The sequence below is a fragment of the Desmodus rotundus genome, chromosome 10, assembly GCF_022682495.2.
Source record: "Desmodus rotundus isolate HL8 chromosome 10, HLdesRot8A.1, whole genome shotgun sequence".
NCBI classification, from domain to species: Eukaryota; Metazoa; Chordata; class Mammalia; order Chiroptera; family Phyllostomidae; genus Desmodus; species Desmodus rotundus.
The window spans coordinates 86,067,550-86,178,065 of record NC_071396.1 but is presented as its reverse complement, the minus strand read 5'-3'; the positions used below and the strand labels follow the sequence as shown (position 1 = coordinate 86,178,065).

The following is a 110,516-nucleotide window of genomic DNA, read 5'->3' as shown; positions in this document are numbered from 1 at the left end:
GAATTATATTATTAAATAAATTATTTCTTGTTTGCTTTAAATGTAAAGTTCTGTTACAACTAATTTAATGGTAAGATTTTTGAACTGATTTATAAAATTAACCATCATTTGTAAAGCTGTTTCTAGGAGAGAATACCTCATAGATTTCTTGTGTTGGCTTAGAAAGTTTTTTTATGCTTTGCAATGCCAATACTAGGAATATCTAGAATGTGTTTAAATCAGTTCAGTAAGCCAGACCTAGTGGAACCAGTCTGCCGCCTTGTGGAATTTTAATGAAACTTCCAATTTTACAAATTGAAAGGATGACTGTAATTTAGAAATGATGCCACTTTTGTTCAACTATTAGTTTATTTTAATGTCAACTTAAAAAAAGTTTTATTTAACATATCTATGCAAGATCTCTATGAGGACAACCAAAATGCTGCTAATGGACACAAATGGTTGAATAAATGTAAAGGTATTTCTGTTCTTGGCTAGGAGGTATACACAAAAGATACGAATCCAATGGTCATGAAGAAAAATGTATTGCAGGATTTCTCACTCATGAGCAAAATTCAATTTAAAAATATAACTGTCTACAATATAGACAAATCTTGAAAACATTATACTAAGTGAAATAAGCCAGCCACAAAAGAACAAAAATATTATTGATTGTATTTTATTGTATGGTGTTATCATCAGCTTTTTACTTTCAGTGTATCTTAGGTGAAGACATTTAGCAAATGAGGAGTTATAAAGGAAGAATAATAGCGCCTCTACACCAGCAATTTTCAATAAGTGTGCTGCAAGAATTTTTAAAATATATAATACCTGACTATTCAGTCAGGGGCACTGACCTCTTTTCCCTTAGATTGTAAAATTAAAAAATAGCAACAGCCAACACAACAATAGCCATCATCTGGTGTAAATGTCCTGTCTTGAACCATAAATATATAGGTCATATGATAGAGTTGCATCTTATTGGTCACATTGCATAATAAGGTTGCATCTGATTGGTTCCAGATGCAACATTATTATGCAATTCTTGGTACCAGAAATTCTTATATACATGTATAGGCACCTGATTTTTTTTTCAAGTCACTTTGGAGCCAAAAGGATAGGTAATTACTATTATTATTTTTCTTTTTTGCCAATCAATCAAAATTATACCTATTTTTTGTCAGATTGGCCAAAAAAATTTTTTGGCATGCTGCAGAATTTCAGTAATTAGTTGATGTGTGCCATGAGATGAAAAATGTTGAAAATTGCTGCTATTCATAACTCTCTCAATCCTCAGGACGACCCTGCAATATAGACCTTATTAGTTACATATTACTGATGAGGAAACTAAAGCTCAGTAAAATGAACCAGTTTCACAAAGGTCCCAGAGCTTGTTCATGCCACAAGAGCCTTAAACTGTCTGTCGGTCTCCAAAGACAAAAAATGGGAGTTCAGGTTGTGTACACCCCACCTTAAAACATTTCCCAGTTTGATATCTTACATTTGTTTTCTCCATTTCTTTTGAAACACGTGATTCCACTATTAGAAACATGGCACATATCTCGAGATCTGTGATGCTGTCTTGTTGGGTAATGGTGATTTTTTCTACTAACCAGGTGGGGCTGGCTTGGGCTGCATCATAATATGCCAGGCTTTCACCAAAGGAGAGCCATCCAGTATTCTAGGACTTGGCTAGGACATACTCTATAATAGTTTTAGAGAAACCCTGCCAAATGGGCATGTGCATAGATGTCAGTCCAACATAGCCATGGCTCTGAAAACCATCCACTAGACAAATACTGAGCTTAAACTATGATCAGACACCGTTCTATGTAATATTTTATAAATCAGCAAAATAGATAAAAATCCCTGCCCTAATAGAGTTTTTTCATGCTTGTAAGAATAGGCAGACAATAAGATAAAAAGGTAAATTATATAGTGCATTAGAAAGTGATTATTTTAATTTAAAAAATTAAAAATCAGAAGCTTTAAATCAGAAGCTTCTCCTGAAAAGAAAAGGCCCAAGGAAGACACAGGTAAATCTAACAGACAATTCTCATCTTCATCTTGGTTTATTAGCAGCATTTGACATCAGTGATCATTTGTTCCTTCAGATGCATTCTTTGGGGTTCCAGGATGCCATACTACTGGTTTCCTACTAACTCAATGGCTATTCCTTCAGATATTTTTAGCTTATGTCATCTTATTTCCCCAACTTCTAAACATAGGAGTGCCCTTAACTCAGTCTTTGATCTTTTCTGCGAGTCTGTACTCCCCTGCCTGGTGATATTTAGTCTCAAGATTTTAAATATTGTCTATAGTCAAATTCCAAAAGATAGAATGCCAGCGGAGACATCTCCTCTAAACTGTAGGCTATTCAATTACCCAACAGTTCCACTTGTAATTGCAAATTTAATATGAATTCTTGTTCTTTCCTCCCCCTACAAAACCTGTCCTCCCACTGTCTTCCCTGTCTCAATTAATGGCAACTTCAGCCTTCCAACCTTAGCTCGGGCTGAAAACTGAAAACCTTAATGTCTTCCTTTATTTTTCTTTGACTCCTGTCTCCCCACTAGTAAATCTGGCATGTTCTGCTTTCCAAATATATCCAGAATCTGCCTGCTTTTCACTTCCTGCATTTCCAACCTAATTCAAATCATCATTTCTTGCTGGATTGTTACAAGTACCTTATCTCCCTGCCACCTCCTTTACCCTCCCTTGCCTAGTCTCTTCTCAACTCAGAGCTGGATTGTTTGTTTTTTAATTAAAAAGTAAGCAAGACCATGTCACTTTTCTGTTAACACTTTCCAATAACTCTCCATCTCAGTAAATGCCAAAGTCCTAGTAGAGGTTTACAAGGTGCTATATGATCATTCCCTCCTCTACCTTGTCTTATTCTCCAGCTCCTACTACTCTTTCTCTGATTGCCCCACTCCGGCCATATGAGCTCTCCTTGCTGTTTCTTAAGCCACACAAGGCACACTACTGTCTCATAAGCCTTTGTGTTTGCTGTTCCCTCTGTTTGGAGCACCCTGAAACAGCTGCATGGCTCATGCTTGCCCCCACTTTGATCTTAAAATGTCATCCCAGTAAGACTTTCCCTAGCTACCCTCCACTCCCTCCCCGTTTGCTTTTCTTCATGGCACTTAACCTAACATGGCATGTATTGTACTTAAAGACCTGGTTTATTTCTCACCACCATGTAAGTTGTACAAGCGGCAGGGATTTTTTTTTTGTATGTTTTATTTTCATTGCTGTATCTCCAGTACACAGTTCATATTAAGTGTTCAGAATGTCAATGTCCTCCCGCCCAAGACCACCAGGAACAACTGAAATGGAACAGATTGGGTTTTTGGCTTTATTGCAATGAAAGAAACTGTACACCAGGGGGAACCATGCAGTGGCTCTAGTCAGGGAGTGTTAGCAAGGACAGAGAACACTGGGGCTTGTGTTAGATGATTTATGGATGGTTTCAAGGAAATGGGGCTTTGCACTGGATCGGATGCTGCCAGGAAGCGGAAATAATTGTCTTACTGGTTATCTTAATGAATTTCTTCTACATGAAAGGAAGAAGAATGCGAGGTTAAAACTGTAATTGGTAAGGAAGTCACCGTTTTAGGCTGGTTGGCTATGCTTCAAGAGATAACCAGAACACAATGAATTGAGGATGGCTTGCATCTCTCCAATCGACAGATTTAAATCCAAGGATCAAACATTGAATTTTACTGCTGTGTAAGTTGAAAACAGCACTTGCTAAGGTCTGCTCATTGAAGTTATTCTCCGATCTTCTGCAGAACCTTAAAACTTCTTGGTTTAAGATCAGGTAGAAGGTGATTAGGTGGGTGATAAGGACAGTGGCAGTTCACACCTATTAGTGATTAGACCAAACAGCTTTCCATTAATCTACTATATTTAGTACCATTATCAGAATAGAGGATTCATTTATAATTACCCTGAGAGTGTTGAAAACATCTCCGGTGCCTTTAACTTAGTTCATAAGCTATATTATACATACCATCTATTTACAAGAATATTTAAACCTGGAAACCAATAAGTAAAATCTTTAGCAGGCTACACGTGAACATTACTTCTCTTTAACCTGAGAAGTGAAATATCATTGAAACATATATATGTTAATAGCTTACTTATACATAATTTAACTTAGAAAGATCGAACTTATTTTTTAGCTTATAATTTTTTATCCTAAGTTTGACAAACATAAAAGTCCTTATGGGTCAATTAAAATATGGAGAATGTGAAATAAATCTAATTATTCTTATTAGACTTACCTTTTTTTGTACTGAGGTAAAATGCACATAACATAGAATTAACCATTTTAAAATGTACAGTTTAGTGGTATTTAGTACCTCTACAGTGTGTTATAACCATCACTTCTATATTTATTTTCAAAACATTATAATCACCCCAAAAGAAAATCCCCATTAAACAGTCACACCCCCCACCCCCATCCCCTAGCAACTACTTTTTGTCCCTGGATTTACTATTCTGGATATTTCATATAAATGGAATCATAAAATATGTGGTATTTTGTGTCTGTCTTCTTTCACTTGGCATAATGTTCTTGAGGTTCATCTGACTTCTATCATGTATTACTGTTTCATTCCTTTCTACAGCTGAATAATATGCCACATTGTTGTGATTACTGTAGCTTTGTACAGAGTTTTGAAATCAGGAACTCTGAGTTCTCCAACTTTGTTTTTCGTTTTCAAATTTGTTTTGGTTATTCAGTGTCCTTCTCAATTCCATGTAAATTTTAGGATCGGCTTTTCCATTTTGGCACAAAAGGCCATTGGGATTTCAATATGGATGCACTGAATCAGAAGATTGCTTTGGGTAGTGTATCATATTAACGATATGTCTTGTAATCCATGTCTTTCCACTTACTTAGGTCTTCTTTGATTTCTTTCAACAATGCTTTGTAGGTTTCAGTATATACCTCAAAATCTCCTTGGTTAAATTTATTCCTGAGGGAAAAAATAAGTACATAAATTTATTCCTAAGTTTTTATTATTTGTTATTGTAAATGAGATTGTGTTCCTAATTTCATTTTCAAATTGTTCATTACTAGTATATAGAAATACAACTGATTTTTGTGTGTTCATTACATGTCTTTTATTACATTGAGAAAGTTCCCTACTATTCCTACATTAATGAGTTTCTTTTTTATAATGAAAGGGTGCTGGATTTTGTCAAATGATTTTTTTTGCACGAATTGAGATGATCATGCATTTTTTCTTCATTCTATCAATATAGTGTATTATATTAATTTTTGTATTTGAGCCACCCTTGCATTCTTGGGATAAATCCCACTTTGTCATGATGTATAATCCTCTTAATATGATGCTGGATTTGGTTTGCTAGTATTCTGTTAAGGATTTTGGCATCAATATTCATTAACAATATTGATATATAGTCTCTTCTTGTGATAGCCTTCCTTTTTTTTAGTTGTTACTTGGTAGTCATTCCAGGAAAGTCAAAGATTGCTTATGAAAAAAATGCATTATTTTGACTTTGAAACCTATATTTGGGAAGACAAAATTAAGAAGCATACTCAGAGTATATAAGCTAAGAAAATAAGTCATAATTATCTAAGGGCATAAACAGTTACAGCCACTATTTTGAAAACATAGCAATAAGTAACAATGTCAATAAATGTAGATCTAACAGCCCAGTGTGGAAAAGCATGGTATAGTCATACCCAGAATACTATGTAAGTCCAGAGCAGGAGCAGCCAAATTAGACCCAGGACCAAGGAAGACAGACTTGGTGCTTCCGCTGAGTCATTGAGAGCAAAATCTAGCTCAGGAGAGAAGATATGTACACAATTATAAATAACATAGGCTAGTAGTGTAAGTGCTAAATAAGGCATTCAAGTGGGTAAGTGACACAGGAAGTAACTTCTTACATGCATTAAAATGGTTGGGAAGGAAAAGAAGGTAGTATTTAAGGTGGTTTATAAAGTTCAGGTAGAATTGAGATAGAGAAGGGAGTGGGAAGAATTGGAGTCTCGGGTAAAGACATAATTTGGGAGATGACATGTAGAAATTTTGGTGGCTGTGGATCATGAAAGGGAATAATGATGATACATTTAGGAAGACAGGTTAAACTCCGACTACATTAAGGTTGAAAACTAGACTAAGTATATCATATAAACAATAGAATGAACAATAGGGGAAAGAGAGGAGTGTGGAGACAGAAATACATACTGGCCTGAAAGGAAGAGAAGGGAAAATTACTTGAGGTATCTCCAAACTTCAAGTTGTAGTGACATTAGAAATAGGGAAGAAAAACCAAGCTTGTAATCAAACAAGTAAATAAATAAACATATTTGATGCCTACTTGGCGCAAAGTTCTTGAACAGTGCTTTTCAAAACATGGTTTAGGAATACCTGTGGTTTCTTATGCGTCTTTCTGGAGATTTCCTGTATTAATATTTAGAATGTGACAGTATCTATCTGTTTCCTCTGTGAATATCAGAGACAAGTACGATGTCAAAATGTGCTGGATTCATTGCGAATATTTTTTAATTATATGTGATAAATGACTATGTTCTTGTAAAAAAAATGTAAACAATATAGACACAGGTTAAGGACTCCAATCCTGATCCTCTCTCTGACACCACTATTGAGGTACTGTATATTCTAGACCTTTCGCCATTCATTTACATACTTAAGAATTCATAAAATTTTATAAAATATACTTTTATAAAACAAATGTTATACCGTACTTTTCCTTCTGCAATTAAAAAAACAACAAACCCTATCCACCACTGGATTTATCTTTTAAGCTCTTCACAAGTACCACAATTAATTCAGCCTTTTACCTGCTCTGAATGCCCCACCTCTTCACCGGGATTGAGCTGGACAGAACTAGTACATAAAGAGCTCCTTGTGCAAACATGCTGGTGTTTCCCTAGGATCGGCAGCAATTAGTGAAATTGAAGGGTCATAGGAAGGTGTATTTTAAAATATATCATTCCAAGTAATCTTTAAAGTGCCTGTACCAATTTACACGCCTATGTAGAGGTTTTTAATCACTCCTTTCTCAGCACTGATAGTTTCCCTCCTCTGAGAGCGCCAGGCCAGGCAAATACCGCCCAACCGGCCCGCCCAGACCCAGACGGCACGCCCGGGCCCATCCGCAGCGCCGGATTCGCCCCTCCAGCGCCTCTCGGAGGTCCCGCCTCCCCGCCTTGCCTCTTCCGGGGGCGGGCCGTGACGCCACTGCCGGCCGGGCGCCATCTTGCTGGTTTGCGGCGGGGCTTGGATGTAGAGGCGGCGGTGGCGAGGGCGTGGGGAAGGGTGGGGTGAGGGGGCGAGGCCGCTGCTAGTGCGGCGAAACTCTCCTCCCCTCTGCCCCACAGCGTGGGACGGCGTGAACCCGTGTCGGAGGGATGTCCGCCTTCTCCGAGGCGGCGCTGGAGAAGAAGCTGTCGGAACTGAGCAACTCGCAGCAGAGCGTGCAGACCTTGTCCCTGTGGCTCATCCACCACCGCAAGCACTCGCGCCCTATCGTGACCGTGTGGGAGCGGGAGCTGCGTAAAGGTGAGTCGCCCGGGAACCCCAGCCCCGCTCCTCGGAAGCTCCATTCTCCCAGCGACCCCAGCTCCTGGCCGCCTGCCACTCCCCTACCCGGCCCCCCGCGCGGCTCCCTGGCTCCCGGGTCCCGGGGGTTTGGAGGAGCAGCGTGCACTGCGCTTCCCGCAAAGTCGGCACTTTGTAGGTATTGCTGAATAAAGGAGCGAAGGATTAAAAAAAGGACTATTGATTTAACACAGAAATAGTAACCAGGGGCCGAGAACTCCGCACCTAATTAGGGCCAGAAATTTAGGCAGTCAGGTATTTTTTTTTTTTTCATTCTGCATGTCAGTAATGGAGACTGGGTAAGGAGAAAGATAGGGAAGTGTGGAAAGGAAAAGATTGGTGTGGGGTTGGGAGTTACTGCCATCATTTCTGTAACACATCAGCTCAGTCTTGTAAAATCAAGGAAGGAATCAGAGTTTTAGAGCTGGGGAGTCTAAAATAAGATGTGTAATGCGATGGAAAGAGTCCTGAACTTAAAGATTTTAGTGGACTTGGGCAAATTTCTTAATTCCGGTGTTGCAGTTTGCCTCACCTGAACATGAGGGATTTGGATTAAGTGATCTAAGGTCCCTTCTTGTTCTGTGATTATATGTGAGTCTGGGGCAATGCATTTAGTTTGCAGAACCTTGGGTAGTGCTTCTGTAAATGAAGTTAACTTTTGAGCAGTCGTCTGCTGTCACTAAACTATCCAGAATCATTTCACTTCTGCACCTTCATCTGTTAAGAACTGATTGTAAGTTAGGGCGACTGAAAATTTTAAAAATTCATTTGCTCAATCTGGGTTTGTACCTTCTTAATTCGTTGGGTAGAGAGAGTGGGCACTCTTCATTGTTGTTTCAGACATTCTTATGTAGGGAAAAGATGGTTATTTATTAATTATGAGGTTTAATAAATGGTTATTAAAACAAATGCCTGTTCATGGCCCATATGAAAGCTACATGATGTATTAACATGACAGCCAGTGTAGCACTGGCTGCGTAGGCTGGAGACAAATTATCCTTCTCGTGTGATTGCTTGTGGTTAATTCAGTAGAAGAAATTGATTTAGAGCTCCATTTTTTAGTTCCTATATATGTGGATGTGTGTTGGCTCTCAAGGAGGAATTTATCTTCTGTGAGTGGCCAGAAAGGTTTGAGAAATCCAGATATAAAGGTCTGGAAAATAGCTGTGAACTTCGAGAAGGCAGGAATTATCTTTGCTTTTATACCTTACTAGATTTCAGAATCAGCAACAGGCTTTTCCTTTTTTCTTTTTCTTTTGGATAGAGTATTTAGAAACATATATCATCAATAAGGGATTGATACCAGACTATTTTGAGAACTACCACAAATCAATAAAAAAATGGAGTCAGTAGAAAAATAGCAGTGCTGTTAAAGGCATTTCACATGATAGGAAATTTGAAAGGCCAGTAAGTGATACTCAATCTAATCAGAAAAAAAAATAAAGCAGTGAGGTACCACTTTATATTCTTTAGCTTGCAAACTTTAAAAGTATGACAATACCAGGAGTTGGTGAGGGTGAGGAGAAACAAACTTTTTTACACTGCTGGTTGGAATGTAGAAAGGAGATCAGCTTAAAGACCTCTAATGAAGTTGAAGGTAATATATCCTTTGACCCAGCAGTTTTATTTGTTTTCTTTCTAGGATTAATGTCCTAGAATTTAGTAGTTGTGCTCAAGGAATTACGTTTATTGCAGTCCGTTAATAACAGATAACAAAATTAGTTAGAGTATGGACAAATAAACATACTGTGATACTCATACAGTATAGTACTGTCCAGCAATTTTCATGAATGAATTAGAGCCACATGAAACATGATGGTTTAAAAAACAACAATAATCAAACAAAATGTTGAGCTGAGAAAGCAAAGTGCAGACCAGTATGCCATTTAGTAGTTTGAAACATGAAAAAAAAAATACTATAATTTACAGATATGTATAGTTTCAGTTATATGCATAGTAAGGATTAACACTATTCTAAGATAGTGGTATTGACATAAGAAACATACAAAGCTGTACAGAATTTTTTAAAAAGATTTTACTTATTTACTTTTCATAGAGAGAGGGGAAAGGATGGAGAAAGAGAGGTAGAGAAACATCAATGTGCAGGAGATTCATCAATCAGTTGCCTTTCGCCCACCAACCAGGGACCTGGCCCTCAACCCAGGCATGTGCCCTTACTGGGAATTAAACTGGTGACCTTTCGGTTTGCAGGCCAGTGCTCAATCCACTGAGCCACACTAGCCAGGGCCATGTAGAGAATTTTTATTAGAGTTTATTTTAGCCAAACTGATGATGTAGGCCAGAGAGCAAGATCTAAAATGCTCTGGAGAGTAACAGTTTTACAACTTTTGTGTACTTGAAATTCAGGAGGGGAAAACAAGGCAGGGATTGGATTACAGTATAATTAACAAGATTATGTGTTCTCTTGAGGGTTGTGTGTTCTCTTGAGAATACCCTTTCCAGGAGTATTCTGATATTTCAAAGGTTTGTTAATGTAGATGCATTAAGTACAATGGGCAGGGCTGGCTTAAAAAACCTTCCACTAAAGAAGTTACAGGCCTAGGCCAGGACTACCCACCATGACTGCCCAGTTAGGAATTTAGGATGAGATCACCCTGTGAGGTTACTTTCAATAGAACCCCTTTTATTTGTCCATAGTGGTTAGTTACCATAAGGGAAAGAAGAACTGAAAATGAATTCGTGTTATCTTATATTTTGTATAATTTTTTAAAAAATTGATACAAATGTAGGAAATGATAAGCTGTGTTATCTCTTATCTGTGTTTGGGGATGTTTTCATTATGTGTAAGTGCTCATAATTAGAAAAATTGAAGACATGTAAACAGATGCTTTAGGAGGAGAATGATGTTGGGTGATGCTGGTGATGATGGTGATAGTGGTGGGGAAGGTCATGGTGCTGGACATGCAGTTCTCAGTTCTGGGATCATCTGCCAAGGGCTTCCTTTCTTGGCTCATGACTCTGTCTTTCTAGGTGTAGCCTTTTTATCCTCACCCCTCTCTATAGTTTTGCCAGTCATTTTAGGATCCTCCATCTCCTGTAGCTTAATGATAACGGCAGTAATTTACTGAATACCAGGCATTGTTTTAGCCATCTTAATGTAGTATCTTGAATGCTCACATTATATCTGCAAAAAAAGTATTTATGAAAGGAATAGATCAAATTTGAAATAAAGAAATCGAGCAATAAACTAAGGAAAATTGGTTGAACATTTTATATTAAGTTAGACACTCTTCAGTTTCTAGAAGTGTTCAAAGAAGAGAAAAATGTGACGTTGGTAGGAAAGTTACTATTTAAAATATAAGAATGAGTATGTAAAATAAGTCAGACATGGTAATCCTTCAGTTATGAAGATTTCCCCCCTTTTTTTACCTGCTTTATCTTTGTCTCCTGAAAGAATTTCTGTTTGGAGGGATATACCCCCAAGGCCTTTATGAAGACCAAGTAGCTGTACTTTCCCTGACAAATGCAGTAGAGTATAATCAGAATTGTAAGTGACCATTTTGTTGTTCTGTAATGGCTTTATTGAGATATAATTAACATACCACACAATTCACCCATTTAAAATACACAGCTCAGTGGTTGTAAAACCATCACCACAATCAATTTTAGAACATTTTTATCATCAAAAAGAAACTCCATGCCTTTTAGCGGTCATCCCTCAAACTCTTCCCCTACCTTCCCTAGTCTTAGGCAACCACCAATTTACCTTATTTTACCATGTGTAATGCCCACCCATGTTTTTGGCCCAAACTTTCAGGAAAAAATGTTTAGTTTTAATTTTTAATTCAATCTTTATTTATCTATACTAAGAAACAAAACCAATTATCATTCCAGGGTATTGTTTTGCACACAGATTTCATTATTGCTTTTTAGAGTTACACTTTTAATGCATAAGCATAAATAAAAGAATTAAAAACATTTATATAGATACAGAATTAGTACTACCCATGTATAATGCGCATCCTTATTTTCCCTCAAAATTTGGGCCAAAGTGCACATTACACAGGGCAAAATATGGTACTTTGTCTCTATAGATTTGCCTGTTACCAGCATTTCATTAAATGGAATCATACTATGTGCGGTCTTTTGTGCCTGGCTTCCTTTGGTTGACGTGTTGTCCAGGCTTATCCATGTTGTAGCATGTATCAGTATTTCATTCCTTTTTATGGTGAAATAATAACCCATTGTATGAATTTTTCCTTTTATCAGTTGATAGACATTGGATTGTTTCCACTTTTAAGATGTTAAAAATAATGTTGCTATGAGCATTCGCATACAGGTTATTGTGTGGATTTGTTTTCATTTTTCTTAGATAGATACCTAGGAGTAGAAGAGTTAGGTCATCATATAGGAACCTACATACAACCTTTTGAGGAACTGCCAGACTATTTTCCACAGTGACTTCATCATTGTACGTTCCTAATACTGGTGCATGAGGATGCAATTTCTCTGCATCTCTGCCAACTCTTGTTATTATCTCTTTTTTTATTACAGGGCCCCCCGCCCTTGGTATAAAGGGTATCTTGTGATTTTGATTTGCCTTTCCATGATGACTAAAGATTTTGAGCATATTTTCATGTGCTTATTGGCCATTTGTATGCAGTCTTTTGTAAGTGTTCTTTAAGTATTGTAGGTACAAGTCACTTGTTGCATCTATGACTTACAAAGATTTTCTCCCATTCAGTAAGTTGTCTTTTCACTTCAGAGCAGCGGCCCCCAACTTTTTTGGCACCAGGGACCAATTTCATGGAAGACAATTTTTCCTCGGATGGGGGGAGGGGTAATTTTTGGATGATTCAAATACATTTATTGTGCACTTTATTTCTATTATTATTATTGCATTGTAATAGATAATGAAATAATTATACAACTCAACAACGTTAGGGTTAGCACGTGGGCTTACCAAAACTGACTGAGACAAGTGCACAGTGCAGGAAAGAGGTGCAAACGGAAGTGGTAAATAATAAGTGGGCCATGAGCAGACTGAAGTGTCAGATTATGAGTTAAAGCCAGCCACCAGAGGCAGCAGTACAATTGAAGTACATCAGCTCACCTGCCATTGTGAAGCCTACCACCAGATGCAGCTTATTGTCACTTGCCACTCACTGATAGGGTTTTGATATGAGTCTGCAAGCAGTTGATTTATTATGGTCTCTGTGTAGTCAAACCCCTCTGCTAATGATAATCTGTTTTTGCAGCCACTCCCCAGCACTAGCACCACCGCCTCAGCTCCACCTCAGATCACTAGGCATTGGATTCTCATAAGGAGCATGCACCCTGGGTCCCTCCCATACACAGTTCACAGTAGGGTTTCCGCTCCTATGAGAATCTAATGCTGCTGCTGCTGATCTGACAGGAGGCAGAGCTCAGGAGGTAATGTGAGCAATGGGGAGCGGCTGTAAATACAGATGAAGCTTCCATTGCTTGCCGTCCGGTCCTTGGCCTGGGGGATGGGGACCCTTGCTTTAGAGAATATTAGTTCGCTCTCTCATCTTCTTTGTGTCAGGCATTGGACATTGCACTGATAAAGAAAACAAAGTTTTTATGTCATATATTTCAGTAAAAAAATAACAAGGAAAGCAAGTTTGTTTCTGCCTTTATAGAACTTAAGGTTTTATGGGGAGGGCAAAAAACAAACAAGAAATTTTTCATTAAACCCATTTAAGGAGGAAAACCATAAGTAGTTAAGATGGTGAGGGGGAATTATCTCTGTAGCCCGAGTTTTAATTAAAAACAAAAAACAAAAACCTTTCTAACCCAGCTATTCCATAAGGAAAGGGGGCATTCAGCCACTGGGAATATATGAAGATGCTGAGGTGAAAAAATAGTTGGGATGGCAAAGAGCCAAACCTGGGACTGTTCAGCCCTTGAATGTTTATTACTGTTTTTCTCCCAACTGGCAACTAAATGTTAGATTATTTAAGGTGAGATCTTCCTTGTATTGTAATCATTTGTTAAAATCAGCACTTTGTTTTCAATAAACTATATTAGACATTTTCACAGAACTAATTATCACTTTTTAAAATTGGTTTTTAGAGGAAGGGGGAGAGAGAGAGACAGAGAAACATCAGTGTTTGTTCCACTTGTTTGTTCATTCATTGGTTGATTCTTGTATGTGCCCTGACCAGGGATGCAACCCACAGTCTTGATGTATGGAGTCAGCAGTTTAACGAACTGAGCTATCCAGCTAGGGCCCTAATTATCACTTACAGTGTATTATTGGTGGGGGGTTATGTGTTGGTTAGCAGTAGAGAGTGGGCCCCTTTGGGTAGTAGCTTTCCGTTTTCAGTTTTTAGCCTCTATACCCCAGCATATTGCCTTTGGTGAAGTTCTTAAATATGTTGAATTAACATTTATATTAATGAATATGGTTTGAGGTTTGTAAGAGCTGAAATAATTACTGTTTCTTAACTGTAACTGTAAGAATGTAAATAATTACATTCTTAACTGCTCTAAATTATTTGGTTTTAGAAAAACAGAAAAGGCAAAGAACATTTTTGATAGGTTTTAAAAACATAGCAATATAAATCCTTAAAATGAAGGGATTCTATTTTGAATTGACAATTCATTGGCTTTTATACTGTCTGATACTGTTACTTGCTTCTCTTTTAGAGTTAGAATTGCACAAGGAGACGGAGTTTGTATTTCATCATCAGTCCTTAAACCTGAAAGTGTTTGGTGTTCTCAAACTGCCTGACTCTCATGAACAGCCATGTGGCCATTGCCCAGCTTCAATTCTTTGTTAACAGCTAAAAAAAGTTAATTTCTTAAAATATCATTAAATGTCCAGCCAGTGTATGTTTCCTTGATTGTCTCACATTTTTTTCTTTTTTAGCCATTTGTATTAGGATCCACGTACAGTTCATTTATTGCATTAGATAATGGTATTCCTCGAGTCCCATTACATCTATGGATACCCTCTCTTTCATTTTAAATTTATTATATGAAAAAACCAAGTTGGTTGTTGTACAGAAATTCTCAGTCTAGAGCAGGGATTCTTAGACTGTATTATTTAAGGACTGTTACTCTCTTAAAAATTATTGAGGACCCCAAATCTTTTACTTACGTGAGTTATGTCTATCTGTAATTACATTAGAAATTAAGATGTTTAAAAATATTTATTTTCTTATTTTAAATTTACAATACTGAATTGATTTTTAGTGAAAAGTAACTTTTCTAAAAATTATTAGAGATATGAGTGATTGTGTCACATTTTGCAAATCTTTATGTCTTAATTGAAGAGAGCTGGATTATTATGTCTGTGTTTAAATTGTCTTGCTGTAACGTATCACATGACCTCACTGTATGCATATGAGAGAATGAGAGTGTTGTGAAAATAGTTCCGATTTCATGACACCTGTGAAAGGGGCTTGAGGACCCTAGGGATACACAGACCCTATGCTGAAAACTAGACCGTTTCCTATAAATTGGTAGATCAAGAGGCTAGGACACATTGCTTTGCCTCAGTGTGAACTTAAAATGAATTGATATTTCTTTTTGGCCTATAATGTAATTTTCTTTAGGTTCTCTTAATATGACATAAAGCTTTTTAAAAAGTTAATGCTCTGATACTGGTTTTGCTGCTGCAATATTTAATTTAAGCAGTTACCCTAACATTTCTAATAAAAATAAAGGTATATTCCTACATTAAACAAACATAATTTGATAATCCATAATTTTACAGGTATATTTTGGATAAAATGAATTTTTCATTTCAAATCTATAAGGAAGAGTTTCTATTGGTTTGCATTATTCAGCAAGTGCGTATTGAGTTCCTGCTGTGCTGCTAGACCGAGGATGATTCAGTAGGTGAGAGACACAGCTGTCTTCATGGAGCTTACATATCAGTCAGGGAGATTGACTTTACTAAACTAATAACTTCACAATGATGCACAGGAGAAATATAACTAGGAAATTAACCATGTTAGGGTTAGGGAAGGCATCTTTGATTTGAGATTTGAAGTATGAGTAAAATTTACTAGGATCTGTATAAAGTATATAGACAGTTTTCACTGTTGCTTTAATTGTTCAGGTGTGGTCTTATGTAAAACAGATGGGTTTGACATTTTAAATATAACATTTCAGTTCATAAGTCCTTCTTGGAATTAGTCAGGATAAACTTAATGAATGTTAATTTATGTTACCAAATATTCTAATTATTTTATTAATGGTTTCAGCTGGTTATTTAAGAGACCCTATTGATAGAAGTGGTAGGTGTTAATGTATCACAGTCTTTTTCTAAAGTTCATTATTACACCAACTATTTGAAATGGCTTCTTATCATACAAGTTTAGATGATATTTACTGTATTTCTAGACTTACCATTCTGTTCCATTAGTCTGTTTGTACTGCTGTATTCTGTATTACATTTTCACATCTGGTAGGACATTTTTCCCCCACCCCTATTAATACCCTGCCCCCTGCAAATTGCTCTTTTATTCCCTTGTGTATTTTTATCTTGTTTTTCCATGTAAACTCTAGAATCAGCTTGTCAAAAAATTAGTATTTTTGGAGTTATCACTTCAGTTTACACATTAGCTTAAAGAGAATTCACATCTTTATGATGGCTAGTCTCAGGCTGAGAATTGTTTAATCTTATTCTAAATGTATTTATTGTAATTATTGTTTACATAGTAATTACAATAAATATTTATTGTAATAAATAATGGCTTTCAAACTTGTTGAGATGTCAGTTCATGGATACCTTATAAAGCTCTGCAAAGATCATAATGAAATGTATATTTAAGTTTAAAATAACTGTCTAACTTTGTATCTGTCTAGTACATGCTTACTAGAAGAAAGTGTCAAAGGATTATGCTAAAAGACTTAAAACTGAAAATATACATTTTTAATTAATGTATGTATTTAGTAATTTGGTAATGTGATTTGCATTGGTGATTTTTTGTAATGGAACACTTTGGTCCTGCTCAAGGAGCATCATTTTGCTTCAAGAGCATGGTTTAAAGCCTTAATCTATTTAATAAATTCTGTCTAAATTTTTATTTAGTATTTGCATAAATCATAATATGTTTTATATTCTGTTTAATTTCTCTTTAAAACAAGTGAAATTTGGATAGTCAAGGACCATATTTTTGCTGCCCTATTATCAAAAAATTTAGTTTTCTTAGAGTATAAAGAAAAGTATGTCAAGAAAATTAGTTATTTGCTTGAACAGTACTTAATGATGGTTAATATTATATATCAAATTGACTGGGCTGGGAGGTGGCTAGATATTTGGTCAAGCAGTATTCTGGGTATGTCTGTGAAGATGTTTCTGGCTGAGTTTTGAAGGTTTTTATTTATTTTCAGAGGGAGGGGAGAGAGAAAGAGAAGGAGAGAAACATCAGTCAGTTGCCTCTTGCAAGCCCCCAGCACGCAAGTCCCCAACCGTGGGCCTGGCCCACAGACCAGGCATATGCCCTGACAGGGAATTGAACCTGTGACCCTGTGGTTTGCAGGCTGGTGCTTAATCCACTGAGCCACGCCAGGCAGTGCTCTGGCTGAGTTTTAACATATGAATCTATAGGCTGAGTAAAGTACATTACCTTGCCTCTATCAGTTGAAAGGCCTGAATAGAACAAAGAGGCTCACCTCCTGTGAGTAAGAGGTAAGTCTTCCTACCTGACTGCTTTCTTTCCTGCCTTTGGACTCAAACTGAATGTGCGTGTTTTTACTAGGTCTTCAGCCTGCTGACGTGCAGACTGGAACTACACTGTCAGCTCTCCTGGGTCTCCAGCTTGCTGACTTTAGATATTGGAACTTGTCAGCGTCCAAGACCCCATGAGCCAGTTCCTTATAACATTACAATCTCTTTATATGTACACACAAACCTTACTGGTTCTGTTTCCCTGGAAAAAGAACCCTGAGTAATATAGCACTTTATTTAGGTTTACTATAGTTTAATTAGTAAATTAATATTTATTGTAGATTTAATTCAATTAAGTTATTTTAGAATTAAAAAAATGCAGTTGATATGCTATAACTAGCACATAAAAGATGCTTAATGATTAAAATAATATCATGTTATGTGTTTATGGTTTGACACTTTAGATTTTACTTCTACCATCAATATTTTGGTGGCTCAGTGATCCATCCTTTTTTTTAGCTCTAGGCTTTGTCACTGAATCGTGTTTCTTGAGCACCTCAAATTCAACTGTGCGAAGCAACTCTTTATGTTATCTTTACCCACTCCATTTCACTTCTGTTACTCTTTATGTCTTTGCTATTTCAGTCAAAGGCATTACTGTCTACCAGTTGCCTAAACTCAGAACTTCAGGATTGTCTTGACGTCTAATACATAGCTCACCTTCAGCTTTTTTATTGATATTTTAGCAATATCTCCTTTCCTATCCACTGCCTAGATCCTCATCATTCACTAGCACTCTTCGAGTAGCCTCTCATCTGATCTTGTGTCTAGTGTCATTCGCCGACCAGTTGTACTCTTTACTAATGTTAACATAGACTTACCATATGACCCAGGAATTCCACTATTAGGTGTATATTCAGAAGAACTGAAAGCAAGTATTCAAACAAAATACTGTACAGGAATGCCCATAGCATTGCTATTCACAATACCCAAAAGGTGGAAACAGCCTGTGTCCATCAACAAATGTGGTATATCCATGCAATAAAATATTATTCAACCATAAAGAGGAATGAAGTACTGATTCTTGCTATAATGTGGGTGAAGCTCAAAAACATGCCAGGCGAAGAAGTCAGCCACAAAAGATCATGTATTGTATGATTTCATTAATATGAAATATTCAGAATAGATTGATCCACAGAGGCAGAAAGTGGTTGCTAGGGACTGGGGGAAGGGAGGAATGGGGTATGAATGACTATTACAGGTAGGTGAGGGTTGTACACTTTTGATAGATGAATGCAGTAAATGCCCCTGAATTATATATGCACTTTAACATGGTTAATTTTATGTTATGTGAATTTCTGCCCAATAAAAAGGATATAAACACCTTGCACTTTTATGTGTTTGTGTGTTTTTATATACCTTTTCTCTTTTCGTGTCTCTGCTCTGTCCCCTAGCCTTCAAGCTCTGGTGTCAGCTCCTCTCTGCAGCTTTCCCTAGTCTCTCTAGAGTTAATTGTCAATCCATAGTCCCTAATCCTATTTTGGGGGATGATTTTTTTTTATTTTGAATTCCATTTTACATCTCAAATTTATAAAAATCTAATTTGAATTGATACCAACAGTAGCATGCAAAAAACCATTCCTATACAGCTTTCTCTCCCCTTTCTGTTATTGTCACAAATTATATCTTAACATGTTGTATGCCCATTAACAGACTTACAATTACTGTTTTATGCATTTGTCTTTTAAATCAGATAGGAAACAAAAAAGAGTTACAACCAAAAAATAAGTTAATACTGACTTTTATATTTCCTTTTGTAGTTAGCTTTAGTGGTATTCTTTATTTCTTTATATGGCTTCTAGTTACTGTCTAGTGTCCTTTCATTTCAGCCTGAAGGACTCCCTTTAGCATTTCTTGTAGGACAGGTCAACTAGCAACAAACTCCCTCAGCTTTTGCTTAGCTTGAAATGTCTTAATTTCTCCTACATTATTGAAGGATAGTTTTGCTGGCTATTAAATACTAAGTGGACAGGTTGTTGTTTTTTCCTTTCAGTGGTTCAAATATGGTATCTCACTGCCTTCTGTCCTTCATGTTTCTGGTGAGAAATTTGGCCATTGATCTTATTGAGGCTCTCTTGTAAATGACAAGTCAATTCTTACTACTTTCAAAATTATGTCTTTTGATAATCTGATTATAATTTATCTCAGCATGGGTTTCTGAGTTCATAGTTGGAGTTTATTGAGCTTCTTGGATTTGTAGATTCATGTCTTTCCTTAAGATATGGGGAGTTCTTAACCATTTTTTTTCAGATATTCTTTATGCATGTTCCTCTCCTCTTTCTGGGACTCTCATAATGTGTATGTTTGTCAGCTTGCTAGTGTTCCACAGGTCCCTTAGACTCTGTTCACTTTTCTTTATTCTTTTTATTTTTGTTCTCTCCAGACTCCGTATCAGTGGTGTTGTCTTCAAATTTGATGATTCTCTCTACTCTGAAATTCTCTATGGTGCTACCTCCCAAGTACTTTTAACTGCTATTACTGTAGCATTTATTATACTGTATTTTAATGGTTCTGCACCAATTTATTATTAATGAAGGACGGGGCCCATTCCCTTGTTCCCTCAGAAGCCAGCTCACATTAAATATAGATACTCAATGTATGTTTTGAATCAGTTATTGCATGAATGTTGAAAAATAGGTGGAATCTGAGACTTTTAGAGCTAAAAGAAGTAGTGTAGAGTATTTTGCTGTTTCTCCTAAAGATATGCCTAATTTAGGACCTTCTGATAATCTTTTTCAAATAATGAACTATAGTTACAAGCATTTCCTTATTGAGAAGGACTTTAAAATTTTTCAGCTTTTCAGTCAGTTTCCATATTCCCAGAGAAAGGATTCTAAGTGTGGTCAGCAGATCCCCATTGGTGGGTCACCGGGACCCTTCAGGGTTTGTATGTGTCCACAAGATAAAAATTATTTTCATAATACTACTAAGACATCCCCTGCCCCTGCCTTCACTGTGTTGACATACACTTTGATGGTGAAAAAGCAAAGGTGGGAAAAACTGGTAGTGCCTAATCAAAGCAGAGGTAATAAACTGTACTAGTAGTCATTCTATTTTTCATTCCACACACTAAAAGCACGTTATTTTTCTGACTGTGCTCATCAAAGCAGTTCAAATTATTAAATTTTATTAAATGTAGACTTTTGAGTACATGTCTTTTTTTATGCTTGTTTTTTCATTTGGTAAATTATATATAACATAAAGTTTAACATATTAACCTTGTTTTCTCTTTATTTTTATTGGGATAAACATAAAGTATAATTTTTTCCCTTGTAACCATTTAAATTCTAAAGTTCAGTGTCATTAAGTCCATTCACATTTTTTTATGTAACCATCTCCAGAACTTTTTTCATTTTCCCAAACTGCAACACCATACCCACTAAACAATTTCTCAACTTTGCACCCATTAAACAGTAACCCTCCATTCCCTCTTTCCCAGTCCCTGGCAACCAGCCTTCTACGCTATGAGTTTGACTACTCTGGGTAACTCTGATAAGTGAAATTATACAATTTGTTCTTTTGTGACTAGCTTATTTAATTTAGCATAAGGTCTTCAAGGTTTATCTGTGTTGTAGGATATGTCAGAAGTTCCTTCCTTTTTAAGGCTGAATAATAGTCCGTTGTATGTATTTACCACATTTTACTCATTTGTCAGTGACACTAGGATTGTTTCCACATTTTGTCTGTTGGGACTAATGCTGCTATGAACATGGGTGCACAGATATCAGAGTCCCTTCTTCAGGTCTTTTGAGTATGTACCCGGAAGTGGAATTGCTGAGTCATATGGTAATTCTGTTTAATTTTCGTACTGTTCACAGCGGCTGTACCATTTTATATTCCCACTTGCAGTATACCAGGGTCCCATTTTCTGCATGTGCTTGTTTTGGTTTATTTTGAAAAAAGTCACCCTAATGGGTGTAGAGTGATATCTGCTTGTGGTTTTAATTTGTATTTTCATAATGACTAGTGTGAGTGTATATGTGAGGGTTTATTTCTGGGCTCTATTCTGTTCCATGCTCTATATGTCTATTCTTATATCTGTATCATACTACAGTTGACCCTTGAACAATGTGCTGGTTATGGGCACCAACCCCTAGTGCATCAAAAATCTGCATAAAACTTTTGACTCCCCCAAAACTTTGCTAATAGCCTAATGTTGACTGGAAACTTTACCAGTAACATGAATAGTCATTTAACACATTTTTGTGTGTGTTATATGTACTACATATTGTATTCTTAATATAGCAAACTAGACCAAAAAAAGTTAAGAAAATCATTAGAAAAAATATATTGATAGTATTTTTTTTTAATTAGCATATAAGTGGACCCATGAAGTTCAAACCTGTGTTGTTCAAGGGTCACCTGTATTCTGATCACTGTAGTTTCATAGGAAATTGAGATTAGGAAGTACAAGTTTTCCAATTTTTTTTTTTTTAGATTTTTTTGGGGGGGGTTGTTTGGGATGAGAATCTATATGAATTTTAGGATGGATTTTTCTTTTTCTGCAAAAATGCCATTTGTAGTTTGATACTACATTTACTCTTCTAATTCATAACATGGGATATATTTTAATTTCTATCTTTCATTTCTTTCAGCAGTATTTTGTAGTTTTCAGTGTATAAGCCTCAATTGAATTTATTCCTAAGTATTTTATTGCTGTTATATAATTGTGTATGCAATTGTTTCCTTAGTTTCTTTTTGGTTTGTTCATTTTTAATTTAAGAGTGCAACTGATTTTTGAATGTTGATTTTGTATCTTGCAACTTTGCTGAATATGTTTTATTAGCTCTGAAACTTTATTGTGGAATCTGGAGGGTTTTCTACAAGTAAGATATTGTCATCTGTGATCAGAGATCATTTTATCTCTTTTTTTTTTTTTTTCGGTCTAGTTACTATGGCTAGAACTTCCAATAACAGGTTGAATAAAAGTGGTGAAATTGGACATCCTTCTCTTGTTCCTGAATATTAGGGGGCGAGCTTTCAATCTTTGCTTTTAAATATGGTGTTAGATGTGAGTGCATATCTTTTTAATAGTCTCTGTAAGAAGACAGGAAAGACACATATGTGTAAAGTACTGTGTAGCAAACATTCTGGAGGATATATACTTTTGTGATTGTTAGAGTTTTGAGTGAAACCAGCTGCTTTTTTCATGGAGCACCATTTTTATTGGGGGAGGGGGGCGGGGATTGACAGCCCTGGCAGTGGTTAGTTGGTTGGAGCATAGTCCTTTCACCTAAAGGTTGCAGGTTTGGTTTCCGGTCAGGTCACATAGCTAGGTTGTGGGTTTGATCCTCTCCCTGTCAGGACATGTACAGGAGGCAGCCAGTTGATGATGGTTCTCTTTCATATCGATGTTTTTCTCTCCTTCCCTTCCTCTCTGTCTTTAAAATCAATAAAACATATGTCCTCAAGTGAGGATTAAAAAAAAAAAAAAGAGGAACTGTGGTTATTCAGAGATGGGTATTTGGCAGGTGTTTTCTCAAAAGTGAATGTAGTGAGCCTGTTTTTTTAGGAAGAAAACTGACAGTATTTGTTGCCTGTTACGAAATTCAAGGTTTCAGGCAAAAGTTCGAATTTTGGAAAATCTGTATCTATCACCATGAGCATGAAAACTTTCCAATACGTTTTAACTCTTTGCCAGTGAAATCGATAGCGATATTTACAAATGTGATTTTTTGATACTGCCTAATGTAGTGTTTTAACAATTGGAATGTCTCTGTAACTCAGGGAACCAACGTTTTTCAAAAGACCAATGTGTGATGTTACAAAATTATGCATGAGTGAAAGATTCATTCAAAGAGCACGGTAGGCTAAAGGATTTTAATATGACAGTGTTTTTTAGAGTTGATATGTTTTCAGATTTCATATTATAATTTAGAATCTTAAAAACCACAATGTGTTGGGTTTTGGCGTAGTTTCAGAGAAGGACATCCACAATTATCTGTGGAGGCTATTAAAATACTTTTCTCTTGACTGGGTATATATCTGGGTAAGGCTTATTTATTTATTTTTCTTCATTACATCCACCAAAACAATATATCATGGTTAAGTTTTAGAAATTTATTTAACAAATGTATTTATGTTAACATAATAATTTTCTATTGTTGCTTTTGAATGGACTAATAATATTTTAAAATTTCTAATAAGTTAAGTATGGTAGGTATAACCTGTATGAACAGAAGCTCTTTGGAGTTCTCAACAATTGTAAGAGTATGAAGGGGTAATGAGACCAGAAAATTTGAGAATTGCTCTCAGATTAAGAGAGACCATCAATGCTTTACATTAATTTTGTTTATGTAATCTTAATCTTGCCTAATTTATTGTAGTAATTGTTTCAGTTTTTAAAACTTTAGCTTTCAGATCTTTTATATAAAGCAGTGAAATGACTATTAATAATCTATAAAAAATACATAATGTCTGGAGTTTTTCCCAACCACCCTCTTCTGGGAGTGTTTACATAGTGAATCTTTAGCCTTAAAACCAAAGGTCTTAATGTGAAATTTTAAAAACTACTGTTTGTTTTTAGATAATTGTAGGTTCACATTAAATTGTAAGAAACACTCGCGAGAGTGCTTGCCAACTTCCCCCGGTGGAAACATCATGCAAAGCTAATTTTCCGTTATAATTTTTAAAATAGATATTGCAAAACAACACCACAGCTGTGATATTGACATTGATTTACACAATATACAGAACATTTTCATCATCACAGGGAGCTCTCATGTTGCTTTTTCATAGCCACATCCACTTCATTCCTGGCACACCTCCTACTTACTCTTGGTTTGTCAAATATTTCTTTTTTTTTTCTTTTTTAAGTATTTTGTTGATGTGGTGTTTTTTGTGTTGTTGTTTTTTTAAGATTCCATTTGTTTATTTTTAGAGAGGGGGAAGGTAGGGAAAAGAGAGAAAGAGAAACATTTATGTGGGAGAGAAACATTGATCTGTTGCCTCTTGCTGGAAGCCCACAACCCAGGCATGTTCCCTGAACCTGCAACCCCTTGGTTGGCAGGCCACACTCAGTCCACTGAGCCACACCGGCCAGGGCTGGGTGTTAACTAAAGTTCCTGCCACAGTCACTTCACAATCTATGTAATCACTTCACCATTATGCTGCACACCTTGCATTTATACAGTGATGTTTGCCAATTATATCTTGATAAAACTGGTGGGGGGAGCAGCTTTTTTTAAATTGATTTTTCCTTCTCTTTAGATTTCAATTTTACTGATTTCTGCTTTTACTTGTTATTTCCTCCTTGTGTTTGTTTGGGTTTTGCTCTTATTCCAGGTCCTTTAGGTGGGGGCTCAGATTATCGATTTGAGACTTGTTTATCTCTTGTTTCCCAGCACTGCTTCAGCTTTATCCCACACATTTTGATATGTTGTGTTTTCAGCTTATTTGTATATGGTAGTTGAAGTGTATTTATGAAGGCTGCCTTACAATCTTTGTCAGATTATTCCACCATCTCTGCCATCTTCGTTTGGCATCTGTTCATTGTTTTTTAAAATTCAGTTTGAGATCCTCCTGTTTCTTGGTATAATGAGTGATTTTTAATTGACCTATAGTTTTGGGGGGGGTTGGTATTGTTATGAGACACTGTGTCTTATTTGATCTTGTTTAGCTGTATTCTCTAACACTACCCCATCATGGGAAGGAGATGCTTATTATATTGATGTGTTCAAATGGGAGCTGCTATTCCCCAGTAGACCTCCTTTGGTGCCATAGCGTGGGGGGAAGGAACGGAGAGCCCCAGAACTGCTGGGCCATGGTGAGTGTCCTGGCTCACCACTGGGCCTTCTACCCCACTGGGAAATTCCTCCTGCTGTTGGGTGGGGGTGGAAGCCCAGGCTCCCTGCTTTGCCATCTCTGACATTCTGGAGAGGTGCTGGGACCCACATGATAGCCTTGCTTTTTCCATTTAGCCTTTGCTGATGTGGATGTGGGTGTTTGGCTGGAGTTGATTGGTTATTGTCTAAGTTTTCCATATTGCTAGGCTGCCGTTTTCCTGGTCTTTTGGCTAGAGGGAGAAGGCTTCAGTTAGAGGTTTTTATGTCTGCGCCTATTATGATTTCTGGGTTGCTGGCTTCTTCAACTCCCAATCTGAAATATATGGGGCAAAAATAAAACCCAGGGGACTTAATTTGTGTTGTTCCTTGGGTCCCAAGGCCCCTAGCCAGTGTGCCTTCTTTTTTTCATCTGTAATTTTATTTATAATGCCCACAATTTGTAGTTGTACTTTGTAGAAATAGTCGGGAAAAGTACGTCTGCTTTATATTCCTTGAAACAGAAGTCCCTACAAATAAGTCTTTATATTGGAATTGGGACACATCATTTGGAACTCTGAGACCAGTGCTTTCCAATGGTGTTTACTCGTCTTTGATACTATAGGATACTTTCTGATTCTCATGTGGTATTACTATTTTAACAAGCTTACTTTAATATAACTATTCTAAATACTAACATAACTATGCTAAATGCTAACTTTCTGTTGGTTTAAAATAAGCATTTGTTGTGAAAATTAAAATAGAACAGTAGTATATAAAATTGCTAAGTAAAAAATTCATTGCAAAGGGATCGTTTTTCCATCTGTAAATTCAGGGCAATCTATAAGGAATTTGATTTTGTTTTTATTTTTTAACAAAACTTTAAAGCTAATTCTAAAGATCACTGGGAAAGGTAAATGTGGGGACGAGCCAAGACTATTTTTGTCTGTGAATTTTGACGGTTTTGAAGGGAAAACAATAATGGAGGTAGTGTGCCCGTTTAGGTTATCACGCACACTGCAAAGACTTTAAAATCAGAACAGTATGGTGTTGCTCCAAGAATAGGAAGACATGAGAAAGGATTTATGAGGAGACCCATTTTATATAGGCATGTCATAAACCAGGTACTTTAAATTCATGAGAGAGGGGATGAAATATTAATAAACACATCTTAGATTCCTACCTAATACTAAATATAAAATTAATCCAATTGAATTAAAGATACAACTGAAAAAAATCAGCTTTGGAATCATATAAAATGTATTAGACATTTATAATTATTTCTAGTCTTGGATTATGAAAGGACTTTCTAGAGATATAGGCCAGGAATCATGTAGAAAATACGTAGATTTGGCTACAAAATCCTGAATGTAGAAAATATCAAATTTCTATTTAAGCAACAGATTCAGAGAAAATATATGCAATGTCTACAATAAGAAAAAAGTGAATATTCATAACATATAGAATGGTCCTATGAATTGATAAGAAAAAGCAAACAGCCTTGTAGAGAAATAGGCAACATGATATAAATAGGAATTCACATCAGATTGAATATAAATTACTAAAAAATCAGCTTTGGTCATAGTTAGGGATTTTCAAATGAAAACAGGATCATTTTACTCCCAAGAGATTGGCAAGAAGTCTAAATGTTAATAGTATTGTGTTGATGATGATGTAGGGAAATGAGCATTTTCATGTTGTAGTTCAGGCTGCCTTTTTGGCAGGCAGCTTGACAATGTTCATTTATATTTAAACTGCATACCTTTTAACCTATCACCTCTGCCTCTCAGAATCTATTCTGTAGAAATACTTGCTCAGGTTTAAAAAGATAAAAAGTGCTAAAGATTTGGAACAATTTATATATTACGTGACTAAGTAACTATTAAAAGGAATGAGACTTAAAAAGAGTTTGGTAACAAATCTGTTTATGAATACAAAAATGTCTTGGATATGGGAAGTATGAAGAAAGCTGTGAAACACTATGGGGAGCATGATCTCATTTGTGAAAAAAGAATCCTAATATGTATATCTGTGTAGATGTAAATAAGTATGTAATAGTTGCAGAGATACATAAAATGATCTGAAAAGGATGTACTCACTAAATAAGTAACTCATTTATGATGAGGGATTGGAGATGAAAGATTTTGCTGTTTGTTTACGCTAAATTTTTACTTGTTTTTAAATTAACTTTATGTTAGACTTCTAAAATTATACACAGAAGTAAAGACAAGATACTGAACTTTCATGAAGCCATCACCCAGGTATAGCATTACTAACATCTTATCTTTCTTGTTTCACCTAAATCTTCCCCACTCTGACACCTCCTTTATTCCCCAGATTAGATAAAGCAAATACTGGACTTCAATTCTAATAACCACCTATATCAATATATATTTATAGTAGATAAGTCCTGTATTAAAAATTTAATGTACACAGTCTATCAAACCTAACAGTTGCCTTTGATTCCTGATTATTTTAAACCAAGTTCATGTTCATTATGCTGTATTCCCTCAAAGGTATCTCGTTATAGATAGTGTTCAAAGTACAATCCAGCTAGGTCCACTCATATCTGCTTAACAGGTCTCTTAAAATAGCACACACACACCCCATTTTTTTCATGCAGTTTATTTGTTGAGGAGGTTGTGTCACTGGAACTATAGAATTTTCCTCCTTATGCATTTGGCTGATTCCATCCTTACATTGTCATTCCCTTTGGAAGGCTTGTGCCCTTAAGAAATGCATCATGTGCACTTGCTTTATGTTTAAGGGTAAGATTGATCAGTGGGTTCATTATGAATCCATTATAAAGTTCCTCATCACCTTTCACCCAGTGATTTTAGCAGCCACTGATGATGGTTGGTTTGACTCTTTGTTTTATCAGGGGTCACCAAATCGTGAATTTCTAATTGTTCTTTCTGTGTTCATTATCCAGAATTCTTCTATAGCAGAGGTTCTCAAGAGTGTGGACCCCAGCCTACAGCATTAGTATTACCTGATAATTTGTGGGAAATGCAAATGCATGGGTTATATCCTAGATCTACATCAGAAGTTATATGTATAGGAACCAGTAGTCTATGTTTTATTTTTATAAATTAATTTTTGTATTGACTCGAGAGAGAAGGTACGGGAAGGAGAAAGAGAGGGAGAGAGACATCCGTTGGTTGCCTCTTACAAGTGCCCTGAGGGGGGACCAAACCCACAACCCAGGCATGTGCCCCAACAGGGAATTGAACTGACAACCTTTTCCCTTGCAGATTGGCGCTCAGTCCACTGAGCCACACCAGCCAGGGCTTTATGAATTTGTGGATTTTTGTATGTTTGCATTTCAGACCATTAAAGCCATTATTTTTAATGCTCTTTGTCCAGTGCCAACCTCTTGGAGGGTTGCTTGTGTCCTTTGGATACAAGGCCAGTAGTGTTATTTTTTTTAAAGGTTTTGCTTAATTATTTTTAGAGAGAGGAGAAGGGAAGGAGAACAAGAGGGAGAGAAACATTGATTGGTTGCCTCTTACACGTGCCCCATCTGGGCACTGGGCCCACAACCCAAGCATATGCCCTGACCAGGAATCAAACCTGTGACCTTTTGCTTTGGTGGGGACGATGCTTAACCAACTGAGCCACACAGGTCAGGTCTCAGTGCCAGTAGTTTCAATAACTGTTTTATTGGTAACTGGGAATAATAACTTACCTTGTAAAATTTTTTTAAAAATAGATTTTTAGAGAGAGGAAGGGAGAGAGAGAAACATCGATTTCTTGTTCTACTTAGTTATATATATTCATTGGTTGGTTCTTACATGTGCTCTGTGGGAAATTTCAGTCTGTGGGAAAATGGAGGGTTACGTTAGATTATGACACCTGCTTTATATCAGAATGAGTAGGCATATGGTCTGTATAATTTAAGAAAATAAGTAATGAACTTGCCACTTCCTGATTATGAATAAATAAACCTAGATTATGAACTGATCATGAATTAGTGAAATTAGATGACATTTCTGTAATCCTGATTGATTGTTTCATATTGTTTATCTAGTATCCCTGACTGCTTTATGAAGCCTTGTAATTGATCTTTTATTTGAATTGCTTGTGAATTACTTTTAAAAGGCTGGATTTCATATAGTGCTTACAAGTTTTAATGAAATTTTGTACAGGATAGAGTCACAAAGATGCGTTTTTGCACAGACATGAGGATCTCAGTGTATAAAAGTATTAGTTTGGGAATAGCAATAAGGCGAGCAATCATGGAAAAGTAGTTTGGGTGTCTTAGTAAAATTGCAAGGAAACAGAAAGATATCTTACTGACTACCTCTGCCTCTTCTCTTTTTTCCTCACATGATTGACCTCCAGCAATCACAGTGAAATTACCCTGGTGAGTTGAAGAATAGTGACTTGATACTTGGTTGTAGAATGAGAAGCTAGGGTTGAACATGATAAATAATGGTTAATAGTTTTGTTGTACTTCTCAAACTGCTTAATGGAGGTGTTGAGAGAGTTTGTCCGAGTTAAGTGAGGATATTTTAAGTAGATTTTTAAATTTTTTTATTTTTCAGCCAAACCAAACAGGAAGCTTACTTTTCTCTACCTAGCCAATGATGTCATTCAGAACAGCAAAAGGAAGGGGCCGGAGTTTACAAAAGATTTTGCACCAGTTATAGTGGAGGCTTTTAAACATGTTTCAAGGTATGACCATTGTTTTGGGTACTAGGTAATCTGTTTTAAATGCATAATATGCCCTTTTGCAAAAATTGCCTTACGCTGTTAAAATCCAGGGAATGTTTTTCTTTGAAGTTTTCATTTGAAAAGACTTACATATAAATGGCATTTGTAAATGTGTTACATATTTTCCATGAAGGAAGTCTTTTTTGAACTATTGCTGAGGTGGGCATTTGGAATACTTGAATTACAGAGTTTACCAGGGAAATAAATGAGGTTGTTCACCAATTAGAAATAAATCTTTAATAGATTTTTGTTTCAAGATACGGCTTTTCTTCTGATTTCCTTCTATGGAGACCAAAAGCAACTGCCATAGTGGAATGAACTTTGTTTTAAAAAAAAAAAAAAGAAGAAGAAGAATGAACATGTTGAATTGAAAATTTGTGTGGTTATAAAGCTATCAGTCTTCCAGCTATATTTCTGGAGAGACTTAGTATGTTTTCTCCTCATATTGCTTGTGATTCTAAGGGCTTCTTATGTGTGGGTGTATGTCTTAACATTGTTAAATGATTCGGAAATACAGAATATTTAAAATCATTAACCTGTTGAAAAATTTTGCTACAGAAAGATTCTGAGAGTAGGAGTCTACTTTGGCTTATGCTCTTTTTAAATTCTTATTTTCAAACATATGCAAATATTTGGTAGATTGCTGGGTAAACATTATTGGGATAGGCTATTAAATCAGTTTAAATTATAGAATTCAGTGGTGAGTGATGATTTGTGTTTGAATGATTTAAGGTGAACATATATTCACCATATGTCCCACAGTTTTAGTCAGTTAAATTGGATGCATTTTTAAAAAAATTATAGAGTGACTGTAATTGAATAACAATAAAATTTAAAAAAAAATTATAGAGTGAAATACTGCTATATGTTGCTTTCTTAAATAAATATTATTTATCTTTCAAAAAGATATCCTCTTTTACCACCATTTTGTATGTTGGTATTTAAGTTTTAAGAGTTCAGTCCTAGACCCTCCTCTGGGGTCATATTCTTCACTTGCCCTCTCGACGATTTCATACACTGCATCTACTTAGTTATTCTCCACACCCTTATAATTCACAGTCTTATGCTTCAGTCCAGATATTTTTTCTTTTAGCCTAGTATGTCCACTTGCCTATTGAAGTTCTAATTGTATGCCTCCAAACAGCTCAAACTCACTGTGTCTGACACTGAATTCATTATGTCCTTGCTCCCTGGCAGACTGCCTCTCCCCTAGGTTTCACTCTCTCAGTAAATGGTAACTCCATTTTTTCAGATACCCATGTGAGAAATTAGGTATCATCTTTAACTCTCTGTGATATTGTGGTTTATAATACATCACACTCTCTTTTCTCCTTCACTCCCCCTGTCCCATATACTACATACAGTTCCCTCAGTTCTTAGGATTGCTTTCCATTTCAATTAACCATATTGTCATTTCTGTCTAATTGCAGTAGCCTCCAATATAGTTGAATCCATTTAGGAAATTACAGCCAGAATTGCAGAGCTGATCATAACACTCCCTTGCCTGGGAGTGATTCTCGTTCGCCGAGAGATCAGGTCAAATGTCCTGAGCCCGGTCTACCTCTTCAGACTGCTCTCTCACGTCTCTTCCACACACACAATGTATCATTTGCAGTTTAAGCTACGCAAACCTCTTTTATTTCTTTCTATGTTGTATCTCCTTAGAATTTAATAAAATATTTATCGACTGCTTATTATGTCACTGTTTAGGAGAGAAGGGTTCTAAGTAGAGAGAATACTTGGCAGAAACAGTAATAGAACTGTGTGCTGGGCATGTTTGAGGATCAGCAGCAAGGTTTGTATGGGAGAAGGTATTTAGGGAATGTGGACTAAGAGGTAGACGGAAAGCAGAACATGTCCATCCTGTGGCCCAAGATAAGGATTTTGGCTTGGTATGGTTGGCCCCTCTTAGAAGATTCAGAGCAGTGTGATGTGATTTACATTGATAGAGAATAGTAAGAGAGTAGAGTCTGGGAGACCAATGAGAAGACTTAAAAAGCCAGAGATAATCGCAGCTCAGTCTACAGTGGTAGTGATGAAGGTAAAGGGAAGTATCTATGAGTGGTCTGTCCTACTTCCCTGTGTATCCGATCTTTAGATCTTAGATTAAATATCACTTCCTGATATACCCTTCCTGATCTCTCTAGAACTGAGCCAGGTCTCTCTATTACACCTTGTTCTCTTTTGTGGCACTTATAAAAACAGCTGCTAGAAAGCTCCATGTGTATCTCCTGTGTCAAAGACAGTGCCTTGATCAGTAAATATTCGTTGAATAAATTTCAGAATCTCCTGTTAGAAATCTTTCTTAGCCTCATGTTCAGCACCCATTAGATTAGGGGCATCTTCTTTATAAATCCCTAGCAGCCAGTACTAACACATTTGCATTTTTGGTAATTTTTTGTTTAACAACATGTCTCTGAGCCCTTTAAGGGAAGTGAGAAGTATGTCTGCCATCATCATTGCACCCCTGAATTGCTGGTTAAATTGTGGTGCTCAGTAAACATTTGGACAGGTTTTCCAGGTAATGTCTGGTTTTATTTAAAATCACCATTATGTTTTCAATAGTATAATGCATTTTTACCATTAATACTCTTATTTTTTTTCTTTAGTGAAACTGATGAAAGTTGTAAGAAGCACCTTGGAAGAGTGTTATCTATTTGGGAAGAAAGGTCTGTTTATGAAAATGATGTATTAGAACAACTTAAGCAAGCTTTGTGTAAGTATATTGTCTTTTATTATAATCTCTTCATTAAAATGTATTCTTTTTTCCTGGCTGTTGTGGCTCAGTGGATTGAGTGCCTGCCTGCAAACCAAAGGGTTGCTGGTTCGATTCCCAGTCAGGGCACATGCCTGGGTTGTGTGTCAGGTCCCTGGTTGGGGGTATACAAGAGACACCCACAGATTGCTGTTTCTCTCCCTCTCTTTTACCCTCCCTTCTCCTCTCTAAAAATAAATAAAATCTTTAAAAAAAGAAAAAAGATTGTAGGCTTGATTCCCTCTAGGTTGTGGGTTCAGTCCCAGCTGGGTTGCGTACCGGCAGGCAACCAGTTGATGTACCTCACCTCGCTGTTCTCTCTCTCTCAAATCAATAAACATATCCTTAGGCTTGGATTTAAAAAACACATTCTTTCATTAAAACTTAAATTCTCTTAAAATTCAGATGGTGATAAGAAGGCTAGGAAGCGAACATATGAACAGATAAAGGTGGATGAAAATGAAAACTGTTCCTCTCTGGGATCCCCAAGTGAACCACCACAGGTAGAAGTTTTTGTCTGTTAAGGGAGTTGCGTGAACTACTGTTACTTCATGTGGCCACCAAGCTTTATTACTTTCAGTGTTTTACTATTGTAAATTGATTTTTTTTGTACTTTTGGGTACAAGAAAGAATCTACATGAAAATCTCATTTTCTGATTAACAGGTTGCTTATGTTTAGTATGTTATGTATTGTATATTAGGGCAATTATTTTGTATAGAAAGAGGATTTCTGATTGGTTAGTATGATTAGGTCTGGTTGGATATCCACTATTTAGACAGTTTCTTAAATGAATAAAACATTATATAAGACTGTTGTATGACTTAAGTACACTAAAAATTCCATTCCTAGAGATGACACTGCCCTTTGAAGTATTTTTGCTTTAAAACATGTAAAAACGAGTGTTAAAGTAACAAGTATGTATTTATATAGTTCTATGTGACTATAATAGGACAGTGTAGTTCCGTGGTAAGAAAGATGGATTAGAATTGTTAACTTAATATTCCATGTCCTTCCAGGTTGGTATAGTATAGCATTCCTTACCCATTAGATGATTCTAGAAAAACAGGAATCATCTGTCTTTTTTAACTTTTAATTATGTGGGCATTGAGTCTTAAAGCCTCCTCCTTCTATGTTTCAAACATATAGGAGGGGCAAATAAAATTTAAAAGGAGAAAATGAAGACATAGCCATACTCTTAAAACAAGGTAATTATGGTGGGCTAGAATTGTTACAGAAACATAACTCAATATATGAGCTAGAGCCTTGTTCCTGTTGAGCTTTGATCTGGAAGCAGACATGGGTTGCCAGAAATTAGTATCCTAGAGGATAACAAGAACTCACAGTGCTCCATGGGAGTTGGAGGACTGGACCTGAACTTACTACATAAAACCAGAGGCCGAGTGGGAGCTCTTTCCTCCAAGACAGGAGCTTGAAAGAAAGGTGCAGTCAATTACTTCCTAGAACTGTGGATTGATGTCAGTGTTAGTACTAGGGAGGCAGAAAGAATTTGACCAAGGTGCTCAATTAGGACCCGGAACCAAGTTACCTGTTGATTAAATGACAGGAATGCTGAAGCCCATGTGGTCACCATGGATAAGAGCTTGAAAGAAAAGTAATAAGAACATAACATTTGGAACAGCCAAATACTAAGGTTTATATTTCTTTCCATTTGGTAAAAGACAGAATCACTTTGTATTGAGAGCTTTTTTTGAGTGCATGAACAGTTTGTATCTGAGTTCTAGATAGTCTGATTTTCTCCTACTCTCCCTGATGAAAGAGTAGCCTCAGTTGTACTTCTTACAAGTATCTTTGAATAACCATCTGATTCTTTTCTAGTACTGTATAAATGTTGTTTTTGCATTGACCACTTTCAGATTACTCGTACTGCTTAATTCTCAGTGGTTCAGTTTTCTGGTCACCTCTTTATGTCATTCTTTATAAGAATGACTAAAATTTTCTTTGTAGGATCCAGTTGAACTCATTTCATTCTTTCTATTAGAAAGTCCTAGGCTAGTGTCGATTCAGACAACTTTGCTTTCTTATCTCGTCCGTGACCCAGCATTGGGAACTGAAAATTAACTCATGGAGGAATGTGAAGATGTGATGGGAATTAGTTGTGGTTAAAACATGTATGCATTGTCAAGACCATAAAGCCAGGCTTCTTCTTAGAGCTCCAGAAAATTTTAGAGCTTCCTAAGACTGATGGAAAAATTTTACACATGTCAATTGGGGCACAATGAGAAACAAGCTTCCTGGTAATTGTCATTGCTATTAAGCTCATTTTAATTGTAGAAGGAATATATCTTATAATGAAATTATTTTTTTAGCATTGGAACTTGTAACATATAGTAATGAATTAAAAGTGCACTTGGGATAGTATATTTCTTACTGGGTTCCAATCATTCTTACAATGTTTAATCACTTACTATTTGCTAGACCCCAGTAATAGCTTTTTTTTTTTTTTTTTTTTTTGGTAAGGGAATAGCTTAAAGAAAAGTCAGTAACTGGCCATCAGTATGATCTTAATATATATAAAAAATTGATTTTTCTAATAGGTGTATAATTACCTAGTGACCCTGGATTTAGTTTTAGAGATTAAGAAAAAAAGAAAGTATGTGAGATAGGATGGAGACAAGTAAAACGAAAGTTTAGTCATTTTTCTTTGGAATAAGTTTGTGGACATTATGAATTGTGAAATCACCGGCAAAGATTTGCCCTTCTCTCCTAATTATAGCTGGTATGTGAAACAGTGCAACTAAAATATTCTGGTAAAAAATTTCTATATTGGTTAAGCACTATATAAATATTAGTCATCAGATATGTGGAACTTTGTAATATTTTGATGATCTTATTAACAAACTACAAAATAGTTAAAGGCACCATGTTTAAACATATTCCAAAACTACATTTTTCTTGTGCTTTAATTACATCATTTAGAAATAGAGTCTGGGAGACTCTTCTATGTTGTGATAGATGATGATTTGTATCTCCCTCTCCCAGTATTCAATTTCATATTAAAAAATTCTTCTCATGTACAACGACAATATAATGAATATATCGTACATAAAACTTGTATTCTCCAGGTTTGAGTTACAGCCTGCCTTCCCTTTTACCACTGTGTGTATTTGACTTATAAACTAGTCACATCAGTTTATTGTCAGATAATTATTTTTACACTGTCTCCACCACTGGAATATGAGTTCCTCATGGCTAAGGGCCATGTCTCAGTTACCTGTTTCCAATTTATACATTTCTAGTGTCTTCCATTTAGTGTAACTGCTTTTTGTTAATATATAAAATAAATGGAGTGTCTTCTAAAGCAGTTTATATTTGAAACTTTGAACTAGTAAGTATAGCTCATAAGGATTAAGAAATATGAAATAAATTTTGTTTTCTGTATTTGTTTAAGCTTCATTTATTTTTGGTTCTAAAGTTGTATAACTTTTTAGACTCTAGATCTCGTTAGAGCATTACAAGATTTAGAAAACGCTGCTTCCGGTGATGCAGCAGTTCATCAGAGGATAGCGTCTTTACCAGTTGAAGTCCAGGAAGTGTCCCTACTAGATAAGATAACTGGTAAGACATTCTAAATGTGATCTGAATTTTTGGGGCAGTTTGGGTGAGGGAACAGTATATGGCATTGTTTTTGTTTTGTGATAATTTTATTCTGTGCTTTTCTTAGATAAAGAATCTGGAGAAAGGCTTTCTAAAATGGTAGAGGATGCTTGTATGTTGCTGGCAGATTACAATGGCAGATTGGCGGCTGAAATAGATGATAGAAAGCAACTCACTCGAATGTTAGCAGATTTTCTTCGTTGTCAAAAGGAAGCCCTTGCAGAGAAAGAACATAAATTGGAAGTGCGTAACCTTTTCCTTCTTTAGTGTTTGTTTAATTTATTTTGGTAGGAATTTTTAAATATTTTGATGTTCCTGCACATTTTGCATTTTTTTGACATAGACCTTTTTAAGACGGTGGCCCAGGTAAGCTACTACTGGCATTAGTGGGTTTCTTTTACTTGAATCAAATCAACCTGCCTAAGTAAACTTAGAGATTTTAATTAGAAGAATTGGTTGCATTTAAAAATAGCTCATATGAGATTCCAGTTATAATAATTTGCTTTATGAGTTTAAATCCTTATTTGCAAGAACAAAAATAATGGGAAAATAGCAGATGTTATAAATCTGATGTCATGTACAGTGAATTATGGTTGGATGTATTTAATTCCTGTTCTGAATACTAGTGGTCTTTTGGGTATACAATTAAGAAGTAAGACTTTGGGTCATATACTTCGTTGTGGGTGTGCTAGTTCTCAGTCTCTCTGTTCTTGAACATCAGTTTTGCTCAGGAAGGTCATCTTCAGGTTACTCCTTTGTTCCACCTCACCCCCGTGCCCCCTACCCCAGCTCATACGCACCCTTAGATAGAAAGTCACTACTTCTTTAAATTGAATGATGATTGATAATGTTGACAAGAAGCTTGGAGGTGCAGCATTAAAAAAAAAAAAAAAGCACTCCCATATTTTCTTTGAGCAGGGTAGCCATTGTCAGAAATGGATGAGCCAGATTTGGTTTTATAAAGGATTTTTCATCTGACTTGTTCTTGTTTAAATTGTTTACCATCTAGCAATTTCTTATGCTAATAATATATAGGAGAATTTCTGATTTGTCTGGATTCCTTAGAGCTCGTTCTCTGCAAATTTGTAGTTAAGTTACAATACTACCTCTCTTCATTTTTATTTATTAGTGCCCCCCATCCAGGGCTGTCAAGACCATATGTGTATAATTCAGGTATTTCTGTAAGGTTTAGTTCTTGTTTCAGTGTCCTGTAACTGTGCCAAAGATGGTTGCCATTTCTACATGTGAGAGTGTTCTACTTGATGAAGTACTAACAGCAACGCTGTCACCCCCCATTTCTTAGCTTTTAATTTAGCATTACCCCTTTTCAATTTGCTCTTTCTCTGTTCACATACACACTCTGAGAACATAGTTGTTGACACCATGCCCTACCTTTAGAGATGTTGTCCAGTGCTCCAGCGAAAGGAAAAGGGAGTTTTTTAAAACCATACTTATGATAGTTAACTTACCAGTTTTTGATCTTGTGATGGAACTTCAACCTTAAACATATTGTTACTTCTTTTATTGTAAGCAGGATTAAGGGTAAGTCATGTCATGCAATTTTTGTCTTCAGTCTTTTGGTACAGTTTCTTTAACTTCTGTTGAGCTTCTGTTGCAGGTATTGGACATGGCCTGTCTTCTAACGATGTCATCATCATTAGCATATTCTTCCTGCTAAAAATAAATATCAAACTCCAAAGTCTGTATTGTCTCATGTTTTTGAAAATTGAAGAAAAGACTGAAACTTTGCTATTCTGCTTTATACTGTTTTCTCACTTATGTTGGTTATTTATTACTGGTTACAAAACAGGATTTGTGTTTGTTTCAAATGTAAATGTAGAAAATAGAACAGATGCTACCCCCTACCCTCTTTCTCCAGTGTGTGATGAAGCTGATGATGATAATAATAACAGTAACATTTACCCTGTGTATCAGATACTATTCTAAGCACTCCACATATATCAATTCATTTAATCCTGTATAGTAGGAGTTACTATTACCCCCATTTTACAGGTAAGGAAACTAAGGCACAGGGATATTAAATAACTTCCCCAAGGTCACAAACAAGTAGTGAATTGTTTAGAATCCAGGGAATCAGCCAACAAAAAGACATATTTACTTTTAATTTTTACATAAATGTAAAATTACAGCAAAACTGAGTCCCATCTCCGCATCTGTTTCTGCTTCCTTGAACTTCCTCAGAGGTAATCACTGTCTTGAAATAAAGTCTTTTAGGAGCTTTTTTGTTTTGCTTTGGGGTTTTTTTTCAGCATTAAATTTTATATTCAAAAGAAACCACAGGGTGTCCAACCTGTGGCCCACAGGCTGCATGCAGCCCAGGATGGCTATGAATGTGGCCCAACACAAAATCATAAATTTACTTAAAACAGTATGAGATTGTTTTCTGATTATGTGTCGCAGTGTATTTAATGTGTGGCCCAAGACAATCTTCTTTCAGTGTGACCCAGAGACACCAAAAGGTTGGACATCCCTGAATGATGTTAAACATTTTTTTTACAAGTGAAGAAATATTTAGGTTTCTAATAAACTAGGAGGTTATTCCACAGAAGTCCTTGTAAATTATCACTTATAATTTATTCCTTTGTCATCAGATAGGAAAATGATTTGAGATAGACATTTTTTGTACTAAGAAGGTGGCATCACTTTAAAGTTGAGACTGAGAGGTAAAGATTTATACTTACAAATCAGCTGTGATATCATCAGTTTTAAGTTACCTGTTTTTGAACAACAGCTGTGATTCACCACATAGTGATGTGTCATTAATTATTTGTTTTTTTTTTTTAAATGGACATACATCTAAAGTGAAACTTCAGGAATTGACTTTATCATATTCTTGAGGCCATTATTAAAGCATTTGCTAAGAATGAAAACAAGTGTTTTCTGTTTTATTTTAGAAATTATGAATTACTATTTTTGAAACATGGCTAACTTTAGCTGGTTATTAAGTAGATAGCTAAATAGACTATTGATTAGTTCATAGATTGCTATGGGAATCATTTCACCATTCAGAAGTTGCAATTATTGCATAAATTATTCACTAAGCTTATTTTGAAGGCATTCATGGATTAGGGGACTTACAATGACATTTTGATTTTTGTGTTTTTGGAGAGGAGGCAGTACAGAGATCAGAAATTCTTTCATACTTAATAAGGTAATGTTTTTACTCAATTTTGAATACTTTTTTTCATGGTGTAGTTGGTGTAAGGAAGCATAGTTTTAGAAAATCCCTATGTATCTCATAGTACATTGATCTAGTTTAAATTGCTAGGCTTCCATGGAAAATTGGAAATCACAATTTGATGGCTCTTAAAAGGAAACATCACTCAGGTTCCAAGAGGACAATGTTTATCTTTTGCAGTTTTACATCAGTATATTCAGATTTAAGTCATTAAAATGAGGGCATAGTATTTATTGTATGAATGTTGTTTGTTTAGTTTCTGTCCCTAATGGTGTCAGGTTGCATCCACTGAGTTGCATATTTTAGTTTGTGCATTATATGTCGTCCTGTACTGTAGAGAGCATCCTGGTGTGGACAGGTTGGTATAGTTGTGCAAGGATATCTGCAGGATTGATTCTCAGAAGTAGAATAGAATAGCTAGGTCAAAGGGAATATGTGTTTTCAGTGTCGGTAGTGTACTCAAGCCCTCTAAAACCTACGTCTTTTTAAATTCCTTGAAGTATGAGTGCATCTTTTCTTTTACAACCTTATCCACTCTGTCAGTGATCTTTTAAATTTTTCTATTTTGATAGGTCTAACTTTTTTTGTTCATTCATTTTGATCATCTTTATTTTTTCCCCTTTATTTTTATCGTCGACACTAATAGCGATGTCCCCATGTCCACCCCTTTCTTTGCCCATTCCCTCCCATCCGTCTGGCCATCACCACACTGTTGTCTGTGTGCATTAGGTGTAATGTTCTTTGGCTAATCCCTTCACCTTCTTTCATCCAGTCCCATTTTGATCATCTTTTAAAAATATTTGTTAGCCATTTTATTTCTGCTTTAAATTTCCTATATTCTTTGAATACTTTTCTGTTTGGTTCTGAGTTTGTGTATTAATATTTGTCTCTGCTTTTATAGATTCTGGGATTTCTGGATATAATTAAATTGGCTTTCTCAATTCATAACTGTGAAAATACTATGCTAGTTTTTGTAGTTTTTTTCCTAATAATTCTATTTCTTAGGTTTTTTTCTTCCTGGTATGTATAATGTCAGGATATAACTAATAATTTCAAAGTGATAGTAAATGTCTCCTTGTCATTCAGTGATTAATGATTAAATTAATGGCTCAATTTGTCTTTTACTGTGTTGTGAAGTGCCATTTGTTATACGTAATTCCGATATATATACGTGGGAATGTAGTCCCTCTTCTGTTCTACTGGTCCATTTCTCTCACCCATCTTTGAATTACACAGTAGATACTTGTTTGTATTACTCTTTGGTATTGTTTGTATTATAATTTTACTTAATCATGATTGTGTATATGAATTTTTACTTCCCATTTATTTTATACATATTTACCTATGTAATATTTTAAATGACAACATTTGCTAAGTAGACATTATTAAATTATTTTTCAGTTACGGTTGAGAGTTAAGTGGACTTAATTTACTTGGCCTTTTTGCTGTTTTTGGACATACTATTTACTTTTGTTTGTTCCTCTGTCTGCTAGGCAGTATATTTGAGGTTTTCGAAGAGTGCTTACTTTTCATAAAGCTTTGTTTTTCAAAACACTGAATTTTCATTTTTTTTAAATGCTTAAAATCAATTTTGTTTTGCCCAAGATATTTACTGATTAGAAATTTCTGTTGTGGTACTCTTTTAATGTAGGAAATAAGAATATCTTAGTATATATAGCAGTGAAAATGCAAATTTAAAAATCTGTTGCACCCCGGCTTGTGGCTCAGTTGGTGGAGCGAGCATAGTGCTGTGCACCAAAAGGTCGCAGGTGCCATTCCTGATGGGGAGCACACCTAGGTTGTGGGTTTGATCCCTGGCTGGGATGCCTATGGAAGGCAACTGATTGATGTCCTCTCTCATCTCTCTCCCTCTCTCTGTCTCTCATATCTCATCCTCATCTCTTAACTCTCTTCCTCCCTCTCTCTCTCCACTCTGTCCTCTCCTTCCCCCCTTCCTCACTCTAAAATCAATAAGCATATCCTCGGGTAAGCATTTATTTAAAAATCTATTTCATGCAGCTTTTTGATATTGATTTATCACTTTAGCAATATTATTCAAGGGCATAGTAGTAAGAATATGGGGAATTGATTATGGAATCTTTCATCTGTGATTCGGTTATTTTTATCTTATTGTTTTTCCTTCCAAATCACTGATTAAATTTAGAAATAATTTAATAAGATGGAACTTTGTGCATTCAAAGAAACAAACTTCTTAATGGCTTCTTATGTTATTTTTTGACATCTAAATATCATTACATAAATTTTTTAGTGGTTGATTTATTTTCGAAGAATTATGTAATCAATTATTTTTATTGATTATCATAGGAAGAAAGCTACATAAGCAAAAGACTTAGCAATGTGTACTAGCTCCTTGCGTTATTTTGTATACTGCCCTTTTCATGTAATTTACTATATGCATCTTATATCACTGTTTTCTTTTTAAATGTATGGTCATATTATAATTTGGTATATGTTCTGTATGATCAGATGTTTCCATTGCTCTGATAGTATAAAAAGTATTGCAGTGGATAACTCTTCAGTTAATTCCTTACCCATATATGAGTATATCTCCTGTGATAAATTCCTAAAGATGAAATTGCTGATTCACATTAAAGACTCAATACATGTTACCAATCTGACTTTCAGTAACATGGTACTAGATCATTGTCTTTGATGACTCCCAAATATCGTCATCTATAGGTCTTCTCTCTTCTGTGCCATTTATTTTCTCCAGAGAAAATACTTGAGGTTTGCCAGGTAGATGACGCAAACCATCTGTTTTCAGAGTAGCACCTTAGCTCTCATTTCTGTGCTTAAATTTCCAAGTACAGATCTCTGGCCTGGTTTCTTATCCTCTTATCTTTTGGATCTGTGGGGTAAGAGTTTTAATAGACTGGTAGAAAGATTTTTCAACTGACCCTTGTTGTCATCCTTAAGAGTCACCATTACATTTCTTGGAGCTTTGGTACTTCAAAGTCATAAGCTTATCCACCTATCCAGAGTTTCTCAGGATGAATTATATTACTTTTGGTCATTGTACCTTCTTCCAGTTTTTTCCATCTTCACTTTCAAGTTTCTTGACATCTTTGTTGCCATGGTTCCCTCTTCATCCTTGTGGGTTTCTGTTTTATAAATTGATTTATTAATTTAGTGGCATTTTCGGAGGGAGCTAAGCATGGGTTCAGTTTACTATATAAATGGAAGCCCTACAGTTGACTCTCAAACAACACAGATTTGAATCATGTGGACTTGGTGGGGGGTCAAACGTTATATGTGGGAGTTGTTGGCACCATTAATGCCCGTGTTGTTGAAGTGTCAACTGTATAACGTCTTTCGTAACTCTGCCAAACCACCCTAAGTGGTGGTTTTACACTGCCTGGATATTAACAACTGATCTTCCAGTTCCCTCTCTTAACTTTCTATATCACTGCAGCCAGATTGGTCTTTTAAGAAGAAATCAGGTCTCATCTTACCCCTGTTCAAAACGCTTCAGTGTTTCCCATTACTTTTGGATCTTCCTTTAAACTCAGTGCCCATATGTGGTCTACAAGATTGCAGGTCACGATTATTCATTTAACCTCATCTTGCTGTGCGATCTCACAGGCATCCATTTTGCTCTTCAAGCAGATGAAGCATGTTCTCACAGCGGGGTTTCTCTTTGCAGATGGCTAACAGAATGACTGGGGTGCTTTCTACTGATCTTCACTGGTTCCTTTTTCATTCAGTTTTGTTCCCTTTTCACCTCTGCATAGTCCTGTTTCACCCCTTCACTTGGTCAGCATAGTCTTTCTCCTGCCCCCCTTTTCCTCCACTGTATTACACTGTCATTTTGTTTTCTGTTTTTCTTTCATGGTACTTAGACTATTTAAAAATTTTAACATTTATATACTTAGCATCTGTACCTGACACTAGAATGTGAGCTCTGTGAGAGGAAGAACTTTGTTTTTCACATGCTGGGTCATATGGTAATTCTAGTTCCAACTTTAAAGAAACTGCCACATTGTGCCATACCATCCATAGCAGCTGCACCATTTTACATCCCCAACAATGCACAGGGTTTCAGTTTCTCCGCAGCCTTGCCAAAACTCATTATTTCTACTTACATATATTTTTATGTGTGCACATATACACGTTCATACATTGCGGGAAATGTGGAAAATACCAAGTCCAGAATAGAAGACTAGAACCGCACCACAGCCTACTATTAATACTGAAAATACATAATTTGAAATAATAGCATCTTTGAGTTCCTCTCTTCCTCCTTACAAGTTTTCTTTATAGAATGTTAAATCATTTTTCTAATTGTTTGATTGCCATTATTCATGTATCACTTATTAAGAAATTTACTTGAAAAGCTGTTCCAGTCAACTATATCAAAATAGAGGACAGATATACAGGTCATAATACGTAACAAAAGTAGTGCAAGTCTTCACGTGTCTGAGAACAGCTTTCATTTCTGCTCACCCACGAGCGGTTTTTTTCTTTTGGTGTATCTACTGTACTTTTTTTTCTCCTACATATTTAATGATACTTTGACACATATCTAGGATATTGGTCTCATTAAGTTTGCTTGATATTTCTTGTGCCCTTTTATTGGGAAGACCTAAGTTGCTTTTTATTTTTGTTTCTTAGGGTTTTTTTTATAGTTTCTGCTTAAATTTTATTACATATATATTGACTTTTCTGAATCTTCTCCATGTTACTCATCTTTTCTCATCATTTTTTTCTCATTTCTATTTTCCTGTAATATTTCCCATGGACTTTTGTTGTTGATGTTGTACTTATTTTTTTTTTTTAATAGCATGCTTCCCTGATGTTGTTTTGTCAGATTTTTATGGGTCTTGTTGAAAAAAAGGACTTACTGCAGATTTAATACTTGACTAGTTCACAGATCCTACAATTCCAGGGCTAGTCAAGAGGGAATCAGAGTGAGAAGATGTTAGTGCTAGTTTGTGAGCTTGCCGAGTCAAGCTTAGATCTGATTGGAACCTTGCCTCTAGTTTGCCCCCATACGAGCCAAACCACTCAGTGGTTTGTTGTGGTTCCTGGAACTTCCCCATGCTGCTGGGGGTCTAGCAGTCACAGGTGGCCGTGTTACAGTGGCTTATGGGAGAATTGGCAATGTAAATGTCCATAATGACTGTAAAATAGTCCTGCCTCCAAAGCTTGGTGAAGTGCATAGGAGTGCTTAAGCCTATTCAATGTTTAATTAGCTACTCCCTACTTTTTATAAACCTTAATATGTGTTTCTTTGTTGGTCAGCTTCTTATGTTTTTTATTGCTTGCAGCGAGTGTTTAAAGCATTTTCAGTTCCAACTTTCATTTTTTTCTAATCAATGAGGTTAGGAATTATACAAGAAATGCTTGAAAGTGTATGTTTGATGAAAGTATGGGCTCTGAGGAAGGATCTAAGGATTCTTTCAGTAAGAAAAGTACAAGTAAAATATGAGTATATTTTTTATTCTTTAATACATACTACAGAGAACATCTTTTTGACAGTGTAGCATTGGCTTTTTTTTTTTTTTTTTTTTAATGCTTAGGTTAATGTTGGGAGTACTTCAACCCTGTTTTTTCACTAAACTCTGGTCATTCTTGGATTTGTTCATCAGATTCTTATATAATTAATTTTTAAATACTTATTTGTATTATCTTACTGAATCTGTTTCAGCCTATAGAGTTTTCTAAAGAGTTGTCATTTCTTAGTGCACTCTCCCTCTCAGGAGCACACCGTTGCCTTTATTCCCTCTCAGGTGTGCATCTCCTAAGGGTTCCCACGGGACTTGCAACCAGGGGAGCAATGGATAGCAACAGCTCTTATTGGGCTAACCCCTTGAACCTGTTTCCAGGGTGCCCTTTTCTCTGACATCTCAGTGGCCAAAGCAGCCCTGCCTAGGCTCTTGTTGCTTCTTGTATGCTAAGCCCTTCCTTTTTTCACTGTCCCCAGCTTTAATAAACATACTCTCAAAAATAAAAAGACTTGTTTTCTTGTTTTGACTCTCTTGGCTTTGTGTCGTCTTCAAATTTCTTAAGGATATATTCCAAGTTATAGATAAAAATATGTTTTATGTGTTGAAGAGATAAGGCCAGAAACACAGACCTGTGATTAGAAAATTTTGCTGGTTGACTCTGGTCTTAGATCAGGAAACACTTGAGGAACAGTCGGGCTTTGTGGTGAGGAGTGGGGCTCTGCAGCTGGATTGCCTGAATGGAAATTCTGGCTTCACCACTTAACTTCCTCAGTGGCATTAGGCAAAAGTAAAGACTTCTGAAGTTCCAGCCCAAAAAAGACTTCAAGGTTTTCTAGCTACCTTATGTCTGTCTTACCATTTAACCAGTGAATTTTGTGTTTTATTTATTTTGTGTTTATAGGAACACTCCAAAAAGAGTATAAGATGCCTGCAATATTTTAATATCTGTAGTTCTCTCAAAGAAAATGTTTATATTCTTTGCATCTCCATGATTGTACCAGGATTCCTAAGTTCTTCAGAGAATATGCTAATCCTCTTTTGAGATTCTGACTTATCTGCATCAGGCCCATTTGTTTGTTATTTATGGAATCTACCTCTTCAAGATTAGGTACAGTATTTGTTGGTGTTCACCTTTTTCATAGTTCTTCATGATTTCTTGGAAGTAATTGTCTCAGAGATCAGGTTAGTCTAAAGTGTTTCCTACCTTTTACCCCAGGGTCCTGGAATGTAGTGGATTATGTTAAGAGACTTGGATTTCATTAAGTTCGGTGTTCACATTATTCCTGGCCTGGTTTAGACTTTTCAATCTATTCTGTAGAGAAAACAAAAGCAGAATAGATTCTGACCTTAGATGCTTTCTCAGTCTTAGACACTCTTCCCTTAACTTCTGTTTTAAGATGTTAGACTAAGTGGCAGTTTTCCCTCTTAGAACTTACAGAAAATATAACGTATACTAAAATATAATAAAGAAAAAACCTAGATAGGCTGTATCATCTGTGTAATAAGGATGTATATATTATGTTACATATTTGTTACATTAATATATAAAGACATAACGAAGATGGGGTAAAAAGAGAGGAAATGAAATGGGGAGAGGTGCAATGGAGGGACAGGGTTGAGGTGAGGTGGAGAGACACAGAGCTGCACTGTTCAATAGGCAGCCACTGGCCTTATGTATTATTTAAGTTAATTAAAATTGAATAAAATTTAAATTCTCAGCAATAGCTATATTTCAGATGTTCAGTAGTCATGTGGCTCTTGGCTATTGTGTTGAGTAGTACAGATATAGGACATTACCATTGTCACAGTAAGTTCTATTCATAATGATAAAGACTGCTTAAAATATAAGTACAATAGATATATAGGAAATGAGATGATATTTACTATATGAGATGTATGTAACTGCTCTAATAAGAGAAAGAATGCTGTGGGTGCCTCCCAGATGGCTGTATTCTTAGATAATGGATTACTGATGAATGAATGGAAAGAAATCCCATCCTGGCATGTACCTTCCGAAAGGTGGGGGCACTTACTCAAATGCTGTATGCCCAGAAGGCAGGAGGCTGGAACAGCACACAGTGACTAAGGGTACAGCAGTAGAAACAGGGTCAGCCCCTGTGCATTCCTCCCTCTTGGGCCAGGTAGCAGTGATGAAAAGTCTGTCTGTATGTGGCTGGGAGCAGAGGAAAGATGCAGTGTGCCCTCCAGGCTGGTGAGGCCCAGCAGTGATGAGGATCATCTGTATCTGGAAACCAGTTGCTAGTCTGATCAGTGTTGGATCCTGTCCATGCAAGCAGGTCAGTCACTAGTTACATGAAGTTAACATCTCTGGAACCACCGTGCATTTTCAGAAAGGTAATACATAAGACAGCACACTCAGAGGGAAGAACTTCCCCCCGTAGGAAATAGTTCATAGAAGAAACAGCAAAGTAATGTAAAGTATTGAAAAAATGCCTACATACCTGGAGATCTCACCCCTAATAAGTATCCATGAGAAAACACGGTGTCCTCAGAGCCACGTCATGAAAGGCTTTGTACTTTTACTCGTTTCAATAACAGTTTACGTTCGATTATTACTTTGTATTAGTTTCAGTTGTATAGCTCTATACTTAAAAAAATTTTTTTAATCTTCACTTGAGGACATGCTTATTCTAGAGAGGGAAAGGGAGGGAGAAAAACATCTATGGTTGCCTCTCGTACATGCCATAATTGGGGACTTAACCTGCAACCTAGGTATGTGTCCTGACTGGAATAGAACCAGTGACCTTTTGGTTTACAGGAGGGTTCTCCAACCAAATGAGTCACATAGGCACGGGCTGTACTTTTTTACTCTGATGAACAAAGGAGTTGTCTGGAGTTCTAGGCTATAGCCCAGGAAGCAATGTAAGCAATGGGGTCAGAGCCATAATGGCTATACAATGAGAGCAGATGAGACTTATGAGATTTTGGAAAACAGTGTGCTAAGTTTAAACAATATAGTAAGTCAGTGTTCCATCTTTGCACATGGTGCATTTCTAAAACAAAAGAATATACTAAATTTTATCAACAAAATTATATATAGAACGATTTTTCCCCAGAGAGATTTTATTTACAAAGTTCCTTACTATAGTTATTGATGTTTTTTAAGCCCTTTTGTGTTAGTTGAGATGTAAAATTAGGACATGGTTATTTTTCAAAAATTTTATTTTTAGACAGGGGAAGGGAGGGAGAGAAACATCAGTGTGTGGTTGCCTCACCCATCCCCCACTGGGGACCTGGCTTGCAGCCCAGGCATGTGCCCTGCCGGGGAATTAAACTGTCAACCCCTTGGTTCGCAGGCCAGCGCTCAGTCCACTGAGCCACACCAGCCAGGGTAACAATCTAATTATTAACTGTAAACAATGGGATTTAAAAATAACATCCTTCTCTTGGATAAATAGGAATAATGTTTAGTAGGAAGTACTGATCTTCAAGATGGGAAGAAAGATGGAGTTTTTAGTGAATTGAACTAGAAATTGGAATGCTGATTTTGGTAGCAGGCCTGTCAACTCAGTCTGTCAAGCAGAAGATGTATAACAATTTTTTTTTCATGGAATGAACAGAAACAATATCCTTGTATTTGGGTTGCTGAAATTTTTTTTACATTTGGATTACTGGAATTTTTTGATGCTGAATTCCACCCAGTTTAGAGTTAGGTTACAGTCTGTTGTCATTTTTCTTTGGTAGGGAACATACAGTCTACCAGTTGAAGTCTAGGAAGTATTTGAGTGAACCTAAACATTTGCCACTCTTAGCATGTCTGATTTCTATCCTTGTTACCACAAATATCAGCACAGGCTGCTGTACAAAACAAATGCTGGCTGTAGCATCATCATGGGATAGCTTTGACCTGTTTGCTAACTAGTATGTGAAAGCCTGAATTTGGTGTCAAAAACCAAAAAGCTGTTTAGGATTATCTGTATATAATGTATATACATAGTGTATATTAGATACATTGGTGTACAATGTATATACATTTCACACAAGACAAACTTTGTGTGATAGTTGGAGATATCCTGTAGAAAATGTAGAACTGAAAATTTCACAGTACAGTTGTGAATGAGAACGTCAAGAGTTTCCTTCGACCATAGGGCACAGGATGCAACCAGGGGACAAAAAGTAAGGGGGGGGGGTGTGGAACGGACAGAAGGGAAACTGGGAAAAGGAAAGAAGGATAGCTCTCTTCATGCCTGACCAAATGTACTGTTGTGTCCCCATGCAGCAGCTGGTATTAGGTATGTCAGATGACTCCTTTTTCTCAACTACCTATCTACCCAGACCTGTCTTGAGAATTTATCACCCTCAGGGAGGAGCAGAGTATCTGGATTCCTAGTCCTAGTGAGGTTTCTTGAATTCTAGGATGTCAACCTGGGCTCTCCTACCAGATTTTATTCTATAGCAATCCCATTTTGCTGCCTCTGTCTGACTAATCATTGAGTGCCATATCCCTTATTTGAGCTTGTGTGGTGAAAGTGAAAAGACAAAACAGAAAACTGTTCATCAAGAAACTGCTCTTAGAGCCTCTAATAGCTTCTTAGTTTCTAGATTCCCAGAATTCTTCAGTCTCTTGGATAAAATCTCCCAATAATACATACAGGAAGTATTTCCATACATTATATGGATGAAAAATTACTACTGTCATTAACATCTATTCTGAAACCTGGCTATTGTACTTAAACTTCATAGTAGGAGAGAGAATTTAAAATTTATGTCATAAAGTAGTAACTAGTACTTAGGGTTTACTTTGTGCCGCAGTAGTGCTCTAAGGACTAATTTTATTTTTATTTGCCATTCTATGAAATGGATACTACTATGCTTTTTATGAATAAGAACAGGGGCACAGAAATATTAATAGATTCAAAGGAAATTTGAAAAATATTAAAATGAATGCATTAAAATCACTTAGCTTCTGATAACATTTTGATATATTTCCTTTAGTCTTTAAAAAAAGAGAAAGTCATGTATTAAGAACATTTTGAATAGTTACAAGTGTTCAAAAACTGTTATAGCCATACCAGATATACAGATCTAGATCCTACTTGCATCTCTGTCTTGGTTAGTCTTCAGTGAGTGTGGAGTATGGATTAGAATAATGAACTGAGAATTAGGTTCTAAAATTTACTGTGTGGACTTGAAGAAATTGTGTAGTTACAAGCCCATTTTTTCATCTTCCAAATGTAGGTGTTAAACCTAATTTACATCTGTATAAGCTTTAAAATTAACTTTTTCCCTATTCTAGTTGGGAGCTTCTAAGTACTTTAGTTTAATTCAGCTTATAAAAGCAATATGCAGAGTTTAAAATTTTCCTTGCCTTTCCCTCCCAAACTCTACCTACATAAAAACAATGTATGTTTATAATGGGTAACTGCAAAAGCAAAACAAAAACCCACTCACAAGTTTACATTAGTCACTGAAGACCATTAATATTTATGTATTTTGTTCCACTCTTCGTTGTTTTACATAGTTCTATACATTCAATTTTTATCATTTTAAAAAGTTTTTTAACATTGTAGCTAGCCAGCATTCATTCAATCTTTTCTTTCCTTCATTTACTTATTGAACCTATTGAAGGAAGTAAGTATATGTGGCAAATTAGTGGAGGATGTTTACTGTCAAGAATATTGAACATTATTTAATAAACGCTCTTACGCCTCTAGTCCCGTTCCTTCAGGACGCCATTGTGATTTATTGGCGGGGAGAATGTTATTGGTAGCTATACCCTGTAATTGACTTATCTGCTCATCACTTTTGAAGTAAGATTTGTGTCAGAACTACAAATTGTCTTTTTATATTTGCACATACCAGGTTTGTTCAAGCAAAATGTGAACCTCTTATGTAGTTAAACCAATCAAAATTTTAAGGAGAGCTTTATGTCATCTGTCAGGCTTAACTTCCTAAAGCAAGTATTCTTTGTAAAGCATTTCTCAGATCTGGTTTTGTTTAGACCAGGTTATGGAAAAAGTCACTGCTTCAGAGCAAAGCCTGTTTTATTCTTGGGATCTTTCTAAGAGTCATCACCTTATGCCTATATAAAGTAAATTGGGCATTTTTTAGGATTAATGAACTTGATACAATTTAAAATTGAGATAATTTACATACAATAAAATGAGCAAATACTAAGTAGGCAGCTTCAGTAGAGATAAATTTTGATTGTTAGATGCTAGAATATGTTTTATTTTCTAATTCCTAATGAGATTTTAGTTACCTTTTGACTTGGGAAAATGTATAGCTGAATGTTTGATTTTAAAGTGTGTATGTGTGTTCATGAAGCATCAGAAAGATCATTGAATACGAGAAGACCATGGGCATTCTTAACCTTTGAACTGCAACAGCTTTGAGGAGCGCACATATGCACACGTTTGCGTATGACTTCGTTGAATTAGGGCTGTCTCTCATACCATGGCTCACAGATGGACCTGTTGGCTCTTAACTAGTGCAAATAGAGTTGGGTCAGTGTTGTCTTCTTTCTTTGCTTAAAAACTTCCCACCGTCGATTACTACATTTAGATTCCCCTAACTGCATCAGTGTGCTAGGACTCAACTAGGCATCACTTCATGGGAGAAAGCATTGGTCATTTAGCTATTAGCATGGTGACATAGCTGGTATGAATAGTGTTAAGCTATCCTAGGTGTTCATTGAATGCTGGTTAAACCACAGCTGGATTTCTGTATCCAGCTCTGAGTTCCACATTAGTAAAAGGAATCAACTTAACACAATGTATGCAGAGGCAAGGGCCAGGATGGCAAAAGGAGTGAAAACAATGCCTTGAACAGTTAAAGGAAATGGGGATATTAGAGATCAGATGTGGGGATAGTCATGAGTTATGTGCTCTCTGTCTTCAGATTCTTTGAAAGCTATCAGAAGCGGCGGTCGGATTACATCAGGGCAGAAGGAACAGTGGATGTGTTACATGTGACGAGACCATTCTGTCAGTTAGAACTGCCTAATGTGAAAGGACTATTTAAGAAAGTAATGAGTTTCAGCCTCTTGATATCTGTATTTACAGCAAAGCTTAAACACAGCCCAGCCCCTCACAGATTAACATGAAACCTCACAGGACCTATTTACCTCAGTTCCTATTACCTGACAATCCTTTTCAGTTTTTTAAAAAATTACAGTGCATTCTAAAAAGCAAGAAACAGTCTGCAGATGTTTTTTTTTTAATGTGAAAAACAGACTCGTGTGACACAAAGTTTGGAATTACCAGACCAGAATCTAAAATAACTGATGAATATGTTAACTCTAATGTAAAAGTAGACACCATGCAAAACCAGACAATCAAACGCTAAAAATTAAAAGACACCAACAAATGAAGAGTACCTTTGATGGTCACTTCAATAGATTGGACACTGCTGAGGAAAATCTCAGTGAGCTAGATGATAGGTCAGTAGAAACTTCCCAAACTCAAATGTAAAAAAGAACAACAAAAAACCCCTAGAACATGCAAGAAGTGTGGGACAGTTTGGAAACAGGTACTTGGAATACCAGGAGAACAAATGAAACAGAAGAAATATTTGAAATAACAATGGCCAACCATTTCCAAAATTAATGACAACATCAAACCACCGATTGAGAAACTCAGATCACTAGGCAGGATACCAAAAAATCTTCAGTCTACTCCAAGGCATATTCAAAGTGCAGAAAACCAAAAACAAAGTGAAAAACTTGAAGGAAGCCAGAAGGAAGAAACATCTTACCTATAGGATAAAAAAGTACAGTGGACTTATCAGCAGGACCATGCGAGCAAGAAGAATGGGGCAAGAAGTGTTGAATGAAAACCACCAACCCAGAATTCTATGATATGTCCAGTCACACCACGAGTGAAGAATACAATACTGAGTTTGCTATTGTTGGAGGTAGTCAAGCGGTTCAAGGATGAGAATATGAGGACTAATGTTTGCCTAACTACATTCCCTATATAAACTATTAGCTCCGGAAGATGGTAGTGTGTATTTCAGTGATTTTTGAGGAATGTTACAAACTAGGTTCCACTCTTGCAGCTTCCCTTTGGATATGAGCACATTGAGGATTGGAGCAGGGATATAGCAAAGAAATTTATTTTTGCCCCCAAACAGCTGAGAAACTCTGATTTATGACCTGTAGAATGTGTTTCATGGGCCACCCAATTTGGGAAACACCAGCCTAGCTGACCTTTATGACCCTGAGATGGGGTAATTCTTTAGTAACTGGATAAGATAATGGATGCTAAAGGAGTGAGGGTTAAAGACCACACAAAAAATGAAAGCAATTTAAAGACAGCGCCACAAAAGTGAAAATGTGAATTTTGATTGTTCCAGGATTCCATGTAGGATATCACATCACATTTCTTTGTCATGCCTCAGACTATTCTTGGCTGTGGCACTTACCATACTTTCCATGTGTTTTATTATCTTGATAATTATGGGAATACGTCTCAGGAATTTTGTAGCATGTCCTGCAATTAAGATTTGTCTGATGTTTTTTTCACTGACTGGAGTTACATGTTTTGGGGAGGAATTCCAGAGGGAAAGTAGCATTTTCACCACATTTTGTTAAGGCTACTACATTCTATCAACATGAGTTAGCAGTGTTGATGTGCCCTTGATTGGCTGGCTGGGGTAGTGTTTGTCAGCTTCTCTACTGCAAAGTTTGTCTTTTTTTCCCCTTTTCATACTCTGGAAATAAGTTGCCGTGTGCAGTTCACATGTAAGGCATGGAAATCCATGAAATTTTTAAGTATGAAATGTTTTAAGTGAAACTTAAATAACAAATTATAATCTTTTATCTAATTCTCTTACAAGTATTTGGAGAGCAGATATTCTAAGTTGGTTGAGGATAACAACTGAGTTATTCAGATAATGGATGTAAACAGTATTGTTCTCAGCGGGTTGGATTATAGTCACAGCACCCAAAGTATCTGTTGAGAAAGCTACTATTTTCTCAAGGGAAAAAATGTTCAAAATTTTCCAAATATATACTCACTACTTTTTTCTTATTTTTTTTTCCACTTCTTAGCAATGGAAACATTTCTGCATTCTGCCCTTAGCCTACTTCTCTTCCTTCCTGTATGACTCCCAGCGGGGGAGGGAGGGAGGGAACACACCACCCTCTCCTACACACTGGAGTCACGGGGTGTGGTGTGCTACCATGGGTAATCCAGAAAATCACATTCAACGCAATTACATTTTTTAAAAATATTTTTCATTTTTATTTACAAGTTAATTTCAAAAGCAAACTAATAAACATGATCAAACAACCAAATAAATTTTTTCTGAAACTACAGAAAACAGTTTGATGGAATCGTGGCTGATGGTGGATGCACAGAAAAGTGGGGTAAGGAGAAGACAAAATGGTTGACAATGGAGGAGAAACACTGCCGTCTGTGTGCTCTCATAAACCTGATTGGCCCATACACATATCAGGGTTTTAGATAGACTGCTCATGATAAATCCCATGCTTTTATTTCCACCCCAGAATGCTAGAACCACATTCCCAAGTGTTTGAAAGTCTCAAGGATAACTCACAATTTCCATGCTGGAAACCACTGATTCCAGAGGAGTTTCTCCCATCTTAGCTGTCCCAGATAATAGCACCTGCATCCAGTCATTCATTGAGCCTGAAGTCTCATCACTCTTCACATAACCACACCCAAGCCCTACTGATTTTTCCTGCTCTACATTGTTTTTGTCTTTTGAATGAAGGTGCCAGTGTACACAATATAGTTTATGAAGTGCTCTATTACTCCTCTCTCACTTTGGGCTGTAGTCATTTCTCGGTTGAAGTAGACTAGCTGGGTTTCTTCCTCAGGTATATTCTATATTAGATCCACGTTAATCTTATCACAGCTTAAATGTGAGCGTATTTGGTAAGGGAATTCACTTTGCACTGTGCGCTATAGTAATAGTGAATTGCCATACACATACTATTCTCTCTGCTCTTTTATCTTGCTGTTTTTTCTTGCCTGTTGTGTCCTCCGTCCTTCTCACCTTTGAAACCCTTCCCTGAACTCCACCCTCCAATTTTTGTATGTCATAGAACACAGTTTTTGCCTCTGATGGAGGAACACAGCCTACTTACAACTTGCTAGCCCATTCAATTGTGTATTCTGTGTCAGGACTATGATTCATCTTTGTATTTCCAGCACAGTGACTGGCACATACCACAGTCGATGCTCTAATGTTTGCTGGCTGATGTATGAAGTCAGTTGAGACCTTTGAGTTCAGTATCAAATAACAGGATGCTATATTTCGAAGATGTAAAAAATACACAGTAAAAGCTAGAATTCCAGGTCAGAAGACTCAAACTGACATCTGAAGTGTTGGTATGTGAATAGAGAGGTGCTATGTTACATGCAGGTGATATATGGAAAGCAGTTATAAACTTTAATTTCTTTGGAATTGCTTTTGACCCTCTTGCCCATCACATTTGCTCATCACTGAGACTGTAATACTTGCATTAACAGATATCAAATTGGTCTTTCCAGAAAACCCAGTTAGGGTTGGGTGGAGAGTATTGTTTGAACTTGGTGTTTACTGCATCTGGAAAGACCAGCTCACTTTCTCCTTTATCCATGTGAGTCTTAGTTTTAAAGTTAATTTCTTACTAAAGTAACAGAACTTGGAATCCATTTCCCCATTATAAAAAATACTATTTGTGGTACTTCTGTTCTCAGACTAACTCACAAAGCCTTCCCCCTGATCCCTTTAACAGTTTTATTGGGATGTGATTCAATTACCATGTAACTTGCCCACGTAAAATAGACAGTTTTTTTCTTTATTGTATTCACCGGATTTTGGAACCATCACCATCACTACAATCTAGTAATGTTAGAACATTTTTGTCTACCATAAAGGAAACCTCTTACCTACTCTATACCACCTAACCTCAAGTCCTAAGTCTCATTTCTGTTTCTGTAAATTTTTCTATTCTTGACATTTGATACAAATGGAACCACAGTATATATGGTCTGTTTGGCTTATTTCATTCAGTATAATGTCAGGGGTCCTCCATGTTGTAGCATCTCAGTACTTCATTTCTTTTTATGGCCAAGTAATATTACACTGTAGGGATATACCACATTTTGTTTTTCTTTTGTCAGTTGATGGATATTTGGATTTTTTCCCACTTTTTGGTGCTTATCAATTACGTTGCTGTGAACATTGATGTATGAAGTTTTGTGTGGACATACATTTTTGGTTCTCCTTTGTATGTTCCTAAAAGAATTATTATTGGTCATATGGAACTCTGTATGACTTTTTGAGGAACTACCTAACTGTTCCCCACCTTGGTTAGACCTTTTTACATTTCCACCAGTGATGCAATTTAAAATTTTTAGGACTATAACCTGGATCATACAGTGAGGTTGTTATCAGGTTTCATCCAGTTATGTCTTCAGGCTAACATGAAGCAGTTTACCACAGCTATTTAAATCTCCTGTCTTTAAGATGAAAGTAGCAGAAAGCTTTCTGTGACAGTATCAGAAAGCTTTGACTGCTACTTTTGATCCTAATTTGGGAGAGTATGATTTCACAGGCTTATGAAGGGCAATCTCTTCTCATAGGATTATTGAGAGTATTAAATGAGGTCATATTTTAGTGCCTAGAGTATGAGAGATTTAATAAACAGCAGCTTTCATTTATGTTTACCATTTTTCATGTGTGTGCAGTGTATACCAGTTGGCCGAAGGCTTTTAATTGCCACATCATTTTAATCAAAGGATTATTAGAAATCTGAATTGAAAAACAGCTTATCCGGTTGCTAGAAATTAGGGTGGGCAGTAATGGCCACAAAAGACATATACGACATTTCTCAAAACACTTGGCCTCAAGAGAGGCAGAGAATAATTGCCTTTGGCACATTTGAATAGCATCGAGTATTTTGTGCTGACTACAGAGTGCTTATTCAAAAATGATTCAGCTAAGAACAGTGAGACAGACGGAGATGTGTCTTCTGAGGAAGAAACGTGCTAAATGTGGAGATGTGTAATGAGATCCAGCTGAGAAGTCTGCATCTGTGATGTGAAACACCCTGGTGCTTATCTTTTGTATGCCACTTGGAGCTGCTGTGCTGGAGTCTACCCGGTGTTCCAGTGTGTACCACTGGTGAAGGGGAAAAGAGAGGAGAAAAACCATGCCTTGAGATTATAGATCCCTATTAAACCCTCTTATTTATATTTCGTTGAACATCGCGATAGATGAGAAATGCAGCTGTGTAAGTCATGGCAAGGATTCACACCTCCCATATGTGCCCAAGTTATCCTTGACCTGTCCAGCTGTCAACTGTGCCTGCTTTGTCTGCCAGTGGGCCCAGTTCTACATGTGCTGGAACCCTTCTTTCCCTCATTTTCTTAGAGCAGTTGGACTGTAGACACTCCCACTACAGAGAATGGGCCATTCCTTGTAAGGCAAACATGATCTTGATTGGTTTCCGGTCTCCTTCCTTGGGCTCCAGTTTGCAGGGTTACCTAACCGTTTTTGTGCTATTGGAATTCTTTGGTGATATGGTGATGCCTTGGACCCCTTCTCAAGTGTTTTAAGTGTAGAAAGTAAAATAACATAGTATTACAAAGGAAAGAGGTTACGTTGAAGTAGTTATTGAAATAATAAAATTTGTACAATAATACGTGCTTCTATGTTGACACATTAAGTAACATTGAATGGTTGGTCTAATGACCATAATTTCAAAGCAGTGATAAACAATATTTCAAAATAGCTGTAAAACACTGTAATGTAATCTTGAAGCAACTGGTGTCTACTAGAGACAAATTCACAGGTACTGATAATACTCCTGTGGTTTGTTGCCAACATTCAAAATCAAAAACAATGTTAATTTTCAGTTTAGGTTTGTGAAAATAAATATGTAATTTGTCTTATGGAAGCTGAGGGGCACCGGAAAATCTTAATATGCTGAGGTTAAGAATATTAATATGTTAATCTTTTACACATGAAACAACAGCTTATGATTGTGGGTTTTCATAAGAATAATAGGGTTTACATACTTGCGTATTTCCAAAGTCCCTCTTTTGATCCTAAAGCTCACATTGTAATCATCTTTTCTTATTCAGCATTAACTGAATGTAGAACTAGAATTTATGCAGAGCATTAGCCAAATAGCACTTCTCTGAACTGCCAGAATCCTAATAAAAATCATTTGGTGTTACAGGAGTACAAGTGCAAGTTAGCCAGAGTTTCCCTGGTGCGCAAAGAACTCAGGTCCCGGATCCAGAGCCTGCCAGACTTATCTCGATTGCCCAATGTTACTGGCAGCCACATGCACCTGCCCTTTGCAGGGGACATCTACAGTGAAGATTGATGACCAGTCTCGTTCCATGGCCCAGGACTTTGCAGGAGATGGAGACAGGTTAGGTGGATAGTCCTGTAGTGTTATTTTTGTATATTGTTGAGAGTGACACTAACAACAACAACAAAAACGACAAGTAATTTATAAAATTGTTTAAAATGTTGCTTTGTTTACTATTTTATTGGTAAGTTAACATGACTTAGTTTAAACAAAGTGATGATCTCTGTATTAATAAGCTCACAAATAGTGATTATTTTCAGAAGATCTTTTGTAAATTTTTTTGATCCAGGGCCTTGTGAGAAATTCCATGTTTTTATTTCTTCATGTATTCTCAGATGCTTTTCTTTATTTTCATCAGTAATCACTGTATAGTATATAATTTCTAAAGGGTAAGATCTAATCAGGAGTTGGTTGAGACTTGATTATGGTATAGTTAGGACTTGATCGTAGAAGAGATTAAATGTTTCAACATAATCTTCACCCTTCTCCCTGACCAAAGTATCAGTTCTGTGCCTCTCAATACCTTTGACTCCTTATTCCTTAGAGGCCAGTAATTTAACGCTAAACGTGGATGTCATTTTTAGAGTCAGATCAGAGCTTAGAGAATGTTGCCACAGTAGCACCATAGGGGTCCATTCCAGCTGCCAGAGTAGAACAAGAGGAGTGTTAAATAGGGACCCCCTTGATTAAACTGTTTAAAAACAGTTAATTAGGTTAATATGGAATGCTTGGGAAATGTTGTAAATTTTGACATTCTACCAAGAGGACAGCTTTCATTCTGGAACTGATTTCTGTCTGTCGGATCAGTCTCCTTTTAATATAAGTGATCCCTTTAACATAAAGCCATCTCTGGGATTAAGAGAAACAAAATAATGATACTTTTATTATTCCCATAGCCTTTAGCTTTAAAAACTATGACATTTTTAGCTCTAACATCTCAAGGACACAACGTTCATTCATGTTCAGTAACGTAGCCTGGAGCATTTGTAACGTTTCCGCAAGGTTTGGAAGACTGTGTGTCTGGAAACCAAGCAGTGCTGCACTACAGGGTAGACCTGGTGAAGACTCTATTTGTATATTTAGAACCACCACAACAGCGTACTTTCACCTTTTTTAACCCTGTGTGTTAGAGCGCTTGCATGCTCTCCTGCTTTCTTCTTAAATCACATTGTTAAGCTATGGATTTGAACTCAGTGATGACTTAGGATAAACAATTTTTTATTAATTACTTTACATATTAGACATTTTTCTTTTCATTGTAAGCAGATTTAAATTAGATAGTCAATAAAACATCTTTAATCCCACAAGCCAGTTATGTCTCACTAGTCTGAATGGCTTCACTCTTTCTTCCTCAGTATTTGAGATTATAGTTAAAATGAATTTATATGTGAAGGAGAATGCAAATATTTATTTTTAATAGCTAATAGTTCTGGAAACAGTGCTTTTTAACAGTGTGACCTCTCTCCAAAACAGACACATATAAGTGGTTCCCATTCATATATGGCTTATAGTCCAAAGTTTTTTAGTCACCTTTTGAGAGTTGGGGCACGTTTCCTCACAGAAACCATTGTGGTTAGGCTCCCTGTGCACACCACCACAGGAAACTCACCTGGGAAGCTAATGCACTTAACCATGGATGTAGTTCATATGGACATAAACTAGTTGACACATTATTAATAGCAGTTAATAGTAGATCCCGACCAGCATTTGTAACGTTCTAACAGCACTCTGAGGAAATGGTGTGCACCAGCCAGACTCACACATAGGGGAGCGTGTCTGGTGAGCCTCTGTCCATCCGTGTAGGATACGTAAGAAAAAGATTCAGCTTGGCGGGTGTGTGTAACAAATGCACAATTATAAAAACCTCGTTATATCTGTTATAAAAGTATATCATGTAAGTTTTTTTGTTAAAGTGAAAGCAAAAACTTGTATATTAATTTATTTTCAACATCTTAACCTATTTATGATATGCTAAAATGGTGATTTGTTTGTTCAAACTATTTTTTTTCCATTTAAAACTAATTTATAAACTGTACTCCTGGGAGAATTTGAACTCTACTAGAAGTTTGTTGAAATATTTTCACCATTTAAGACAGACTTCTGACTTAGATACTGATTTTAATGCCAGTATCTGCTCTAAATATTTATTATAAAAATGCATTATTTTTTTAAAGAGCTTGATGCAATTTGTGATAAGTGATAGTACTCAACCTGAACCCTACCCCCAACCCCACCCTTTGACCAACCGTCCTCAAACCTTCGGTTGTTGGTTAATTCACTAACTGTGAACACAAATGATACGGTGTGGTTTAGAAGTTACATTTTCAGCCTTATGATCCTTAACGTGGTAAGCCTTAGCAGTAAATAGTCTTCTTCTCTAAAAGGCAGAGTACTTCTCAAGAAATGGGGTTAGGTGGGGGTATTGTAATACCGAATTCTAAATCATGAGCATTTTCTCCACTGTGCATGTGAGGCAAACCATGCATCTCTGAGTGCAGTTTGGCCTGGCCCCTCAAAAGAAAAGCATATCGCCACACCTGCAGTAGGGGTACCATGGCTTGAATGGACACCATCACTCTTTTCTCCACGAACAGTGCAGACAGCTGTCTGGAGTGGCAGTTTGAACAGATTCCCTGGCATTCCCTCTGCTCCTTCCATCACTACAGTAAGTAAAAGAACCATATGGGGGAACCTGGGAGTCTGAGAAAATCAACTGTGCTCAGCAGCCAGCCTCCCCTCTAGGAAAACTAGCCCAGATGCAGCTATTTTGGTACCTTTCCTCACATGCACTCTGAATCAGGGTTTTTCTATAAGAACTCCTTCAGAATAAGCAAAAGCTGGGATGACCCAGTCATCTTGGTTTGCAAAATTAAAAGAACAAAACTAAGTTGTCAGTTGTCACTGTTGATGAGCAACTCATCTGTTAGTTATCGAACTGGTTCTATCTTTCGAATGAAAAAACTCAAATACAAATTAATTGGGAAAGTTAGAATGTCCTTTCTGAAATTTCCATTGTAGAAATTGATATTATATGAAATAACATAAGCTACTAAACTGCTTTGTATTCTATTAAGAAATAGCTCCTAAAGGTATACTCTTGTTTCATAGCTGTTGCACTATATGAACGCTTTTTCTTTTAAGTGTAAACCCAGTTCTCTGTGTAGAAAGGGAGCATTGAGTTACCTACTGAATCTACGTATGCAGAGCATTTGCTGCCCTCTGTAATCCCAGCCATCCACACGTGAGTCTGTTCTGAGGTGGCAGTAGCACATGGGGAGATGAAGTTTCCCTGTTTCTTTACCCCTGTTTGTTTGGCTGTATCTGATGACAATATAAGATGTTCTTAATAAAGTTTTATGTTCTTTTTGAAATGTGTAGATTATTTTGGTGAATCTGATTAATTGGATATGGGATAGGGAAGGGAGGAAAGTATTGGAAGTATTCAGCAATATTATGGTGGGGAAATGGCTGAAGGAGATTCCTTTTGCTTGGCCAGTGGGTCCCAAACTTGAGGCAACCCCCTGGAATCACCTGGAGAGCTTATTAAATGCAGATTGCTGGGCCCCACCGTCAGAGCTCTGGGGTAAGGCCTAATAGTTTACAGTTCTAACAATTTGATGCTGATGTCACTGGGTTTAGGGACCACATTTTGACAACCTGCTATAGACCAACATTTGAAGTGCATGACTTGCTTCATGGTTTAAGATTTCAGGCAGTTCCAGGCGACAAGCTAATAAAGTACGGGTTTTGCAGTTCATTATGGGCAGAGAACAAGATGAAATCTTCTGTGAATTACTCAGTAGTGCTTAACTGCTTTTGCGTAAACAGTTCACCTAGTACCTCAAACTCCTTCTTTGGAGAACAAGTCCTCTCACCAGACCTTGAATTTAAGGCAGAATTGGGGAATACTAGAAATCTGGGAATCTCTGGCAGTGTTTGCCAAACTCCCTGGATAAGACTCACTTGGGACATTTGCAAAAGGGCACATACCAACTGAATCAGAACTTTCTGATTTGTACCATCTAGAAATTCTAGGAGATTCAGTCTGCTGGCCCTTGCTCTGGTTCTCTATTCTTGGATAGGTGGATTATTTAGCTCTATACCCTGTAAATGTAATTTCAAAATACTGAAACAAAAGCCCAAAATATGGATACTTAGCTCCATTACCCAACCTTCACACAAGCTTGTGTGTTTTCCTAAGTTCAGAATGAAATGAGAAGTGAAACAATCTGAAATGACTGATCTAATGATTTCTCTGTAGAGTTTATATATTTAAAAGTTAAGGATTTGAAGACATACTTTGAATATTATAAATTATATGTCTACTTAATGTGTATGTGTGTGTAACTGCATATTAAAGTTAGTAAGAAAATGTCTGAAGACTGATAGGCCGAAAAGATATAAAAGATTTTATGTCAAGACAAGGTTAAAGGACTTAAGACTGAACTGAATATATATTAAAAAACTATATATTTTAGACACTTGTACCATTGTATTCTCTTTTGTTTGTTAACTTTAATGACAATAAATAACTGTACCCATGATTTATAACCAACCTTTTGGGATGCCAGATTTATAAAAGTATGTTGATTTCAAACTTCTGCTAGTGTCCATCCTTGAGAAAGATAAAAAATAATGTGGAATTACTCCAGAGAAACTTGTGTATATAAATCTTGTACTTAGAATATGGATTAAGCCATTACAGGAAGACCCACCTAAGGCTGGAAGGACCCCTTGTGCATAATTTTGGAAATTGAACCACTTGGATTTTATGCACTTCATGAAGTGAATTCATAGATCAAACTCCCCTTAATCTCCAGTACCTACACACCTCCTCAAGAAAGCAGTCACCAAAATCTTATCACTTCTTAGAAAACCAAACTGTTTTGAACATGAACTTAAAAACAACTGGAGTGAAGATATATTAGACAGTTGTCAATATTGTTAAAGATAAATTATTCTAACATTCGCTAAAAATGTATGGAAGACTTTATTCAGACTTTTGTGGTAGGTAGCAAGACTATCCCAATAGGGGAGAAAGATGGGGCTTAACTCCCAATACGCCGGACATCTTGGGGTTTATAGCCAACGAGCAGGATGAGGGTCTACATCCCCGGGTCAGTGGATGTAGAATTACAAAGAGGAGACATCAAGGGCAGGGGAATTCTTGCTAAACTGACTTAACGTGATTGTGGCTGAAGGTGGTCATGTGTAAAGGGGAGGGGAATTCTCACTAAGCTGGCTTAGTAGGATTCTTAATGAAACTGGGTTAGGGAGGCAACCACAAAAGAGGGCTCAGGGAAGCCTGTCTAAAGTCTGGGCAAGACGAGAGTCTTTGTCAATATGATCACAACAAATACGTTTGTACAAATACCTCAGAACAAGTGGCCTACCTCATTAGTGAGGCACATTCAAAGGACGGCCACCATAGAGTAATGCTGGATTTTGTTATTCATCTCATGGTTTTATTATTGGTGTTGATATTCATATTTGTACAGATTTTAAAATCAACTATGATAATAGCATATATTGCTTGAACACTTTGAATATGCCATCCACTCTAGGTGTTTTTCAATGTACCATTTTATTGAGTCCTCATAGCATCTTTATTTTACATATAAGGAAACAGACTCAGACACAAGTAATTCTTAGTCAAAATTAAAGAATTTTAATTAAAGGAACAATTGTATAACCAAACTACTAAAGAAGAGATACTACAGTATCTCCTCCTTGAAGTGTTAAAATATTCAAGTAATTTGGTAATACTAAATTTTAGATATGAGAATTCAGGATTTTTAAGGATTTATCTTTTCCAGTTCTGCCTCTGGAGTGGTCTAGTGTAGCAATACCATTTCTATCCCTCAGTAGTAGAATCCCCAACATCCCATTTCTGGCATTACTACTAATTTTTGCTTAAAAGTAGCAGAGTTTCTGGAGAATTGACTGCTCAGATTTTTTTTTGTCCATGTTATCTTTTAATTGTTGAATTTTAAGAGTTGTTTGTAATTCTGGATATGGCTCCTTAACAGATACATGATTTGCAAATATTTTCTCTTATTTTCACTTTTTTGATGGTATCTCATTTGAAACATACAAGTTTTTAATTATGAAGTCCAGTTTATCTAGTTTTTCTTTTGTTGCCTGTGCTTTTGGTATTATATCTAAGAAACCATTGCTTAATCCAAGGTTATGAAGATTTAGTCCTATGTTTTCTTCAGAGTTTTATGTCCACACAATAATTTTAATATTCATTTAGAGATGCCCAGAGATCCTTCTGCCAAACAGAAGACAAGAGCACATGGTGTCCTCCCTTTGAATTGAGGTAATGTAAATAGCTCCCACATAAGGTTTCCTACTTTTACTACTACTTATTTACGTCCCCGTCATGTGGCTGGAAAGGATGTTAGTTCTAAATCTAACTAGTGTGAACTAATGGGCTAAGGAATTTGAATTTTCAGAGCTTGAACTAGGTGCTGGGGGCATAACTCAGATCACCCAGACATGCAGACAGCTATGGGAAGTTAGGGACACAGTCAGAAACAGTGAACTACAGGGTCACTAGCACTGTAATCAGAGTGGCCTTCGTATTGCAGTGGGGTTGGAGTAGACAGCATTTGCCGAAACCAGGTAGGTGCAAAGGCCTACAGCTGGCAAGAAGGCATGTTCTGAGAACTGCAAAGGGCTAACTATGACTGGCTAAGTGAATAGAAGAGCAGAAAGAGTTCAAGAGGAACACATGTTCCAGTGAGGTTAGCCAGAGAGGCAAGGTATCGATTGTGACTAAAGTATTAGGCTAGATGCTGTGGACGTAAAGGGAAGGCCCAGCTCCCGCAGCCTGCAATTCAGTCTAAAGTTCAGAATGATGACCCTCACCATCCCTCTTTGATGCTGACACTAATAAGTGTAATTTTGCTTCACACAACTACAAGACCAACTTGTTAGTAACCTTGGCCTCTCACAGTTTACCATGCCCTAATGGGAGAAAGGTAAGTTTTAAACTTGTAGCAACAGAGAGACTAGGAAACACATTATAGTTTAAAGTATCTAAATTATTTATTTAAATTTGTAAAAAATAGGTTGAATACAATTCTTGTCCATCATTTAAAAAAAGTGTATGTGTTCCAGAGAAAGTTTAAGACAGCCAAACTATTATACTACGTTCTATTCTAGTGTAACTTTTAGACCTAGAAATAATAAATTTTAGACTTCACCAGAGCAAATGAAAGGCCATGATGTATGGTGAATTATTACTAAAGGAACAACAGAAAGTTATAAAAATGAAAAATTTTGTATTTGACCGAATCATCTACAATCAAGAATATTTACTTTTGCATGCAAATAGGAATAATGTTCCAATTTTACTAATATACAATTATGCAGACAATTGTAGGAAAACAAGAACACGTGTACTTGATTGTTTTTCCAAATTAGCATTATAGATAATTTAGAAAGGAGTAGACCCTCTCATACAGGTCTGAAATCCCTTATGAAAGAAAAAGGCAAATACTGAAAGCTTAATTAAGGAAGGAGAAAACAGTACAACCACTCAATGGCCATATATAACCTCTTCACTACTTACAAGGACCTGTCATCTATTTGTGATTCTCAGAACCACACTGTGAGGTAGGCATGCTTTATTCATTCTAATGGGGCACTTTCTCCATAAACATTGAAGAATGCCAAGGAAACTTTGCTTTTGGACCCTAGTTGTCATGCATGTAAAGAAAAAATAAAAGTTTTTAAAAAGCTGTTTTCTAACTTTAGTTTCAAAAATTGCATTAGACGTTTCTTAGTCCATGGTTTACAAAGAAGATAAGAAATTTCTAAAGTCCACCTTTGAATTCTTTTTGGATTCACTCTGACTAAGCAACATTTTTAGTTGAGAGAAGTGTTTCTTTGTTTTGGTCACATTTTTTGAGGAGCACAGGGGTGTTGATTGTCCAGATGTAGGTGTTCTGAAAAGAAACAAAACCACACTCAGGAATAGCGACAAATGGTAATTTAAAGTTCTTCCTGCTTAGCCTAAATTGCTGCTACTAGACACGTTTTCTACTTTTCTTCATCATGGCCATATAGGAGCAGTGGCTCTTCCCATCAGTCATTCCCCAGAACCTCCTCACTAAATAGGCTACAAGCAACATTTAGTCTGTTGGGTGGTCTGGAAGCTTCTATCACACCTGAAAGGCTATAAAGTGTCATCAGGTTTGAGTCCCTTTAAGCCTGACATCAAGATTCATGACAGTGCTAAGCAAGGACTCTGAAAACACACTTCGTCACAGCTCAAGACCACTTCCTTCCTTAAAAGTGAAGAATCTGCCCTGGCTGGTGCAGCTCAGTGGATTGAGCACCGGCCTGCAAACCAAACACTGGTTCGATTCCCAGTCAGGGCACATGCCTGTGTTGTGGGCCAGGTCCCCAGTATGGGGTGTGGAAGAGGAAACCACACATTGATGTTTCTCTCCCTCTTTAAAAAAAAAAGAGAAAAGAAGAATCCCAACCTACACATGTGGTGCCATTCCACTGTATCTTCCCCCAGAATGTAAGCTCCACAGGACAGGCACTTTGTACTGTTAATTGCGTAATCCAGTGCTTTCTAACAGGGCTGGGCACAGAGGAGCCCTCTAAATATGCCCGCTCAATAAATGGTTCTCCGTCTGGTATGTGTATATTTATGCCTCATTCTATTTTATTCTCTCCAGTTGGGTTCCATCCCCCAGACCCCTATTTGGGTAAGCCCGATCCCTCTTCTGCCTCCCCATCTATAAGATAATTGTAAAATATCTTTGTCATCCCTGCATATGTCTAAGAAGCACCCTGGTCTAAATTCAAGTAAATTATTTTACATATATCAAATTTTCTTTTATCTACTTTTATCCAATAAGTAGAAACGTCCATGATGAATTCCTATCATACCAAATATAAAAACAATTAAATCAAGAATATAGAGAAAACTGGACTTGAAATTTTAATTCTTAACCAATAAATCCAATACTTAAAAAATCAATTCAGTAAGCAGAGATAATACAGTCCTTCCTGAATTTTGTTATTTATGTTCAAGAAACTACAAGACTCAGTTTCTCTTTTGTAACAAATGTTCAAAAACTCCTTTCACAGTTTCTATGGAATTAAATGTACTGACTATAATAACTCAGTATCAAGCATTACTAAAAATAAAACGTGCCCATTATATTTACTTTGGTTATCACTTGACAAATCCCTATTCAGTTAGATTCCTACAGGCATTTCTGTTAGAGGAAATAGCAAGAACAAAGGAGCAGGAAAGTAAATTGTGAGCTGTTCAGTTTTGCTGACACAGGATGAATTAGGACAAAGAAAGATAGGCAGACAGACAGGTCCCAGACACTGAGGGCTACAAAGCCCGGCCGCAGCGTTTGGACCACATGGGACAGAGTGCGGTGCTTCTAATCAGAGCTATGCTTCAGGAAAATACCAGACTGGAAAGGTTTAAACAGGGAGACTCAACAAAAGGTGAGTGAAGACCTGAACAGATGGCAGCAATGGGGAGAAAAAGGAGAGCAGACGTAAACACCACAAAGGTGTAGAGTAGCTAGAAACTGGTGGCTAACTGGACAAGGACCACAGTAGCAGTTAACTGTACTCGCCATTTCAGGGCAGAATGTCTAGAAGGGCATGTTTATTCAGTAAATAAGGAACTTAGGGAGGGTGGGCAGGTTTGAGTAATTAGCTTTGTAGGTGGATGAAGAGGTTGTATTTGGCAGGCCCCTGGGAACAGGGAGAGGTTGGAGGTAGAGGAATATGCCCGAAAGGCATGCAGAGATGAGAATGGAAGATATGGGAGTATATGAAGGTAGAGAAAAAGAGGGTATGGAGGAAAAAGGGAGCCGAGACCTGAGCTGCATGGCAAGTTTATGGAGTGTACGTGCAGAGGAAATCAGAATACTCAGGAGTTAACACTGGCATTCAAGTAACTTAATGAATTAAGATACCTGAAAATCAACGCTGGGCTCTTGCCTTTGGAACCAGACATTCTATGATTTAAGTTTGTGGAACTGAGAGTCCTCCTTTCTGGTGTCTTCAGGCTGGGTTTACTCGTAGGAGTGGTAGGACTGCTCTTCAACGCTGACAGAAAGCTTCTACTTTTACCATGATGTTTAACTGTTTTGTTGCATGTTTTACAAGTAATCAACTACCATAAGAAGAAGAAATATTTGGTGTGATTTCTCTTATCATTTACTCCAATAAAGTACATGTTCATAAATTCTTATATGCAAGGGAGCAGACCAGGTACTACAGGTAAGTAACAGTGATCTCAGGGAGCTTGCAATCCAGCAGCAGGAATCAGACAAAACACAAATGTAAAATGAGAAAATCTCCAATAAAAAATTAATGGCTAAACATTTGTATTTCATTTAAAATGCCTTTTAGAGATAACAAAATCTCTCCTTTCCCAGAGTAAACCCATGTTGAGGGGCAAAGGAGGAGACTGGGAATGATATAACACCTGGATGGTGCTTCATTATAGCAGTAGAATTTAACATTTTTTGCAGATGAACTCCAAGCAGCAGACATTTAATATTTTTTTGCAGATGAACTTCCCAATAAAACATGGCAAAATACTACTGAAAATGTAAGCGACTCCTTCAAATCCTTAGTGATTCTGTAAACATAGGTCTAAAGTCACTTATAAAACCCATCAAATCAATTTTCACAATCCCATACTTCATTAGGTCTACAGGTTGGTTTCTTTTCAGGATTCATTTTTCAAGAAATGGTCCATTTTCTAGCTAAATGCCTTTGTTTGCGTAGCTGACTCATAATGCTCAGGATTCAACCCAGGCCTCAACGAGATGACTACAGATTAGCTTAGCTGCGAAGTACTCTGATGTTCATGAGCAGATGAAAATGAAAATGGAAGATCTGCATGTATCAAAGGTCTGTGTAAGTTGCTTTATATTCTTTGAAGAGGCTGGATATAGATTAAATAGTCAATTTTATGACAAAGCAAAATGCATTTACTGGTCCAATACTGGTAAACTCCTAAGGATGGCTGTTCCAGTCCAAGTTACCACTAACTGGAATCTTGGGCCGGACATCAGCTGTCATAATGCCCAGGGCCCAGCACAGCGCCTGGTAATGATGTATCTATACTGGTCTCTATGTAATAAACCAGAAGTAATTTGATTTTGGTGTTTTATTCCATTTTATATCCCCAGTACTCAGCATCATTTGGCATAAGATAGACCCTCAGTAAAGGTTTAATGCATAACATAAGATGTATTTACCATTGTTGGACTTACATACATACATGGAGGAGGGGATGACCGGAGAAGTGACGCTGGTACCTAACAAATAAGCTACTGTTGTTTGGAGAAAAGGACCATGAACTGAAAAAATAATTTAGTGGTAGCTGCAGGTCGGGTGATGTCACATCGGTTCAGCTCAAGAAACCCTCAAATTCATAAGAATAATTGTGCTCAGCAATGAGATCTGAGAACAAGTGAGAGCTCATGATACTCGGTTTTCAGTAACTGTGAAAAGCAAAAACAGGCTGTACTCTTGCTGACACAGTGGTTGCTAGGAAAAAGTTAGGTATGTATTTTGACAGTCTCAATACAGTACTACAAACTTCTGAGTAATGTTCAGGCTGATTCTTAACCTCATTGTAAGTGAAAGAAAAAAATTCTAGTTTAAGAATTGAAATCTTACCAGTATACTTTTGGAGTTTTTGTACTTTTCCAAAATTTTGGCTTCTTTAAAACTGAGTGCATAATTTCTTGCTTCTCGATTAAGAAGTTTCTGTATTCTGGGTGTCAGTTTGCGTTTGGGTTTGAGGCGCACCCGAGAATTATCCAGAATCAGCAACTGGAAACAGTATGGACATGTTCCTTCAAAAGTGCTTTTAGCATCTAAAATTATACAAATGAAATTCACGATCCAACAAATTAGAATATTTTGTTACCTCAAACACACTGCCAATACTATAAATGTAAAAAAGGGTATATATTTAATATAAGCAGATACATATTATCCTTAAGCAAACCCAAAGCATAAGAATTTATTAAAAGATAAGTGGCAATAGTTTGTTTTGCACAGCACTATATCCATTCACTCCTTTTAACAACAGACAGATAATCAATCCCTCACTCTTGTTGCTCATTACTTGTACTAGGTAAAAAAAAGCTGTATGTCTCACGTATTTTACAAACACATTTATCATTAAATAACAAAATTACTGTGACTTTGTTTCTTTTTTAAATAGCACAATTTTGTAGTTTGTGGTCTGGGCTTTGTTTGCAATTACGCTGTTATTGAGTCAAGGATGGCCCCAAAGGTTTGAGGCTGATTAATTCTAAAGAGGAGTTTTTATTTGCTGAAATGGGAAGAAATGTGTTGCGGGGTAAAGCTCAGGTTTTAGCCTGATACTCAAAAGTTGTCCAGAAGGCATCTGAGTATCAGTCTAGAATTCGGGGGGAGAGGTCTGGACTAGGGATATAAACTTGGAAATCGTCAGTATACAGAATTTAAAGGCCATGAGACTGGGTGAAAAACTGTCACCAAGGAAGTGAGTGCAACTAGAAAAGAGGTCCACGGGTGGAGTCCGGGGACACTCCGGCATTTACAGGGATTGGGGAACTGAGTAGGAACGAGTAAAGCAGATCAAGTCGTATTGGCCAATGAGGTAGGAGATGACCTGGAAGTCAAGTAAGGAAACCATTTCGAGAAGACTGATCAATGTGTCAAATGCCGCTAACACGTCAGGCAAGTTAAGGCACATTCAGCTCTGCGCGGGGGTTAAGAGGGTAGTGGGTCGATCAGGTTTCTCGTTTGGATCGTCCTGACTGCTATGCGGATGGAGGGGTGCGGGGCGTTCTCCCTACCGTGCGACGAACTGTAGGCCCAGCTGTAAAACAGAAAGAAACTCGTGAGGAACGAGGGAACGCCTCGCCGCTCGCCTCCCGCACCCCTCCCGGCCGGGTCTTACAGGAGATAGCGGGCCTGGCCCGGGCAGCAGTCTTGCAGTTTCCGCGCCGCGGCCTCCAGGTAGTGCTTCTGTCTCATCGCACCGCCGCCCCACGCCGTTAAGACCCAGTGACCGGAGGAGACTCCGGAAGCTGGGTTCCCGGCGGGGCGGACTCGCAAGTCAGGATCCAAGCTCCCTCCGGAAACGGACGCCCTAGATGAGGAGTTCCGGTTTCTTGTGCGTCGGTCCCGCCCCCCGGCCCCGCCCACGGCCCGGCACACGTTCTCTCCGGACCCGAGCCTGGGAGGAACCGCTTGACCCGGTCGTTTTAGCGACGTAACGAGCAGTGTGTCCCACGGTTCCTCTGTCTTCTTCTCCCGCTGTCCTCTTCTCCGATACCCGTGTTGTCATTTCCTCAGCCCCTGTGGACCTCTAGATTCGGGAGCTGGGGTACTGACTTTGGCCGAGGCCGCTGGGTGCAGGGCCTCGAGGAGACCTCCAGGCCAGCCAGCTCGAGGCACGTGCACAAGAAAGCTTTTTTTCCACCCCCTCTCTCTTTCTGTTTTTAATTCAAGTGAAATTCACCGAACATAAAAAGTTAGCCATTGTAGTGTGAAAAATTCAATAGTGTGTTAGTACATTTACAATGTTTTGCAAATACCAATGTTACCTTGTGCCTAAACATTTCTATCACCCTAAGAGAAACCCCATGCCCATTTAGCTGTTGCTCCCTATTCTCTCCTCCCTCCAACTGCTGGCAACCACTAGTCTGCCTTCTGTCTCTGTGGATGCACCTGCTCTGGACATTTCATGTACTTGTGATCTTTTGTGACTGGCCTCTTCCACTTAGTATAATGTTTTTGAGCTCCTTCACCTTGTAACATATATTAGAACTTCGTTTTTATGGCTCAGTAATATTACATTGTATGTGCATACCACGTGTTGTTTATCCATTCATTTGTTAATGAACATTTGAGTTGTTTCTACCTATTGGCCATTGTGAATAGTGCTGCTCTGAGCACATAACACTTATTGTCTGTTTTTGTTTTTTAATTCTAACCATCCCAGTGGCTGTCAAGTGGCCTCTCATTGTGGTTTTGATTTGCATTTCCCTAATGACATTCACCATGTTTTCATGTATTTTGTTGGTAATTTGTGTATCTTAGGAGAAATGTCTGTTCCAGCCCCTTTTTAAATTGTGTCGTTTGCCTTTTGTGATTGAACTGTAAGAGTTTTTTAAAAAACGTAATGTAGATACTAGATCTTTATTCTTCATTTTTAGTTTCAGAAAGGAGTCAAATGATACAAAAGTTTGTAAAGAAGTATATATATCTATATAAACATTTTAAAATTTTTCAAAAGAAAAGTTAGTATGCCTGCTCTTCACAGCTTTCCATCTTCTCTGAGGTGTCAACATTCGCAGTTGTGTATCTTCTGTTTGTGTCCTTGCACACATAAGAACATGTATGAATGTGTAAACGCCACCATTCGCCACACACAGGCACCAAAAAACCAAAGCATCCACAATGTATCAAAACCAAAGTGTTAGCACCTTACTACATAACTCGCCTTATTTTCTTAAAAACACACCACAGACATCTTTCCAGGTCAGTATAGATAGTTCTCATACATGCTTTTTAACAGCTGACATTGCAAAATGTCTTAAAACAATTTATTTGACCATTTTCCTATTGATGGACATTCAAAATTTTTTAGTGCTTTGCTAGTTCAAACAGTGCAGCATCAAACATCTTGTATATACTGGTGCTTTTTATTTCTTTTGTCTGAATTCCTAAAAGAGATATTACTGAGCAAAATGATATGCACATTTTTTATTTGCCAGCTCATTCCAAAAAAGGTTGTAATAACTCACACTCCCAGCATCAGCGTCTGAGAAAGCTGGGTCAAATCGGATGGGTAAAAAGGCAAAGGCTATTGGTTCACTTAAGTAGTAGTGAGATAAAGCCGCCTTTCACGTATTTCTTGATGGTTTGTATTTCCTCTTGTGAAGAGAAATCTTCTGTTGGGTTGTTTATCAATTTCTAGATCTTTGTATTTTGGGGGAAATCATCTTCTGCATGTCATATAAAATACAATATTCACTTACCTCTTACTTATCTTGGGCATGGTTTATAGCATTTTCTGCCATACAGAATTTTGTATGTGGTCAAACTCTTCATTATTCAGTATGGGTTTTCTATGGAGCTTAAAAAAGGCCTCATTTATGCCAAAGCTAGACAACTATTCATCCAGATGTTTTTCTCATACTTTTCTAGTTTGGTTTCTTCTGTGCACATCTTTAATCAGTATGAAATGCATTTTCACTAAAATATAAGGTAGAGCATCTGAGGTTTTTTCAGATGGATAGCAAGTTATGCAAAGACCTCTTACTAGGTAAATTTCTTTCCATTGGAATTGAAATTTTAAAATAAGATGCAACAAACACTGAATATGTGCCACACACTTTTCTAAGTATCTTACTTTTATTAATTCATGTAATTCTCAGTCTATCATATGTAAGCTTTAAAAAAAAAACATAGTTGCATCTGTCTTTAGGTTCTTTACCAGTAAAGCAGAAAAGGGGGAATGTGTATGACGCGCATGCACAAGTATTCCCCTTGCCCCTCAGCACATTTTCCTTCAGCTGCTCCTCTTCTCTCTGAGCACCACACTCCTACACTCAGATGCCTCCTAAGCATCTCTACTTGCATCGAAACTTGTCTTCTCAGACTCATTGGGGCCCAAATAGCACTCCTGATTTCTCCCCACCAACCTGCCATGCTGTCCAGTTTCTTCCGCCACTGCCCGACCAAGCCTCATCCCTGCTCCCTCTCTTGCTCCCTGTAGCCTGTTCCCCACCAGAAGCAAATCAAGACTCTATCCACTTTTCTTCACTCCTTGGTCACCATGCTCTTCGTCCTGTACCATGGCCCCCTGAATTATTTTTCTGTTTCCTCACTTGCCTGCTTTCTCTCTCCCAGTCTGTTCCTCAGAGGGCAAAGTGGCCTTATGAAAATTTAAGTCATTTTTTGGCACATGGAGTGCTCCTGCTCACTGTCCTCTCCAGGCTCCTCATTAATTTGGAACACAAAGTGTCTGATCGTGCTCTCCAGGGCCCTGCATGCCTGGTCTCTGCGTCACCCCAGACCTCACCTTGTGGCAGCTGCCCACCCTCACCCTGCTCCTGCTACACTGGCCTTCATGACTCTACGAGTGAATGCAGCTAAAAAACCTGGACGGAATGACTAGAGTACCCAGAAGAAAACTGAAAAGTAAATGGTAGCAGGCTGATTGGAGAAGACTTGGAGAACTAAAGGTGAGTTTATCATTTTTGTTGCTTTGGTATCTGCTAGCCTGAATGCAGTGCAGCCTGAAGCCCAGAGGATGGCATGCAGTGTGTGCAGACAGAGCTCCAGGGGAAGCCCTTCAGTTCTGGCCTAGTAACAGGAACCACCTAACACCCAGGGAGAGTATGGAATTCTGTAGGGTTTTTTTTTTTTCTTTTCTCCCTTTCTGTATTTTTTTTAACCACAGCCCCTAAGCCATTCCGTAGTGGCAGCAGCAAAGGCCACAACCAGAGCTAGCAAGGTGCAAAAACTCTGAGGAAGAGGAACATTCCCCTCCAACCCACCAATCTTTATTGCTTTTTCCCCCTTTCTATCTCTTCCACCACTTGGCCAAAGATAGGAGCAGTCCCAGAAGTGTACAATGGTGGAATAACCTTCTGACCCTAACTTCCTGCCCATAAAACTAAAAAGAGGAATTGTAGGGAACTGGAAAGTACTGGGGAGAGAATGGAGAGAGAGACACTCTTCCATAACTTTATGGGGAAATCCCATAAAATTGAATATGAACTTCTAGGCTCACCACCAAGCTGTGCACACATGGGTCTGATCAGTGTACCAGTGACTTGAAGAACCCAACTAACAGACCATCACCCAGGTCCCACATGACCACTGAGTGGCACATATTCAGGGTCTATCCCAATGGCACTGCAAGAGCTTTGACAACTGAACTTGCATTTGAACCACAGCTCACAGCAGACAGGTTGAACCTGCAGCCTGAACCGAAGCAGGTCTATTGCCTAAAATAAAAATATGTACATGCTACATTGGATTTAAACAAGACCTAGAGTCTCATATAATATTTAATTTTTTAAATCCTCACCTGAGGATATGTTTACTGATTTGAGAGAGAAAGGGAGAGACAGACAGAGAAACATCAATGGGAGAGAGAAACAAAGATTGGTACGCACCCCAGCAGGATATCAAACTTGCAACTTAGTTATGTGGCCTGACGAGGAATCAAACCCACAGCTTTTTGATGTACGGGATGATGCTCCAACCAGCTGAGCAACCCAGCCAGGGCTCATACATGATATTTAAAATTTCCAGGAGAAAATTAAAAATTACTTGGCATATGAAAAAACAAGAACATAATCAACTCACTTGAGGAAAATCAATTAATAGACACTAACGACCAGATTAACACAGACATCGGAGTTATCTTTCAAAGACTCTGAAGGAGCTTTTGTACAAATGCTCCAACAAGCAATCACGAACACTCTTGAAATGAGTTCAGAGTTAGCCAAATTTTACCTGAAGGGCCCCGTAGTAAATATTTTAGGCTTTTAAAGCCATATGGTCTCTGTTGCATCTACTCAATTTGGTGAAAGCAGCCACAGGCAGCCACAGACAGTACATAAACAAATGGCTGTTTTCTAAGAGCACTTCATTTGTGGGATTTGGCCTGTAAACTATAGTTCACCAAGCTCTGGATTATACTGTTGTCTAGAGAGTCTATATATTTACTGGTTTTTTAAAATTCTAATTGCTCTACCAACTGTCAAGAGCAGGGTTTTAAAATCTTTCACTGTGATTGTGGGTTTGCTTATTCCTCCCCTTACTTCTGTTAGTTTTTCTTAAGGTATTTTGAAGCTTTGATATTAGGTACAAAACACTTATAATTGTTTTGTACCTAATATATTGATTCTCTTATCATTATGAAATTTTTCTCTTCATCTGTAGTAGTATCCTATTTTGCCGGATATTAACATAGCCACTTCAGATTTTTTTGTGTGTGGTAAAAAACACATAACATTAAATTTACCATCTTAACCATTTTTAAGTGTAGAGTTCAGTAGTGTTAATTACATTTACTTTGTTGTGCTACAGATCTTTAGAACAGTTTCATCTTGTAGATGAAACTACGAGAACCGAAGCCCTATACCCATTATACACTACTCCCCTCCCCTGTGCCCTTGGAAACTGCCTTTCTACTTTCTGTTTCTATGGATTGGACTAGTTTAGATGCTTCATATGAGTGGAACCATAGAGTGTTTGTCCTCTTTCTGACTGACTTGTTTTACTTAGCATAGTGTTCCTTGAGGTTTACCCATGTTGTAGCATGTGACAGGATCTCCTTCCTGTTAAGTGCCGCACGACATTCTGTTGTACGTATATACCAGATTTTCTTCACCTGTCCTTCTGTCAGTGGACATTTGGGTTGCTTCCATATCTTGGCTACTTTGAATAACGGTGCAGTGGACATGGGTATGCAAATATGTCTTTCAGGTCCTGCTTTGACTTCTTTTGGATAAATACCCAAAAGAAGTGTAATTGAGGGATCGTATGGTATCTATTTTTAACCTTCGGAGGCACCTCCATGCTGTTTTCCATAGTGGTTGCGCCATTTTATACTCGTACCAACAGTGCACAAGCACTTTCATTTCTCCATGCCCTCACAGCACTTGTTATTGTCTTTTTTAATGATTTCATTTATTGATTTTTGGAGAGGGAAAGGCAGGGAGAAAGAGAGGGAGAGGAACATCAATGTGTGGTTGCCTCCAGAGCACCCTCTACTGGGGGACCTGGCCTGTATGTAACCCAGGCATGTGCCCTGACTGGGAACCAAACCAATGACCCTTTGGTTCACAGGCAGGCGCTCAGTCCACTGAGCCACACCAGCCAGGACTTGTCTTTTATTTTTAATAGCAGCCATCTTAATGAATGTGAAATAATGTCTCGCTGTGGTTTTGATTTGCATTTCTCTTATGATGAGTGACGGTGAGCATCTTTTCATATGCTCATTGGCCACTTCAGATTTCTTATTCTTTCTCTTGCATAGTATAATTCTTTTTATCTTTTTTACTTTCACACTATTTGTGTCTTTGTAGTTAAAGTTTTTTTTATATGGTAGGTAATTTGGTCTTGCTTTTGTTTTGTTTTCAATCCAGTCTGACAATCTCTGTCATTTAAATGGCATGCCTGGTGTAGTCAAATTTAATGTAGTTATTGATATAGAGAGTGTGACATCTTTGAGGGGTCAGAGGGCAGGCTCTGATAGGCAGCACAATGGCCCCCTGAAAATGTCCATGTCCTAATTCCTGGAACCTGTGAATATGTTACTTCACAGGACAAGGGAGATTTTGCAGATGTGGTTAAGTTCATTGACCTCAAAATAGGGAGGTTATTATGGATAATCTGGGTGGACCCAATCTAATCACGTGGTTCCTTAAAATCAGAGATCCGGTCCAGGCTGGGTCAGAGTTGAGACAGATTTGAAGGAGGAGCACAAATTTGAAACATGAGAGGGACCCCACCCAAAGTTGCTGCCTTTGAAGATGGAGGAAGGAAGCCTCCAGTCATGGAATGCATGCAGCAGTCGTGTGTAGGTGCGGGAATGACCCTCAGCTGACAGCCAGCAAGAAGGCAGGAAACTTGGTACCGCCACCACAGGAACTGAATTCGGTCACCAACCTGAAGGAGCAGGAAACAGATTCTCCTCTACAGCCTTGAGAAAGGAACGCAGCCTACCAACACTAATTTTGCTCCAGAGAGACCTACACAGGACTTCTGACCTCCAGAACTGAAAGATACTAGTTTTAAGCCACTCAGCTGGTGGTAATTTGTTATGGCGGTAATAGAAAACTAATCCAACACACACTTGGGGGTTCATTCTCTCCAGGGACTTCTCCCTGGATTACGAGCCTCCCTAACTTTTCAGTTCTACTGGCCTCAAGCTGTTTTCTCTGCCCTTCAAGCCAGTCCGCTGCGGCTCTCTGCGGTTGGAGCTGTTCATGGATTGGGATTGCGCTCAGATGTCAAGTCACAAACTCACAGATCTCAACAGTTTCTATTCATCTTTCAAGAGCCATCTCTCCAGTTTCTGCCTTTTTTGGTTAATCTCCAAGGCCCTCAAATAATTTTTTAAAATGTTTTACTTCTATTTTATACTTGTTATCTGAGGGAAGTTTAGTCCACCATTGCCAAAAGCTAGAACCCCACTATACTCTTCTGCCTACTTATATATTTGCAATTTTCCATAATTTTAAACGGAAAAATGGGGGAGGGGGGAGTTGTATGTGTCTTAATTTTTCTCATTTTCATTAACTGGAGGCTAAAAATGAGTTTCCTTCTTTTAATATGGCACTTTAAAAAGTGAAATGAATAAAACGGAAAGTTTTCAAAACTTTTGATGTGGGGGTTGGGGGAAGAACCCCAACCTCAGCTGATAGGAAGGAAGGAAACCTTTGTTACAGGTTTGTTCCACCACATGCAGTTCCTCACAATCATCAGCAGGGGGAAAAAGTAGTTTCCTATTTCCGATGGGTCCCCGCGCCTCGCCGCGAATTCCCTAACCAAAGGGAAAGAAGGAAAGAGCGCCTGGGAGATGTCGGTCAGGGTACGGAGGGAAACTGGCCTAGAGGGCTCCTTCGGATCGCCAAGACCCCGTGTAAGAGAGTACACCTACTCCCAGCAGCCGTCCCTTGCAGGGAACACGGGGGAACTTGGCTGGAACTCCGTGCTGACCTCTCAGCCCCGCATGCAGGGCTGCAGCAGCTCAGAGCCTCCTCCAGAGCGGCCGCAGCGGCGCAGGCACAAGGGGCAAAACCAGGTGGGCTCCGCCGGTGACCAGGTGAGCCCGTGCTCGAGTCCCGGCGTGATCCACGTGAGTGTACGTCCGAGTCCGCGAGTGACCAGGTGAGCCCGCGTCGGGATCTGCTACCCAACCAGGTGAGCCCGCTGCCCAGCCACTCTAGCATCTTGGTCGGAGTCAGGTCACAGGACTCAAGCAGTGAGTGGGCAAAATGGGTTGAAGCGGAGCGCGAAGCCGGCGGGTGATTTAGAATACCGGCCTGGGCACAATTGTGTCTTCCAGGGCTGGGGTCAGGAGATCAGAAAGGACCTCCTTCTTCCAGGTGCGTTCACAGGATTACTAGCCTTAAAAATAAGTCATGCTAATGAGATGAAATTAGAGGGCGGGATAGTGGTTATTTCTTTAGTGCTGAACGTTAATCATTTTCTTAAGGTCCTTGGCTAAACCGTTTATTTTGTAACCAATGGTAGAGCCTGAGTCTGTGCCCCTGAGTTTTGAGTAACTGCATGGTTAAATGATGAGCGGCAGACGGGAATAGCCACCACTTCAGGGGTATTTTAAGATCGAGTCAGTGGATGCTGAAGCAGTGAGAGAGATTGGAAATGGGAAGCAAAGAACAGAAAGATAAGAACAGATATGGAAAATTTTTTTTAAAAAGAAAGAAAAAACCCGCGAGGACACAGAGTCCGGTGGATCCCACAGCTCGGTGGGATGCACAGGTTAGGGCCAGAGCGCTGTGCGGGGTGACATCTGTGTGTGGGGGTGGGGGTGGGGGTGGGGCGGAAGGAGGAGGAGCAAGACCCTGAACAGATCACTGGAATCAAAGGCCATTGGTTAAGAATTCATTGGTTATTGCTGAAATTTTAAGGTTATCGTGGTTGGAATAAAAAAGTATGCAACATGTAGGTAACGTGTTTTCTTCTGACAAATGATTAGGTAGAAACATTTCATTGAATTAGGAAATAAGTTGCAAGGAGCTGTGATTTTCTACCCTGATGAACATTCAAAGAGGATTCTCTAGAAAAGCATTTGGCGTAAATAATTAGACTTTAAAATTAAAGTGTTGCAAAACAGGACAACAAATTATTACTCTTAATAATACTGTCTATAGCAGCAGTAGTACTCCAGTTATTCAGGGGGGGCCAAAGTAGGTTTACAGTTGTGAGTATGTGTGTTTACTCCTGTGTTTTTATTAATTATTGTATTACAAATGTAAACCTACGTTTGCCCGCCCCTGTATTTAAGTATATTTCAAGAATGTGTCCATGTGTTTTAGGTAGCTAATTACTAGTTTAAAATAATCAGGAATATAAAATACTCCAGTAACTTGAAATCTATGCAAAAGTCTGATAAAATACTGCCAAACCCTACACAAAAATGAGTGAAATAATAACATAGCCAAGCTCAGCTACTTTCAAAAGAAATATGCTACGATGCTGCCATTTCCCCTGTTCTTGTACTTGCTGCCTGGAGGGGCAGTCGGTCACTGCGTGTGTGTGCCCCCCCCACCCCAGGCTGGGAGTCCCTGAGTGTCCTAGAGTTCTATGGACACCTGTAAAAGTCCTATTCTTTGTTTTAAACTTGCCTATTTGCTTGATGTTTTAAAAATTTGGAATGGAGCTCTGGCTGGATGGTTCAGTTGGTTGGAGTGCTGTCCCCTTACACCAAGAGGCTGCGGTTTGATCTCCCTCAGGGCACCTACTCAGGTTGCAGGTCTGGTCCCTGGTCAGCATATGCGGGAGGCAACCAATTGATGTTTCCCTTTTTTTCTCTCAAATCAATAAAAACGTATCCTTGGGTGAGGATTTAAAAAAAAAATTGGAATGGGGAAGAAAATGAAAGCTACATTTCCATGAATGAGACATGGAACAAAACCTCCCTTATTGGAGAGGGATTGTTAATTGAATGGGAGATAAGAAACTGAGGGGGAGGTTATGGGGACTCCATTGGCTCGCTGTGCACTATTTCTTCTTCAATGGTGGGGAGTTCAGGACAGGCAGTCAATCTTATTTTTGGCTAAAAGAAATTAGAAGTGTTCTTCTCAGGAAGTATTTTATACAGAAGTATTAATTAGTCTCTTAATTTCTCCTAGGCCCCAGGGGCTGAATCCTAGCATCTTAGAGGCAAAGTACTTGTCACTAAACCTTTACCTTGAATCTTGCTTTAGTATATTTTATATGGCTGTAACAGAACTTAATCAGAATAGGTGCTGTTAGTTATATTTTTAAAAAGCAGGAAATGTCATGTTGTTGGTTATGTGATATCTTCTGTTGTTCACATTTCTGCCGATGAACACTGGAAAACCCAAATAACCATTGCTTAAGTAAGATAGAGGTTTTTGTTTTTGTTATTAATAATGTATGAACACTCTGGAAGAAGGCAGTCCCTGGCCAGTATAGCAGCTACTCTGTCTCCCCAAGAACCTAATTTTCCTTTTTCTTTTTGCTCTTCTCAGTGTGTAGCTTACATCTCCCAGGTTGCCTCGTGGTTGCAATATGACTGCTGAAATTCTAGTCATTGCACCCACATTCTAGGCAGGAACAAGGAGGAAAGGGACATGGTAGTTGAGTAAGATTTAACAACTTCCACTTATGTTTTGTGGTTGATTATCTGCAAAAATAGCTGTTAATAACTTACAGATATCTGATAGGTTTTTGTATGCTCTCATGTCACTTTTCCTATCAGGCAGCGGAGTCTACTTCTTTTCTCTTTGAGTTGGACTGGCCCTGTGACTTCCTTAGACTGATAGAATGCACTGGCAAGCCTTACTAGGCCTAGCTACTTCTGTCTTCACCCTCTCGGGATAATCCAGTCCCCAGCTACTCCAGCTGCCCCTACTGAGGTGTCAGTCATGTGCATGAAGCCATCTTGCATGTACCAGCCCCCCATGAGCTCCAGTTGACACCACGTGGAACACAAGACCCAGCCAGCTAAGCCCTGCAAACTTACAGAATTGTCAGAAATAATGAATCATTGCTGAATTGTACTGAAACACAATCATTTGCCCCCCTGCTTCAAAATGCCAGGATGGCCAAGAAGTAAGGTTCATTAGTACCTTTGGCCTCAATGGACATGGTAGAGGAAGGGGATGGCTATCCCAGGAAAAGAAAGGAGGTAACAGTGGTCCTTAGCCACCAGTCATCCAGTGGCAGCTTGGAACAGAAAAGCCATCTCTAGGACTTTAGGAGCAGGGTTGTGTGGGATCATTACTCTTGCCCTTTGGCATTAATGAGATTGGACCATCCACAGAGCTCCTGTGAGCCCTCCTTCCTCTGCTCTTAAGAGCCTGTGCCTGCTTGACGGCAGGCTGCCTCAGGCTCCCTCTCTGAGCACATTGTGAGCTCACAGGGCCCTGGTGCTGTCAGGTCACCTAGCTCCTGTTCTCAGAGAAGAAGTCTAACTGGATCAGTTCACTGTCCAGCCAGGCCACTGCAAGGTCATTGCTGCACTCTGAACTGGGTGCATATCCGTTATGCCTTATATGCAGTCAGCCCTGCCCAGAATTCGACATGGCCCTTGAGCTCTTGAGGAACTGGATCAAGTCCTGGCTACACCTCTTCCTGGCTGTGACCTTGAGCAGGTGTTTGCTCTTTGCCTCAGTTTTCTCATCTATAAAGTTGTGCTAATGGCATCTACTTTGCAGGGTTATTGTGAAGGTTAAAGAGAGCGTGCCTGTGGACAGCAGCATGTGCTCAATAAATGGAAGCCATGACCGTTACTGTTTTACTTTAACTGACAGAGGCAACTGTGTGCTTTCTTTGTAGAATTGATGGTCTTGATCAATCAGTTCAGTGATACTTTTCCATACGTGTCTGTCATAAAATAAGAATTCTTTTCCACTGAACAGCTTTACTCAGATGTTACTACATTTAAAAGCTTCTTTTAAAATTCTGTAAAACTTTTTTCAAAATCATGAATTGAGAGGAACATTATCTGATTATGTTGGCAGCAAAATGGCACCAGAATGTTACCGGTGGTTGGACCCTTGGTTCATCAAACTCAGTACTTAAGGTCTGGTTAAGAAACGATTCAGAGCCAAGACTCAAATACAAGCAAAATGTTATGTAGAGAGTCACAGAGGTGGAAGAAGTGAGCCAGCTGGGCTGCAGGGGCTCAGGAAGCAAGTTACAGAAGCAAAAGAAGGGCCCTTGAAACTTAGGAGAAAGAAAGCAAGGATATATATACACACACACACTCGCGCGCACACGCGTGCAGGGAAGGAGAGGGTGAAAGGCTCCACATGCCTCAGAGAGATCACAAACTTGGGGAAGAAAGGGGTGGGGAAAGGTGCTGGTGTGCAAGAGGGGAGGTCCCAAGGGGGGAGACCTTAATATAATATTCATCAGCTCTCCAGATGTGTCCTTTCAGGATTGTGGTCTCCACTGATTGGTCAGCACTAAGGTAGAGGGTCATTAGGCATTGCATCTGACCCTGAGGCAGCCATGGTATTGGCCAGCCTAATTTTGCTGCTTTTCTGGGACTGGAGCTGAAACAAAACTGAGTCCTCAGTGTTATCCCTAGTTTGACCCAAAATCTGTCTCTGTGGTAAATAGACCTAAGTCCTTGTTCCTACGATTATTTGATGCGGGTCAGAACCTCATCGTCCTGGAGTCTTAATGCTTAAGGGAGTGGTCGTGCAAGGGCTTGTTTGGGAGGCCTATGAGGCTATTCTCCAACCTCCTGATTTCTCCTCTAAGGAGGTCTACCACATGACTAGCGATGCAAAATTTCAGGGGTCTAAACCGTATGACCAGTGATATGATAGGAGAGGAAAGGTCACCTTGGGGGCGAGGTCCCCCCCTACAATTGTCTGATAGGCACCCAGGGCTTTCTGTCCTGGTGATCTGCTGTACCTGGCCTATTGGTCCTACTGGGTTCATGCCTAACTGCCTACTACAATTATATGCCAAGGGTAACCAAGAGTCTCCCGTGTTGTTTGAACCTGGTTTTGCTCTGTCTGGGCTGAGTGGGAGGTTGGGAACATTGGGTGTTTCCCTGTGTTCCATGTCACATGACTCGCCAATGCTGCTTTTGGGTGGGCTTACACAGCTTTCCGGGAACGACGGCAGCTTGAGAGAAACACCAGTGACATTTGGGTGCTTTCGAAGACACACTTGTTATTTGTTCTAGGCTGTGCCTTAACCAAAGGTATTTGTAATTGTCCATGTGGGGAAAGTTTTTAAATTTTTGTTAAGTGGATTCTCTCATAATTGCTTATTTAATAGCTGTGGGCAGGGATGTTACAAGTTGCCGATGCATTTCTTTGATACTTTTTGTAGGTATTTATAGTGAGGACAGATTTGCCATTCTGCTTATGATGTAGCTTTAAAAGTGCTGCTTGCATTATATATTACTTCCATAAAGACAGATTTTTCACAGAGGACTTTTTGCCCTTCCTAGGCTATAAAGCATTCTATGAATGTAGGCATCACAATAATTCTTTAAGTTGGACACACTTTTACTTGGTTATGACATACCTTCCTAAGGGGGCAGGTGGTGCTGCATGTAGAGATTGATGGTTGATTTTGTGAGCCTGAGGCTGACACAAGCTTTATAGCCACTGGTCAGAGTAAATGCTCACATCTCAGTGTAGTCTGTTCATATGAGGCAAGGGAAAAAATTGCTTTTCCTAAAACAGTTAGTTTTTTACTTATTTATAAGCTAACCTCTACTCTCATAAGGTTCAGGTCGGATAGGAGGGTATGTGACCTCCCCGCACCCCAAAGAGGTAGACAACCACTGCTCAGAGCCTCCCACCCTCCTTGCAGCAGTTTTCTGTGCATTAACAAACACACGTGCATGATGTGTTTCTACTGTAACTCAAACGATGTCACACTGTACGTATTGTTATGGCATTTTTTCTTTTACATATCTCTAGGTCTGGAATGTATTTCTATTGTAGCATATGGAGCTCCATTTCATTCTTTTTAACTCTTCCATAGCATCCCCTTGAATGGCAGGACCGTGATTGACTAATCCCATATGACAATCATTTCCAAATAGGCTATATCTAAAACTAAAAACTCTACTAGAATTATCTATTTACTTATTATTTTGAGAGTACCTTTATTAAAGCCAGGGACAGTGAAACAAGGAAGGGCTTGGGATAGAAGAAGCAACAGGAGAGAACCCAGGTGTGGCTTATTTGGCTCACTGGAGAGTCAGAGAAAAGGTGGGTATTAGACAAGTGCAGGGGGTGAGCTTGGGATGAGCTGCCACTGGCCATTGCTCCCCTGGTTGCAAGTCTCATGGGGGGACCCTTAGAGTTTAGGAGATGCACACTGGAGAGGGAAGAAAGACGTGGGCATGCTCCCAGGAGGAAGAGCACTTCTATAGAATTTTTTAGTTACTAAAACGTTATAAATAGACTTTATTTGGGGGATAATTTTAGATTCACAGCAAAACTGAGCAGAAAGTGCAGAGATTTCCCATATAACCTCCTGGCCCCGCATATGTACAACAGCCCTCATTATTAACCTCCCTCACCAGAGTAAGGTATTTGTTATAATCAACAAACCTACATTGAGCCCTGGCCGATGTGGCTTAGTTGGTTGGAGTGTTGTCTGGTAACTGAAAGGTTGCAGGTTCAATTCCTGGTCTGAGCCTATACCTGGGTTGCAGGTTTGGTCCCTGGTCCAGGCATGTACAATCCCAGGTTTGGGCATATGATCCCCAGTATATGGGTGTGTATAGGAGGCAACCAATCAGTGCTTCTCTCTCGCATCAAAGTTTCTCCCTCTCCCTTCCTCTCTTCCTTCCTCTCTCTCTAAAAAGCAGTGAAAAAATGTCCTTTGGTAAGGATTAAAAAAATGAAAAAGAACCTACATTGAGACATCATTATTACCCAAAGTTCATAGTTTACCCTAGATTCACTCTTGGTGTTGCACATTTTATGGGTTTTGACAAATATATAGTAACAAGTATCCACCATTATCATATCACACAGAGTAGTTTCCCTGCCCTAAAAACCCTCTATGCTCCACCTAGTCCTTTCCCCACTGCCCAGCCCCTGGCAACCACTGATCTTTTTACTCTTTTCACAGTTTTACCTTTCTCAGAATGTCGCATACTGCAATTCTACAGTACATAGCCTTTTCAGATTGGCTTCTTTCACTTAGTAATATGCATTTAAGTTTCCTCCATGTCTCTTCATGGCTCGATAGCTCATTTCTCTTTAGTGCTGAATAACATTCCATCACTTGGATGTACCACAGTTTATTTATTCATTCGCCTACTGAAGGTCATCTTGATTGTTTCTAAAGTTTAATTGTTGTTGTTATTATTATTATTTTGCTGCAAAAAGGTTTATTATTTCCATTTGGCCCAATGCATGGAAGAGGGTTCCAGGGTCTTAAAAGGGTGACTAGTGGTTTCAGGGAGAGGCTCAGGCAAAAGCCAGATACCAGGGAAATGCAGAAGGGCCCCCCAAAGGCTTCTGAGCTCCAAAGGCTTTCTAGTTGGGCTTGAGCATGAGCCTTTCAAAGAGATACTCGCCTATCCCAGCCTGGGGGCCTCCAGCCTGCAGATGGTAGTCAGGTGGTCGCCCATCTTCTTGATGAGTTTCACCTTCTCATCCAGGAAATGGTTCCATCCAGGAAGTCACAGAGGTGAGGATCTGTGTGGGCAGAACCTAGAGCATGCAGATCTGAACGGGCCTGGTTCAGGTTCTTCTCCAAGGCCAAGGCAGCTTCCTTGGCATCCTGAATTTGAACCCACTCATCTTGCGAAGGCTTTAGCACATCTTGGAAGAGAATGCAGTCACAGCACTGGTTTTGCAGCTTTAACAGATGCTTGGCGCACTCATGCTTCTCCTTGGCCAACTTTCAGAAGAAGTGGCCCACGCCCTGCAGTGCCACATCATCATGGTCAAAATAGAAGCCCAGGGAGAGGTAGATGTAGGAGGCCTACAGATGCAGGTTGGCCAGGCTACTGATGGCAGCCTCCACCTTGCTGGAATAGTTCTGATGAATTTGGGAGCTCATGGTTGTTCAGCAATGAAGAATTAAGGTGAAAAAAAGTTTTGGCTAGTCTCGGAGGCTGAGGATGGCTGAGATGGTTCCAAATGTGGTGACTAGAAAATAGATTGGAGGGTAGTTAGAAAGAAGAGGTGTCCTTAGGTGTGTTCCATCCAAACCCTGTCGAAGCAAGAGACAGATCCCAGGACTGCTGAGGGCACTCTCCGAAGTTTGGCAACTATGAATAAAGCTGGTATAAACATCCATGTGCAGCTTTTTGTGTGGACATAGTTTTCAACTCCTTTGGTTAAACAGCAAGGAGTATGATTGCTAGGTTATATGGTAAGAGGGTATTTAGTTTTGTAAGAAACTGCCAAACTGTCTTCCAAAGGGGCTGTGCCATTTTGCACTCCCACCAACAATGCATGAATGTTTCTATTGCCCCACATGCTCGCAAACACTTGGTGTTGTCAGTGTTTTGAATTATGGCCACTCTGATAAGTTGCAAGGTGTCTTGTTTTAATTTGCAATTCTCTAATGACATACAATATGGAGCATTTTTCACATGCTTATATGCCATCTCTGTGTCTTTAGTGACATATCTGTTTACACATTTTGCTTATTTTTTTAAATTGGGTTGTTTGTTTTATTTTTTCATTTTAAGAGTTCTCTTTAACATTCTTATATCAGATATATCTTTGACAAATATTTTCTTCTTGTCTGGCTTGTCTTCTCATTCTCTTGACTAGAATTTTTTAATTACTGAAAAGTTATGTTTATCATAACAAATGTTAGAAAGCAGAACTATATGAAGAAAAATGCAATGATTCCCTCTTTGCCTCTAATTGTAGCCTTTGAGGTAACTAATCTGAACAGTATAATTTGTAACCTTCGGCATCTTTCTCTCTGCTCAACTGTGTGTGTGTTTTCCGTATATTTTTGTTTAAGAATAAGCTTTTCCTCTATACATTTCTCCATAATTGCCCTTTGTCTCCTCTCTCAAAATAGTACATCACTGGTATATTTCTAGGCAAATGTAAATCAATGAAACTTTTTTATAGATGTATAATATTCCTTGTTACAGATATCATACTTTTGCCAGTCATTCCTCTATCATGGACATTCAGGATTTTTCCAGTTTTATTTTCCTTTGACATTATAAATAAAACTGTTGCTTTAATTCATAGAGAAGAAATTCCCCGAAGTGATACTCTAGGTCAAAAGTGATGTGTATTTCTTTTTTGTATTTTATTTTTTAACTTTAATATATAATCTTTGTTATATTCTTTCCATTACCATTTAGTCCCCTTATACCCCACCCCCCAGCAATCACCACCCTGTTGTCCATGACCATGAGTCTTTTTCTTTTTTGCTCCATCACTCCACCCCCTCACTAGCTGTCATCTGTTCTCCATCTATGAGTCTGTCTCTGTTTTGCTTATTTCAATTTGTTTGTCAGATTCCACATAGGAGCGAAATTGTAAAGATTCATACCCTCACCAGAAATGTATGAGAAGTTTATTTCCCTACATCCTCATCAGTGTTGGATGTTAGCAGTCTTTAAAACTATTGCTATTGTTTTTATTTGCACTGTTTTTACACCTAGTGGCACCAGGTATCTCTTTATAGGCATGTGGATTGGTTGTTCATGGTCTTTGCCCATGTGTCTAGTAGGACTGAGTGTGGTGGCCTTTAAAAGGCTAGAGTAGGAACAGTACAGTGGAGCAGATAGTGCAGGCACCAGATTAGGGTGGATAGGGTCCCATCCTGTCATCATCACAATAGGATGGTGATGGCCACCATTGGCACGTCCTCTACCCATCTTGGTGTTCATAGGTCACATCCAGGACTTCTGGGAGGTACAACTCAAGGGCATGTTCACATAGTGAAGGGACAATGCAGGGAGGAGTGAGATTCCCACAGATTCCCACAGTTGTGCCCCCTAGAGTTGTGCATTGCCTTTGTCCCGCTTTGGTGATAGTACTTAGAGAGCTGCAACATAATCTGTATGTGTGTGTCAGTTTGCCATTTTTTCAGGCTCTGAGCTTACTAAACTTGAATCCTCAATGCCTAGTATAATGCCCAGCCCATAACTGGGCCTCCAAAGTGCTGGCTGGTTGAATGACTAAAAGTGTCGTCAAGAGCTGGCAGGCCCCAGAAGGAGGTGGTGGTGGTGGTGGTGGTATGTGTGTCTGTGTGTAAGTGTCAGGCATCGGGGCTGGATTTTGTGTGGGGCTGATGACAGAAAGCTCAGCCTGAGCGTGGAGGAGAGGCCAAGCAGGCTGGAGCTTCCTTCTATTTTCCTTCACCCCCTTCCTTCTAAGGCTTTTTTCTGCTGTCCCCTCTCTCTCTGACTTTATGTAGAAATCACTGTCCTTTCCTGAGAACTCACACCTACCCACAGCTTGAGGGGCCTTTCCGCACAAAGGCCTAGGGACTGTGTGAGATAGAGACAACTATTCCCCAGAATACTCCTCCCATGGAATGTGGGGTCTGCAGACCAACCATTAACCTGTGTGTGGTTCAAAAGGAACTGGCCAAACCCCAAAGGCAGAGTTCAGAAAAATTATGACTGGCTATTAATGATTAAAGAAGCTAATTGTATGTGCATAGGGGGTGCAAGGTGAATAGGGTGGGGAAAAGAAATTGAATGGACAACAAAAGCTAGACAGAATAACATTTTAGGCCCTGGCCGGGTCGCTCAGTTGGTTAGAGCATCATCCTAATACACCAAGGTTGTGGGTTCATTCCCTGGTCAGGGCACATACAAGAATCAACCAATGAATGCATAAATAAGTGGAACAATGAATTGGTGTTTCTCTCTCTCTCTCTCTCAAAATCAATAATAAAAAAGTTATAAAAAAGAATAACATTTTATTCACTTATTAATTTTCTTCCATTTATTCATGTAACAGAGTTTAAACAGGTTCAGGATTCACAGCTCTTTGAGGTCAAGAAATTCTCTGCGAATGTGATGAAAGTAGTAGACCTCTCTCACAAAGGCATGCTTCACTTGCCCAAACATCTTGCATACAATTTGGGGGCTTCACCAATGACCTGAGAGGTCTAAGTTCCTTGGTTCTTCATCTGAAGGGGCCAAGGGGGAAAGATATCCTAGAGGTATCTGATGTCTTGAAAGACTATTACAACATTATAATTACTTTTTTTTCCCCAAAAGCTAATTGAAGCACCCACAAAGCATTGAAATTTCCTTACTTGGGTTGAGTAACAATGGATAGAAGTGTCTGTTGCCAGAAGCACATGAATGCCAGGTGAAGATTAGAAAAACCTTATAAGAAAGATAAAAGGCATAGTTTTCACTTTGAACTTGAAAAACATCCACCCTGCACAGAAGCAAGTGGCCAAAGCCAGAAACGACAAAAACGAACAAGAGAGTTCAGAACTGGAGTCATAGGCAGCGAGAGCTGTGAGGGAGTTTAGAACGTGTGCTATGCATGTACCCTATGGCATTCTTGTACATTTATTCTATAATTTTGTTATATTTTCTTATCCCAAACCTAAATCCCCTCTTTATCACCATTTGACAGGAAAAGGCCGTGCACGGTACACACACCAGAGGCTGCGACCCCCTTGTGTGACCACAGGTGAGGCAGGGGTTGGTGCAGCCACAAGGCTGGGCAAGGAGGTGGTGGAAGTGCAGGGAGGGTCTTTTTCTCCTTGGAGGGGCCAGGATTTTCACTCTGAGGTTTCAAAAAGTCCTCACCTTCCCAGGTATTACCTGTAAGTGCAAATCTTCTCACAGAGTCCATTTTTCTAGGGTTTGCCAACTTTCTTTTCTCAACTCTCAAACCCCTTGACTATTCAGGGTCTTTGAATGTAAATTTTCTGGATTAACAAGTGTCAATCCACGTGTCCTGTGTCTTTGAACAGAAATCATTCCAAATACTTTACTATGTTTTTGACCTTACTCAACTGAATGGATTATTTTGTTTGGGAACCTGGGGAGTGGCCCAAGGATTGTAGTCGGTCAGCACTTTGGGAGGGGGGCCCATGTGGGCTCAGAACAGTTCCAAGTGTCGGCCTGCTTTCCAGCTTGCCTCCTTCTCACAGAATGCAGAGAAGAACAGGGGTCTGCAGACCTGCAGGCAGTTTTAATGTGGCTGCTTTCTTCCAAATGAGTAAGTCACATGCAGACAGAATCTTTTCAGGCAATGCACAACACTTTCTTAAATGCCATAAAAACTCTCCCTTTTCCTCCTTCTCTGCCATTATCTGTGTCCTTTCATTTTTCCAGTAGTATTCAAACATCGTCTGTTGTTTGTGTCTCTCTACACAATGCATTTCTGCAGCCTGCCCTTGTACCTAGCTGACACTGAAGTTGCTAAAATACGTAGGCGCTGCATCCCTCACCATCTCCAGTTTTTATCCAAAGCTCACCTGTGAGCTGAGAGCACTTTTGACGATATAATGGAAGACAACAGTTCCTCCATAGCTTCCCTGATGTTTCACCTTTTCACTGAATTGCAAGCACAGGAAATATTTGAGAATTAGAGCTTTAGTATTCTGAGGATGATAGGCTTGTGGAGTGCTATGTCAGTCACTAAGCTGTTGTCTCAGCTTGCAAACCCCTCCTGTTCTATGTGATGCTGGGGCTGGGATGCTGCAAACCTCATTTTTGCTTTTCAGGCTGATACCCTGTAGGCTCTACCAATAGGGAGCACTAGATGGAAACTACAAAGCTGCAGGAGGAAGGGACTTTCTCCAGACTCCCTCCCCCGCTTGCACTTCCTGTGGGCATCTCTCCAACACTGGTTCCTCACACTTGTGGTGACAGTTCCTCCCATGGAGGCAGCTGGATCCTCATTGTAGTTTTTGCAACATTTGCAAAGCCAGCTTCATCCTGCCCCTCTGAGAGAGACTCCAGCAGCAGCTACCCCAGTACCTCCTCCTAGAGCTCTGAGTTCCAGGCACAATGGGCCTCCATCCAAGCTCCGGGCCCCCAGCACTGACTGGCCAGCATCCCCTCCTCAGGGCTCGGAGTCTCAGGTCTGGATCCCGTCTTTCTGTGTTCATCTCAGAAACACCAACATCAGTGGAAGCTCTCACCCTCTTATGTCTGAGGAAACTAGCCTTCCCTTCCTGGAGAACTTTCTCATTAAATGTACCATGAAATGAAATTCTTTAATAGCATATTATTTTCTGAATAATGTCTTGTACCGTAAGTTGAATCACTGAGGTAAGAGTGATAGATAGAAAATAAAAATAATCTGAGACTTTCCTCGCTCAGGCGGAGCCCCCACATCTTGTCTGGCAGTAGACTCATTTGCTGTCCTCGGGTAAACCCCTGTTCTGTAGTGACTGCCGGACGCAGCTGCATAAATACAGCGCACTCCTGAAGGGCCTCTTTTTCAGTGCGTCGTCGCACACTTTGCAGACAGCTGGTAAAAAATGTGACACCTTTGAGACCTTGCAGAAGATCAGATTTCTTCCCAGGCACCAAAGGTTCTATTTTATGTATGTATGGATGGATGGATGCATGCATGCATGTATTTAATGGGTGCCTGTAGCCTTAGAATATGCAAAAGAAAGAGTCAGCCATGCCCTGTTTTTCCCCGCTTCAAGTCAGCGGCCTGTGCTCCACTAGGAGGGAAGGGGCAAGTAGCCCTGCCAAGCCCCATTTCATCAGCCTTTTGTATACGACTGTCCAAGAGAAAGAGTACTTTGAAATGCCTTTACTGAGATCTTCACACAGAGTCCCAACGGCTCCAGGGTCTGGTGACTCCTGTCATGAAGTTTTTGGAAATAGACAAGTCAACCTTCAGAAAATACATAGTTCAGTCAGACATTTGTCCATTGAAATCTTTACCTTTGGGCTAGTGCAGATCCCATCTTTCCCTGAAAACCTCTTGCTCCTCTGCAGCCTCTCTCTCCAGATGGACCAGGGCGGTGGTCAGTGGCTTTAGCAAAGAGCCTGAATCTGCTGAGAATTTGATGAGCAGTCTTTTCTGATCTCTGACATCCCTTTGCTGAGAGGCCTTCTCTTGGTTCATTTTGCTTTCTCCAGAGCCAGAGACAAGGGCTTTGCTGCAGGCAGTGTATTTGGGAGAGGATTCCAGGAGCGAGGAGAGTGAGGCAGGGAGGAGAACAGGCGAGTGTGCATGTGGAGGTGAGCTCTGGGTAGCTGACTCACTCTGTCGGGACCTGTGGGAAGCATGCAGGCGGCCTCCCAGAGCTCTCTGCCCCTCAGAGCTGTCTGCCGGAGGCTAGGGCCTGGAGCATTCCTCTTCTGGCTCCTGTGGCCTGTTTATTGAAGGCTACCTGGAGCTCTTCACTGTTTTGTGCTTCTGGGCTGCAGAGAGAGTGGGATAGTGTGGGAATGAGGAAAGGTGCAGCACAAGCTAGAGGGGCTGTCCCAGCTCACATGGGACAGAGGTGAGCAGTGGGCTCTGCAGCCATTTCAGATCAGACCCCTAGCTTCATCACTGATTGGCTGTGGGATCTCTGTCAGAAAACCAAGCACCGCTTTCCTCATCAGATATTATTATTCTTGAGGGGATAATAATAGTACGTTACCTCGCAGCATGTCATGCTCAGTAAAGATTAGCGATGGTTACCCAACAACAGGCTCCTAGTCCGAATTGTGTCCAGAGCTCCCTTTTCTCCTTCAAGGTGACCCAACTTCTCTGTGTCCGCATATTTCTCTCGGGGAAAGTGGAGCTGTGTGTCAGCAACACTGATGAAAGACACTTGCTCCTTCCCACTGCATACATCAGGGTGCTGCAACTTAGCTGCCCCTCTAAAGGCTCCCTTCTGCTTTTTCATCTTTCTGCTTCTCCACCTTCCTTCCCTGTTTGTCCTCAGGGTGCAGAGGGGCTGCGGAGCTCAAGCCCTCAGTGTGCCCTCCTGTGTCCTGCTGCTGCTGGCTGCAGCCCTGAAGTGCTGGTGTCACATTGCATTGTCTACAAAAAGTCACTGCAGCCCACTGTACTTTCTTGCAAGTGCTGACATAAACATTTCTCTGACAAAATCTGGTAACATTCTAACACTGCCAATACTTAGATTAATGTTGACACTTTTGTTGACCCTCCAAATACAGATAAGCTGAAGTGGTTCAGCTATGTCAGCATTCAGGGGCCTAAACTTTCCAAATTGACTACAACCACTCTAGAGCTTGCTTACTGCTGGGAAAAAGTGTCACATCATCTGCCAGACAGGGATGCTTTTCTTTTTCAGATAAGAGTCATGTAAAAATTAAACTACCCTTTTTTTTTTTTTTTTTTTTTTTTACCTTGGCTGCTTGGATGCTCTGTGTGTTCCAATATAGCAATTTTATTTCACAGTTGTTTTCTGTTATGTTCATCTCTTCTCCTGGATATTTAATTCTTATTTTAATGATCCCAATACATAGGTCCTTCTGTTGTAAGCTGACTCAAATCCTCTTAGAAACTGTGCGTAAGCAGAAAATGATGCATGGATTGTTAGAGGGGTCATTGCCCCACGAACATACACAGTCCCTGTTGGTGGTTCCATCTTCCTGAGTCTGACACCTTTCAAAAGCCAGGATTTCTAAAGCCTTTTCTACAGGATGGCAGCTGTTTCTATTCTATTAATTGTTTAATAATTCTGAAGACATGCGGTGTTTTACTTAGGATGTTTTTGGTTGCCGGATTTTGCTGTGGCAAATCCCATCTAATGCCCAGGCTTGAACATCAGAGCCAAGTGCTTCTAGGACTCCAGGTGTGATTTGACCAAGGTCCTGCCTCTGGCTGCATTTCTCTTAGCTTCTCCTAACTGGGCTCTCCTCTCTGTTGGTTTTTCCTGAGGCTGCTTCCCTCAGCAGGGGCGGGGACTGCCAGCGGCCCCTGATAATGCCCTGTGCTTCACTCTGTTGGGGCCACACTCCACAGGAGCCTGTCCCGGAACCAGACAGCACAGCCAGGGGAATGGGGTGCTCAGATTGCCTGCAGCTGCGACCCGCACAACCTCCTCAGGTGCTGCACAGGAGAGTGGGGTGGGGCGGAGTGGGAAACAGAGGGAGGTTTATTGCTCTCCCCATTTGACTAGTGAAAAGGGAACACGGGAAGGACTTTGACCTACCATGAGGAGGACTACTGTAAAACTGTGTATGTGTGCACTTATTTGGGATGGACATGCCAGGTTGTGCCTTGATGGGCCTGGTAAGTTCTGTCAAAATACTCTGTCTTTTGTTTGCCTCCAGGAAGAATTTGCCTTGGGATGCCTCTAGAATGGGCAGGTGGGAAGCTTCCAGCAACCATATTCCTTATAGGTACCATTTCTCCACCACAAGCGTGTAGTTTTATAGGGCCCTTCAGCCAATTGACAGCTGATTTAGAATTTGAGTTTCATGCATCAGAGAAGGAGAGTTTAGTTCCACATGCTCATGGAGCAGACTGGTGCTTGACTCAGTGTAGCCACTAATTGCTTTACTCCAGAAAGATCCTTAAAGGTATAAAACACTTCTGCAGAGAGTGCTCAGAGCGGGTTCTGGACATATTTTCCTCTTAATTAGCCAAGGAATAGTCCAGTTCTTTTAAGAAAATACACTATTATTCAGTTTTTGTATTTTCTGATATCTGGCTGTCATTTATGCGTGAAGTAAGCATTTCATAGAGGGCTGTCAGAATGTAGGGCATAGAAGAACCCCAGCGCACACACACACACACACACACACACACACAGACCAATGTTTCCTTACCGCCAGCATGTTTTTCCCTGCTGGACTAAAGGTAGGAAGGACAATGGCCTCTGTCAAATGCCTTTTCCTGGAGGAGCGCTGTGGCCTTCGAGTTCCCTTGCACAGCTGTGGCTTGGCCGTGTGCCACAGCGTAGGCACTGCTGGATTTGCAGGTAAATGACCCAGGGTAGAAGAAGGGGCATACCGACTGGCTGAGGATGGGACATGCCCCAGGAGACAACCATTGCCATTTCTGAACCCAGACTCAGAAGGCTCGAGAGATAGTCTACTGCTGGCTGAGGTCAGGGTCCCTGCATCGCACCAGGGTTTGGAGCAAAGTATAACCTTTGGTGGCTTTGTCTTCAGCGAGGAAAACCAGGCCAAGGTGCCTGAAGCTCTCTATAACAGGAAAGGGGCTGTGTACTCTGGGTGGTGGTGTTGTGGTCATTTCACCAGTTACTGTCAACTGCTTAACACCTTCCCCCCCCTCACTTCCGCCTGATAAAGCGGGGAGGAAGAGATCAAAAGGCCATTTGTTGACTCCTTTGTGTTTCTGATGATGGCACAAGACAAACGAGGGAACCAGGACTGTTTCTTGCCTGGAGAAATGCTGCTGCACACCCATGCCAGGAAATGCCAGTCCCACCAGGGGGGAGCCGGTTGGTGGAGATGTGTGCAGATGCTTATGTGAGCCGAGTCACAGGGCCACCAAGGAGGACAAAGGGAAGGCAGGGAAGGGCCAGCGGGAGCTGGGGAACCAGACCAACTAGGGGCTCCCCTTAAAGGGAGTGCCAACCATTCAAACTACAGGTTCGAAGGGTTGTGGATTGACTGGTTCAAAGGCTCTGCACTGGGCTGGCTGGGACATAATCTGACTCCAGGTTGAAGCTGCAGTTCTTGGGCACCAGGGTGTGTCGATCAGGGCCCTGAGGCAGAAGCCCCATCCTATGAATGTTGTGAACCCTGGAATTTCTAGAAATTCCCCTCAGGTAGGCAGATCTGCCTGGAAGAGCAATTGCAAACATACACAGTCTGATCTTTAGCAGCAGCCTGGAAGAGGAAGATGACCGAAAGGCTGTGAAATCCATCCGCAGCTCCACCTACCTGTCCGGGATTCAACCGACTGGGCCCAGAGTCCTGCAGAACTGCTTTCACCTAACAGTTGTCTCAAGGTCAGGCCATCACCCTGATGTTGATGAGGACATTCATTATGTGACACGGCTTTGCTTTACCGGAATGCTCAGGAGAAATGTGACCTACTTGAGGAACAGGAAACTGGCACTTCTTAGCGTGAGACTTATTTTTATCTTAAGGACACTGTGGACCTGGTTAAGAGTTTTCTCTCAGTGTTGGAAGTTTCTTAAAGCCAAACGTCAGTATTGAACCTGGGTGTAGGGCTTTATACTGTGCATTTTTATATTGACGAACTCCTGGCTTGATTGTTTCCCCCCTGTCCTCTACTCTTGTCTCATTCCTTCTTTCTCACCTACTTTTCCTTTATGTTATGGTGATGCATTTGATGTATCCTTTTAGGTTGCCTTCCAGCAGTGTGCTAGAAAGTTTGTGTTTGTTAAATGTTCAGGAATTCTGTGAGTCTCTTACTAGATAGTTGACAGCTTCAGATCAGCCACAATGAGAGCATTTATACCATGGATATAGGCAGACACTACAAAATAGGTCTTTTTTTTTTTCCTTCCAGAGAGCTAGTCTACCAGCATACCACTGTTTAAATCCTTTCTGAAAAAAGTGGAAATGGTGGAGTCTTAATCAATATGTAAAAATATTGTGAAATTATCTACCTTATTTAAGTATGATATATAGTTTTAAATCTTAAGAGCAGTGGCACTGTTTTGAGTCTAAACATGTTTCAGGAGTAAATAAATTTATAAAATTGTGTTTCATTGGTAGCAAGGAAAAAACAGGATTCATCTAAAACGTGCCTTCTAGTCAGCTTGGCTGCCACGTGGCTGTTTTGCAAAGTCGTCAGCACATACAGATGTGATGACGACTATTTACACTTCTGCTGATCACATTTTAAGTGGTACTCTGGTAGAGCTAAGATTTTGGTAAATCTAGCAGTATTAGAAGCAGGTTGATATCCTATTCAATGTGGGATGGTTGCTAAGGGACCAGTCAATGCAAATTAGAAGTAATAATAGCGCTGGCTTAAAAGGGCAAAGATTTAGGGGCTGGGAAGGGAAAATGACTTCAGACAGAGGACAGGGTTTTTGCCACAAGGAGCGTGGATGCTTGCTACACTGCTCTCCTTTCCGCTTCTGCCCTGGGCCAGAGAGCCAACGAGGAGTGGGGATTGAGCAGAATACAGCAAAGCTGCAGCCACCGCAGGCTGCTCTGGCCTCTGCTTGCCCTGGAAAAAGTTCAGAGAGCCACAGAAAGGAAGTTTGTTATCCAGAGTTGGCAACCCTACGGTCGTAAACTTTGGCAACAACAGCAAAGAGAAGCAAAAAAAAATCTCTGACAGTCAAATAGCAATTCCTGGGCCACAAACAAAGATACCAAAGAGAGCTGGAAATGCCCCCAACCTGAAGATCCCCAAAGGCACTGCAATAGGACGGTTCATTGACCATGGACGAGCTAATGGTTGTTGCATGTATGGCCTAAAAATAAAGTGCTAATAAACACTGCCCTTGATTTAACCCGTTTAATTCTCACAACAGAAGAAGAAACTGAAGCATGGATGGGTAAAGTCGCTTGCCCGAGGTGCTCCGTGAATAAAGAGAAGGAGCCAGGATCTGAGGCTCTGCTCTCAACTGCTCAGGTCACACAGAAAGGACTTGTGTGGATGGTGACGGTGTGAAACGCAGTCATCTGGCAAGGGGACAGGCAAGTGCAGAGTAAGGATGTAAGTGGCATGAGGGGTGGGGACAAGACAGGGTCCGGTTCAGGAGACCTACAGCCTTGAACCAGAAAGAGACAAAATCCTAGAAAACCTAGGCAATCTGCCATCTACTGGCCAAATAGCACCTTATATTCAGGCCATTGCTGAGCCTCCATACTGTTAGTGGCAGCTACCGCTGTGGGTTTGAGGGGTTGAGGAATTAGTGGAAAGGCTGGCCAAGGCCTGCCCTCCTCTTTCCTTTAGTTAGCAGCTCTGTGTTCATGGAGGGCCCTTGCCAGTTTAGGGCAGTTTCTTGAGGAGACCATGCTGAGTTTCCTTTTGGGAGTAGTGACCTGTAATCCAAGGGGTGGACTATCATCACATAGGAGATCCTATTGGACAGTGGGCTGGGACAGAGATTTCAAATTCCTGGGACAGTCAGGAGCAATCCTAAAAACACTAAGCTAACCCTTAAAGGAGAAAGGGAAATCTGTCTAATTGGAACAGGATAAATGCTGAAAATTTGGTTGGATGAGCACAGCCTTGGTTCTTCCTTATGAACTCCATCTACTTATTCCTGAAGACTGCAACTAATTACCAAGAGCGCCAGCATCACTGCATTCTTTATTAGCTGATAAAAACCTTTGTGGATTGATGGTCAAGTATGGCAGGTCCTTGAATAACGTTATTTCATTCAATGTCATTTCCTTTAATGTCTATGAGATGCCTTAGGAACTTAACTCTTGTTTATATCAATTAGCCTATGGTAAAATTGTTTTATTATAGTCATTTAGCTTAAAGTCACAGGAGCTATTAACGACGTGAAGTGAGGACTTACTGTAGTTGTAGATTAACCCACCATATGAACACACCAAGTCCAGACCTTGCTTTGTTAGAGGAGCTATTGGCTGCTCAGTGGATGGAGCCCTGACTTCTGCTGGGTAACTTTGGTGTTTCCAGATTTAACAGCACACGAAAGCGAGCTCTGGCGTCGGTGAAGTGAACTGGAGGTGGCAGCATCCTCCCCCCGCGTCCTCCCACATAACCCATGTCTTCACCGAACAGTGTTCTCTCCCTTTTTAAAAGAACAGTTTTATGAGATGTAATTTCCATTCCATAAAATTATATGTTTTAAGTGTACATATAATTCAATGTTTTCTTGTATATTTTGTGCATACAAGACAAATCTAATTTTAGAACATTTCCATCACCCCAAAAAGGAACCTCTTTGCCCATTTGTATTCATAGCCCATTCTTACCTGCAGGTCCAGGCAGCCACTAATCTACTTTCTGTCTGAACAATTTTATGTGCTGGTGAATGAAACAGGGGATGTTTTGCAAACACAGCATCTGCCCTGCACCCGGGGTGGAGCAAACATAGAAAAGTTGACTATTTTTTGCATGAGCTGATGTTCATTCCCATAAAATAAAGAATCAGTAACTTCACAAAATGAATGTGTTCAAAGATACAATTAATTACCTATTGCTTATCATCTTTGAATATATTCTGTGAAAGATAAGAGTCATTGGCTAACTTAAAGGTCCAAACTTTTATATTGCTAGATGACCACAGAGCTGCCCATGAAAAGTAGAGGGTGTCTTATTTGCTTGTTTGTTTACCCACCTTTTCCCCTCTGAAATCCCATGTTGTTGATATAACTTCTACTCTTGGGTGCTCCACAGGATATGAGCTGCTATTACAAAGCAGACTTGGTGAGGAAATTGGTCCAATGTTAGAACTCCTCTGAATGTCACAGATACATTTGAATCTTGCTTGTAGTATTAGATGGCCAGGTGTGGAGCGCTTCTTCTCCTCTCTCGGGTAGAGCCTTTGCCCCTGCAGTTTTCTCCATTCTCGGCTGTACTGTCAAGTTTTCCTCTCCACTGGACCGCTTGCATCAGGGTGCACGCTTTTTGCAATTACTGCTATTTACACAAAACCTCTCTTTGACCTGACTTCCCCTCTGGATATTGCCCATCATCCCTGATTCCCTTTTCAGAAAATTCTGTGATAGAATTGTCTCTGGTTGCTGTTGCTACCTCTTCTTCAGTTCCCTCTTGAACACACTCCGGGCAGGGATCTGTATCTGCTCGGCCACCAAAATGGCCAACAGTGTTGTTGCCAGGGACCTCCATGTGGCCAATCCAGTAGTCGACCCTCAGCCTCGCATAGCTTAACTGCTGCATTCGACACGTCGATCATTCTTGCTGGGAACACTTTCTTCTCCTGGCCTCTGCAACAGCAATGTCTCTTTCTCTTCATCTGGCTCGCTGCTCCTTATTCAGCCTGCTGAGCTGGCTGCTGATGATTACATCTCTAACATATAAGTGTTGGAGAGTCCCACGTCTTGCTTCTCCACCTCTTCTCTCTTCTGCCTGAGGCATCCTCCAGGTGATCTCATACAGGTCAGTGGATATATTAAATACTGTCTCTGCTGACTTCCAGATTTGTGTCTCCAATCCATCCCATCCTCAGACAATGGAAGGTCAAGAGAATTGTTCTTGGAGATGCTGCAAATGTTAGAGGTCCCAATGGGCTCCGGCCTCGGACCTCTTCTCTCCTTTCTCCACACTTTCTCCCTTGTGATCTTACCCAATCTCACAGCTTAATTTTACCGAAGTCCAGCATATCAGTTGTTCTTTCATGGATTGTGTTCTCCCATCCAAGTACTAACCAGGCCTGACCCTGCTTAGCTTCCAAGATCAGACGAGATCAGGAGCATTCAGTGTGGTATGGCCATAGACTGGATCATGGTCTTGGTGTTGCAATGGAAAACTCCTCATTGAACCCAAGGCCAAAGATTTTCTCCTAGAAGTTTGATGGTTTTGCATTTTATTACATATTGGTCTGTGATCTGTTTTGAGTTAATTTTGATGAAAGATATAAGAAGTCTGTGTCTAATTTCATTTTTTTTAAAATATGGACATTCAGTTGTTCCAGCACTGTTCATTAAAAAGACTGTCTTTCTCAGTGTAACTGACTTTACTTCTTTGTCAGACATCAGTTGACTATGTATGTGTAGGCCTATTTCTGGGCTATTTATTCTGTTTCATGTCCCATGGCTTTTAATGCTGATGGCTCTTTAACTTACATGTCTAAGCTAGACTTCTCCCCTGACATTCATATACATATATCCACTACTTCCCCGGTATCTCCACTGGAATGCCTAATAGACATCTCAGACTGAACACATCCAAACTTAGCATGCTCTCCCTCCCCCCACCCAATCTGCTCTTCCTCCCCCCATCTCAGTCAGTGGCAACTCCATCTTTCATGTTGCTCAGCTCAAAAATCTTGACTTTTCTCACTCTCCCAAACTTTTCAACAAACAGGCAGGACATTCTGTTGGCTCTACTTCAAGATATATCAAGAATCCGACCAATTCTCACTGTCTACATTGCTACCCTGCTGGTGAAAGCCACCATCATCCCTCACCTGGGTCATCCAGCAGCCACCTAACTGGTCTCCCTGCTTCTGCCCTTGCTTCCATATAGTGTGTGTCGTGGAGCAGCTGGAAGGATCCTGTCAAGGTCATATCACATCACTCTTCTGCCCAGTCCCTCCAGTGTCTTCCCATTGAATTCAGAGACTCTCTGGTAGCCTATACAGTCCTTTATTCACTTTTTCTACCCTCTCACCTCTCCAACCTCACCTCCTACTGCTCCTCTTGTTTACTTTGCCCCAGCCACCCAAGCCTCCTGGCTGTTCTTCAAACATTCGGTACAGGCTCCTGCCTCAGGGCCTTTGCATCAGCTCCCTCTGCCCAGCACGTTCTTCTCCAAGGTATCCATGGGCCTACCTCCTCACCTTCTTTGATCTTTGCTCAGATCTCACCTTCTTCATGAGGACTTCACTGAACAACTCATTTAAACTCCCCCTTTCCACTGGCACTTTTTATCCCAATTAACTTACTCAATCACTTCTCCCCTTCCCTTTGAACATATCATTTACGTATTTGTAAATTCCATGAAGTAGGATTGTATGTGTTTTCTACATTCCCAGGACCTCAATGTGGTCAGTGATATATGTTTGTTGAGTGAATGAATGATTGGAAGAAGGGACAACTGGCATGTCATTCTCTGCTCTTGTGTTCACATATGCCGCACGCTTGTTGGGTAGGAGGATGAGAACCTATGAGAGCTGCCATGGTAAAGAATGGAGCAGCCTGAAGGCCTGCTCTTCCTTGTGGCCAAAATGGTGGAAGTTCCCCGGGGTTGTGGTCATTGAGTTGCTTACTGAGCCAGGCAGGTAGAAACGAGGAAGCTCGTGGAGGCTGGAGCCGGGGTGAAGTGGGAAGAAACTGAGGGTGGCAGGCCTGCCATGTTCCCAGGTGAGGGAAGGGCATAGTGGGGAGATTCTGCAAGCCTGGAGGAAGCTTGTCTAAGTCCCTGGAGACAGCCAGCATTTGGATAAGCCCCTCAGATGATATTAACAGTTAGCAGGGTTGCCCTTGAGGCACTGAACAGGGGAGACCTCTTGTCCAGCTCCTTCCAGCCCATTCTTCTACATCACCCACTCCTTACCCCCAAGTGGAGACCCAGCAGAGGAAGGGAGGGGAAGCAGGTGCTCTAAGCAGACCCGTCCCCACTGCTGACACCTCAAAGGAGCCTGGTCAGACAGGGGGAGGGAGCCTTGCTGGAGGCTGAGAAATGGACCACACTGAGAGTAGGTCTTTGTTCTGCTAGAATATCACTGGCGGGGGGGGGGGGGGGAGGTGGGGGGCGCATTTCACTGAGCTGGTGGCAAAGATTATGGAAGATGACAATGTGTTATGTTAACACATAAGTGAAGCATCTAAGAGAAAATAAACAATATTTAGAGGACTGAATTTACCAATCTCAATCCAGGAAGAACAGCTTTTGCTTTAAGAGCTTTATTCAAGTAAAGAGGAATAAAAAAGCAGAAAACATAATTCCCTAAAAATATTTCAGATGTTGCTCTGGGTTTCTTCAGAATAAAATGTAACACACTGGGTTAATCTGGGCAGGGAGACTCTCTGAGGTCTGTAGGCCCTGGTCTCAACCCCACGCTGTGTGGCTCCCCCAGGGGTGTCCCCACCACAACCAGAGAGATGCCGCTTGACCTGAGCTTCCTTCTCACCCAAAGTATGCTGATGAGCCTTGGGTCACAGAATCATAGAATCTCAGAGCTGAAAGGCGTTAATTAGTTCAATTCTCCATAATACACAAGGTAAGGCAGGCTCAGAGAGGTGGATGGTTTGGTCAGGATTGCACAGCAAAATAGGGGTTGCGATAAGCAGAAAATGGACCCCCAAATATCTGCATTCTAATCCCCATAACCTTCTAATATGCTCCCTTATATGGCAAAAGGGGTCTTCAGATATTATTAAGTTAAGGATTTTGAGATGGGGAGATCATCCTGGATTATCCGTGGATAATCACAGGGTCTTCATAAGGAGGCAAGAGGGCCAGAGTTAAAGAGGAGGATGTGACAGCAGATGTCAGTGATGCAGCCATGAGCTGAGGAATGCAGGTGACTTAGAGAAACTGAAAAAGACGAGGAATCAAATTCACCCCTATAACTTCCAGAGAGAACGCATCTACCACTACTTTGATTTTAGCTCCGTAAAACTCATGTCGAACTTCTGACTTCCAGAACTGAAAGAAAATAAATCTGTGTTGTTTTAAGTCATTAAGTTAGTGATATTTTGTCAACAGGAGCAACAGGAAACAAATCCATTGGCAAAGGTAGCATGAAAGTGCCCGGCTCCTGACTCCTGTTCCCCCAGCCTTCCTGCCATCGTTCTGAACCGAAGACAGAGCAGTGATTCCTTGAGTAGGTTGGAAGTCCCAGGTCCTGGCATGAGCCCTGTGCTGTGACAGAGGTCTGGCAGGTGAAGGAAGAGCTACCAGGTGGGGAAGCATCTCTAAAATGTGTGGCCAGCTCAGGCGTGATTCAGACAAGGACAGCTGCCTGTGTTTAGACACCTAGTGTCTAGGGTGGTCAGTGCTCAGACACCGGGGAGGCCACTAAGGGCTCTCTGCCCAAATGTTAATGGGATCCTGGACTCGGGGTCAAGAGGACTCTGGAGCAGAGGCAGCAGGACCTCAGCCATGGAACATCACCCAGGGCCAGAACCAGAGCATGGATAAGTGGGGTGCCTGTGTGCAGAGGGCTGGCGGTGCAGGCGTGAGAGTCCTGTGACAGTCACTGGCATTAAAGGCAGTGATGAAACTTGGGGGCATGAAGTAGTCGGCCACGGTCACTCAGCTCAGAGCAGGGTGTGGAGGCTGGGTGACCAGAATCACTTCCCCTTCCAATTTGGACTACTGAGGTGGGACTGGTAGGGGTGGAGGGAAGAAATGAAGGCAGCTTTGGGAAGCTGAACAAGCAGAGGCAGCTGAAATGAGGTGAAAGCTGGTATTTCCCAGCCTTGTCAGAGCTGAATTTTAACAGCCACAACAACAAACGCGTAATGCAAAGTCCCGCTGTTACTGGACTATGGCTGTAAGATAAGGTCACGTCTCCTTTTAAATGCCCCAATTCCAGTAGCTCAGCAGATTTTTAACAGTGGTTGGGTACTGGAATGACCCGGAGAGGGTAGGGCCCCAGCAGGGGTCCTACCCATGATTTGACTTGTCTGGAAGCAGCCTGGGCACTAGGATTTATAGAAGCCCCACTAGCTTCTTGCACGTACATTGGATCTCTCTGACTATCTCACAGCTGAGCCCAAGGGGCCCCCTGCACATGCTCACTTGAGCTTGGGGCAGAACCCTCCATAGCCCCGGCATAGCCTCTGGCACAGCCTCCTGGCCATGGTGCTGGGTCCCTGCCTCCCACTCTGGGAAGATCTGGCCTCAGGAGACACTGCTTTCCCTAAGCTGCAGGCCTCAAGCATAAGACAGCCCTCCTGTGAGTCCCCTTATAACAGCTGACATGGGGCAGTGCACCCCAGGCCTTCCTGAGGCCCCAGGCCAGTGGAGGGGAAGTGCCCCGGAGAGCAACTGACAAGTCCTAAGGATGAGGTAGCTCACAGGGCTCCCAGAGCCAGGACTGTCCTCAAGAACCCCCACAGGGCCACTCACTGCCCTGCCAGGGTGTCCCCTGCCCAGCACACCCCAGCGCTCCAGGTGGCCATCCCTCATCTTCTTCTCACCCAGCTCTAAGGTCTCAGCTGAGCCTATTTCCAGCCCCAGGCTGATCAATAATGGGAAAGATCTCTATCCTATTCTATAGAGAGAATAGAAAGAAAATGCTATTTGGCATAATTTAAAATGAGCATAATTTCCTTTAGCATGATTGATCAAAATTTCCTTCATCTGGAACCACAGACCTCATCAGGACAAGATATGTTAGCTGTATGGAAACGGGATCCGATATGCTGGGGCTCAGAAAACACGCAATGGAGAGACACGCTCCGTGTGGGTAGTATCTTACAGGTTTACAGCTCACAAACGCCGAGATGCTGATAAAAATTCATCAAAAAAGAGAAAGAGTGTGGTATGTTTATACTCATGTGAGCTTCATTATCAAGACTATTCCTGATGAGAGAATGTTCGTTCTGACGAGGGTCGATGAGAACTGAATCCTCTGCTTCCAATTTTACACATCTGGTGATTCCGGGAATTTTCTGTAGACCAGCTACTGGCTCTGTGCATTTCAAACCTTGTTTCCCCTCCTAACCACATACTCCTGTTTCTGCGAGTCCTAAGACATGTTCACGTGGCAATGAAGCCTCGGGTCCTTAACCTTTACGGCCAGACCAGGGGAGCCTGCCCAGAGGTGGTAGGAGTGTGCCTGGGAGACGTTCCTGTACCAAGGCAGCCGACAGTAACTGACCTACACAGGATGACTGCAGACTCACCAAATGGGTCGTCAACCTTATTTCCCTTGTCGGACTCCCCTAAATGTCATAGACTATTCCACTGTCATGTGGCCTGAAGGGGTATGACCTAGGGGAGTTTGGAGAGGACATAGTCAATGGTCTTAGTCAATGGTGGATAAAATAGCATACTTCTAGACGTTTTACAGAAATACGCGACAATGTGCTCAGGGTCTGCGAAGTGACCTGGCCAGAGAGGGCCCGAAGCTGGAGCTGCAGAGCTGGGTGTAGACCAGAAGGCACATGCCACAGACAGAGCCACGCCGCCCTCCTGCTCTTTGCCTGCACATCTACTTCTAGAGGTGGGTCGACCTCCTGACCTGAGGAAGTGGGGACTGGTTATACACTTGAATAGCCAAAGGCCATTGAGAATGTTTCCTGTAAGGGGCACTGCCTCAAAATTCAAGACTCCACCCTTTGGGAGGCAGGAGATTCCTCGAAACTGTTAAGTTTTTCCAGTATCTGTTCATAAGAGAGTTCATTTTTTTCCCATCCAGAGCTAGCCACTCCCCTTTTTATATCTTTAAGGACACCTGGCTGATTTTTTAGTTATCTGGTGTCAGTCACCATATTTGTGGTTTGCAAACTGGAGTCCACAGTTCCTGATGACAATTTTTAAATGTTATATTGAGTGAAATGGTGCTGGTGCTCTGGAAAAGTTTGGCAGTTTCTTATAAAATGAAACATGCAATTACCTTATAACCTAACACTCTCGCTCTTAGGCATTCATCCCAGAGAAATAAAAATTTATGTTCCCACAAAAACCTGCACACAAATGTTCATAGAAGATTAATTTTAATAGGCCAAAACTCGAAACAATGCAGACGTGCTTCAACAGGGGTGTGGTGAAACAAACTGATACAGCCGAAACACGGAATGCTACTCAGCAGGACAAAAGAACAAACTGTCGATACACGCTACACTTTGGATGGGCCCTTGGGAATTGTAGGAGTATAAAAGCCAATCCCACAGAGATCCTGTGATTTATATAACATGTTTGAAATGACCAAACTATAAAGATGGAGCACAGGTGAGTGGTTGCCAGGGACCTGGGGTGGGTGCAGCGCAGGAGGAGACGTGTGTGGTTACAAAAGGGTGTCCCAGGGGTCCTTGTCATGATGGAGTTGGTTTAGATCGTGACTGCGGACGTGGAAACTACATGAGATAAAATTGCATAGAACAAAACACACACACACACACAAATACAAATGTGTAAGTGCAGGTCAAACTGATACAATGGAAGACAGGTTTTGTCATGGGTGTTGTCAACGTCCATTCCGTGGGTGAGGTGTTGTTGCCCTGCAATAATGTCTCGTCGTATAGTTGACCATCGGGGAAGCCGGATGAGGATACATGGGTATCTCTGTATTATTTCTTGTAACTGCATGTCAGTCTACAGTTACCTCAGAATAACTTTAATTTTTTAAAAAGTTACATGGATATTTTGATGGCAATTTTTTTAAAAAAGAATATCAATATATTCTGGATGATCTGTGTGACCCCTTTATAGACTTTCACCTAGTTCCCCTGTGGCCCGTCAGTGCTTTCTTTGGCATGAATGTTTATTGCCAGTCACTTTGCATCAATAACAACTACTAGGCAAGAAGAGAGTCAAGGACAGGCCTCCCCAGTGAGCAGGTCAAGTGACAGGCACGTGGTACAAAGCAAGGAAGAGTTCGCAAGGCAGGAATGAGAAAAAAGTATTATCATAATGCTACTTAAATACATATAAGCTCATATACAGCTATAAAGCCAAAACAAATTTCCAACTGAATATAATAAAATCTACAAAACCCATAAAATTCAAATTAGTGGCATTAATTTAGCGCGATGAATGATGCTGTTGTGCTGAAACGAAATTGCGGATCACAAAGCACAGATGATACACTGCTGTAGAGCTCGCCTACCATGTTCATTTGGAACTGGGACTTCTTTACTTACAACCGGAACGTTCTAGGGAGCCAGAAAGCAAGTAGGAAAGCCCTTAGACCTTCTAGAATAAAGGTAGCAAGGACCTCTAGCTCTCTGCTTTAGTAACACGCATCTTGCCCTGACGGAGCCCTGACCGGCTTGGTTAGTTAGTTTTCTGGCCTTTGCAAGTAGGTCGGGGGCTGGAGGGCAGGGCGCTTCTGCAGGGAACAGATTCTCTGTTCCCTGACGACCACAGAGAATCTGAGAGTCGCAGTGGGACTGGGAAATTATGAAAAGCAGATACAGAAACAAGTATTTTAACAATTGAGAGGGAAAGACACAGCTTCTGAGAAAGCCACAGTATGACTGCACAACACAATCACTAATGTTCGCGATGGCGACCCTGAGCAGTGAATGAAGTGTTGCATTAGGCTGAGAATCTCAGGTTTAGGAAAAAACACCCATCTGACCTTTGTGTGTTTTTGAGTGCTGGTCCTTGAATGAGCAAGCAGACTTCGGTTAACTCTAGACCTGTGCATTTGGGGACCCTCCCTCCCACCAGGGACTCTGTGTGTGTGTGTGTGTGTGTGTGTGTGTGTGTGTGTGTGTGATGAGGCAGGGAGACAGAATTCTATGACATTCAGAACAAATGGCTTCCTCACACATGATTAACTGTGCCCCCAACACCCCCTGCACTCAAGGCTGCTGCTAATTGCCCCCCATTTCAGGATTTGGAGGCGGCACATCCGACCTTCTGAGCTTTCACCTGCACACCTCTGCGTGCCTCTTCTGACAGATAATTATGGCTGAGTGTGAGCGTCAACAGGAAAGCAGACCTCTTGTCTTCATGCTGGGCACTTAAATGGGCATTTAAGGCAAATTATTAATAGCTGTGCTCAAGAAAATGAGACCAGCAGAAGCTTCGGGGATATTGACATATTGTGACTGTGGAAGAAAAAGGACATTTCCATGACAAATAGGGAGACTTATGAAGTAATTAAATATTAATTTATCCAACAAGTATTTATTACATACCCTCAATATTCAAAATATCTTATTAGGAACCTCAGGGTACCCAAAATCATACATGATTCAGTTCCTAATCTGATGGAATTTGCAACCAGGGTTTTTTAAAAAAAGATTTATTATTTAAAAGACCTGCAGTATATAAAGAAGTGTCAAAAATGTAGTTCAATCTTAATACTTGAGGAGGTGAGAGATGGGGGTGTCTAAGGAGAAAGGACCCCTGAGCTGCCCCTGGAAGGGTGGGTAGAGCAGTGATGGGCAGGAGCAGGCAAGAGGGCATACCCTGCGGAGGGGGTGGTCTCGACAAAGTCGTGGGGGAGGGAGGCGAGGCAGCAGTCTGGACTATGAAATACTGATGGAGTAGTAGCTGGAGATAAGCAGAGACAAGACTGGAAAGCACTTTCAAATGCCAGGCTAAGGAGTTCAGCTTTACTCTTTAGGAAGTGGAGTGACTAACAGAGGTGTGTGAAGGGGGCCCGTTAGAAAAGATGAGAATGGCCTCCAACTAGAAGGCCTGTGCAGGTGAAGGCCTGGACGGGGGAAGTGGAGTTCCTTTAGTTTCAGGGAGCCTGGCAAGACCATGCCTGGTAAAGTCTGGAGGAAGGTGAGCTTCCCTGTTGGTCAGAAGAGAGCAAGACAGAAAATAGCAGTTTTTGTTAAGGTTTTATGGGTTACAGTGAGGAAGGGGAACTCAGCCTCCAAGACATACTCTGCCCCAAAGGGCTTCCCCAAATTCAATGTTTTAAAATCAATCTACAAACTCTATCTTATCTACAGGTTGACATTTTGCAATTTTGATCTGATGCCATAACCATGTGATTTCACAGGATGTGCCTTGAATCTCCCCAGAAGGTAACCCACACCTGGCGGGGAGTCCCAAGCCTCTTGCTAGAGTTGGTCAAAACCCTTCTCACAGGCTCACAGTGTAGCCGGCACCCAGTACGTGCACAGCAAATGCAGTCGTTTGTAACAGTGGTTTCCAAGAAAGGCCTAGCTCAGGGCAGACCTTCATTTATTGGTTTGTCCTTTCGGCTGAGTGTGCTGAGCCCTGCTGTGTGCAAGGAGCCAGGCCACCGCAGTGTCCACCAGCCACAGTGACCTTCCTGCTCTCTGAAGTCCTGCTCTCGGGAGCATGCGTGGTGCATCCTGGTGTACTTCATTGGCAAGTCTGTCCTTCCCAAAGTAGAGGCAGTAGAGGTTCACTTGTTGGGTGAGATCCAGATAAACCACCTGGGAGGAGTGGATTGAGGGTCACCTTCGTGGGGAACCTGGGGAATAAGCCATTCTGTCACCTGTAAATGTGTCGCCATGAAGAAAACAGTGCTGCTGGTGCATATGGCAGCAACAGCAGCTGTTACATGCCGGGTGCTCCACCTGTGGCTGTCACTGAAGTCCAACTCCTT

General features: G+C 39.7%; 2 protein-coding genes across 4 annotated transcripts; one reads left to right on the top strand and one right to left on the bottom strand.

Moving 5' to 3' along the window:
• Positions 1-7,239: 7,239 nt before the first annotated feature.
• Positions 7,240-61,432, top strand: RPRD1A (regulation of nuclear pre-mRNA domain containing 1A). 2 transcript variants are annotated; one of them, XM_024580198.3, is made up of 7 exons: positions 7,240-7,544; positions 29,558-29,687; positions 32,336-32,442; positions 32,887-32,984; positions 35,932-36,058; positions 36,165-36,340; positions 57,924-61,432. In XM_024580198.3, exons 1-7 carry the CDS (start codon positions 7,394-7,396, stop codon positions 58,071-58,073), a joined length of 939 nt encoding a protein of 312 aa, XP_024435966.1. In that variant the 5' UTR covers positions 7,240-7,393; the 3' UTR covers positions 58,074-61,432. The 2 variants fall into 2 exon arrangements, with proteins under 2 accessions (XP_024435966.1, XP_024435967.1); XM_024580199.3 differs by lacking the exon at positions 57,924-61,432 and adding an exon at positions 37,716-41,436 and having other exon boundaries at positions 36,165-36,344.
• Positions 61,433-65,089: 3,657 nt separating this feature from the next.
• On the bottom strand, positions 65,090-71,219 carry C10H18orf21 (chromosome 10 C18orf21 homolog). Of its 2 annotated transcripts, XM_024580600.4 has the most exons (5): positions 71,026-71,215; positions 70,922-70,944; positions 69,750-69,949; positions 68,030-68,229; positions 65,090-66,016 (listed from the first exon to the last, which is right to left on the bottom strand). In XM_024580600.4, exons 1-5 carry the CDS (start codon positions 71,100-71,102, stop codon positions 65,863-65,865), a joined length of 654 nt encoding a protein of 217 aa, XP_024436368.1. In that variant the 5' UTR covers positions 71,103-71,215; the 3' UTR covers positions 65,090-65,862. The 2 variants fall into 2 exon arrangements, with proteins under 2 accessions (XP_024436368.1, XP_053769297.1); XM_053913322.2 differs by lacking the exon at positions 68,030-68,229 and having other exon boundaries at positions 71,026-71,219.
• Positions 71,220-110,516: the final 39,297 nt, after the last annotated feature.

Excerpts from the sequence above, each read along its gene's own strand:
- C10H18orf21 (XM_024580600.4), bottom strand. The coding sequence starts at position 71,102 with ATGAGACAGAAGCACTACCTGGAGGCCGCGGCGCGGAAACTGCAAGAC. Across the intron at positions 69,950-70,921 it reads GGCCTACAGTTCGTCGCACG|ATGCTAAAAGCACTTTTGAA; the intron begins GTAGGGAGAACG and ends GTATAATTTTAG. Across the intron at positions 68,230-69,749 it reads AAAACTCCAAAAGTATACTG|TTGATTACTTGTAAAACATG; the intron begins GTAAGATTTCAA and ends TTCTTATGGTAG.
- RPRD1A (XM_024580199.3), top strand. The coding sequence starts at position 7,394 with ATGTCCGCCTTCTCCGAGGCGGCGCTGGAGAAGAAGCTGTCGGAACTG. Across the intron at positions 7,545-29,557 it reads GGAGCGGGAGCTGCGTAAAG|CCAAACCAAACAGGAAGCTT; the intron begins GTGAGTCGCCCG and ends TTTATTTTTCAG. Across the intron at positions 32,443-32,886 it reads ACAACTTAAGCAAGCTTTGT|ATGGTGATAAGAAGGCTAGG; the intron begins GTAAGTATATTG and ends CTTAAAATTCAG.